We start from the raw sequence: 135,158 nt of genomic DNA on the forward strand, positions 1-135,158 counted from the left end.
TATAACAAAAAATGATAGGCAATAAAAACTTATGCTTGGGCCAAAACTGGTTTGGCTCAGTGGTAGAGCATCGGTCTGCGGACTGAAAGGTCCCGGGTTCGATTCCGGTTGGGGGCATGTACCTTGGTTGCGGGCACAACTCCTGTAGGGGGCGTGCAAGAGGCAGCTGGTGGATGTTTCTCTCTCATCGACGTTTCTAGCTCTCTATCTCTCTCCCTTCCTCTCTGTAAAAAATCAATAAAATATATATATATTTTTTAAAAACTTATGCTTGGGGGAAAAAAGGATTTTCAAAAAAGATTCTGGAGCTAAATTCCAGATCAATAATGCAAACCAAGTGCCAGGGGTAGTATGGGTTGCTTCAATAAGAAGACCCCATCTGGAAGAGCCCTACAATTGGAGTCCTCACTTGGGTTTACAACAGTGTACTATCATTCATTCTCCTTGATGGGCTGTCTTGTGTGGTGACTAACCCAGGAAATGGATGGGAATGAGGTGGGAACACACACCTGGCATCTTTCACACCATTGATGGTGACACCTCTGCAATTCTTCAGGTATGTGGTAATGTTTCTGACGTATTATTTTGGTACTCCAGTTGGCATTTTCTACCAGAATAGCCCTTACTCAATGAGTGAACTCAGCAATGAAGAAATTCTGTTAGTTGCTAAGATGACCTATTTCAGCTTATTCACTTGTCAAACAGGGTACCTAACCATAAGATCCATTCAGTACCATCAGCCCTACCCAAAGGTGAACTTGGGCCGGAATTCAGTTATCACCTAACCCCTCTATAAGCACAGAATGTTGATGGCAAACCATGCCATTTTGGTACCAGAAATTAGTGATAATCTCTGAGCAGTTTGGGTACTTTCTTTTCTCCATCCGTAAGGAATCACAAGGCCTTTAGGGAAAGGCTGGGACAAAGGCTTATAGTACTGAGGTAGTGTTTCAGCAACATCCTTCTTTAAAAACACCCGGGCTACCCTCAAGAGGCTCCGGGCCTGGAATCTGAGTTAGCTCTGTGGATGGGGTGACAAGTCAGGTCGCTCACTCCTGAGATGCCACTGTTCCCAGCCCTAGAATTGTGTTTTCTTGCTTTTTGTGGTTACACCGAGTTAAGTTCATTCCTTGAATCCTACAATTAATTAACCACAACCAGAGAGCTCTGTGAGTCAAGACCAACGTGTTTTCTACCAGCTGCCTGTTGTGATGACTAGAGCCCATTTTCTTCTGGCAATTAACTGTGGCCACCTGGTCTCCTCCCATCCCTGCTTGCATTGGGGAGTATATTTCAACTGCAGCTGCTCCTACCAACATTCCTGCCTTAGAAAACAGCCAGTAAGGAGAGAGAGAGTATGTTTAAGCTTCTGAAGCTTCAATATACGCCTCATGACAAAAAATGACTCTTTTGAAAAACTTACTCAGGAATGAGTGAGGATTGAAAAAAAAAGCCAAAAAAACAAAACAAAAACCAACAACACGTCGCATCCACCTGCTCTGGAACCACGTGTGGAGAAACCAAGGTCATAGAGGTTAAACAAAAGTGTTGTTCCTACACTCCATTTAAATCAGCCTCTTCTCCCTTACTCGGGTTGATTTTTCTTAAGAGCACTTGGCCTTACTTGATATTATGTATTACATACAATTTTAATGTCAATTACACCTCAGTAAAGTGGGTAAATAAACACATAAATAAATTTAAAAAAATTGTGTGAACATGTTTCTCATCAACAGTAACAAAAATTTGAAGAGCTTATTAAAAATCCTTGATTAGACATTTCATGTAGCCATTTCAAACATGAAATTACTTTTGTGGAAGCTCAAGCTGTTTTTCCTCATTTAAAGTGTCATTTTTTACTTATGTAACATTAACGTCAGGTGAACAATATACAGATTCGATATTTGCATATGTTGCAAAACGATCACCAGAGTAAATCTAGTTAACATCCACCCACATTCATAGTTACAAAACCGTTTTTTCTTGTAATGAGGACTTTTAAGATCTCCCTCAGCAACTTTCAAATATGCAACCCAGCTGCCTGAGGTCAGTACAGTTAGGGAAACCAGCTCTGACAGAGCTGCCTGCAGTTTTAACCAACTGCTCTGCCTATAAAGGTAGGAATTTCCATCTTTCTCAAGTCCCCACCCTGCCTCCCATGACCCAATGTAGTCTCCAAATCCTATTGATTTTCCATCTCAGAGATATTTCCTGAATCCAAGCCATCTCCACTGCAAAGCCTGGGACCCAGCTCTCATCAGTATCTGTTTCCTGGGCCACTGCTGGGCACTCCTGGTTGGTCTCTTTGCCATCTACAAACCGAGAAAGTCAAAGTCAAATAGGAAAAAAAAAAAAAAAAAAAAAAAAGTCAAATTTAAGTCGTCTTAGTTTCTTAAGAGCTCTAAAATAAGATTTGCAATTTTATTTAGTGGCAATGAATTCCAGCCTTTTCATTAAGTAATTCATATAAATCAATATTCACTCCTTTATCCAAATGGATATAACATTTCAAAAACAACAAGTGAAATAAGTATAATTTTTAAAGCCTTGAAATCTTTGACGACCTTTTGTCTCAGAAACAAACCCAAGGTCAACAAGTTTAATTGTTCCTCCCCATTCGCACACATGTCAGTCTCTTAACAAATCCAAACAAGAAGGGAGGTATTGAGAGTTTAAAAATGTCTACGTATAATATTTTCAACAAAGGGATGACCAACATTAATTAAAAGGGAGTCTGAAAGAAAACAGCAACATCCTAAGAGTAGACGAGGCCAGCCAGCTAGAGACTCGTGTTGCTGCCTCAGCACTCGCCCCTCTCCCGCACCTCCCAGAGATGCTGTGCTGACCGTTTTACCACGGAATGAATGTGATGCACTTTCTCAGCATCGCTGTCATTTATAATCCCAACAGGCCTGTGTGATAAGCAGGTGCTTGTATCGATTACAGTTAAAATAAGGATATAAAAAAAAATGAAGAAGTGATTACGTACCTTGTCAGCGGTCCTACAGCATAAGAGACTGAGAACCAACACCCAACACAGGGCCTTTTCTCACCAGTTTCTCTTCTGCAAGAAACCCCTCTATCTTACTGGGAGGTAGGGTACAGTTTTGAGAGCATCGTTTATCCAGATACCTTGCCAATTCTTGGAGTAAAAATTGAGATGAAATTTTGATTCAAGAGTTTAGGGCTCTAGATCGAATTAATCTGTAACAATCAAAGGCTGAGGGGGAAAGTATCAGTAAGTGCTACCAACAGTTTCATACTTTTTCAAACAGGGAAATCTTTGCAGGATGATAAACTAGCAATGTATAATGGCAGCTATGAATGTGAGCGGATATTGAACAATCAGGAGACTTTCCCTCTGTGGGCCAAAGGCAGCCTCAGAGTTTTTCTCATGGTGCCGCTCTCGGCAGGAACATTCATTGGGGCAGGCACATGAGAGGAAATATTTGCCCTCTCTTAGGGAACTCAGGCAATAAAAAAGGTTTAGAGAGTAAAAACCACATTTATTCAACGTGCTTTATTGCTAATTTTTTTAATGACTTTATTCCCAGAAGCCTACACTTGGAATATATGGAAGAAAGTAGTGGCGTAGTTTCTCCAAACCCTTTGGTGTTACTTCAGGTTCTCATTCTCCAGTAAGATTTTTGAGAGGAAAAAAGCTACTGCTGAGTAAACTCAAATATTGGAAAAGAAAGATAAGTGAGCGTTATTTCTACCATCATGCGATCTGAGCTACTTGATCTTGAGTTTGTAGGGTTACCTAGAGTCCTAGGCCAACCTCGAATTCAGTGTGAAAAGGATCATGAGTAGAGAGTGACAGAGAAGCTTATTCACTGTCTCATCCTCGGGGGTGGGGTCTGCTGCCCATAGAGCACTGCCAGGGATCCTTGGAAAAGCCAAGCTCCTGCCTTCAGCTGGGAAGCGGAACAGGCCTGGTCAGCGACAGAGTGTCCCTCCCCTACACACAGAAGTTTACTCAGATCTCTTCCCCGCTAAGACCCTTCAAGGAGCATGACACACACAATCAACAGGCTCAAGTCCTAGTCACAATAACAAATAAAAATAAAACCTAAGTGTGTGTGTGTGTGTGTGTGTGTGTGTGTGTGAGGATAGCGATCCAAAAGACTTCCTTTCCCCCTTTTAAAGTCTAAATCCTCCCAAGAGTAGTGCCAACACCATCTCCAGCCAAAGCATTGGCAGGAGGAGCAGGGCCAGGACGTGAACTAAGTGAGGGGAGGACCCCAAGGCGCGTAAGGACGGGCTTGGGGAGAAGCTTCTAACTTTACCCCGGAGGTTCCCCAGTGGACGGCTTTTCCGTTCCTGCGCCCGCATTTCAGGCGCATCATCCCCAGCAAACACGTTCTTAAACCCGCGGCCCGGCACGCGGGCTTCCCAAACTCTCCGCCCAAAGTCACCCCCGTGGGCGGGAGCGGCCACAGCTCCCCTCCGAGCGGAGCCCCCCCTGGCGGCCCGCCCCGGGCCCACCCCCGCCTCCGTCCACGTTCAAGACCGCCCCCGGGCCACCCCGCAGCGACTCTGCGGGCCCCGCGCTCCGGCGGAGGATGGAGAGGAGGGCGCGGAGCCGCTCCAGGGAGGCGCGGGGGAGCGGCGGCGGGGCCCCCCGCCCGGAGGACCGGAGGGCGAGGGCCGAGAGGGGCGGCGGCCGCGGGCGCCGGGATGCGGGGCGCGAGCGGCGGGACGGCGGGCGGGAGGGGAGCCCCCGGGAGCCCCGCGCGCCCGCGGCCGCCGTGGCCGCCACCGTGGTGGACGTGGATGAGGTGCGGGGCCCCGCCGAGGAGGGCGCCGAGGCGATGGCGCCGCTGGAGAGCGAGCGGCCCGATGAAGGTAGGGCGGGCAGGTGGGAGCCGGGAGGGAGGGCGGCCTTCCTTTCCGATGGCTCCCAAGAAATGTCAGATGGAGTGGAGGGAGTCACCATGCCCAACGCCATCGAGGCCGGGCCTGAGACATCCCCAAGGGGCATCTACCAAATGCATCCGAAGGAAGACAAATAACATCAACCAAGTACCATGGATCTCAGGGGCCAGACAAGAAGGGGTGGCCGGAGGGAGTGTGGTCCAGGTTAGGGACCAGAGCACACAGCAAAGAAGCGGTGCAGCTGGATGTTATGGCCGTGGAGGACTACAGGGGCACCCAACGGAAGGGAAGACATGCATGAGCTGGTGGCTCCCGGCAACTATGCCACTTACTTTTCCATCCTCATCCCCACCGGTCAATCCTACGGAAAAGCCTGTTCAAGCTTCTTTGGGATGACCATTTTTCTAAAAGCAAAGGAAGCAGAGCCAAGTACCTAAGAGCCAGACCCGAGTTTAAATCCCAGCATTGGCACCAACCAGCTGTGGCCTTGGGCAAGTAGTTTCTTCTGTGTGGGCTTCATCCAGTCTCTTCAGCTATCCAGTGAGGAGAGCCGGGAGCCCTAAGCAGTGGATGAGAAGTCTCACTGAGGGTGAGGCCGCCTTGCTGAGCCCTGTCTGGGGGGTTTCTGTGGCTCCCCAGGATTAAGGGGAGCAAGAGACAGCAACATCCACTCCCCTGCCTCCTTTAGCCCCCACTCCCCACTCCAGGCTTCTTAAGATTTAGGAGAAATGAAAAAGCCCTTTCCTTTACCAAAATGTTGGGGATTCTCAGACTCTGTCATATCTAACAGCTCTTCCTACTTTAACATTTAATGGTTCCCTGGTCACTTAAATCAAACAAATCGGATATGCAAGGAACTGATTCCAAGAGAATATTTTGTGAGCAAAGCTTTCAGTTAGGTTTGGGGTATAGATATTAGTTTTTCTGTTCATATCCTTAATTGCTGTGTGAAAGAATGTTGTGCCTTTTTCACTTATAAAATGTAATTTTGTCTGTATGTGCATTTATTTGTTTTTACCTGGCATGGTTACCACTGTAAGTGAAATATTTGTATTTACTAATTAAACAGAGCAATAGAACTGTTATTGCTCTTAAGGAAGAATAAGGGTGGGGAGGAGGGGAGCTAGCATGATGTTAATGGAGCAGCATTTTCCAAAGTAGATTACATGAGAAACAAATTCCATAGAATGTAATTTCCTTGGAGAAAGCATTGGAAATGCTTTTCAGGGGCCTGCTCCGCCTTCCATAGGCCCACATGGCCCTTCACACAGACAATGCCCTAGCCCTGTGAACTGACTTCCCTGATACCCAGATCATTCTAACATTCCCATGGAAGTCTACAACTGTTCTGACCCTAATACCAAGGACTGGACAACACAGGCTAGTCAGTGAAGATAGTGAAGTTTCAATATACTTCTTTTTCTTTTCTTTTTTTAAGGTACCAAGTCTTCTGGGTTAGGGGCCTGTGAGTGGCTTATTGTCCTCTCATCCCTGCTCATCATCATCCTGACCTTCCCTTTTTCTATCTGGTTCTGCATAAAGGTGAGATCCTTTAAGTAATTTCCCGGAGCCTCTCAGGAACCACAACATGCCCACTTTTACTGCTGTGTTTCAATAAGGGCTGTCTGCTCCCCATGGAATGCCCTCCCCACTCACCTCCCCTCCCGAGAGAGAGCCTACTCCTTTAAGACGTTGCTCACATGTAACTGTGAAGACTTCCTTGACTTCCTGCAGCTCTTGTGTCACTCTGCTTCCACATCCATTCTAGCACTTACCACGTGTATAATATTTGTTGACACCCCATCTCTCCGATTACATGGAGAGCCCCTTCAAGACAGGGGCTACACCTAGGTCATCTGCACTCGTAACACAAATGGTGCCATTGTAATAACCTGGTTATTATGTAACAGGAAAGGAAAAAAGGGAAGACTAGAGAGACCACATCTAAGAGGCGTGCCATTTATACAGCTTTGCCAAAAAGCTGCCTTTGACATTCTCCAAGTCTGTTCCCCACTGACTGATGGGGGATGAGACTAGACAAAGGCAGTTTAGATACGTGCCCAGTAAGGTCAGTGATGTGGGAACACGCTAGTGGCCAGGATGGGGGAGAACTTGTGACTAACTGGTATTACTTTTTCTTTAAATGTTTGGCAGAATTCACCAGCGAAGCCATCTAATCATGGATTTTTCTTAGTGTGAAATTTTTAAACTACTAATTTAATCTCTTCCTCGTAGTTCTTTTCTGTTTTTCTTATTCTTCTTGATCAGTTTTGGTAGTTTGTGTATCTATAAGATTTTGTCCATTTCATCTAATAGTTCATAGTATTTTCTTATAATATTTTTTTATTTCTGTAAGGGCAGTAGCGATGTCCCTGTTTTAGCAATTTGATTCCTGGTTTTAGCAATTTGAGTCCTCTTTTTTATTGGTCAGTCTAGATAAATATTGGTCAATTTTGTTGATGTTTTCAAAGAGCCAACTTTTGATTCTGCTGATTTTTCTCTATTGGTTTTCTCTTTTCTATTGCATTTATTTCCACTCTAACTTCATTATCTTCTTTCTTCTTGCTTTAGATTTAGTTTGCTCTTTTATTTACAGTGTCCTAAGGTAGAAGATTCAGGTATTATTTTGCGATACTTTTCACAATTTGAAACAAAATATAAGAAGTGATACTAAAATATACTCCCTCTTTCTATTAAATAACTCATAATTGATACATATAAAAACTAATCATGCAGAAGAGACAGAAAAATATAAGATTGAGCATGCTGTGGAAAACATTCTCTGATTTCTTTGAGTTAGGGACTGTTGAACATTAGTGGAAGCATTATATATATATATATATATATATAATTTTTTTTTTTTAGATAATCATGGCTCTTAATCAATATTCGGTTCATGGGCTCAAAAATGAACATGGCCAATATAGTTTTATTATTATTATTATTATTATTGGTTTCTGAAATTCTACACTTACTAAATGTAGATTTTGGAAACCTACATAGCAAATTTTTTCTTGGTTCTCAAAACAAAAGATTCCTGATACCTAGAATTCCTCTCATGTGAAGGCTTTTTGAAGACTCTCTTTTTCTTTCTTGAAGTGATTCAAAAGTATTAAATTTGCTTTTAGGTTGTACAAGAATACGAGAGAGTAATTATATTCCGACTGGGACATCTGCTTCCTGGGAGAGCCAAAGGCCCTGGTAAGGAACCGTTTCTTAACCCCCTGTAGTCCTGCCAATTTCTTCAGTCCATGCATATTTGTAATATGGACCTTAGATTACATGAAATAACTTGATTCCTGATATCTCCATTTTCCAATCTGGTACTGGTAACATGGTTTATTAAGAAATTCTTCAGAGAGCATTACTACCAGGTCACAATAACCAAAAGAGAAGATGGGTGCAAGAACTAAATGCCAGGGCCAGGCTGCCCAGAGTAACAGGTGGGCTTAGAACCCATGTCCAGGCACGAGTTTTAGTAGAATGTGTGTATGGTCAGAGTTCTGTGAATTCTCAGAGCAAAGCTAAGCTAATTCAAAGTTTAGAGGGTCAGACCAAACTATGGGAAATAGGCAAAGTTCAGCATCCAGGTAACACATTGGTTTTCAGTTGGTGGGATTGAAGAAAAACAGAATGAGCACTTCTTATACTTCAGATACTGTATAACTACCAGAGATATCAACAGGAATGAGACATGGTTTCTGAGTCCTAGGACCTCCAAGTCCAGTGGAGCTGATGTTCAGAGGTCCAAGCGGATAATGGGCACTGACAGAAGCATGGTTAGTCTGAAAGGTCTAGTAGTTGGGATTTAGAGAGCCACGTGAGCCAGGAAGGCATGAAAAGGAGCCAAGTCCCACAGTGCATATATTGGAAAGGGTCCAAAGTTCCCAGACAGCTCTACAGAAAAAGGTAGAGAATAGAGACCAGACTAGGAGACATAAATCAGAATTAGAAGATTCATAATCAACCAACCAAGGTGATCATGCAGCCTATTTTGCCAAGAATGATCTCTTTTTATGCCTGTTGTCCTTGAGTAGGTTGTAACTGTGCTCTCTTTTCACTCTCAAAAGTGTTTCCAGATTGAACAACAAATTATATAGTAACCTTAGCAACAACAAACACTATAGGGGTAGTGGTGGGGTTGCCCAAGGGCCTGTGTGTGGTTGCAGGTTAAGAAAAGCAATGACATGTGCAGCCTGACCCCCGAAAAGTGAACCCCAAACAGTATCCACGCTAGCCATTCACCTGTAACTTTCTCCTCTCCCTCTTCTAGGTCTTTTCTTCTTTTTGCCCTACCTGGATACCTACCACAAGATTGACCTTCGTCTCCAAACCTTGGAGATTCCCTTTCATGAGGTAAGCCAAATGATGGATTTTGCTCTCTCTACATTTTACATGGCTGGTCTAAGGCAAAATAACTACTTAAGATCAAAAGTAGAAAAGGGAAATAGAGATATGGACTACATCAATATGAAAAAATTCCTGTACATCAAAGGATGCAATCAACAGGATGAACAACCACTCTATGGGATGGAAGAAAATAACATGTCTGATAAAGGGTTAATATCTAATAGATATAAAGAAATCTTACAACTCAACAAGAAAGCAAACAATAATAATTTTTTAAAAAGTACTTGTGATGATTAATTTTTATGTATCAACTTGACTAAGCTATGGTATCTAGAAGTTTGGTCAGGAACATCTGGATATTGCTGTAGAAGTACTTTTAGATAAGATTAATATTAAATCAGTAGACTTTGAGTAAGGCAGATTACGTTCTATAATGTGGTTGGGCCTCACCCAATCAGTTGGAGGCTTCAAGAGAAAGATTGCACTCCCCTTGAGGAGGAGAGAATTCTGCAAACAGACTGCTCTCAGGCTGGAGTGGCAACATCAACTTTCCCTTGAGCCTCCTGTTGACCTCTCTTGAAGATTTTGGACACACCAGCTGGGCTAGCATGACTTTTTGTCAGTCTCTCAATATATAAGTCAATTCCTTAAAATCTCTTACACACACACACACACACACACACACACACACACAGATTCTATTTCTCTGGAGAGACCTGGCTGATACAGACTTGAATAGCATGTCTCCAAAGAAAATATAAAAAATTGTCAACAAATGTGAACAAACGTTCAAAATCACTAATCAATAGAAAAATGCAAATCAAAACCACAATGAGATCCCACCTCACATCTATTAGCGTGGCTACTAAAGCGAAGGGGAAAAAAGGCCAGAAAATAACAAGTGCAGGCATTGCAACCCTTGTATACTATTAGTGATTAGGTAAAATGGTACTGCTGCTGTGGAAAAGAATACAGCAATTCCTCAAAAAATTTAAAACCGAATTGCCATTTAGTCCAGTAATTCCACTTGTGGGTATATACCCCAAAGAACTGAAAGCAAAATTTTGAAGATGTATTTATACTGTATATATATGTCCATAGCAATATTAGTTACAATGACTAAGAGGTGAAAGAAATCCAAGTGTCCTTCAGTGGCTGAATGAACAAAATGCGGTATATACCTACCATGGAAAATTATTCAACCTTGGAAAGTAAGGACATTCAGACACTTACTACATTAAGGATGAACCTGGAGAACATTAAGCTAAGTGAAGTAAATCAGTCAGGAAAAGACAATACTGAATGATTCCACTTACATGAGGTACCTAGAGTAGTCAAACCAGGGAGACAGAAAGTAGAGGGGTTTACAGGGGTTGGGAAGAGGAATGGAAAGTTCTTGCTTAAAAGTTTCAGTTTTACAAGATGAGAAGAGTTCTGGAGATTGGTTGTACAACAATATGAATGTACTTAACACTCCTGAACTGTACACTTAAAAAATGGTTAAGATGGTAAATTTGATGTTATGTGTATTTTACCACAAATAAGAAATTTAAAAAGTAGAGGTAACACCTAGATTTTTTTCTATTAGTAATTTAGATTTATAAGTCTTTCCTAACTGTTCCTCACTTTCAGTTCGAAGATCTTCCTTATGCTTTCTTTTGTTAAATAAAAACAGAACTTATATATATTTAAAGGCTTATTTCAGATAATAAAATGAAAAAAAAATTTACCCCTAATCCTATTACATATATATATAGATCTAGATATTTTGGAGTGTATCATTTCAGACTTATCTGCATGTGTGGTTATATTTACAGACAGGAATATATATCAAACCATACATTCCATAGTATCATGACTTATTTTACTTTTAATATATTTTAATTGATTTCTTTTACAGAAAGAGGAGGGAAAAGGGAGAGGGAGGGAGAGAGATAGAGAGATAGAGAGAGAAATGACACACAGAGAAATGACAGAGAGAGAGAGAGAGAGATATGGAGAGAGAAATGACAGAAAAATATCAACATCAATCAGTTGCCTTCTGCATGCTTCCTACTGGGGATCAAGCCCAAACCTGGGTGTGCGCCTTGACCAGAATTGAATCCTTACCTCTTTTTTTTTTTCCTTCAAATCATTACCTCTTGGTTCCTGGGTTGACATTCAGCCACTGAGTCACACCAGCTGGCCTAGCATGACTTTCTACCCAACAATTTTTGTGATTATCTTTTCATATATTAGCCATGTTTCCACCCTTTTATTTTACATGGACACAAGCATGCTAGTGTATGGACATATGTACCACAATTTATAATTCCCTGTTGTTGATATTAGGTTGTTTCCAATTTCTTATTACAGTAAGCAATACTGTGAATAACATCCTTGCAGCTAAATCCTTATGATATGTCCTCATGAAGGGTCTGACCATGGAAGTGCTGAGCACATGCGTCTGTGAGGGCACTGGGCGTGCAATACCAGCCTGCCCTCTCGTGTGCACCCAGCACGCAGAGCATGCTCATGGTCATTTCCCAGACCGTGCTTCTCTTCGGCACATTTTTGGGGGCATCAGTTTAAAAAGACCTGATACACAACTGATTTTTTCATGTCAGAAAATTCTTTCTGATTTTTTTTTTTTTTTTACAAAAATATTTACAACAGGATTCCCTTAAATTGTGAGAGTTTTGGTGTAATTAGTAAAAACTCCTTAATCTTCAGAAACATGTTTATTTTTAATAATGGGCAGGCCAACTACTCTTTGGTTCTTTCCTTGCTAAAATCTTCCTTTGAGAAAATTCCCCTTGAACACATTTAGTTCTAGTTCCTTTAATCCCAAATGGGAAAGAATCAGGCCTGTCAGCCACACTCTCTTTTCTGCGTAGGTTGTGACCAAAGACATGTTTATTATGGAGATAGATGCCATCTGCTACTACCGAATAGAAAATGCCTCTCTTCTCCTGAGCAGCCTTGTTCACGTGTCCAAAACTATTCAGTTCCTCGTGCAAACCACCATGAAGCGTCTGCTAGCACATCGATCCCTCACTGAAATTCTCCTAGAGAGGAAGAACATCGCCCAAGATGTAAAGGTACTTCAGTAAATTTAACACTGAATGTGTTGAAATTTTATCTTTTATTCATTTTCTTCATTGATCATTTATAGAATCTGCCAGGTGCCAGGTCTTCACTGTTGAAGGTAAAAATTATCACATTGATCCTGAACCAATCCTAGTCACCAGTATGGTGCAGGTTAGGCAGTCGTTGCCATAGTGCTTGCTCTCAACCTTACTCCAGCAGCTTCAGACTCATTGTAAAGTTCCCACATGGCACAAAGTGGTGGGAGTGGAAGCTGGCCGGGTGAGGATGGGGGATAGATGGGAAAGGTTGGTGGCATACCAAGATGATAAGTAATGTCTCCTGGGAGCTGTCAAGTTGGGAAAACAAAGTTAAACAATGATAAGTTCAAATCAGACTTTCAGATAAAAAGATGTCACAGACCCTTCCATGATTAATTTCCCAATCATCTAGATTTAACTGATTTGGAATTTGGGGTGGTGGGGGTGGGTAGCGAAGAGCCAGAACTGCCTCTCAAGATTGGGAAAGGTATTAAGAAGAGAGGCAAGAACAGAGCAGGATTCCAGAAAACTGACTGGTCAGATGGTAGTCACCACCAGTGACAGAGCCTGTCATGAGGCCATGGGGCACAGAACTGAGGTAGGGGGTGATGAATCATGACTGAAAGAGGGACTCCTAAAGGAGGCTCTAAGGACCAAAGGCATTGATAGTAATTGTGCTGATGGGGCCTGAGCAGACACTAATCTGAGAAAATGAAGTACCCAAATATTTGTGAGTTGTTCCACTTGTTAGTGATAAAACAGTGATTAGCATACTGGTTGTAAATAAAGGGAAGAATTCAATAAACAAGAGAAGCTAAAAAGAGGAAAAGTTATAACAAGAGGGGCACAGGAAAGTTGTTGCTCTGGAATTTAAAAACCAGCCAAGTGGTGCCCCCCACCCCCACCCCGGTCCCTGTTCATTAGCTCTTCCTGTTCTTCCCTCTCCATTAAAGGATAAAGTCCAGATTCTTGACATCCAAGCTTGCCTTGTTACGCTGAATTATATTTTGTGTATTTATACATTTGTCTCCTGTGTTATGAACTCGGTATGGCAGGGGCCATATTTTATTCATTCTCTGTCTCAGAGCCTGGCACAGGGTGATCACACAGCAGCCGGATCATGCTCTTTGGCTGAGTGAAGAAACAGCCCAGCTGTTGCAGCCTCACTTCTTGCTGTCCTTCCCGCGAGTATCTGATACTCCAGGCTCCTTAGTATTCCGCCGGCTTCCCTGCCTCGGAGGCCTGAGACTTAGGCTGTCTCCTCTGCATGCAATACTTCCCTTTCTCCACAGGCAAAATCCATTTGTTCTTTACCATGCCACCTCCTCTGTGACGGCTTTTTCAACATTCCTTCCTCTCAACAAACTACCAAATTAGTCAATCTTCTCAGGTTTCTCAATGCACTAAGCTTATTAGTTATCTAACAATTAAAAAATCATCAGAAATGATTAAAAAGGAGAAGAATATGAGCCCACATGTGGAGCTCCATGCCTTGTCCATTTTTCTGCAGAACCCACTGTTCATTTCCCCCCGCCTCCTGGAATTGGATGTGGGGGAAACGGATGCCACCAACAGGAAGGCCGTGCAAGCACCTGTCATTGAAAAAACCTGTTAATTAAGAGCGAGACTACAGACTCTGGGTTTCTAATAAATGCACTTTAAAACAGATTTAACAAGTACGCCATCTGTAGCATTTCCCATTGCTTTTATGACAAATTGCCACAAGCTTGGTGGCTTAAAACAACATACATTTAATCTTTGTTTTTGAAGGCTAGAGAAGTCCAGAGTTAGTTTCACTGGGCCAAAGTCAAGGGGTCAACAGGGCTGGTGCCCAATAGAGGCTCTGGAAGGAGAATCTGTTTCCTTTCCTATTTCACCTGCATTTCTTAGCGCGCAGCCCTTCCTCCGTCTTCAAAGTACACCACTCTGCTGCCTGCTTCCGTCATTATCATCGCATCACCTTTTCTTCTGGAGTCTTATCTCCCTCTGCATCCCTCTTGTAAGGACACGTACAAGCACCATCTGGAGGTTGTCATTGACATCTCAACTCTTCCCTCTACAGGTTGCCTTGGATTCAGTGACCTGTATTTGGGGAATCAAAGTGGAGAGAACAGAAATGTGGGTAGGAAATTAACTGGGAAGAACAATATGATAGATGGAAATATTTTGGTTTTATTAAAAAAAATTTATTTGATAAGTTATTTTTCATTGCGTGAGTATATGACTATAGCCATAATAGCATACATTTGGGGGAGAAAAAAACCCCAAACACCTATATCTATTATTTCATAAACGTAACACAATCATTGTGACATTTGGGCCAATTACTTTCATTTTCTGAGAAATCTCTCTGTATGAATTTAAAAATATTTTGAAATAAAATCACATAACATAAAACTCATCTTTTAAACCACTTTAAAGTACAATGCAGTGATTTTTAGTATATTCACAAAATGGTGCAACCATCACTACCCACTAATTCTAGAATATTTTTATCACCCCAAAAAAGAAAGCCTGTGCCTTTAGCAGAAACCTCTCATTTTCCCTCCTCCCCAGGCCCTGATAACCACTCTCTCTGGATTTGCCTGTTCTGGACATTGTATATAAAGGCAATTATACAATATGTGGCCTCTGTGTCTGGCTTCTTTCACTTAGCACAATGTTTTCAAAGTTCACTCATGCTGTAACATGAATTAGTATGTCATTCCATTATTCCATTGTGTGACTAGAACACATTTTGTTTATTTTCTCATCGACTGATGGACATTTGGGTTGTTTCCACTTTGGGGCTATTATGAATAATACTGCAATGAACATTCACATGCAAGTTTTTATGTGAACATGTTTTCAATTCTTTTGGGTAGGTACCTAGGAGTGGGATTACTGGTTCATATGGTAACTCTATATTTAACTTTCGGAGGAATTGCCAGGCTGTTTTCAACCCATGTATTTTTCATTGTTGTGTTCAGGGTAAAAGCAAAATGTTGTATCTTTTTTTGTAATACATTAAGTATTGTTCTTATTTGGTCAGTTCTGTGCTTTTCAAGACAATTCTCTTGTATAAACTTAGATAACTTCCCTTATTCTTCTTATTAATAACATGGTTCTTCATGGCTTTTTTTTTTCATTGTTCTAATTTAATAGCTGGGATTTAGATTAAATAAACTAAGTTAGGGTTTAGATTAAACATAATCCATCAACACAAAATTTGTTCTCCATGGAAAGAGAAAACCATAGCTCTACTGTAGCATCAGTGATAGTAAAAACCTGCAATAAGGCACTGACCCTTGAGACACATTCTTAGAGCCGGCTGTCTGCCCAGGGATCTGGGGATGGCGCTCTGTTAATCAGGATTTTCTGTGCGTCGTGAAACAATAGTAGGGAAGGGGGTAAGACTGTACGGAGCTGCACACCTACCTGGCCACGTTCTTTCTCTTTCAGTAAGGATGTGCGGCTGCCGGCCGGGCTTCAGCACTCCCTGGCTGTGGAAGCCGAAGCGCAGAGACAGGCCCGAGTGCGGGTGAGCCAGCACCGAGCAGGCCATCTGCCCTCCAAGGTTGCTCTTTGAGGAGCTCCGGGGAATCTGGAAGGCCTGCTCATGCAGAACATCTCCCCTTTGCTTCCCCACCTCCCATCTGTCCAGGCGCTGGGAGGAATCTGGCTTGTGCTCCCCACTCCAACCAGCTGTATTACAATCGCTCGTGTGCTAGTAGCTCCTAAATGACTAATGCAACCTCTCCTCCTGCTACTCCCTCTCTGAGGCCATTGGTAACAGTGATCATCTCCTCCAGCATGAGTCTTGTCTTCGTTCTCTCTCCCTGAAGGCATCTCACCACACTCCATCCTTCTTCTCTTGTCACCTATAGGTTAATGACACCCAGATCTGTCTCCCTAGCTCTGCGCAAGCTCAGGAGAGACAACCATGCTCAGGGGCCAGTTTCCTCCACACCAGAGCCAAGAGAAGGCTGTGCGTCCCACAGCCTCTACTCAGACATGCCAGTGAGAAGCAAGGATGTGGCTGCCAGCAACTCCTGACTTGTGTGGGTGGAATGGGAAGAGGAAAATGAGGACTGAAGGGGAGGCAGATTTCTTTTAAGGAACAGGAAGTAGGTGGAAAAACCTCTAACCACATAGAAGGCTGATAACTGAGGGGAAGTGGAGGAGAACAAGGAGGAAGATGGTCTTCTGGGCAGAATGGTATCTAACCCTCTCTGCCCATTACAGTGGCATTTAGGTGATGAGATGGGTGTTTTTCCTTCAGAAAGTCTTTCCCACTCATTTTGTTGAGTTGGGAATTACCCTTTCAGGATTCCATGTTTTTGTCTGGAATATTGGCCAACCTTTTCTCTATATGGCAAAATCCTTTTAATCTTTCAAGGCCCACTAGACATAACTCCCAAACACTTCACTATACTTGCCATTTTTTGCTTCAACAAAGTCTGCCCTAAATTACAATTAATAGTGTAATCTGTCTTCCCTAGAGCAAGATCCTTGAAAACGAAGACCGTCTGTTCTATGCTTCACAGAACCTGCCACATAGTAGATGCTTGCTGAATAGTGATTAAAACTGTCAAGGAACGAAGAAGGGAACTCACTTTGCTTTTCTTCACGTCTGTTCTCTAGATGATCGCTGCAGAAGGGGAGAAAGCCACCTCCGAGTCCCTGAGAATGGCAGCTGAGATTCTGTCAGGCACTCCAGCTGCTGTTCAGCTTCGATACCTCCACACCCTCCAATCCTTGTTCACAGACAAACCTTCCACCGTGGTTATACCTTTGCCATTTGACATGTTAAATTTCGTGTCTTCTCCCAGCAACAGGACTCAAGGAAGCATTCCCTTCCCAAATCCTTCCAGACCTGTTGAACCATTGAATCCTAAAAAGAAAGACTCTCCCATGTTATAAGAGGGGCGAAGGATAATACCTGGGAGCCTGCCATGTAACAGCCACATCCCTGTGTTCTCACTTCCTGCCCTTGCTTTGGTTGTCAGATAGAATGCCCTTGGAATGTATGAAGTTGCAATGCAGCAACCTACCTACATGAGAAGACAGTGAAATCCTGTAACGACCAAGAAGAGATACAAGTAGATCATCTAGTCAGAGAAATGATGGGAAAGAGCTTTAGCCAATGTTCTATTTTGGGAAGAATTTTGAGTCCATACATGGCTAAACTTAGATGTAGTCCAAATGTCCTTTTTGCTGTGTGCCCCCCGGCCCCTTTGGCAAGGTCTTTGTTGCTCTCATGGCCCTTTCCGCATGCTCTGGTCATTGTGTTTATCACACTGTGTCGTATAATCCTGTACTTAAGATGTAGGCTTCTCTCCAGCTGTACTATGAATTCCTCAAAGGTACATCTTAGTCCTTCTCCCCCCACCACACTCAACCTTGTACCCTCCACCCCATCGTCCTCACTCCTAATCCTGATACCTGCACTACAGTGACACTTAAATGTCCCCGAGAGAATGAAAGTAAAAGAGATAGTTGGAATAAATATAAAGAATTTAAAAGGAATTATTTTTTATAAAGACTCCTTTTTGAAATACAGAAATAATAGGACAAAAACATTTATCTGATACATGTTGCTTAAAATTGGAGGAAGCATCACTATAAATATGGGGTCAATGTATTTTCAGTATAGAATTGACCAGTTTGCTTATTTTTCAAACAGTAACAATATGTGATCAATACACACTTTGAAGTATTCTTTTCTTGTATGTATTCCCTAATATTAATACATTTATATAATTGGTCTTATTTTCTATTAACTTGCCTATACAATTAGAAATAAATATCTATAGAAAAAACTTAGTTAAGAATATTGATACATATATAGTGAATCTTCTTATAAACTTAAAAAAATCAATAACATTATAAAACACTAACATTACAAAAAAATGACTAAAAATCATTATGATAGAGATGATCTTGGGGTTTTCCATGTTGTTGTAGCAGAAATAAATGGTGGTAGCTACCCCAGTGCTCATTAATTGGTGATTTCTCTCCGTTAAAGTGTCTCTTTACTCTTCATGTTATCTGATGTTGTTATTGGAGATGTCTTCCTGCTAGCCTGTGAGAACTTTATATATTTGGTATAAAAATTCTGGTAAAGGATTTTTGTTTATGAATGTTATCCCATAAAACCCTGTTGAACATTATTTCAGAGAGAAATGTATTCTGAGCTCCTAACAGTGGACCTAGAAATTTTGTTAGCATTTTGTCTGTTGGAGACAGGCTGTTTTCCCACTATGTTTAAATAACAGAGTGCTTTGCCCATTCTATTATCTCTCAGTCACTCCAATATTCCTTCCCTCTGCCATCCTTCTGCCCTCTAAAAAAGAACAAAAACTCCCTAGCAGTCTAATATAGCAGTGCATCACGAGGCCAACCGCAGGGTCATCTCTGTCCTATGTCTCTAGGCCATCTCATCACCTCCATCCACACGGGGATAACCACACAATCTAGCCCAACCTTGCTATGCCCTTTGACTTGAGCCAAGCAATGAATCTTTCTAAGATTATGCAGGATTATTAGATTATTTTAGAACCTACATAATCCTACTGCTCTGCCAAATTCATTTATTAATATGACATCTGCTTATAAGGTTACTATATAATGAGGTGATAATTTGTTCCAAAAGGCTATTTCATCCAGTCCTGAAAAATGTTTCCGAATGTTGTTAATGGAGTCTCCCTAGTCCCTGCACCCAAGGACCAGACTTGGTTGTGGGGGGAGGGCGGTGCAGGAAGCCACAGATCGGACAGTCTCTGGGGCAATGGGAGATTCTGAAGCAGGAAAAGCTCTAAACCATGTTCAAGTGCCAACAAAGAAAGTGCGGAATCCAAAAGGTGATCAAATCCAAGTAAGCCAAAGGCCGGTAATGAAATCTGCCACACCAGGAGTATGGTGCCAAAGAGAGGAAAGCAAGCACTAACGAGGCAGACAGACTGGGGAAGGGGAAACTCCTGGGTGATTTCCTAGATTGTCTAATCCATTAGGCGTTGCAGTTTGTTTTTGTGCACCAGCCAGGGCACCAATGTAGGTGGCCCAGCTCATTTAAAGGGCCAATGGCAATTAGAGCATTCCTGAGCGGGAAGAATTTTTCATTACCACTGTGTTGGCCTGTACCCATTCCAGTGTACTGTTGATTGAAGTTAAGATGACATCAAGAGTTGCTGGTCACCTTTCACCCTCTATAGATGGTTCCTGATATTGGGTTGGCAGATGTTGTAACGACTAATGAAAAAAGGAGGTAGGGTCATGCTGGTTCAGGTAAAACCAGAGCCAGGAACGGAACAGTGAGAAGTGAATGCCAGGGTGACAATGTAACAATGGCTTGTATGGACATTTAATAATTCCTAGGACCCTTGACATCAACAAAAAGTATTCTGAAAAACTTACTAAGAATTCTTTGTTGTCATGTTGAAAACGTGAATTCCTCCTCCATAGTTTTGTAAATCCCCAAGTCTGAATAAAGTTTACTACGTCTTCAAAAAAAAAAAAAATTATTAAGTCCCACCTAAATTTGTTAGGATCATCCAAGATCTGCTGGGGAAAGCAAAAGGGTACAGCTGGGTATGCCTGGCAGGTGGTAACTGTACGTGTGAGTCTCAGCCTTAGCTTTCATTTAACCATGAACACAGCCAACTGTCTGAAAAATTTTATGTTTTCTTCCCCCAGATCTAAAGAACTGTCCAGTAGGCTCAGCATTTCTGATACGCATCCCATACACACTTCGGTGACAGCCAGGGGCAGGCCTGGCCAGGGGTTTGGCTTAAATAAGGCTGGGGTTCTAGAGTTGGGGTGGGGTTGTCTGAGGCTTAAGGAACAGGCAAAGGTCTAAAGTTTCAGGAGACAAACCCAACGGAACACCAAATATGTGAGCCAAAGCAGGTGCAGAAATCTCACCACATGTGTTTGGAGCCAGAGAGATAAGAGCAAATCCAACTAACCCAGGAGCAGAGAACTAGAAGGAGCTCTTGCTATGTGGCTACTCAGAACGTGCATTTGTCGTTTGCAACTTACTTTTGCAGGTTAGTCCAACTCTAGTGCCTAGAAGAATCCACGGTCACAAACAGAACAGACAAATGAGGCAATGAAAGCAAAGAAGGAAGATTCTGGGTGAACCTTCAGCAACACCAGCCTCTGTGAAGGAAACCATTTGAACGTTGATGGCCCATGGCCATTGCCAAACAATCCAGACACCCTTTCAGCAAGCTGGTGGCTCTGGCACTGATCAGCTCAGTGACCTAGGGGGAGGCTTATAACCATTTTGCGCTTCAGTGTCATCTTCTGAGAAATGAGGATAACAGAGTGAACCCACCTACTTTATAGGGTTATTGTGAAAATCAGATAAACCATAAGAATGCCTGAAACCATAAGAAGTTTGAAAATGCTGCAGAAACCTCCGAGTAATATCAGGATCCTTTCTTTTGAAGTGAAAAATAATGCTTTTTATTTGTCATTCTTCTCTTCAAAAAGCAGCATTTTTCTTAACAGAGACATTTTTTCACAGACCTCTGGTAGGAAATAATTGAAGAGGTTAGCAAACTTTTGCACAAGCTCTTTTTAATCTGGGAAGTAAGCTGATATACTGATTCCCTATAGCAGTCACTGTTACTTTTGTGTGGTATGTCATGGCTTTTCTCATAGCTATTGCAATGCAAGTCCTTCCGTTGAGGCACAGTGTCAGCTTGACAGCACAGAGATGAATGGGGTGCAGTCAGGTAGGGAGCCATGGCGATGCCCAGCACCCTATGGATGCTTTGGTTTGCCCTTACTGGATTTAGTCCGGCTTTTAGATTTGCTAGCACTCAAAGTACTACTCTCCTTGGGTCGTGTCCCTGAAAGACAAAAGCAATTAGAATGTTACACTAACACGATCTCATATTTACTATGCATTCTTTTTTGGTAAATTACCATTTTTTTTTTTTTTGGTAAATTACCTTTACCTGAGGGTACTTTTTTCTTTTTTTCTTTCTTTTTTTAAAACATATTTTATTGATTTTTTTTTTTTTTTTTTTTTTTTTTTTTTTTTTTTTTTTTTTTACAGAGAGGAAGGGAGAGGGATAGTTAGAAACATCGATGAGAGAGAAACATCGATCAGCTGCCTCCTGCACACTCCCCACTGGGGACGTGCCTGCATCCAAGGTACATGCCCTTGACTGGAATCAAACCTGGGACCCCTCAGTCCGTAGGCTGACGCTCTATCCACTGACCCAAACCGGCTAAGGCCTGAGGGTCCTTTTTCCATTGATCTTTAGAGAATGGAAGGGAGAGAAGGTGGGAGAGAAAGACAAACACATTGATGTGAGAGTAACACATTGAATGATTGCCTCCCACACATAGCCTGACCAGAACCAGGAACAGAACCTGCAGCCCAGGTATATACCCTTGATGCACCACCCTCCAGTGTGTGGTATGTGGACCAAAAACTAATCACTGAGCGACCAGCCAGGGCTACAGGGCAACTTTAAAATTCTGTTCTGCCTGAGTAACTGCTAAGCTATCAAAAAAATTCTGTGCCCAAAATTTGACTCTAAATTTGATATTGGAATTCAGAATGCATCAGCCTGAAGTCTGGGTCCTGGAAAAGGACCATATGGTAAAGGAGAGAAGAGAAAGAGGAAGAACGTTTTCTTCTTCCATCTTGCATACACCCCAAGCTTGGTGAGAAAATATTCAAATAGAGCTAGTATCCAGAATCCTGCCAGATCCATCCCTGTACTCCTGTTCTTTCTCTCCAGCCTCCTGAACACAGACCCTGCACAAGCCCTATCCTTGGGATGGGTACAGGAGGCCTTCTGTCATCACAACTGCTATGTCTGGCTGCTCCATGACACAAACGTTGTCATCTGAATCCTCCTGACTGGCTACTGCCATCTCGATCCCACACTTGGTCACCTTGTTCACATCCTTGTCTTGCTTTTAAATGTATCTTCCCACTCCTAATCATGGGCTTCACTAAGATCTGATTCAGTTTTGTAAACATCCCTCTCGATTCCTTTCTTCATTCACAGCTCAGAGCAAAATCATTAAAAATATTGATATAAAACAAACGTAAGTGCCGGGACCGGTTTGGCTCAGTGGATAGAGCATCGGCCTGCGGATTGAAAGGTCCTGGGTTCGATTCCGGGCAAGGGCATGTACCTGGTTGCGGGCACATCCCCAGTAGGGGGTGTGCAAGAGGCAGCTGATCGATGATTCTCTCTCATCAATGTCTCTAACTTTCTATCCCTCTCTCTTCCTCTCTGTGAATAAATCAATAAAATATATTAAAAAAAGAAAAAGAAAAAAAAGAAGTACCATTTCTCTTAAAAAAAAAAAAAAAAAAAAAAAAAGATAAGTATCTCTCCCTACTCTGTCCAGATCTTCCCTTAAGCATGCATAAGGCTTCTTCCTCTCTACCGTATAGAATCTTCCATTCTTTCACTGCACAACTCTCAGGAGAAGAGTGGTCTGCCTGCACTAACTCATACAAATATGATATTGTATATGCCATATGGGTATCACATTGCTTCAGACCTGTTGGAATGTCTAACTTAGGATTTTCCAAGGAAAATGTTCCGGTCACCTGCATAGCTTGGGGACTGCCTTACATAGGAGCCAATTCCCCTAAACTTTTCAGAGCTTCCCATCCGTAGTCCTGGGAACAGACCATAGGTTGAAGATGACAGAAAAAATAAAATAAAAAAACAGTCTCCAATGTTGGAGATATTGAGAACTGCTTGAGGGAATATTATAGCACTCATTAGAGGTAAAAAAAAAATAAAGAAAGAACAGATCGGGGGTGGGGGAAGGGGACAGGCAGGCAATGGGGAGATAAGGGCATATATGTAATACCTTAATCAGTAAATAAAAAAAGAAAAGGAAGTACTAAATGACAAGCCCTAGATAGTTTGGCTCAGTGGATAGAGCATCAGTCTGCAGACTGAAGGGTCCCGGGTTCAATTCTAGGCAAGGGCACATGCCCAGGTTGCTTGATCCTCACTGGGGTGTGCAGGAGATAGCTGATCAATGATTCTCTCTCATTATTGATGTTTCTATCTCTCTTTCCTATCTGTAATCAATAAAATATATACTTTAAAAAAACAAAATACCTTTTCCATTTAGTATAATAAAGAAGATACTTTCATCTCAGAAAATCCACAAGTACCCAAAAATAAAGACAAAATTTCCCATAAAATTCCATCAACCAGAACAAGTCTGCCAGAATTTGGGTATATTTACTTCTGGCCTTTTTTTTAGCTCTAAAAAATAGTATTGTATGCATGCATATTAGCACAACTAATGGACACAGACACTGGGGCAGTAGGGGCTTGCCCGGGGTGGGAATGGCTGGGGGAGTAGGGGTAGGGTAGGTTTAATCAGGGGGGAAAAAGACATATGTAAAACTTTAGACAATAAATATATAAATAAATAAATAAAATAGCATTATAATTTATTTCTTGTATTTGATATGTTATAAGAATTTTTCATGTCTTGTAACATGTAAGCACCATTTTACTGTATTCAGGCATATTAATGTATCATAACTTATTTCATTTTTCTTCCATAATTGGAGAGATTATTTCTTTTTTTTCCTATTACATATAATAATGCACTGAACATCTTTATGCATTCATTTTTTTCTGTATTTAGGATTATAAGATTCTCAAGTGAAATTATTAGGTCAAAGTATATGTTGCTTTAAAGGCATATCCACACATATTCTCAAGTTATTTTTGCCTGTCTACCCACAAGTAAAACTAACTACTTTGTCCCTCTGATCAGCATTGTATTCTTTTGTTTTAAACAATCTTTGCTGGTTTTATAAGTCAAAAGTGTATCTCAAGTTAGTTTACTAGTCTTTAATTCTTAGTCATTTGGGTTTGTTTTTTTTTAATGTTTTCTGAATAAGATAAGTTATATAGTTAAATGTATGTGTAATCCTATGAGAAGTATGAAGTAGAAGATCAACACTAAATTTATTGATATTCTTCTAAAATGTCTGTGACTCTTGTCCTGGACAGTATTGCTCAATGGTTTGAGTGTTAGCTCATACACCAAGGGTCTCAGGTTGGATTCCCAGTTAAGGGCATAGAGCTGGGTTGCAGGTTTGATCCCTGGCCCAGGTTGGGATGCGTGCAGGAGGCATCTAATTGATGTCTCTCTCTCTCACATCCATGCTTCCCTGTCTCTCTTAGTTTCTCTTTCCTCCTTCCCTCCCATTCTCTCTTTCTAAAAAAAGAAAAAAGAAACAGAAAAAAAATATATCCTCAGGTGAGGATTAACAAAGAAATATGTAAAATAAAATAGTTGAGACCTAATCAAGTTCTCTTTCATAAATACAATCTAAATAAAGCGAATCAGAAAGCAAGCCTCACCTTTCTGTAAAGGTTTTGAACGTTTTAATAAATTATAAAAATCATCTTCTTTATCTTCTTCTGCTCTTTCACCTTCATTTTCTTCTTCTTCAAGCTCCTTCTTTCTAGACTTCTGTATTTCCTCCAGTTCTTTCTCCAGTTCTTTATTTCTTATAAGGGTAAAATGAAGTTTTTCATTTGCATCATCAAATTTCTTCTCTGCTTTTCTGGCTCGGTTTTCAACCTCTCTGATGCGGAGAAAGTCCAGAGAAACAAAACAAAATGGAAAGGTTCAAAAAAGTATCATTCATATATAAAAACTCATTGCCTAAAAAAGTAGTAGGATGAGGTAAATCTATCTAATGATGAAGGGTGCAAATAAGGGAAGCAGCAGCATCAATGATTAGCCAAGAACTGGAGGCCACCAAAACCAGTTTAGCTCAGTGGATAGAGCGTTAGACTGAAAGGTCCCAGGTTCGATTCCGGTCAGGGGCATGTACACTGGTTGCGGGCACATCCCCAGTAGGGGATGTGCAGAGGCAGCTGATCGATGTTTCTCTCTCATCGATGTTTCTAGCCCTCTATTCATCTCCCTTCCTCTCTGTAAAAAATATTAAAATATTAAAATATTTTTTTTAAAAAAAAGAAAGAACTGGAGGCGTGGGAACTACTCTGGGTGATAATGTCAGAATTGCAGTCATTTAAGAACATACTTATCATTTCTTAATAAAATCTGATTTTGGGGATTTGGAAGGCTTCATGAATACCCAAGGAACCCCTTTTCAGAAGTTAATTTCTGCTTCTCCTTATTGATGTGACCCAATAAACCAAATCCAGCAGTATCCCTTTGTTAAAAAATAAATTCTTAAACACAAATGCCTAGAAACACAGTCTTTTTTCCCCTTCTTTCTTTTCTTTTTCAGCACCTTTAAAACCAGATTTTACTATCAAGTAAACCAGCTTGAGATGTGCTTCTTAGTTACTTCAGCACACAACTTATATGGCTATGCTTCCATTTTGGCATTCTCAGCCACCTTAACTATATTGTTCATCTTACTTTTGGGGTTTTGTAAACTTTTTGTTGCTGTTAATCCTCACCTGAGGATATTTTTTCCATTGATTTCTAGAGAGAGTGGAAGAAAGGAAGGCATGAGGAGGGAGGAAAGGAAAGAGGAAAGGAAAGAATCAGAGAGAGAGGAAGGGAGGGAGGAACATCTATGTGAGAGAGACATGTCGACTGGTTGCCTCTTGCATATGCCCCAGGGCTAGAGATCAAACCTGCAACCCAGGTACATGCCCTTGACCAGTAATCAAACCCATGAGCTTCGGTGCTCAGGCTGATGCTCTCTCTAAGCACTGAGCTACGCCAGGAAGTGCTACACTCCTTCTTGCTCACAGTAGTGTCTCCCTGTTTCATCTATTTATCTAGTTCATTTATTAGAAACATACTAAATTGGATCACTTCTAATTCCGCCCCTTCCTCCCTCACTTTGACTTCCTCCATCTCTACTGTGAGTGAGGACAGATGTTCCTTCTGTGAGGATGGGAAGAAGCAGGAGAACCAAAGTCAGCCACGAAGGGTGAATTTCTCAGCTAAACCTCCTGGCCAGCATCTTCATCTTCTTACCATTGTGGCACCTCATACTTACATTAACTTGTCCTGCATGTGTTCAATTATAGATATTGCTTCACGATACTTTGAGGCCAATGTGCCTTGATTAGCTGGATCTGTCTGACAAAGAAAATATGCGCAATGAATAAACTGAAAGTCCCAACAGTTAAAACCCTACTTCCTCAGGATGTTCTGGACCAAGCCTTTCCGAATATGTTTTCAACTATCCACATTTACATAGTCGATAATTAAGCTCACTCTTAACAACAAAAATGGGAATTTCCTGTGGCCAAACAGCATCCCAGCTTTCAAATTATTTATGCTGCAAGTGGATATAGATTTGGTTAGAGTTGTAAAGAAGAAGCAGAAAAAACAATATCAACAGAAAGAAACAGGGAAGGAAGAAAAGGCTTAACAATAAATAAAAGGAAAACATGTTTCTCTATCAAAGCAAATTAAATATCAAGGAAATTATCTATATTTGTCTTAATAACTTACTGTACACTAAGCACATAACATTGCAAAATCCAATAATATCTTTTAGTTTGATATGGAACTTCAAGGCAGTAAAAATATGGGGCGGGGGAACATCTCTATAATGGTCCTAGAACTTTGTGGAGAAATTTTAAATCTGTTTTTCTGCTGAGTTTCTATAGCCACTGTCTAAAAGTTTCTAATTTCCCAGTAATTCTTATGGTTGGAGGCATGTGCTTATCATAAGTCTCAATAGAACATGCTTAATAGATTTATTTAAAAACTGGTCAAATATTGACCAATAAATTGTTAAATTAAGGAAAGGAATGTGATGCTTATTTTAAAATAAGGTTTACACCCAGCAGGTGTAGCTTAATGGTCGAGTGACAGATTATGAACTAGAGGGTCACCGTTCAATTCCTGGTCAGGGCACACGCCCAGGTTGTGAAATCAATCCCCCGCGTGTATGTGGGGGGGGGGAGGGTGCGGGGAGGGGAGAGGGTGTGTGCAGGAGGCAACCATTCAATGATTCTCTCTCATTATTGATGTTTCCATCTCTCTCTCCCTATCCCTTCCTCTCTAAAATCAATATGAGAGTTTTCTAGGGATGATGCGGGGAGGGGAAAAAAAGGATCTGGAAAATATATTACTTAGAAGCCCCTGTCCTCTTGGAGAAGATAAAAGTTATGTTAGAGCTGTACCATTTTTGTAAAATGTTAAATTTCCTAGCTTTTCTCTCTAGCTTTGAATTTCCTAGTTGGATTTCAGATACATACCCAGGAAGATAACTTATTTGCTCCAGATAGAGGTTTGGAATGAACGTTTTCATCCTCTCCAATGAATCGGATGAGTTTTTCATCCTCTGTAGATGTGGAAGGTTCCTAAGGCATAGAAATACCACAGACCTGTCAGTGAACTCAGTGCCATGGCAATTGCCTGGCGCCATGTCTAAGCTTTCTTTTTTTTTGTTTTTTGTTTTTTGTTTGCTTTAACCATTTAACAAGCATTATTGGAAAACTTACAGCAAATACCTTGCAATACTTTAGTATGGATGGGGAAGTACTGTCGGACAAAGGGAGATACTGTGAGAAAAACAAAGCAGATTTATTCTAGACCTCAGGAACTTACAGCACAGTAGGAGAGATAGACAATAAAGTAATTATAGTATACGTGATTACTGCTAACATAGAGGGCTATGTATACTCAGAAAAGGGCCCTTCATTCTGCCTAGACACTCAGAGAAGTTTCTACAGAGAAACTGATCTTTGAAGGCTAAATAGGAGTTTGTAAAATAGAGAGGAAATGGCCTGATCTAAGGCCACAGAAGAAGGAAAGGGGAAAAAGAAGGTGACGCTCTATATATTTAAAAGGTATGACAGAGTTTAGTGGCCAAATAATAATGCTTTCCATTTATGTTGCACCTTCTATATGTAAGCACTGTATCATAAATAGAACAGAAAATGCTGATCCAAAGAAGCTTGAGTGTTGTACAACATTTTTGTTCTGTTGTCCTGCATGTACAGCGAGTAGAGAACCTAGGACAGATCTTGGGTTATGCCAACATTTAAACTATTTGCAGAGAAGAAACATCAGGAAGGTAAATTAAGACAGTATAAAGAGTGTTAGATAATCATGATGAGTTCTGAAAGCCAAAGATGGCATTCATTTTAGAAATTTACCAGGACTTGTCTGGGTTTGAATGCTGGTTGTGCTACTTAGAGTCATATGATTTTGGGTAAGTCAACCTTTCTGATTTTCAGTTTTCTAATCTGTAAAATAGGAATGGTAATTTTTACTTTGGAATCTTGTTGTGTAGATAAAAGATAACATGTAGCTCATGCTAGGCATCAGTTTTTGGTAATTATCATTGTATTTTTGTCATTATTACAAGTGTCCCAGGAAAGGTTATTACTACTAATGCCTCAACAGGGGTGGAGATAGGGTACGGAAAAGAGAGATGTGGAGATGGGATTGGGAGGAGAGGGGAAAGGCAGCTCAGAATGGGAGCTGAAGAAGTGGAAAACGGAGTTTAAACTAGTTAAAGAATTTGCCTCCTGGCTGATGCTCATCAGTTGAGCATCAACCAATGAACCAGAAGGTCACAGTTCCATGCTCAGGTTGCAGGCTCGATCCCCAATAGGGGGTGTGCAGGAGGCAGCTGATTGATGTTGATGTTTCTTTCTCACCCATGTTTCTCTCTCTTTCCCTCTCCCTTCCTCCCTGAAATCAATAAAAACATATTTTTAAAAAATAATTTGGCAATTAAAAAATAAAGAAAAAGAATCAGGATGAGAGGTTGATTATTTAGTTAGTAGGAATATAGGTGTGAATGAGGCTAATGGATATGGCTGGATTTGAAATGAAAGGAAAAAGGACATTTCTTCTTCAGAAAATTAAGAGATAAGATGTCTCTCCTATATGAGGAAAGGCATTTTGTTGAAGTTAAAGAGTTTACTCCAGATGATCTGTTTTTATTTTCAACAGTGTGTGTGTGTGGTGTGTGTGTGTGTGTGTGTTTGTGTGTGTGTGTGTATTCTTTAAAAAATGATTCTAGCACTAACTGGTTTGACTCAGTGGATAGAACATGGGCCTGGGGACTGAAGAGTCTCAGGTTCAATTCCAGTGAAGGGCATGTACCTTGTGTGGGCACATACCCAGTAGGAGGTGTGCAGGAGGCAGGTGATCTATGTTTTTCTCTCATCGAAGTTTCTAACTCTCTATGCATCTCCCTTTCTCTCTGTAAAAAAATCAATAAAATACCTTAAAAATTTTTTTAAAAAAATAAAAAATGATACTAAATAATCTTACTTCTTTCTCCTCTTTTTTCTCAAATTTCTCAGTACTTTCTTCTTTATCCTCTTTAAAAGGCATGTCTATTTTAGCCTGCATGAATTCTTTTAAAATTTCCTGTGAGATAAAACAATAACATAATTATTTAGTATAGTTTAATATATTAAATATAGCTTAATATATATAAAATACAATAACATAATTTATATAGCTTAATATATATTTAGTTTAGCTTTATATATGTAATATAGTATTAAGATATATAAATACATATAAATATAAAATATATATATATCTTAGTGCTATATTAGCAATTACTCATTCAAAAATATTTAAAGGGCATTCATTTTAGAAATTGAATCCTTATTTAGAAATTGAATCCACTATTCCTGTGCCTGGGCCCTGTGCTAAGGATAAAGATACAAAAGTTAGTAAGAATGGTCTCTGCCCTCAAGATGCTTACAATTTATTGTTCAAGGAAATGCTATGGATTCATGTAATCAAATGCTAGAAATATCCCATCTTGCTCTGGTAGAGTATAGGGATAAAAGAAAGGGTGGTCAGGAAGGTTTCCTGAAGAAGATAATGTCTGGGTTTCTTCCTGGCGGGTAAAAGAAAAACAGATGGCACAAGGGAGAGGATACTAATACCCACATACTGGCTCTGAGAACAGAAGTACTGTATGTAGTTCAACAGGACAGAAACTTAGAGACAATCGCAGCATGTCATGCAAGAAGACTGGATTTTATCATGAAGGAATGAGACACAAAAGGGAGAGGACAGTGAGCATTGGATGAAGCGCTCAAAGGAAGACATGATGTGGATGGGAAGACCAAGACTGCAGGGGAGGAGGGTGCGTGTGCAGAAGCAGGTCAGTCTGAGGATGAGCCTCAGGAAGGGGCAGACTGCTCGCCACTGAAAGCCATCCTTTCCTTTCTGAAGTGGGAGACATCATCCTTCACCAAGAAAGTAAAGAGAGGGCGGTGGCGGCAGCAGCAGTGGGTTCGGCTGCACGTGGCGCACGGGGTGGGAGCGGAGCCCAGGCCGGGTACAAGCACTGCTGCCATCAGCCATGGGGAACGCGTTGGCCGCTAGTTCGCTGTCCACGCCCGCCTTCCTTCGTGGGACCCCAGGCGCCTCCACCCTCTCCTTGGGCTTCCTGCTGCCGCCACTGGGGCTGGCGCTGGCGCGGGTCGAGGTTCAGAACGGACCCCTGTACTGCAGGCACCAGCACCGCAGGGGCGATGGGGCCAGCGGCTGCCTTCCCAACCCGGGCTCCTTCGCCTAGTGCCTCCGCAAGTGCAAGGAGCTGTTTCCTATTCAGAAGGAAAGTGTTAAGCTCAGTCAACAAAGGGTTGAGTAACGGTTTCCCAGTGAATCACACAGTCGCCCTCAGCACAATCGGGGAATCCAACTATTATTTCAGGGTCACATATATGGGGACAAAGCAGCTGAGTCCCACAGAGGCATTCCCCATGTTGGTGGGTGACATGGACAATAGTGGCAGCCTCAATGCTCAGGTCATTCACCAGCCGGGTCCCGGTCAGGTCCAAGGTGACCATCCAGACCGTGCAGTCAAAGTTTGTGAACTGGCAGGTGGACAAGGAAATATCGGGGTTCTGACTTCACAGCAACTGTCACTCTCAGGAACCCAGACATCCTCGCAGTCCACTACCTCCAAAGCATCCCGCCTGGGAAGGAGGGTACTGCCATGTCTCCAGCTGGGAAATACATGTTGAACAACTGGTTGGCGAGAGTAACGTTGGGCCAGGCAGGCATGCACCACATACTACCACATACTACCACATATTACCACAAAGCCAGTGACCAGCTGCAGGTAGGCGTGGAGTTTGAGACCAGCACAAGGATGCAAGACACGAATGTCTCCTTCCGGTACCTGCTGGACTTGCCCAAGGCCAACCCCTTTTCAAAGGCTCCGTGGACAGCAATCAGATCATGGGTGCCCCGCTGGAGAAGAAGCTCCAGCCCCTGCCCCTGACGCTGGCCCTCGGGCCTTCCTGAATCGCCTGAAGGACCAGTTCCAGTGTGGCTTTGGCCTCACCATCGGCTGAGCCGCTCCTGGCTCCTACCTCTCACGCCCTCCCTCCTTGAGATTCACCCTGCTCCTCCCCCATAGGGAGGGGAGACCTAAGCGCCCCACCCTCTCCTTTCCCTCCCTCCTTGGTGATGGTGGTGAGGGGCCATCACCCCAGCAGCTGAGTGGGGAATTCTAGAACCATGGGTGCTTCAGGATTCAGAGCACCGGGAGCTGTGTGCCCAGTAGACCTGGGGCCCAGAAGGCGTTCTGGAATCGAGGGGCATGCCAGATTCCGAGCACCAAGGGCAGAGGCTGTCAGACAACTTCAGGGAGGTGTTGGGGCATCTACCCCCCCCCCTCAAGATCTTGGGGCCCCACTCTGAGGGGGCAGCAAAAAGAGGAGCTTTTCCATCCCAGGTCTGTCCCCACCCACTTCCCCATCCACTTCTCAGTATAAATCATGTTTATAAGTTATGGAAGTATCAGGACATTTTACAGAAGAAAAAAAAAATTATATATATATATATATATATATATATATATATATATGGAGAGAGAGAGAGAGAGAGAGAGAGAGAGAGAGAGAGAGAAAAGAAGAAAAAGAAAAAGTGAGGAGAGATGTTTGGGTGGATAACTCTCTTCCTTAGAAGGGAGAAGAGCTGCCAATGCTCTTGGTTGGAGCCAAAATTCTCTTCTGATAGAGTAAGTGAATGAGGAGGATTAGAAACACTGATTGCAAAAAGTCGCTGACCCCTTATCTATTAAAATACAGGAGGAACCTGAATAATGACGTGTGTTAGCACATGACAAATACCTCTTCTTCAGTCAGGCGGTCCTCTTCTTCTTCTGTCAATAACTTTACTTTTCTGCCTTTGATCCCAGACAGGAGTTGAGAGCTTGTGGTGATCCACTCACAGCATTCTTTCTGAGAAGAGATAAAAAGATCATTACTAAGCAGAAAAAAATCAGAGTACACCAACTCATTTATTGATTCACTCCTACTGAGTAGCGGTTAAATAAAATCCTCTAAATATAACTTCAATGAACATTGTATAACTTCAGTTCATTGATTTGTGCAGAAGTGTTTTTCTATAGAGACCTAAAACGCTTATTGACCTCATTATAATGGGATAAGAAGTAGTGAAGTGTCATAAAATTAGATGCAGAAACATTGTTAGATTTACTATGGACAAGCAGTCTGTCCCAACAAATATACAACTGACCAGCTCACGCTCTAGCTGGTGTTGCTCAGTTGCTAAGAACACTGGCCCACGCACCAAAGGGTCATGGGTTCAATTCCTAGTCAAGGGCAGTTGTATATTTGTTGGGACAGACTGCTTGTACCTGGGTTGCAGTTTTGATCCCTGATCCTGGTCAGGGAGACAACTGTTACTGTTTAGATGTCTCAACTATTAACTAACCAAAATAGAAGGCAATTTAATATTTTGGTTCCCCCCCCTGAGTTTTATTGATATAAGCAACATATAACATTGTATGTAAGTTTAAGATGTATGACACAATGTTCTGATAAATATATATATATATATAATCACATTAAATTTAGTTAATGTCCATCACCTCACATAGTTCAGTTTTTTTCTTATGATGAAAACTTTTAAGAATGTTCTCTTTAGCAACATTCAAATATACATTTCATCAAAGGAGAGATAGAGATGACAAACACATGAAAAGATGTTCAACATCAATTGTCATTAAAAAAATGCAAATTAAAACCACAATGGCATACCACTACTCACCTATTAGAATGTCTAAACTTGAAAACACTCATCATTATCAAGTGTTGGTGAGGATGTGAAACTAGAACTCTCATATACTACTGACAGGAGTATAAAATGGCTTAACTACTTTGGAAGACAGTTTGATAGTTTCTTGAAAAATCAAACATACACATGCCATATGACTCAGCCACTCCATTCCTAGAATTTACTTAAACAGTTAACTGCCACGATATTTTAAATTTAATTTAAAAAGATTTGCCATGTGTGTCTGTAGATGCTTATGTTGTACAAATGGTCAAGAGAAATTAAAACAATGCACATGTGCATAAACATGCATTGAAACTTTATTTATTATCATTGAAAAGTGGGAACAACTCAAATGCCCATCAACAGAGAATGGGTAAATCATGTATATCCATACAATGAATATTACTCAGCACTAAAAAACATAACATATGTTTTATGGAAAAAAAAAACAACCAATGTGTGTGAACCTCAAAAAATTTTGCTTAGTCAAAGCAGTCAGACCAAAAGCATATATGTTATATGATTCCATTTATATAAATTCTAGTATATGAAAAATAATCTTTGGTGTTAGAAAGGTGATCAGACATTGCCTGTGATGAGGATGGTGTACAAGGAAACTTATTTCTTATCACAGTAATTGTTTTATGGGTGTATACATATTTTAGAAATTATCAAATTGTACACTTTAAGTATGTGTCACTTGTAAATCATTAAACCTAAAATGTCTGCTCAGAACAAACAAAACAAAAGCAAGGGGAAGACAGAGTAGTTACCTTCATGTTATTCAGATCATGAAGTTCCTTGGCGGGATTTTTTTGTAGGGTGCCGGCTATAATCAGAGCCATAGCTGTTACCATCGCTTTGCAACAACTGAAGGGAAAGCACACACACACACAGAGAGCATGAGCTATTATTGCTGTTTCTCCTCGTGTTTTAAATCCAAACACAGTGGAAGTTTACCATTAACAAGTAAGCTACTGACTCACCAAAGACTATAATTTGTCTCTTTCTCCATTTTTCACTATTGTCTTCTTCACTCCCCTCCATGCCTCTCACTTTTGAGCAATGGTAACATTGAATGGAAATGAGGTGGGTAACTGGCTAGATCATAAAAGCTACTTCCCAAATTTGAAGTAATCAGAGACAGTATGCTTACTAGTTAATATTTTACAATTTTCCAGACTTCATCTTTATTTGGTGGGAATCCTCTAGCTTTCCAGACAAAGGTATTTATTTATTTATTTATTTATTTATTTATTTATTTTTAATCAATCTTTATTGTTCATATTGTTACAAAGGTTCCTCATTTCTTCCCCCCTCCACCAGGTTCCCACCCCACCCTCTGCCCCCTCCCCATCCCCCATTGTCCTCATCCATAGGTGCAGTTTATGTTCAGTCTCTTCCTCCCTCCCTTTCCCCGATAGTAAATCTCTTTTCAGATAGTAAATCAGTTACTTAGCATTTTCTCATATCAATAATACTACCACATGCCCAATGATACATTTCACACAAAAGACATTTCCAAATAGGTCAACCAGCCTCATCCAGGCCCCACCCAAGGCACTCACAGATCAACACCCCAGCCCTATACTAACTCAACACATCCAGATCTAAGCCTTCATCACTTGATTCAGCAGACCCTCAAGTTCCCACAAAAGTTTCCAGCCATCTCTGAGAGGCAGCCGTGGGGCAGGGACAGACGAGGAGCGAGCTGTTCCGGGCCTGGCTGCTCCGGACCTAGCCTCTGTTGCTCTGGTTCGTTCCACAACCAGCTGCTCCGGGTCTGGTCACTGCCGCTCCCGACCTAGTTGCTCTGGACCTGGCTGCTGCTGCTCCGGGCCTGGCCACACCCGACCTGGCTGCTCTGGGCCCAGTTGCTCTGGGCCCGACCGCTCCCAGACTGGCAACCGCTGCTCCGGGCCTGGCCGCACCCGACCCGGCTGCTCCGGGCCTGGCCGCTCCCAGCCTGGCAGCCGCTGCTCCGGGCCTGGCCGCTCCCAGCCTGGCAGCTGCTGCTCCGGGCCTGGCCATACCAGACCCGGCTGCTCCGGGCCTGGCCACTCCCAGCCTGGCAGCCGCTGCTCCGGGCCTGGCCGCTCCCAGCCTGGCAACCGCTGCTTTGGGCCTGGCCACACCAGACCCGGCTGCTCCAGGCCTGGCCGCTCCCAGCCTGGCAGCTGCTGCTCCGGGCCTGGCCGCACCCGACCCGGCTGCTCCGGGCCTGGCCGCTCCCAGCCTGGCAGCTGCTGCTCCGGGCCTGGCTGCACCAGACCCGGCTGCTCTGGGCCCGGCTGCCCCGGGCCCAGCCGCTCCGAGTCTGGCCGCTCCCAGCCTGGATGCTCTGGGCTTGGCTACTGCTGTTCTGGGCCTGGCTGCTCCCAACCCGGCTGCTCTGGGCCCGGCTTCTCTGGGCCCGGCCACTCCGGGTCTGGGTGTTCCTGGACTGGCCACCCTGGGCTTGGCTGCCTCCGCCTCAGGCCTGGCTGCCGCTGCCCCAGGTCTGGCTGCTCCAGTGCTGACTATTGTTGCTCTGGTTCTGGCTGCTGCTGCTCTGGGGCCTGGCCGTTGCTGCTCCGGGCCCGGTTGCCACTGCTTTGTGCCTGGGCACTCTAGGCCTGGCCGCCGCTGTTCCAACATTCTGTCCTTTTTTTTTTTTTTTTAAACGCATTTATGTTGCAATGTTGGCTGGTGAGTTGAGTTCTGACTTAGTCTTTGATTTTTCAAGATCTTCTTTGTATTCTTTCTTAAGTAATTTTACTATCTTTTGCTCTCACTTGATTTCTTCACATTGAGAACTTTGGTTTCTTCCTCCTTGTCCTGGGAGCTCAGCAGGTTGGCCTGTGGCACCCCTTTGTTCTCCGCCCGCGCTGCTCCAGCCTGTTGCCAGGGTCGGCGCCGCCCAGGAAGCAGCCCCAGGCCTCCGGCTGCGACCTCTCCGCGCGCGTGCAGCATGTCTCCGTACCTTAGGCTTTTTTTCAGCTCCTCTGATTTTCCTTCTGGTTTTCTCTTTCCTTCTTGTTGTAGAATTTTCAGTCAGTCGACTACCTGTAGCTCTGGGCGATGTCCACTCTACATTTTAGTTGTATTCCATTGAAATTGTTGTGTGCTGCTACGGTTAGGTGTCTAACCGAGCAGCCATCTTGGATCCTCTCCCAGACAAAAGGTTTTTAAAAAGAGATCTTTTGGTTGGTGTTTATTGAAATTCAGAAAAGTATACATCCAGTTTTAGGTGGAATTACACAGGACACTATAAGCTTCTTCATAAATGCCCCAACCTGAGCAAAAGTGCAAAACGTTTCTTACTTATGCAAGTGAGTCTTTTTGTTTTGTTACTAATTGTCACTCCCACATCTGTACATACTTCCCATCCTGCCCATGCTAACATTGTTTTTAAGAAGAATTCTAAAGCCATTGGGAAAACACCAATATCTCATATTCCAACTGGGCAGTGTCAGAGATAGTTTACTGAAAAATTAGTGCTTCTTTCAAGGTTTTAGAAAAATTCCTTATTGCTGCCCTTCTCTCCTCTGCTTTATGTCACATTTAATCTTCAAAAGGGCAGAAATAAAAAGAAAAACAGATAGTTTTACCTGTTCAAATAACTGGAGTACTGGGTCAGATTTTTGGCCAATGAAATTGCGTCTAGCTCTAACTGTGCAATTCCTATATCATGTTTTTCATCACTTTCCTCCTCCAACTTTGGGAGACTGTCTCGGTCAGTAAAGTCAGGTACCATTATTATCAGCAAATGTACCATCCACTTGATCATAGATATATGCAATTCATCCATCTGTTAAAAAATATATATAATACAAATGACCCACTTTAAATAAATCAAACAGTAAAAACCATGCCAAACTTAAAAATACCTGCATCCACATATAAGTACAACCAATGGACACAAAACTCTGGGGAGGGAGGGTATGTATGGGAGGGGAGGGGGCAATGTTAAAATATGTACACAGATAATAATTTAATTTAAAAAAAAATACCTGCATCCAGTTTTCAGCAATGCTATCATCACTATGCAGCTGATATAACCAAATTTTTTTTTCTTGCTCACTATACTACATTAAACTCTTCTTTAGCTCGGTCAAGGGTATTAAAACTGCAGTTACCAAATTGTTCACCAAGGTATCTTAGGGCTTCACTGTGAACTCTCAAGGATGCCATGGGATTTTAAATTTTTGAGGGCAATAACAGTGATATTTGACATCTGTCAGACATAGCATGAACCTGATTTAGTTCACACTCTCAACATCAGATGCACTATATCACTTTTGCAAAGCTGATTTTATTGGTGGTGATACGGTAAAAACAAGCTCTGTGTGAGCCCTGGCCAGTGTGTCTTGGTGGTTAGAGCATCGGGCTGCACACGGAGGGTGGAGGGCTTGATTCCTGGTCAAGGGCATGTCCCTTGGTTGTAGGTTCCATCCCCTGCCCCAGTGGGAGGCAGGATGCACTTAGGAGGCAACCAATCGATGTATCTTTTTCACATTGATGTTTCTCTCTCCCCCCACTCCAAAAATCATTGAAAAAAATATTCTCTGGTGAAGATTGAAAAATTAAAAAAAAACAAAAAAAACCAAAAAACCGAGTACTGTGTGAAAATCTAAGTGAAACAGAAAATGAAGGTGGCAACATGAAATCTGATTCCAAGGTTAGAAAAGTTGTACAGTGCCCTGGTATATACATCTCTTAATAATTTTGATTGAGAATAAGTTTTTTACCAATGTTTATATATGTAAAAAGGTAAACTGAGACATTAAATTTTACAAAGTTTATTTCAGCAAAAGAACAATTTCAGTTCGGCAATGCCAAACCTAGAAAATTGTTAGGGGTGCTCTGTGGGCAGGGGGTAGGGCAGAGATGTTTATAATTGTCTGTAATTATTTACATGTTTGCCTTATTGGGGAAATTTTAGTTATTTGGCTGTTAATGATAATTGTTCTTCCAAATCACAGAAATTTCCCCCAACCCTGGATGCATACTTCCAGTCTTAATATATTTGCTTGTCAACTCTTGGTTCTATATATTTATAATGTGTTGTGATATACTGTAATATAATGCTTCATAAGTAGTATTCCCATATAACTGATGAGCTCTGCTTTTCAAATTCCCAATTAAGACAATATTAAAATGAATTAAGTTCATTTTATCATATTAAGTTTACTTATAATAATTTTTCCAATGTAAATTTAGATTATAGCCGAAACTGATTTGGCTCAGTGGATAGAGTGTTGGTCTGCAGACTGAAAGGTCCCAGGTTCAGTTCCGGTCAAGGGCATATACCTGGGTTGCGGGCACATCCCCAGTGGGGGGTGTGCAAGAGGCAGCTGATTGATGATTCTCTCTCGTCGATGTTTCTATCTCTCTATCCCTCTCTCTTCCTCTCTGTAAAAAATCAATAAAATATATATTTTTAAAAAATTTAGATTATAATTATGAGGTGAGAATAAATGTAATAAACTAAGACATCCTCTAGAAATTATTTCATGTTATGCTGGCTAAGAAGTCAATGTAAGTTCCCATTTTGCCCTCCCAATCTCCTGCTTTAATTGCATAGGCATGACCTGGTTTTTTTCTTAAAGAAAACTCTCAGCCAAGGCAAAATTAGCCTCACAAATAAGTACTTATTTGGCGCTGAAGTCAATGGGTTAAGTTCTTCGGAATTGAAGAACAATTCTATTTGTTCTAATAATTATAGACTAATAGTATTGTGGCATCTTGTCTTTACTCCTAGCAACATGTTTCTGTCATCTCTTCAACCAGTCAGGGGCACCAACATAAATCCTTAACATGGCCACATCCCTACCAAGGGAAAATATTCAGAATACTGAGTAAAGAGTAAATATAATAATTAGAAGCCAAACATTTTTTGACATCTCTGAAACTTAATTTCGGTGGCAGAAACATACCCAGCAGGGGTATTTAAAAATCCACTGAAAACCATTTGAGTAATTATGTAAGTTCCCTTTTCACCCTCCCAATCTTCTGCTTTCATTGCATAGTCATGACCTGATTTTTCCTTAAAGAAAACTCTTAGCCAAGGCAAAATTAACCTCCCAAATCCCTTAAGTACATACGTGGCGCTGAAGTTCAATGTTATCATTAGAAACCTCATTGCCTATCTTCAAATGCCATTCTTTAACCATGTTATATATATGTGCTGTAGTTGCCCTGAAGGAAAAATTAAGCAAAATAAAGATAAGTGACTAACTTAGAATACAAAAGTAACTATCAGTTAAAGGAAAGGGTTTTATTTCGGTGGGCCTAGTATACTTAGTGTTGACAAATGTTTGCAAATTCAAGGAAAGGTGAATGAAAACCCTGAATTATCTGGTATATTGGCTAACCCATGGACACGGCTTCCTAACATCCATAGCAATCAGCTTTGGATAATGTAGATCTTACCTTCAGTGCTAGCTCTCTACTGTAAAAACTCACCCTCACATCCTTTATATTCACTCTTAGGCCAATGAGACCATAAAGTGAGAATGAATTTTTAAATTCTCTCAAGAAATCAGCTTCCAGCACGACAGCGTGAGGAGCAAAGCTGACCCATTTCCCAGTGAAATTAGTGAGATTAAAAACAAAAAAAAAAAAAAAAACGAGCCCTCGCTCATTTGGCTCAGTGGATAGAGTGTCGGCCTGTGGACAGAAGGGTCCCAGGTTGGATTCTGGTCAAGGGCACATGCCATGGTTGCAGGCACCTCCCTGGCCTGGGCCCAGGTCAGGGCACATGCAAGAGGCAACCAATTGATGTGTTTCTCTCACATAGATGTTTCTGTCTGTCTTTCCCTCTCTCTTATAATCTCTCTTCATAAAAATCAATTGTACAATATCCTTGGGTGAGAATAAAAAAAAAAAAAAAAAAATGAAAGCCTCTAAAATGGTCCCAAGAACAAATAACAACTGAAGAGACATCTCTTCAAGACAGTCTATGATGGTTCAGTAAGAAAGACAAGAATCTATGGTAACTGAACCATGATTGCCCCCACTCTTCCCCTTCCCAGCTCAATGAGGCAGAAACCCCACTGTGGACTACTGCAGTCTTGAGCACAGGACCCCCTCACGCTCCTGCTCTGTGAGATGGGCTTTCTTCCTGGGAGGAACAGGATTTTAAAATATATTTTATACAGAGAGGAAGGGAGAGAGATAGTTAGAAACATCGATGAGAGAGAGTCATCGATCAGCTGCCTCTTGCACACCCCCTACTGGGGATATGCCCGCAACCAAGGTACATGCCCTTGATCGGAATCGAACACGGGACCCTTCAGTCCCCAAGCCGACGCTCTATCCATTGAGCCAAACTGGTCCCGGCAGGAACAGGATTTTAATGCTTGTCATCTGACCCCAGCTACCTGTGGCTGAAGTTAGGTATTGAGGAAATGCAATTGAGAAGCAGAGAGCTATGGGAACTTACGAGCCAGAATCTCCCTCAAAGTCCTGTGGAACAGTACCAACAACGTGTAATAATGCATCCATTTGAGATACCATTTCATTAGTTTTTTCTGTAAGTGTGTCCCATTCTTCAAGAAGAATTTCAGGAATCTCCAGATGGTCTTCGATCTTGTAAGAATAGTACTCAAGATTACTAATCAAATTTAAAAGAATTTTAGAGAGACCTAGAAAAGTGAGAAAAGCATGAATTGTTAGAAATATTTGTAAGTTTATTATTTCTTTAAAAAAAAATATATATATATATATTATTTCAGAGAGAAGGGGGAGGGAGAGAGTTTAGAGAGGGAAGGAGGAAGGAAGGAGGGGGAAGGAGAGAGAGAAACATCAATGATAAGAGAGAATCACTGATCGGCTGCCTTCTGCATGCCCCCTGCTGGGGATCGAGTTCGAAATCCAGGCATGTGCCCTTGACTGGAATTGAACCTGGGACCCTTCAGTCCGCAGGCTGATGCTCTAGCTCACATGTGTCAAACACAAGGCCCGAGGGCCAAATCCGTCCCGCCAGGCCTTGCAATGTGGCCCGCACCGCCGCTGTCATCACTGCACTCCGCTGCGTTTCCATCACAATGACAGTTTATGACTGTTCAGTAAACCATTCGGCCCGCGATTTAGGCTGGATTTTAGATTTTGGCCCCTTCTCTGATTGAGTTCGACACCCCTTCTCTAGCTACTGAGCCAAACCATCTAGGGCTAAGTTTACTATTTCAATAGCCTTATATAACAAAAGGCGAGTGTGCAAATAGACTGAATGGCAGAACAAGCGAAACAACTGAACAATTGTTTGATATGAAGTGCACTGACCACCCGGGGGCGTGTACAGAATATGGTGGGCACTGGCTGAGGCAGGATAGTGGAGCAGGTGAGCAGAAGCACCAAACAAGCCTCTGGTGGTTACTGAAAATTCTTTGCTCCCTTGTGCCGTGGTCCTGCCGGGCACTCACACCTGCTGCCAGCACCAACCTCACTTGCACCCACAGTCAGTACAAGAGCCGCTGCTCATACCCTCTGTCAGTGCCTAGCACCAATAGCAGGTATGAGCAGCGGCTGCCAGCCCAATTGCCCCTGAGGGCTTCTCCACCTCCCCCTGCTCCTGAGGGGCAATTGGGGCAGCAGCTGCTGATCGCACCCACTGCTGGTGCTGTCAGAGAGTATTAGTGTGTCCAGCACCATCAGCATGTGAGAGCAGCAGGAGTGGGGCTGCTGGCATGGGATCGGGGGCTGCAGCAGGAGGGGCTGGGCAGGGGCACGGAGGATGAACCAAGATCCATTCTGTGCCCACTGCAGCCTCACGGCCCACAGTTCCTTTCTATGTGCATGAATTCGTGCACTGGGCCCTTAGTAAATTATAAAATACTAATGGGCAGAGGCATATCTTTTTTCACCTTTTTATTATCCTATAGCTTGCTTAGAAAAAATCTTATTAAGAGCAGTTCTTAGATAAATCTTTAGTAAATAAATATTGGATAATTAGTGCTTTTCTGACTGATAGACTATTTGATGGCAACTTATAAAGTATTTTCAATGCCTCCATCAGTAAACTTTGACCGCTTAGGAGTATTCAAAGAGATCTGTTAATTTCATTATCACTCTTCATTTTGACTTTCATTATCGTAAACCATTTACTGTGTTTCCCCGAAAATAAGACATCCTCCGAAAATAAGACCTACTTACAGGTTTCCTTCTGAGTGAAATATAAGGCATTCCCCCCACAAAAATAAGCCCCCCCCCCCCCAGGCTCTGTCTCAGAATATTATTGCTAAACATGAGAGATTTGGTCCACTGATTCTGAAAGAAATGGAGTCACAAAAAATTCACCAGGAAATTCAGGAATTGGATTGTTATGATGATGTTCCAGAAGATGATGACATGATTATCATTCAATAAATGAGTAAATTCTTGATACTGTAGGATTCACAGTTTGTCTGGTTTGTGTTGACAACTACCGTACTACCGTACCGTATACAGGTAATAAATTTCCTTTATTTTCATTTAACAATAAATGTGTACTGTATTCTTCTTCATGGAAAAATAAGACATCCCCTGAAAATAAGACCTAGCGCATCTTTGGGAGCAAAAATTAATATAAGACACTGTCTTATTTTCGGGGAAACAGGGTATATTACTGCTGTAACAGATCATAAAGATTGTGTCTCCCTACCTAGAGTAGTTTGATATTGAACAACAGTGGTAGTTAATGCATCAGAATTGCCTGGAACACTTTCCAGAGAAGGATTGATTCTTAGGTAACATATGATAACATAGGGATTAAAAGTGTTTTGATGGATTTTTAATGTCTCTCATGGGTTTTGGAGGGCGAATTTTCAATATGTCTGAAGGAAAACTGGGATATTAGGTCATCCCACTGGGGAAATAAAATTGAAGTTCAAAATCTGCTAAGGAGTAGAGGCCCTGGTAAATGCACCAGGCTTTCACTTGGGACCCCTGCATCCCTGAACGGCTACATCTTAGAAGGAAGGGTGGAATAGAATAGACCGGTTCTTGCAAAGCCTGGAGCAACACTTCATCTCAGTTCAGTCCCTTTTTGGATTAAAATGACCTACTCCTATCCTAAATAACCTGCCAGAATAAAAACTAAAACCATTCTTTTGAAATATAGCATCATCCCATCTTAATTATTTCTAGAATTTATCATACATGACGTCTAACATCAATCAGAAATAACCAGGAATATGAAAAGAATAGACTCAAAACCAAGACATATTGCAAACAATAAAAAAGACCTAAGCAAAAAAGGAAAGAGAGAGAGAGAGAGAGAGAAAGAGAGAGAGAGAGAGAGAGAGAGAAAGGGAACACCATGGGCACAGAAAACAGTGTGTGACTGTGGGGTGGGGTGGGGGGAGGTATAGATGGAAGAGGGTATAGGGGGGATATTAATAAATGGTGATGGGGAAAAATAAAATTTAAAATTAAAAACATACTTAGTATACCTGAAACTAAAATAATATCATGTCAACTTTAATTTAAAAAATGAAGAAAAAAAAAAGACCTACAGGAGAATTATATATCATCCAATTATCTAAAACTGACTATAGTGATGGTTGCACACGTCTGTGAATACACTAAAAATAATCTAACTGCACACTTTAAACAGGTAAACTGTATTGTATAAGAATGACATCTCAACAAAGTGATGCTCAAGGGTTTATTTTGCTTTATTTCTAAAACTATTCAAGTACTATCTTTATTTTAACTATTAATTTTATTGAAAATAATCGTTATTAAACTCCTTTTATGTTAATTATCTAATTATCATTGTTTTTTTTCTTACCATTATCCCCAGTTATTCTTAATTTAAATTCTTTGTAGAGTTTGTCTGTGTTTTTTATAATTTCCTCCATAAATTGGAACTCTGGTGGCATTGCCCCCTCCATACTTCTATGGCGATGAAACATCCCAAATCCAATATCTGTCCAGTTTCCCTGTAAATATTTGATAATCTTGAGAGAATCAAGTTTTGACACTAGAGAACTCCCAGTAAACTTCTCTTTATTGTCATTCAGTGTCTAGGGAGTGAAAGGGAGGTAATAAAATTAGCACATTACCCACTAATGATTTCACCAAAGTCAAATCAGATCTTTATTCCAATTATTTTGGAGTTAAATATCCTATTATTGTTTGTTCATACCATTTCTTCATCTGACATACATTTTATTTTCAAAATTAAAGTAAATTTAAATTTATTTACTATCTTATAAGATTATCCATCGTTTACCAGGATGAAAATAATTATATTAAATCTATATGGGTAAAAATTTGGTGATAGGCAATTAAGTACCAAAGAGCTAAGCATGGATAGAAAGGAAATTTGACACATGCTACGACATGCATAAAATTAAGAACATTATGCTGAAGGAAGGATGAAAGTCACAAAGTCCAAATCTAAATAATTCCACTTATATGAGGCGCCCAGAGTACTCAAATTTAGAGAGACAGAAAGTAGAATGGTGGTTACCAGGGACTAGGGCAGGAAGAAATGGGCAGTTAATGTTTAATGGGTAGGTAAAGTTTCAATTTGGGAAGATGAAAAAAGTTTTAGAGATGGATGGTGGTGATGTTTGCACAACAATGTAAATGTACTTAATGTCATTGAACTGTACACTTAAATTGGTAAATTTTATGTTTATGTATATTTTACCACATTTTTAAAATAGTGTTATTAATTTTAAAAGTCCAATTTGTCCTTAAGACAAAAGCCAGGTATAGGAGAGACACAAATGTTACATCTTACAGTTACAGAACTGTAATTTAAAAAAAGAAAAAAACCTATAGGAGAATCAGATATCTCCTCCCTGCCTTTTTTTCTGGAAGCTTAACTTATTTGACCCAAAAATCTAAAATATAACTGAAAATAAAATAGTTAAACATATTTTTAAAAGCCCTGGTAGTCTTGCTGTTTTCCTTGACTTACCCAAAACTTAGTATGGCATTTTATTTTATTTTATTTTTTAATAAATATTGTTCATATTATTACAAATGTTCCTCATTTCCCCCCCCCCTCCATTGCTCCCCTCCACCAGGTTCCCACCCCACCCTCTGCCCTTTCCCCACCCCACATTGTCCTTATCCATAGGTGCACAGTTTTTGTTCAGGCTCTTCCCACACCCCCCACTCCCCTTTTCCCCGAGAATCGTCAGTCCACTCCCCTTCCATACCTCTGATTCTATTATATTTACCAGTTAATATTGTTCATCGTTTTTTTTTTTAAATTTCCTTGGCTTTTAGTTTCACTTGTTGATAGTTATATATTTGTTGATCATAATTTTTATCTATATATTCTTCCTCTTCCTAAAGAACCCCTTTCAGCAATTCATATAATTCTGGTTTGGTGATGACAAACTCCTTTAGCTGTTTTTTTTATTTGTGAAGGTCTTTATCTGGCCTTCCATTCTGAGTGATAGCTTTGCTGGGTAGAGTATTTTTGGCTGTAGGTTCTTGATATTCATCACCTTGAATATTTCTTGCCATTCCCGTCTGGCCTGCATGGTTTCTGTTGAGAAATCAGCTGACAATCGTATGGGTGCTCCTTTATAGGTAACTACCTGCTTTGCTCTTGCTGCTTTTAATAGTCTCTCTTTGTCTTTTGCTCTTGGAATTTTAATTATGATGTGTCTTGGTGTGGTCCTCTTTGGATTCCTTTTGTTTGGGGTTCTGTGCACTTCCTGGACTTGTAAATCTATTTCTTTCCCCAGGTGGGGGAAGTTTTCTGTCACTATTTCTTCCAGTATTCTTTCGGTATTTTGCTCTCTCTCTTCTTCTGGGACACCCATAATTCTGATGTTGGTTCTTTTGAAGTTGTCCCAGAGGTTTCTTACACTATCTTCAACTTTCTGGATTCTCTTGTCTTCTTGCTTCTGTGGAGGAGTGTCCTCTGGCTCTTTTGTTCCAAATCTCTGACTTGATTCTTGCAATCTTCCATTCTGTTTTTAGGACTCTGTATAATATTTTTTATTTCAGAGAATGTATTCATTTCTAATTGATCCTTTATTATTTCTAGTTGATCCCTTTTCATATTTTTATAGGTCTTATTTATTTTATCTGCCTTTTCTAGGAGATTCTTGAAAAACCTTATAAGCATGGTTTTGAACTCTATATCCAATTGCTTCTTGTCCTCCATTTCTTTTGTTTGTGATCTGTTTCCTTGTCTCGGCATTTTCACAGCTTCCCTGAGTTGGTAGGATGGCTTTGTGTGCTAAGGTGTCCTATATGGTTCAGTGGGTCAGCCTCACAGTTACCTGAGGTGGACAGTCTTGGTGTAGCTCTTTGTGGGCTGTGTGTGCAGTCTACTTGTTAAGCCTTGCTTGTTGTTGGTATCACTGGGAAGAGTTGATCTCCAAGCCAATTGGCTATGAGGATTAGAAGTGTCTCTAGTATGGCATTTTAAAGATTGAGATATGACTCAGTTGGAGGTGAGGAGTGGCAAGTCTTACCTTTAGCCAGTTTTTTACGTCTGCAAGAATTGATACAAATACATTTTCTTTACCAAGGAATAAACTGTCTTGTGGTCTGAAAGAAGGAAAAAGAAAAAGAGCAGGTCTCAGAACATGGTATAAAGAAAGAAAATCATGAATCCATACACCATATGACAATATTATGGCTTCTCCTTAATGATTTTCAAGCATGCCTTCCATGTTCAGCCTCCCTTCCATAGGCATTCATCTTTAAATTTTCAAATAAGTACATAAATTCAGATTCTACTCAGGCCTGAATAACCAAGTAACAGGGTCAGAGGCCATAGTAGTATTAAAAAAATACTAGTAGTATTTAAAAAAATAAATAAATAAAATAAAATAAATAAATAAATAAATAAATAAATCATTTTGCCCTAGCTGATTTGGCTCAATGGATAGAGCTTCCTGTGGATTGAAGGGTCTCAGGTTTGATTCTGATCAAGGACACATACCTAGATTGCATCTCAATTCCTGGCCCTGGTTGGGGGGCATGCAGGAGGCAACCAATCGATGTGTCTCTCTTATATTGATGTTTCTGTCTCTCCCCCTCCCTTCTGTATTCAAAATTAGATCACCATAAGAATAATTCCTGTTGGACACAGCTGTCAAAACAACATGTAATTAGAAAGGAAGCCTAATGAATAATTAAGGTTAGGTGCCCCAACTTCTGGTAGGAAAGTTTCCTGTCATATGCAGGCATCTTCAAACTACGGCCCGCGGGCCACATGCGGCCCGCAGAGGAGTCTGATCCGGCCCGCCAGGTTTTTTGGGCATTGAGCACAGCCGAGGTATTACAGTAGGAATTAGTAATTCATATAGTCCGGCCCTCCAGCTCTCTGAGGGACTGTGATCTGGCCCCCACTTTAAAAAGTTTGAGGACCCCTGCCTAAAGTCTCAAGGGAAGAAAGCTGTCAATAAAGAAGTTAAATGAGAGAAAGGGAGAAGAGAACCACTGCCATCTGTGTTCTCCTCCCAGCTAAGAGTCAACAAATGGGAATGGCAGCAGCAACTTGCCTTAGCCTGGATATATACCAGCTTCAACTTCCAGAACTTCCAAATCTACTAACAGAGGATATGAAAAAACTGAAACCACCATTCTCAATTTGAAATGCAAATGATACTTAAAGGTGTGGACTCTAACCTACATTCAAAGTATAGATTCCAGCCTAGACTTAACTACTTGATAGACAGCCTCTTCCACTATCAGATTTTTCTAATTGTTATATAATACTAGAGGCCTGGTGCACAAATTTTGTGCAGGGGGGGGGGGTGTTCCTTAGCCCAGCCTGCACCCTCTCCAATCTGGGACCTGTCAAAGGATGTCCTACTGTTGGTTTACAGGGATTGGACCTAAACGGGCAGTCAGACATCCCTTTCACAATCGGGGACTGCTGGCTTCAGCTGCTCACCTGCCTGCCTACCTGCCTGATTGTCACTAACCACTCTCTCTGCTGGCCTGCTCACTCCCAAATGCCCCCCGCTAGCCTGATCACCCCCAACTGCCCCCCCTACTGGCCTCTCATCCCCAACTGTCCCCCTGCTGGCCTGCTCTCTCCAAACTACCCCCCTCCCCTGCTGTCCTGATCATCTATAACTGACCCCCACTGACGACCTGCTCACCCTAACTGGTCCCCCTGCTGGTCTGCTTACTATCAATGGCCCCTGCTATCCCATCCTGGCCTGATCACCTCCTGGCGACACAAGGTACCAGCCCATCCTTTTTTTTCTTTTTTTAACACCTCCTTGAGCGGAGGCCAGGACCCGCTAGAAGCAAGTATCTAGAATTTATTTATCTTCTATAATTGAAACTTTGTAACCTTGAGTGGAGGCTAGGGCTGGCCAAGGCAGGGAAAAAGCTTGGCTTCCTCCATTGCTGAGGCAACCCAAGCCTCCTCCTTGCTCCAGCTCTGTGGCCGGCTGCCATCTTGGTTGGGTTAATTTGCATACTTGCTCCTGATTGGCTGGTGGGTGTGGCTTGGCATAGTGGAGTGATGGTTAATTTGCATGTTTATTAGTATAGATAAGAGCCAATCAAAATCAATTTCCTTAGAACTGCCACCCATGGATTCCATTTCTCTGCACCTGCTTTGTGCTATGCTAAAGAATTTGCAAATAGATCTAGATCACATGTGTCAAACACAAGGCCCGCTGGCCAAATCCGTCCCGCCAGGCCTTGCAATGTGGCCCGCACCGCTGCTGTCATCACTGCACTCCGCTGCGTTTCCATCACAATGACAGTTTATGACTGTTCAGTAAACCATTCGGCCCGCGATTTAGGCTGGATTTTAGATTTTGGCCCCTTCTCTGATTGAGTTCGACACCCCTAATCTAGATAGTATCCAAGTTTGCCAATAGTAAAGAGGAGAGAAAAGAAAGAGTTGGACTTGAAACAGAAGTAGCAGCAGATGGACAGAGGGATCAGGATGGACTACCAAGATGATTAGCACTTGAAACCATTAGACAAGTAGTAGGCAAACTCATTAGTTAACAGAGCCAAATATCAACAATACAATGATTGAAATTTTTTTTGAGAGCCGAAAACCGACTTCTGCGCATGGGCCACAAAGTTTCAATTGCACTGTACATATGTGCCTGCATGTGGTATTTGTGGAAGAGCCACACTCAAGAGGCCAAAGAGCCGCATGTGGCTCGCGAGCCGCAGTTTGCCGACCACTGCATTAGACCATTCAAACTTCCAGAACTGTGTCTTCATAAGGATTGCTGGTACATTACCAAAATCAATGGTAGAGTAATTACAAGGTAAAAGAGAGAAAAGAGTGAGAGGAAGAATTGAACTGAGTTATCAGACATGACACAGTATAATCAGAAACACAAGATTCTTGGAGACTCACTTATTAGTTTTGAAGAACTTTTGCCATTTGATAAGGCCTTTGTTAATCACGAGAAATTCCTGCCTTGTAGATTCTTCGTTTTCTTCCACTTCCTGTTTAAATTTATTCACTGCGTTTTTCCATTTCTGTGTCAACTTCTGCAACAATGCAAGATCCGAAGTGTCCTAGATAAAATGCATGGAATCAAACCACTTTTTCATTTATTAATATAACAAAGTTATTAGCATACACCAAGCCATTATCAATATTATAATACCAGAGACATCCATAGAAAATGGATTTCAAAATTAAAAAGGTATTCCTCCTTCAAAATATCATCAGTGACACTACTATACAGTCCCTTCAGTGGTAGATTTTATGTGGAACAAGTATTAGAGGCAAATGTTTTTTCCTTTGCAACAAGAGCCCAATTTTCCCATGAAACTTTCATGGAAGGTAGTGTAGTAGTGCACTGGAAAGAACAGAAATTCAAAGCCAAACAGAACGAAATGTGAATCTGAGACATTTAACTGGCTGTGGAACCTGGGGGATTGTTATTTAATGTATCTGAGATTAATTTTCTTATCCATTATAATCGGCCTAAATAAAGATGTTGACCCTTAGCTGGCAGGGGAGCACAGATGGCGAAACTTCGTGCACTGCTGCAGGGGGTGGGGGGGGGACATCCCTCAGCCCAGCCTGCCCCCTCTCAGAGGATGTCCTACTGATGGCTTAGGCCGGCTCCCCGTGCCTAAACCACAGTCTGGCCTCCCTCGGCAGGAGGTGACCCGGTCAAGTAGGGGAAGGCGCCACCCCATCACTCTGCTGCTGCTACCATTACTGGCCCTCCTCAGCCCTCACAGCTGTTGCAGCTTTGTCCAGAAGGACATCTGGAAGACATCCAGTCTATCCAGTCTAATCAGTATATTACCCTTTTATTAGTATAGATTGTCAAAAGAATTAAATGAAATGACTAGGGTAAATAGTTTGACTCTAGAAACAACTTTCCTCCTTTGTAACCTAGTGTGCTCACTGAATTTCCCCATTAAATTGCAAAGAATGCATCGATAATACAACTATTTTAATAAACACAGCTCATTACAACTTTTTTAGTTTAACTAATAAATAGAGTAACTATAAGTAACATTTACAGTGTTATTAACTTAGATAAACTGCTTAACTTGCTTTGATTAGAAGACCTTTATTCACCTTTCCTTTTGTTTTTCATCTTGCCACAATAAAGCACAAATGTAAAACTATATTTAAAATTTAACCTATAAATTTAGCAAAAGCCGCTTATAGTCTCAACTCTCAATAGTTGGAGTCTCTTTTTCCATAAGTTACATGAACTGAAGTTTACCTTCGTTGACATCATGATAATGAAATGCTTAGCATATTTATTCCAGGCTTTTTCATTGAGGTAAAGGTTTTTAGCTGATATGACTCTATTTCTTTGAATTACCTATATTAAAAAAGAACTGAAATTAAGATCCCAAATCATTAACAAATCACTTTAATTTATTAAACTCAAACCAATTTTACACTGAACTATGAACTCAATCACTATGACTTATATAAATCATGAACTAGTTTGAATCACAAATTTATATTTTCTAAAACTACTAAACTAGAGCCAAATTGGAATATGGTATGTAGCAGAAGTTCTCACACAATTTGATACCAAATACCTGTTACAGCCCTAGCTGGTTTGGCCCAGTGGATAGAGTGTTGGCCTGCAGAGTGCAGGGTACTGGATTTGATTCCGGTCAAGGGCACATGCCCAGGTTGTGGGCTCCATCCCCAGTATGGGGTGTGTAGGAGGCAGCCAATCAGTGATTTTTCTCTTATCATCATGTTTCTATTTCTCCCTCTCTCTTCCTCTTTGAAATCAATAAAAAACATATTAAAACACACACACACACAAAGTCATACTCTTAATAATTATTGAGATCTTCAAAGAGCTTTTCTATATGTGATTTTATCTATTGATATTTATTATATTGTTAGTTAAAACTGAAAATATTTAAAATCCACTTGTTAATTTACTTAAATATAACATTAATAAATTAACATACATTAACAAAAATAACATTTTTATGAAAAAATTTTTATTTTCCAAAACAAAAAAAAAAAATAAAGAAAAGATCACCACTTTCACATTTAAAAAAATCTCTTTAATAAAATAGAGCTGAATTTCATAATTTGCTTCTGCATTCAATCTGTTGCAATATTTCATATCGTGTAACTTCAAAAAAATCCACTATACTCATGTGAGAATGACAGTGAGGTAAATAACATTCTAGCATTAAGATGAAAGTAGTTTTAAAATAAAGAAAGAAAGAAAAAAAAAGAAAGAAAAAAAGATGAAAAGAAAATAATTTGACTTCATGAAAAGATCTCACAGACCCCCAAGGGGTCATACTTTGAGAACCACTGATATACTGAATCAATTACCAGTATATAGTCATTCAATGAATGACTGTTCTAGACACTGTGCATATAGCTGTAAACAAAAGAAATAAAGTCCTTATTTTCAGGGAGTTGACATGCTAGCTGTCATGTCCTGTTGGAACTTTAGGGGTGATCTAACACAAAGCCTCATCAATTCGAGGCATTCTTTTAGAGAACCCTCTGCCAGCAGTCAATTCTCAACTGATTAAATACTCCTAGAGTGAGGGAACTCACTTGTCTTCTTTATTTTTCCTAATGAATATGTCTAGCTCCCGGATTTGTTTCTTATATATTTACTGTCATGACTATTTCCTCTGGGCATGACAATGTCCCTTTTAAATTCTGTATCAGGATAGAACATTGTGTCCTGGATGAGTTCTGACTCATGGGACAAAAATCTGAAACTGTTCCAGGTCATAATTTGCTATTAATTTTCTAAGTCCCATATGTGATAATAAGCAACATCACAGCACACACTTAACACTTTAGAAAAATAGAAGATTCTTGCTCATACTTCAAAGATTCTGGTAAGAAAAAAGAAAAAAGAAAAAAAGAACCCTTTAAGTGAGCAATAACCACACACCTAATAGTAAGGAAACAAACAAAAAAATATAACTTACCCTTTCCAAGATTCATTATATCTACCATACTCATCAATTAAATATGCATCTTCATGTTTTCATTTGACTCTACTTTTTTTTAAAGTATTTTTATTGTTGAGAGTATTATAAATGTTCCCCATTTTTATCCCTTTGCCCTGCTCCTCTTGTCTCCCACCCCATCATTTTTTAATTTTTGGTACAATTAAAATTTGTAAAATGAAATTTTATTCAAACAAAAAAAGAAGTTCAAGTTATGATTCCTGATGAACCAACCTTTAGGGCCAATTTATATGTGGCTGTGCTCCAGATATCTCTTTCTGTCATTAATTGTTTAATATCATTCTCCATCCTTCCTCTTTGTAACATATATAAGTCATGGTAATCTTCCACAATTCTAAAAGAAAAATTAAGAAACAGCTATAAAGGACATTTTTAAAAAGAAGAACTTTTTTTTTTTAAAGCAAGTTGTCCCTTTAAAACTGATCATAAGGTAATTATAGTATAATTGCTGGATATTTTGATAATAGAAATATAAGAAAAATATTCATAGTTTGTTTAAAAATCTCACAAAAGTTAAAGTAAAGCTCTATCTGGTTTGTCTCAGTGGACAGAGCATTGGCCTGCAGACTGAAGGGTCCCAGATTCAATTTCGGTCAAAGGCATGTACCTTGGTTGTGGGCACATCCCCAGTAGTGATAGTGCAAGTGGCAGCTGATGGATGTTTCTCTATTAGAGAGTTAGAAACTTCAATGAGAGAAACATCCATCAGCTATCATACCCTTCGTCTATGTAAAAAGTCAATAAAATATATTTTTTTTTAAAAAGAAAAAGAAAGTTAAAGTAAAAAGTTCAATATACTGTTATCTGCTCTAAATATTTTTCAATATATTCTTCCAGTAGAATTTTCACAACACGGTATTCCAAGAACGTAACACTATATCTAATAAAAATTTTAGAAAACAAGTAGCAATAATACAGTAATTTTACTGTTAAGTTTGTATTTCTCACAGACTTAGGATTCTTTACTAAACGCATTAAGCCCAACCGTTGTGAGACATTACATTTTAAAATTACATGTAATTAGTATAAGAGTTAAACAAATTCACTTGCCATGAAAAGAAATTCTCCACCAACCAACCACAAGCTAAGTATAATTAAGTACCCTTTTCTTAAATATGTTTCCTTCATGTTTACCAGAACATACCTTTTCCTTCTAACCTACACTGGACTTCTCTTAGAATTAAAAGCCCTTCTGAGATTAAATACAAACACAGAAGTAGTAAAATGAATAGAAGCATTTGATAAACCTTTTAAAACACATCCTTCTAAGAAATATCAACTTTGCTACATGAGTTAAAAGCCAGCAAAGCTTTGAACCCTGGCTGCTTTCAAAATTGATTAATTGCATCAGAAACCATATCTCACCATTTGACCCTTTACAGAAAAAAAAAAAAAAATGCTCACCACAAATAGAGAATAAAACATTAAGACCATAGTAGAGCCCTAACCAGTTTGGCTCAGTGGAGAGAAAGTCTGTGGTCTGAAAGGTCTCAGGTTCGATTTCGGTCAATAGCATGTACCTTGATTGTGGGCACATTCCCAGTGGGAGGTGTGCAGGAGGCAGCTGATCAATGTTTCTCTCTCATCGATGTTTCTAACTCTCTAACTCTCTCCCTTCCTCTCCATAAAAAATAAAAATAAAAATAAAAATATATTAATAATAATTTTTTTAAAAGACTATAGTAGAATCACTAAAATCCTCCCCCCAAAAACTAGACTCACTATTCATTACAAAAATGCAAACAAAAACCAAGTATCTTTTCATACCTATCCAATTAGTAATAAGATATGGGCAAAAGGTAACTCTCCTGTACTGATGAGTGGATATATACGGGTGCAACTACTTTGTGGAATATTTGGCAACATCTAGCAAGAGAAGGAAGGCTATGCATATTATGTGATGTAGTAACTCCACTTCTAGGTATACATCCCTAGACTATCACTCAAGAAGACATTAGACATCTACAAGATGTGCATTGCAACGGTGCCCGGAGGAGTTAGTATATGCAATGAACTTTACACTGTTGTAATTTTAAAAAACTTTCAAATGTTTCTATAAAATTTTGAAATAAATTGTGAAACAAGTATGACATAATGACAAACATTTGGTAACTCACTTGGCATTCTTTTCAGCATCTAATAGAGCTTGTGCCAAATCCTGGTGGGTCTTCTCTGCATCCTTTGTTAACTTCATATCATGTGCCCGAACCAAACACAGCTCCCTTAAAATAAAGCAAAGAACTTTTACAATCATAGTTAAAGATTTCCAAAACTTTCTACCCAGGAAAATCAGGTTTATACTCAAGAATCTTCGCAGTTATCACTGTACATCTCTTCCTAGCTTTTTTTACTTTACAAACCAAATCAATAAACCTAGTGTACATCTGGATGGAATCTTGCCAGATTTGTCAGTGGACTCAGGCTGGTTAGAAAAGGCCGAAATAAAATGTGGGGGTATCCTCTAGAATGGAGTGAAGGTAGGTGCTGACAGGCAAGGCCTCCAGGCTGCTCTATCCTACCCTCTGACCTGCCTATCCTACCCTCTTCATTCTTGCCACTAATTACCTTGCTATGAGTTTAGGTGATCACTGACCTTGATTGCTATATAATGCTTATTCTCTTTGGCATTTGAACCTTAACATCCATAATCAAGGCACTGCTCTGTAAACCTGATTTAAAAAAATCTCTATCTTAGATGGAAGAACCAGATCTTTTCCCTACTGAATATACACAGAGCCCTAGTTTTGTGTTAACCTGTGTAACCCATGCCTATATATCTATATCTAAATCTACATCTATATCCAGTCCTTTCTGTTCTCTTGCTAAACATGAAAAGAAAACAAGAGTCCTCACCTTTAACCATTCTACTTTCCCTGAGTATTCTTGACTCACTATAGAGACATGGCTTTGACTTTTGTGTTTAAGATAATCAGTTTTTACCTGGTCAGTTCCTCAATAACATTCTTAAAATTGTACAATTCTTGCAAAATGCGCTGATCCATCAGTCGCTGAGTTACCAAGTCCTTATAGAAGTCAATCATCTGCCGGGCAATTTGGTCAAGCATTTGTACATACCGTTCTCTGCATGATAAAGAAGGAAACCAAGACATCATGCAGAAAAGGAAAAAGGAGAGAAAATACTTATATAAATAAACCATTATGAATGAGACTCAGAATGAGAAAATAGTGTTAGAGAAACACTGAACAGACACAAATACAGAAAAAGAAAGAGATTTAGGCTGTGTATTCCTACTATACTCATACACATGAATGAACTTTGAATAATTTTAACCAGTCATAATTGAAACATCAGAAATGCAAACAAAATGGAACATCTTTCTTTCCCTTGTTTTAAAGTATAAACTCTATCAGAATGAGAACCATGTCCTACATATTTATAACATCTAACAGAGTGCCTTGAATATAGTGTGATTTTAATAAGTAGGAAATTCGTGAATAAAACCACTTTCCTCAAACTGACCAAAATTAAAAACCACTATTTAAAAAGAAAAAAAAAAAGACCTGCCCTTGCCAGTTTGCTCAGTGGTTAGAGTGTCAACCCATAGACGGAAGGGTCTCTGGTTTGATTCCTGGTCAAGGGCATGTACCAACGGCAGGTAACCTTGTTAATAGGTTCAAATCCCAGCCCCTGATTGGGACACATGTGGGAGACAACCAAAGTGTTTTTCTCACCTTGATTTTTCTCTTTCTCTCTCTTCCCCCCACTTCCTCCCTCTCACTCTCTCTAAAAAAAAAATCAATGGAGCCGAAACCGGTTTGGCTCAATGGATAGAGCATCGGCCTGTGGGCTGGAAGGTCCCGGGTTCGATTCTGGTCAAGGGCATGTACATTGGTTGTGGGCACATCCCTGGTAGGGGGTGTGCAGGAGGCAGCTGGTCGATGATTCTCTCTCATCGATATTTCTAGCTATCTATCCCTCTCCCTTCCTCTCTGTAAAAAATCAATAAAATATATATTTTTAAGAATCAATGAAAAAAATATCCTCGTGTAAAGATGAAAACAAACAAACAAACACCAAAAACCTTAAATACAAAGTTGTTTCTTTTGTTTCTGAATAAAACTAAACAAAATATTTGAAAATGATTACAGATAATAAATTACAAATACCATTAACTGAGCAGTCTTTGTTTATATTAAAAGTGACTGAAGTATTTATCCTAACCCTGAGATCCCAAAATTTTAAACATTTCACAAAAAGAACACATCCTCAATAAGCTCATGAATAAGTGCTCAACATAATCAGTTGGCAGGGAAATGCAAACTAAAACCATAATAACATAGACACCCACCAGAATTGTTAAAAATAGAAAGACTTGCAAAACCAAATGTGAGCAAAAATATGGAGTAACCAGAACACTCCTACATTATCAGTGGAAGTATACAATGGTACAACCACTTTGGGAAAAGATAGGACAATTTCTTATAAAAAGAAATGTAAATTATTAAGAAAAACAGTTATTATAAAATGCTATTTCATATGAAATCTCCTTCTGCAGCAACAGGCCTCAGAGGCAGGTTCCTGAAAAGCAGACACACACTCTAGCTGACTAGATAGCGCTCAATGAGACAGAACACAAAGCTACAGTAACATACAGAGAGAGGAGGTTCGAGGCTGATGCCAAGCATGATTTCCAGGGCATGCATGGTGTTACCATTTCCTGCGGACTTCTAATGGATCCTTACAACAAACTTGTGAAGCAGGGAAAACTCTCTAAGACAGTGGGTGCCAACCGGCAGTCCATGAGGTCCGAAAGGTTGGTGACCGCTGCTCTAAAATACTGGGCTCAGGACAACAAAAGACTGTCTAATTGAAGGTTGCCCCTAGACCTTCAAAAGAGCTCCTACCAAAACGAAATGCTGGCCACTAGATTATTCTGGACCTACAGAACGTTTCACCATTCCACCACACATCATGAATGTTTGCAGCAATCACCCCGAGACCTCACTGCCTATTCTCACCTACTTTGTATTCTTAACTCCAACTTTACCCCATTCTAAATCCTTGGCTTTGAAGACCTATTCTGATCCCATCTCTGGAACTTTAGAGTTAGTATTTTTGCCTCCCCAGTGTCTGACTCAACTTTTTTTAAAGGGCTTTGGCTTGCCTGCCTGTCTCTTTCTGTTTAGACTTCTGGGATAGAACCCCACCCTATTTTGGCCTCTGGAAGCTAATGCCTAAAGTCAGCTAGAAGATTCCTGCTTACTCCAACTCATCAGAAGGGGAAGGTTTGGATACACTGTTGGTCATGAAGTTCCTTTGCCAGGATTCCTCACCTATCCTTCCTGGCTTTGTTCTTAGGCTGACACCTCAGACTTCAGTTGTTCCTATCCTCATTCTAATTTGCCATCCTCCAGCTCTTGATGATGTTCCAACAACTTGCCCCTTCGTATCTAATCTTGACCGTCTCTTATTAATGGCCTTGCTCCTAGTGTCTCAGCACTGTCAGACAGGGGAGGTCAGCTTCCATAAATCACAGTGGACAAAAAGGGCAATTTTATATTATTAATGCCCATTCAGGAGAAACAGATATGACTCTATAGCACATGTGTCAAACACAAGGCCCGCGGGCCAAATCCGTCCAGCCAGGCCTTGCAATGTGGCCCGCACCGCGCTGTCATCACTGCACTCTGCTGCATTTCCATCACAATGACAGTTTATGACTGTTCAGTAAACCATTCGGCCCGCGATTTAGGCTGGATTTTAGATTTTGGCCCCTTCTCTGATTGAGTTCGACACCCCTACTCTATAGCAAGTAAACTACAGAACCCATTGTTTTAATTTTACTGATTTTTAGTTTGTTTGTTTTTTTCCAGCTTTTGGAAAGTATCAGATACTTTCCAAAAGCTGGGGAAAAAAACAAACTCTGAACCATTTTAGAGTAAGCTGAAAACATCATGCCTTTTTATCACCTAACACATTTCAGGATATATTTCTTATGGATGAGGACATTATCTTACATATTCATAGTATTTCACTCCTAATCACAGAAGAACATGATGTCACACATCTCAACAGCAATCATCTTAAGGAAGTTCTCAACTATTATATTTTTATTATAGAAAATACAATAAAAATGTAATTAGGCTCCTTCTTACCAATAGGACAGAGAAGTGTACTTTTGTGATTTTCTCAGATGCAGAGATAAAAACAGAATTCTGTTACATTCTGGAATAGAAACTGGAATCCTCCAATAACAGCTCTCACCTGATTTTGGACAGTAGTTCTCCTCTATCTGCACAGTCCACAGTGACTTGTCGAATAAGTTCATGAAACACTGTATTGTAAATGGTCTGCTCCTTCTTCAATATATGTAGCAGTTTGTGCATCTGGCAGAAGATAAGTTAATTAGCATTTATTATGGTCTTGCCAGTAAAAACGTTTTAGGATTTAATCACCCTGAATATGAACTAAGTTTTAGAAACATCTTGATTAATTTATTTCACTTACATTTTCTGTTATATTTATATACGAAATTATAACTTATTTTTTAAAATCTGTGTCTAATCATTGAACCTCTTTATATGATGCACTGAGGTCACAATATCACTTTTATATTATTTCTGCCAAAATACAAAAACCTGAATCTAATTATGACTACACACTAGACAAGCCAAAATTGAGGGACATTCTACAGAATAGCTGGTCTGTGCTCTCCTAAATATCAAGATCAAGACACACAAAGAACTCTTTTGGATTACAGTTATCTAAAGGAAAATGACAGCCTGGCCGGTGTGGTTCAGTGGTTGAGTGTTGACCTATGAACCAGGAAGTCACTATTAGATACCTGGTCAGGGCACATTTCCACGTTGTGGGCTTGATCCCCAGTAGGTAAGGTGCAGGAGGCAGCCAATCAATGATTCTCTATCATCACTGATGTTTCTTTCTATCTCTCCCTCTTCCTTCCTCTCAGCAAACAATAAAAAAAATTTCTTTTTTAAAGAAAAGTGGCAAGAAAAAGCACTGAAAGAGCAGGAAAAATAGTGATGAAAGCCATTAGAGGGACAATAGATAAATCTGAATTTGGATTATCACATCAATGTTAAATTCCCTGATTTTGAAAATACTATGAATATGTAAGATAATGTCCTCATCCATAAGAAATATATCCTGAAATGTGTTAGGTGATAAAAAGGCATGTTTTCAGCTTACTCTAAAATGGTTCAGAAAAACTATAATTACAGAGATACGCAGAGAAGGATAGATAATGATAAAGTGTATAAGGCACAATGTAAACAATTGGTGAATCTGGGTAAAGGTTAGTGTCTTATTTTGAACTATGTTTCCAATTCTATAAAAATAAAGATTTATAAAACAAAAAATAGCCTTCATAAAATCTCTATATCTATGTAAGATTGAAAGAGCCCTTCCATTAAGCACAAAATAAAAATTACAAATGGTAAGAAAGCACAACTTAATTGGCAGTGCTTTTTATTGGTATGCAAAATAATAAAGGTCTTATAATCTACTAGAGGCCTGTTGCTCGAAGATTCATGCAAGAATAGGCCTTCCTTCCCATGGCTTCGCTTCAGGCCGTCCAGAAGCCTTTGCAAATCTTTGCTCCCAGCAGCGGCCAGGCAGGGCTCCCAGCAGCCTCCTCGAGAGCCTGTAAGTCTCTGCTCTGGGCTAGAGCTCCACTCCTATAGCTCTCTCCCCTCCCCCACCCTCCCCAATAGGTGTCACGCCCTGCCTGGCCGCTCCACGCCTATGTATGCAAATTAAGCCACCATCTTCGTTGGGTTAATTTGCATACTTGCCCCTGATTGGTTGATCTGCATAGCAGAGTTATGTTCAATTTGCATATTTCTCTTTTATTAGGATAGTTAGTGCTTAATATCCAATGAAATGCAGTAACAATAATACAGTTGACCTTGGAACAATGCAGGGGTTAGGAGCATCAACCTCCATGCAGTGAAAAGTCCATGCACAACTTTTAACTCCCCAAAATATAACTACAAGTCTACTGTTGACCGGAAGCTTTGCCAATAACATAAATAGTCAATTAACACATATTTTGTATGTTATATGTATTATATACTATATTCTTACAATAAATGAATCTAAAGAAAATGCTATTAAGAAAATCATAGCCGAGGCCAGTTTGGCCCAGTGGATAGAGCATAGGCCTGCGGACTGAAAGGTCCCAGGTTCGATTCTGGTCGGGGGCATGTGCCTTGGTTGTGGGCACATCCCCAGTAGGGAGTGTGCAGGAGGCAGCTGATCGATGATTCTCTCTCATCGATGTTTCTAACTCTCTGTCCCTCTCTCTTCCTCTCTGTAAAAAATCAATAAAATATATTTTTTTAAAAAGAAAAGAAAGAAAATCATAAGGAAGATAAAATATGTTTACCTTATTTACTGAAAAAATGTACATATAAATGGACAGCATAGTTCAAACACCTGTTGCTTAAAGGTCAACTGTACTAACAATTAATTATACAAGGTTTACCACATACCAAGCACTGTTCTCAGTCCTTTACATTCATTATGTCATTGATCTCCACAACAACTTTATGAGATAAATAGTATTATCATTTCTAATTTACAGGTGAGGAAAATAAGGCACAAATACATTAAATGACTTGCCCAGAGTCACCAGCTAATAAATGGCAGAGTCGAGATCCAATACTGGCATTCTACCATCTGGGAGTGTATGCTTGTAACCACTAACTAGGTCACATAGACCTTTACAATTACCTGGGTTGGACCGGTATGCTCCTTACTCTCCACACCAGCTCTCTCTAGCATAGTATCCATCACATCATTCAGCTGGACCACTTCTACTCTTTTATTGGGTTTCCTAAAAGATTAAGGTGGCAGACTTAGTAATTAGTATTACAATAATTAGTGTTACCCTCAAATCACAAAAAATATATAATATGTATATACTATGGAATATTAATGGTATCTTAAAGCATTAGACCTGTAGGTACTGATCTAATGGGCCTATCAGTAACGACAAGAAAAGGACAAAGAAGAAGAAGGCAGGGGGGGCGGGGGGGGAAACAGACTGTATTAGGCCAGCCAGCATGGCTCAGTGATTAATCATCAACCCACAAACCAAGAGGTCACAGTATGATTCTGGATCGGGGCACATGCCTGGGTTGTGGATTCAATCCCCAGTAGGGAGCATATAGGAGGTAGCTGATCAATGATTCTCTGTCATCATTGATATTTCCATCTCTCCCTCTCCTTTCCTCTCTAAAATCAATATATATATATATTTTTTTTTAAAAGACTAGTAAAATGAAGAAATACTAAAATATATATTTTTTAAAAAGACTAGTAAAATGAAGAAATACTAATGGTTAAATGTAGCACACAAAAGTATTCTGTTATTTTATATACTTTATTATATATGATCCTACAATCCCATTTCTGAGTATTCATCCAAAAGAATTGAAATCAGAATCTCAAAGAGATTAATAGCACCTCCATATTCACTGCAACACTAGTCACAACATGTAGAAGCAACGTAGATGTCCATGAATGAATGAATGGATGAGAAAATGTGGTATATACAGACAGTGAAATATGATTCAGCCTTTAAAAAGAAGGACATTCTGGAGGATATGACACAAAGTGAAATAAGCCAGTTACAGAAAGATAATACTGCATGATTCCACTCACATGAAGCATCTAAAATAGTCAAACTCGCCGAAACCAGTTTAGGTCAGTGGATAGAGCGTCAGCCTGCGGACTGAAAGGTCCCGAGTTCAATTCTGATCAAGGGCATGTACATTGGTTGCGGGCACATCCCCAGTAGGGGGTGTGCAAGAGGCAGCTGATCAATGATTCTTTCTCATCGATGTTTCTAACTCTCTATCCCACTCTCTTCCTCTCTGTAAAAAATCAATAAAATATATTTAAAATAAAATAAAATAAAATAAAAAAGAATAGTCAAACTCATAGAACTATAGACTGGAATTGTGGTTTCCAAGGGCAAGTAGGAGAGGGAAACAGAAAATTGCTAATTGTTAGGCATGAAGTTTCTGTTATGAAAGATAAGTTCTGCAGATTTTCTATATAACACTATACTTATAGAGTTAACACTGTATTGCACAAACATTTGTTAAGAGAGTAGATCTCACGTTATGCTCTTACCACAATAAGATAAAATTTAAAATCAAAACAATTTTAAAACTGCTAAAAAGCATTTTATAGTACTTAAATATAATAAATATGCAAAAATTGAATATGCAATTGGACAAATGAAAACACTGATTAGATAACAGAATTGTGGGCAATTATTATTTTGGGTTTCTGCTGTCATCTTAATATTTTTATGTAATAAAGTACCAAGAGCTGAAACCGGTTTGGCTTAGTGGATAGAGTGTCGGCCTGCGAACTGAGGGGTCCCAGGTTCGATTCTGGTCAAGGGCATGTACCTTGGTTGTAGGCACATCCCCAGTTGGGGGTGTGTGCAAGAGGCAGCTGATCGATGATTCTCTCTCATTGATGTTTCTAGCTCTCTATCCCTCTCTCTTCCTCTCTTTAAAAAAATCAATGAAATATATATTTTTTAAAAGTACCAAGAAAATTGTATATTTTATACATAACATACACAGTTACTCTTTCTAAGAAACACTTTAAATAAATTGTACTTACATAGATGGGAAGAGCAATAGCCTGTTTTCACTATCTTTGAGGAGAGTCGTATATTTGCTGCAATAAATAAGACAGGTAAATGTTACTCTAAGAAAATTAGCTGGCCTGTTTATCACATATCACAACATGATCAACTTAAGACCTCATGGAACTGAGAAGCTGACGGTAATCAGAGAGGTCCACCATTTTGCACACAACATCAAGCCTAAGTAGTTTCAGACATCTACAGATACAGGTGCAATGACATTTATATTTATCATATTTGAAGCTTTTTTAAATAAAGGACTTTATTCATATTCCTTAATATATCACATTATGAAATTTTCCTATATTCATTTAAAAAACAGCCTTTTTGAAGAATCAGGGAAGGAAAAAAATGGCGTCAGAGTAAGTGGATGCTGCACAGACATGCTCCCAGGAACAAACTGGAGTTACACATAAAAGACAGCCTCTTCAAAGGTGAAAGAATTTTCTAAGAACACTGAAGTAAGCAAAGTTAAGTGTCTAAACAAAACCCAGTTTTCCTGACTCCCAGCCCTCTTTCCTCTGGAAGTGCTTGTTTAGAGCTAAATGAGTATCGTGAGAAGGATGATCTGGTAATCCTTTAAATTCATTATTATTTATACATCTTTTTTCCTCCTCCTAGTTAATAAGCATTTCCTTTGGTTCTTACCCCTACTGGAGCACATTTGGTTAATAAGGTCCATTTTTAGAATTTAGATCAGTGAAAAATCTCCAGGAAATATAAAGACTCAGGTTAAAAAAATGATTGTGTGAGGAAATATCCCAGGGGTAATGAGCACACCTAGCACCCGGATCTTGCTTTCTAAATATTATTTCATATCTGAAAAGTTTTGAACATTGAAATAAATATCCCAGTGAGGAATTATAACTCATTGAAAACAAAAAGAAATTCATGAGTCTACAGGATAAAATGTGAACTAATAAATATAGAAGTCATCAAAAGATGTATAACTAGTGGGTTGCTAGGAAATATAAAATAAGTATTTTTGGGAAAGTGTTATGATGTCTCCAACTTACTCTTGAATGGTGTGTGTGTGTGTGTGTGTGTGTGTGTGTGTGTGTAAAGCAAATGAAGAACTAGGTGAGTCAGGATAGAAGGTATAGGGAATTCCTTCTTCTATTTTTGTAACTTTTTAATAATTTCAATTATATAAAAATTAATGGTTACCCCCAAAAACAGTTCTATTTAGTTACTTGAAATCCATCATCACAAGGAAATGCCATATAACATATGTATTGGATAAGGTAAAAAGAGTGAGACATTCTAGGTATCTATAATAATAAAAGTGTAATATGCTAATTAGTTTGTTGTAGTTAATACTCACCCAAGGATATGTTTTCCATTGATTTAAAATTTTTTAGGGAGAGTGAAAGGGAGGGTGGGAGAGGGAGAGGGAAAGGAAGGTAATCAGTATATAACATAGTACTCACTCATCGAAGCACTCTAAACCTGAAACTCCTGTATTTGACACAATGTGAAATTCTTCAGGAATCAAAGTATCTGTTAGTTTCTTTGGCTTAAGAAGGACAAGAATTAAAACATTAGATTTTTTTTTTAAATGAATCACCCAAATCCTAATTCCAGTCCCAAGAGGATGCTATTTATTAAGAGATTTTGATTAGAAAAATAATATTATTAGTAATACGGGACATGGCAAGTAGTAAAAAAAAAAATTAGCAGAGCATGTCTTTAAAAAAAAAAACTTGAATTAGCCCTAGCCAGTTTGGTTCCATGGATAGAGTGTTGGCCTGCAGACTCAAGGGTCCCAGGTTCAATTCCAGTCAAGGGCATGTACCTTGGTTGCAGGCACATCCCCAGTAGGGGGTGTGCAGGAGGCAGCTGATTGATATTTCTCTCTCATCGAAGTTTCTAATTCTCTCTCCCTCTTTCTTTCTCTCTGTAAAAAAATCAATAAATGTGTTTTTTTTTTAACTTGAATTACATAATAACTTTGGTCTTTTAGCTACAGGTGTCCCATATACTATTCAGAAATCCATTGACTTTAAAATTAAATAGAAATTTAAAATTCATCTTAGCAACATCCCCAAATAAGAATTCTACTTTAAACTGTGGATTCTAAAAAAAAAAAAATTTTTTTAATCTCCTAAATAACATTTTCTAAAAATAATTAAAAGCACTATGAAAACTGATAAGCAATGCAGATTGTATTACTTTATATTTTGGGAAAACAATTTTTTTAAGTAAAGAGAGGAAGATGAAATGATCAAATTTCTTTTTTTCCAAAGCCAGTCCCAAAAGGCAGAGCCTGGCCCCCAATAGGTGAAGCCAGTCCCAAAGGGTGAAGCCTAACCCAGAAGAGCCTAGCAAAGAATTAAGAGCCAAATCTAGTCCCAAAAGGCTCCAATACTTCCTTTACCTTATGAGGCACAATGGTACCATCACGTAACTGTAATGAATGTTGGGAACGTGGAGGACAAAGTGCACTCTCCCGAGGTTCTCCTTTAACATATTTAACATCGTACAGAAAAGAAATATCCCTAAAAGCAAGAAAAAAATTTTTATAGAATCGATTTTCAGTCTGGCAACTGGACGAGCGTTGGTAAGGTCCACACATAGCCTTCTCATAGGTAGAAAGGGGCACAAGACTGGTCTCTGTACCTCATACTGACTAGGGCTGAGGCATTAGACCCGAGTTCTCCCAATATTCTGCTCTCCTCCACCTCAAATTTCTCACTCGCATCACAAATTCCTTTCCTTCAATCAGAGTTTAAGATACATTCCCTTTCTTGGGATTATTTCCTCCACTTACTTGGAGATCTCATTTCACCAGTCATAACCTCTTTGTATCTCACCACTATTGGAACATTCTGCTTGGCTTATACCTGAATTCTTTCCCCCTTCTAAAAATCTTCCTTGACCATGTACTGTCATTTTTACCACGATAACTGGTTTATCAATCAATGGATCTATTATCTAGCTCTCATTTTCAGTTAAACACCAAACTTCTTGAAATTTCCCAAAAATCTGATTTTCATCTTCATCTCGGTTCCGAAACTATTCTCCAGAAAGACAATGGCTTTCCACTGCTAAGTTATCAGTTCTTATCTTCCACTACTTCCCTGGATTTCCTCCAGGGTTGGTCACCTCTCTTTTTAAAACATTCTCCTCTATCTTGTGTTGCTGGAATCCCCTGGTTTTTCCTCTCTAACTACTTCTCCTTGGATTTCTGTGACCTCCTGGCTACTAAATGGAAATGCTCCACAACGCTCTGTCCTTCATCCCTCTGTTCTTTACCTACATGTTCTCCGGGGTCAATGTCATCAAATATTACCTTATCACATTTGTTACCTCCAGGCACAGCTGATATCGTCCTCCATTCTAACTTTCATCCTCCAATATTCACTAATTCAGTCAGCACCACCACTCTACTCATCAAAATTTTGGCACCCATAATTGATTGCTTCCCATCCTCAGCCCACAATGTCTACCTTTCACTAACACATTAATTTTACAGCCAACCTTGTGTCATTCATTTAGTTGGTCCTCTTGTCTTTTGCCAATGCCAAAATTACTCCTCCAAGTTGTTATTATTTATGTGCACTCTCAAGTTTCTCTGGTATATTCTACATGCTTCTACTAGATTTATCTCCCTACAGAGGTTATAATCATGTCACTTACACTGCACATAATTTTCATAAGTCTCTGTTCCCTCCCCCAATAACCATTATAGAATACAGTCTATTGGTTCCCCTGAATGGTTGTCAGCTGAAGGCCATTCCCAGCTTTTATAGATTTGATCTGATACAGTGTAGGTTAAGAACTGTCTAGAGACAATTCTCAGCTTGTTTTCTCGCTTCCTCCATCTCTGAAGCCAGCAATGGCAGGTTGAGTCCCTCTTAGATTTAAATGTTATCCTTCTGTCACATCTCTTCAACCCATTCAACTGCCTTCCTTTTCCACTTTTAAAGACTTGGGCAATTAAATTGGGCCCGTCCTGACAATCCAGGGTAATCTCTCCAGCTCAAGGTCCCTAACCTTAATCACATCTGACAAGCCCCTTTTGCTATGTAAGCTTCCAAGGGTTACAGTGAGAACATTTTGGGGGAAGCCATTATCCTGCCTACCACAAAACAGATCTTCACATTAAAAAAATTATAGTCAGGTGTCATTTGACATTGAAGCTTTAATGTCAGTTAATTGCCATATTCAGATATAGCTATTTTTTCAAAGTACTTCAAACATCTCCTAAATACTGCTTATTACTATTAATAATTATAGCCATGATCTGATGGCATAAAATATACTTTATGACACTTAGACCCCAGGACACAAAAGGCAATGGCCCAAGTTTCTACCACCTTTTCTAGTACTGATATAGCTAACACCTTATATTTATTTTTTTTGTTTAAAGTATTATAAATAGTAGTACATATGTCTCCTTTTTCCCCCCATTGACCTTCTCCCAGCCTCCCCTCCCCCGAGACTCCCCCTTCCCCCCGCACATGCCCTCACCACCCCTCAGTGTCTTGCGTCCATTGTAACACCTTATAGTTAAATAGCACTGTGTATTTTTACAAGTGCTCTTCCATTCATTTCATTTGTTCTGTATCCCTGGGAAGTGCACAAATGGAGCATGTCTATTATTGTCTTTTCATAAATGAGAAAACAGAACTCAGAAAGACTGAATAACATACCCAAGTACCAGTAAACACTTTTTTTTTTAGATGAAGTGATATTTCAGTAAGAAGCAAACAGAATTAAGTAGACAAATGGGCCATGCACAGAAAATGAGCATGTCACAATCTTACACAGAAAAATGTTGACATTTAGAATATTTTTAGGAATGATATGAAAACAACAGAGTATTTATAGATTTGATCTGATACAGTGTAGGTTAAGCATTCACTTTGAGGAAAACCAGGGTTTAAGCACTTATTTGTCCAGGTTTTCCACATCTTGAGGCTATGTTACCCAGCATTCCTCAGATATACAAATATAAGAGGCACTAGAGGCATTCTGCTTGCATGATCTTGTCCCTTTTACTAGGGCACAAGGAAAAGACAAATAAGGGGACAAATAAAGAAAGGCATGCAAAAAAGAAAATTTACAGACTGTGAACCTCAGAGGGAAGGCAGGGGAGGATGGGTGGGAAGAGATCAAGCAATGAACTTTATGCATAAATGCATAACCCGTGGGCATGGACAATGGAATGGTGAGGGCCTGAGAAGAGGGGCAGCTGCAAACTAGAAGAGGTTGAAAAAGGAGGACCACGGTAATACTTTCAACAACAAAGATTTTTTTTAAAAAAGAAATATATACAAAAAAATTTTTAAACAAACTAAAATTACAGTTATCACCTATTGCCATCCTATTGATAAGGTGGTCCCTCTTCAGATTGTACTGTGATTCATCAAAGATACTGAAAGCTTCAAAATGTTTGATTATGGCTTTTCCAATGCTGCCCCTCCCAAGGAAATTATACAAAATTAAAAAATATATATATTCATCTGCATCTACCCCTACTATCTTCCTTTGTTACCTTCCAGCTCCCGTTAGAGAAACAGGATGGTCAATCAGATATTTGAACTTATTCCTTCGGAGAGGGTGATGCCAGACGGGATCAGCAGCACGCGGAAGGGTACCCTGGTAAAGAACAAAAACATGAATATACAGCAGAGGGCGCACTAGTCAAATAAAACATTAATCATTTTTGATTATTTACATTAGGGCATTTGTTTATTCTACATAAAAAAAAAAGAGAGAGCAAAATTTTTATTCAATATTATGGAGAAAGACTAAAACTAGAACAATTCAATATGAAAGAAAAATATCAGGACTAAGAGTAGTAGTGGTCATTTAGGTAAATCACACAAAAGCAAGGTAATGGAAATACTTCAAGTATTTCCTTAGAACATCCATGCAAAGGATTTTAGTTTTCAATATAGGAAATTAATGTAAACATACTTTTTAAGACACCTTGGAATATATAACATATGCTCAAATAAGTAATGGATACCAAAAAGCTCAGTGTTCCAAAGTACTTTATACCTGTATATACACACCTTTGGGGCTTTGATTTTCTTAGGAGGCAGTAAGTTTTCAGGACAAGAACCAGCATTGGCTACAGAGGTCAGAGAAAGAAGAACTTCCTGAGGGATGAACTCATTCTGAAGGGGAGTAGGACAAGGTTTTGAGCCATTTGAACTGTCCATCATGGTTTTTTTCTCTGTTAGTTCAGGAAGTCCTAAGAAAGTAATGGGGGGAAAAAGTGTTTTGGTTTTTTGAGTTAGTTGGAGATTCCCAGGCTGTCTCATCATACCCATTGATATGTTTCTAACAGAAGAAACTCTGCATTTGGTTGCCAAGAATATTTAAAATATTTGGCAGCATCTGATCAAGAAAAAAAACCTCATATTGCCTGCCCTACTTATACTTCTATCAGACACAGGTTCAAAAGCTCATTATCCCATTACTGCAAATTCAAAGTTGAAAAATAAGTTCACTACACTTACTCAGTTACCTTGGGCTGCCCTAAAATGATGGGAATGTCTATTTTCCCGTTGATGTGAAAATGACAAAAGAAGCCTCCTTTTCTCAAAACTGTCAAATTATTTTGTCTATGTAAGTTCAAAGGTGGAAATGACATTAAATTGGGCATTTACTTTTTCTCAACCCGAGTTAGGCTCGGCCTGCAGGTCTGTGGCAAGCTGCGGCGGTGGGTCTCTCTTCCACAGGATGGGGTTTGTGGAAGTTGTCAAGAACAAGGCCTACTCAAAGCGATACCAAGTGAAATTCAAAAGACGGCAAGAGGGTACAGCTGATTACTATGCCCGGAAACACTTGGTAATCCAGGATAAAAATAAGTACAACACACCTAAATACAGGATGATAGTTCGGGTAACAAACAGAGATATTATCTGTCAGATTGCTTATAGCCGTATAGAAGGAGATATGATAGTTTGTGCAGCTGATGCTCATGAACTCCCAAAGTATGGTGTGAAGGTTGGCCTGACAAATTATGCTGCAGCATATTGTACTGGCCTGCTGCTGGCCGGCAGGCTTCTCAATAGGTTTGGCATGGACAAGATCGATGAAGGCCAGGTGGAGGTGCCAGGAGATGAATACAACGTGGAAAGCATTGATGGTCAACCTGGTGCCTTCACCTGCTATTTGGATGCAGGGCTTGCCAGAACTACTACTGGAAATAAAGTTTTTGGGGCCCTGAAGGGAGCTGTGGATGGAGGCCTATCTATCCCTCACAGTACCAAACGATTCCCTGGTTACGATTCAGAAAGCAAGGAATTCAATGCAGAAGTACATCGGAAGCACATCATGGGTCAGCACGTTGCAGATTATATGCCTTATCTAATGGAAGAAGATGAAGATGCTTACAAGAAACAGTTCTCTCAATATATAAAGAACAATGTAACTCCAGGCATGATGGAGATGTATAAGAAAGCTCATACTGCTATACGAGAGAATCCAGCCTATGAAAAGAAGCCTAAGAAAGAAGTTAAAAAGAAGAGGTGCAACCGTCCCAAAATGTCTCTTGCCCAGAAGAAAGATCAGGTAGCTCAGAAGAAAGTAAGCTTCCTCAGAGCTCAGGAAGAGGCTGCTGAGAGCTAATAAACCAAATCACAATTTCCTATGATTTTTCAGAGACAATAAACATATTAGGCAAACAGCTATTTCTGTGTAGAGCTCTTGTTAATGAAACTGTAGGAAATACCCTGAAATTGGCAGTATTTTTCCTCAAGAAACAAGTATAGATTTTTCCAGAAAAAGATGTCTTGCGTATCTTCTCAGACCTGCTGCTTGGGCTTCAGTTCTCAAGTCTGACAAGCAACATACCAGCCTTTCACTAGGAAATATTTCTTTCATTGTAACCAGATGATTAGTAGAAAGAAAGGTACCTTCAAAGTATGTAACTTTTAAGTAATCAAAACGTGTTAATCCGTGGGTTTAATTTTTGAAAGGAAGCTGTCCGATGAAGGTCGCATAGCTACCGTGTTTCCCCAAAAATAAGACATCCTCCGAAAATAAGACCTACTTACATGTTTCCTTCTGAGTGAAATATAAGGCATCCCTCCGAAAATAAGGCTTTGTCTCAGAAACTTTATGAAACTAAACTGCAAGAAGTTGTGACTTGGGTGAAGAATTCATGGGAGAAAATCACTGACAGTTGCATTGCAAATGCACTGCGAGCAGTCTATCTTGACAAGAAGTACTCATTTAAAGACAGTGCTATTGCTAAACATGAGAGATTTGGTCCACTGATTCTGAAAGAAATGGAGTCACAAGAAATTCACCAGGAAATTCAGGAATTGGATTGTTATGATGATGTTCCAGAAGATGATGACATGATTGTCATTCAATAAATGAGTAAATTCTTGATACTGAAGGATTCAGTTTGTCTGGTTTGTGTTGATAACTACCGTACTACCGTACCATATACAGGTAATAAATTTCCTTTATTTTCATTTAACAATAAATGTGTACCGTATTCTTCTTCATGGAAAAACAAGACATCCCCTGAAAATAAGACCTAGTGCATCTTTGGAAGCAAAAATTAATATAAGACACTGTCTTATTTTCAGGAAAACAGGGTAAGATACTTGAATCAGATTCTTTGAGCAGAAAATACTGGATCTTTTCTCTAAAAGAGGTGTAATTTTATGGAGATGTTGAAGGGTGCATGGCCAGATCTGAATAAACATGAGAGAAGAGCAAATTTTTGTATTTTTAATTTATATGAGAAAATGATTGATGAAAAAATTTATACGCCTCTAAAAATAAATAAATAAATAAATAAATAAATAAATAAGTTGGGCATTTATAGAGTGGATGGGATCTGGATTAGGTTTAAAAGTAAAAGTAGAATTGGGCTTGTTGGAAATGAAGAGAATGAAATAATCTGAGCAAATTGTTAGAGGAAGAACAGTACAGAGTGTCCTACTCAGCCTGACTAGGGTAGAGGAATTATAAAGGTAGGGCTAATGCAGGAAAAGGTCTCCTATAAAGTCAGTCAAGGAAAACTAGGCTGTCACTCTTAAAGAACTCTCCACTAGTCTCTGCCCCTCCCGTAGTATGGCTTGTGTTGATTTCTATAAGAGGTATCATGCTTTGATCACCACCAAAACCTCTAAAGTTCACATTATCAAATCTGTTTCTTGAAAGTTTGGGGTGGTAACCAGAGTTATCAGAGGAAACATGAAACAAAGTTCAGATGTGGCTTTTTAGCACAGTTTCTCCTACAAACAAAGAATGAGTCCAGCTGATTCTTATTCTAATATAGACCTGCATTTATCTGTATAGGAACGAATGTCTTAAATAAGGTATTTTCATTTAGAATAATTACAAAAACCTGATACAAACTGGTTCCTTACTAAAATATCCAAAAAAAAGTACTTTTTCATATCATTATTGGTATTTAGAATAGGGTGAGTTTAAAACAATATAAAATCATCAGCCTTTGAAAATAAATTACACAGATGGAGTAGTCAAACAGCAGCCTGACTCGAAAATACTATAAAATGAATGGCTTTTATTGCAACAAGTGTACTGAAGAAAACACACACACACACACACAAAAAAAAAACAAAACAAAACAAAACAAAACAAAACCACGAAGCTACTTAAGGTATCCTGAAATCTCAGATCAGAGAAAACGGTGGACGGATCATGATCTCTGTCTATGCCCATGATTATTTACATCTGTAGGACCCTTGAAGAACTTTACCTGTCTCTTCCTTGGATACAAAGACTTTTACTTTTTTGCCCTCGAAAGACGTTTTCGAGTGAGCCATAATAAACAATGCTCAAATCACTCTCCTTAGTAATTTGAAATATCCTTCCAGAAAGCTAACCTAGAGACAAATCAGCAGCATGTTACGCAGGACTGTCACAGTGACCTGCAGGCAAAAAAAAAAGAGGGAAGACCCGTTAGGAGCTTATGTTAAATATAGGAATTAACAATTCGTCTATCATGGCTAGTCTTCCTGGAGGAGACTTCTGCGTTCCCCACCCAACGCGACTAAGAAGCCTACGAGTGGGTCAGAATCAGGATCAAGGTCAGCGTCCGAGGGGAAGGGCGCCCCGGCCGGCCCGGTGTCCGGCTACCCCACCGGCAGCGCCTCGCACGCCAGCTCCACAGGCTCGGGTCGGGCACCGTTCGCACCGTTTCTGTCTTGGACCTGAAGGGAAACGGACACGGGCGACCGACCCGTATTCGTAATCACATTTCCCGCCAGACATCTTGCACCCCGCCTTTTCTTGGAACGCCTACGTGTCGTCATAGCAACCTAGGACCCCGGCTCTTAGCAGCTCTTAATGAGGGCTGCCTTCGGCGGTGCCTGAGAAGGAGGGAGGCAGCTAAGAACCCCAACAGTCTCTCGGGGACTCCGTTGTGTTTTAAATCGCAGCACAAATTCAGTAGCAACGAAATAAAAATGTTTAATCGGGCCATTCTCCCAGAGCCCGAGAGTGTCTGGAGGGCTCCCACACACGTGCATGGCGATAGTGCGCATGCGCCATCCCCCCCCCCCCAGGCGGACCGCTGCAGGCGCCCCAGGATTTGAGCTTCAGTCCCTTATGCTTGTTGTTCTCGTTGTTCCCTTCTCATTTTACTCCCCCTCCGCACAGTTTTTCGCTGTTTTGCATATTTTTCTAAAAGCCACTTTCGGGGGGGGGGGGGGGGGGTGGGTGGGAATGGATAGTTTAAACTGAGTTGCCTTTGGGATAGCCAGATCCTTGCAATCTGGATCAAGTCTTCCTAGGACACTTAAGCAACGCTCTCCCGAGCACGCGGAAGGCATTCCTTGGAACGTTTGTAGGGGAAGAGGGAGGGGAACGGAACAAAAAGAAATCGCCCTTAAGCCTGAGCCAACCCAGGCAAAATCGGGTTTTGCTCGAAAACCTGTTCTTAGGAAAGAGTGTGATAAACACCTTTGCCCCTTGCAGCCACCAGAGACCGCTTTGTACACGATGGAGCCTGTAATGCCAAACAGTGCTGAAATCCCAGCGTCTGGATGCCTCTAGTCTAGAAAATAACTTTCAGAAGGAAAGAAAACTTACCTTGTTCAATTGTCATATTCCTTAGTGTGCTAAGCACAGCGCCTGGCACAAGCACCCTTCAATACGTGACACTTGGAAATCAACTAGACAGTTCTATTGCTTTTGTCTGGATAGACAAGTTTCTGGTTTCCAGGGTAAGAGTAATGAGAAATATAAGCAAAATGTTGAAAATAAAATCAATCTCAAAGACCTCTTTTCATTCTCCTAATCAAACACGTTTAGCCTCTACTCCTCATCAAACACGTTTAGCCTTTACAGTATTTAGCCCTGTCTTCCATCATTCTAATTTTTCTGTAGATTTTCCAAGAATTAAAACACACATATAGCATTCACATAGCACGCACAGTTCACCATTAAGGAGTGGCAACCTTCAAAACCGGTGATGCAATCAATGCACAAGCAGGTGGAAGGTAATTTTCTCCCATAGTGTACCGTATTTGCTTTCCTCGCCCCTCACTGCTGTTGTGACTCTGCATTATAATTAGGAACCATACAAAGGTCCCAAAACTCCAAATCAGCTTATACATGGTTTCAAGCATTTACCGTATTTTCCAGCATATAAGACGACCCCCTAATTTTACAGTTAAAACAGGTTTAGGCCTATATTCGCTGTATAAGACTACCCCCCACTTCAAAGAAAATACTTACTTTGCCGTCAAGAGCTGCAGGTAATTTTTGTGCAATTTTGGCCTTTTGCCCCCGATTTTCAGTTGACTTTTTTTCGTTTCAAAAGTCGTCTTATAGGTATTGGAAAAACAAAGTATCACCTTGCATAAACTTAACCTAGTTTTTTGTTTGTTTGTTTGTTTGTTTTTAAATCTAAGTAGTACATTGATAGATGAGATAGAGATAAGTGAACAGATTCAAGAGATACACAGAATAGTCTATAGGATTTGGGAAGTGATTGAAACTGTGGTGGAGACATAAGAGTTTACTTCTCGCCTTAACCTGTTTGGCTCAGTGGATAGAGCATTGGCCTGTGGACTAGAAGGTCCCAGGTTTGATTCCAGCCAGGTTGTGGGTTTGATTGCCCAGCCCCAGTAGGGGGCATGCAGGAGGCAGTCAATCAATGATTTTCATCATTGATGTTTCTCTCCCTCTGCCTTCCTCTCTGAAATCAATGAAAAAAATATATTAAAAAGGAATAGTTTTTTAAATGTTAAAAAAAAAAAAGGTTACTTCTCATTTTCTATCCTGTGCCAATGATGTGATTATACATGCTGTTTCCTGAGCAAAGGTCTGGGTTAAAGTCGCAGAAATATGTAAAGTAATAAGTACAGTAGATGAGAAGATAAGAGCATTACACTAAGACCATTCAGAATACAACTGCTACTTTTGTGAAAGATCCTCTCATAATTTTGAACTATACCAAGAACCCTAAAATGGAGATAAAAATGCAGAATGAGCAGATGATAATTTTCCTAAATTGAAACATCAAGACATAGAAGTGACAGTCATAGTTGTAAATGGGGCCAATATTGCTTGTTGGCTGACTTCTGTTGGCAGTCAACATCAACTCAGCAGCAGAGTCATCTGGGGCCTCAGGTGAACCAACCGTTTCCTCAGAGAGCCCGTCAGTGTGATCATCAAACATGCCCTGAACTGGGAAAAGCACCAGGAATAGTAGGTGTGCTTTTGCAATGATGTCCTTTTTACCAACTAATTTCCCCAGTGTGTGGGCAGGGTTTACACACACATCTGTGAGCACACAGCATGCAAGGAGTCTGAATGTGAAATAGGCCAGAATTGTTTAATGTAACTAAAAAAAATCAAGGCATTAACCAGAAATGGTAAAGAAGGGACACTGAAAAATCTAGGCACTGCTCAGCCAAACTCTTCTCTGGGGCAGAAGAGCTTCTAGTATTGTTTCCACACAAGGACACCACTAAAATGGAACTGATGTCACCAATTGTCTTAGTTTCAAGTCAGAATTCACTTAAGTACCATCCTTCTGATTCCACAGGATTGTGCCTACATGATGTGAAATGCTTTTTAAAATTTACTGACCTTAGAGAAAGGGGGAGAGACATAGACATTTTGTTGTTCCACTTATTAATGCACTAATGGGTCAATTCTTTTATGTGCCCTGATCAGGAATCAAACCCAAAACCTTGGCTTATCGGACAATGCTACCCAGCCAGGGAAGTAATATGCTTTCTATCTTATTCATAAGTGTATCTTCAGTGCATAGCACAGTACCTGGCACATGGTGGCGATTCAGCCTAAAATACATTCATCTTTCTCATCATACAGTAAATTGCATTTCTACAGAGAACAGATTCAGTGGCAATAACAACCTAAATATATCACTCCATGTGCGATTTCTCATGGTATATTTACAAATTGGTATTCTTTATTAGTCAGATACATGAACCTAGCTACTTTGGGTCCAAATGCAAGCTGAGCCTAGAAGGACAGGACACGAAACTTTAATAAACTCATCAAAGAGGGGGCATGTCTAATTTCTGAAGAGATTTCCCCTTCCTACTCGTCTACAGAGACAGGTGAGTGAAGCCACACCGTGGAAGGTAACTAGAGAATATTTTTCTAACTGTAACTACCATACAATGGGCCCTTCATATCCACACATCCTGCATCTGCAGAATCAACCCTGGGTGGGAAATACTTGAAAAAAATTTAGACGGTTGCTGATGTGTACCATGTAGTTAATTAAGCCTGTGATGCTTGCATCTCCTTAACATGTATAGGCTTCCTTCCTTGTCATTCTAAACAATAAAGTGTAACCATTCATAACCCACTTATATTACACGATGGATCACAGATAATTTAGAGATTAAATTGTACAGGAGGATATGTAGGTTATATGTAAATAGGCCATTTCACATAAGGTACCTAAGCATCCTCAGACTTGGATGTCCGCAGAATGCTTTCTCCCTGCTGGTTTTCAAACTTGGGGGGTTCAAACACGAAGGGCTCCAGCACCCCCATCTCTGTCTCAACCAGAAGCAGTGATATTTTATCTGTTTTACATGCTGGGCTAAAGCGTAATAGTTTATTTTTTTTACTGGTCTAAGCTACCTATTTCCTATAGTTATATGAGTTTACCTTCATTATTTTTCCCCATACAAAACAATGAGCTGTACAAAAAAATTACTTATGATCCCACAAAACAAAGATTATCTTTTTTTGCATAAAAGACTTCAACAATTCATAAATTTTATCTTTTCAGGCTACACAACCCACATGACCAGCTTTTAAGCATACAATGTTCTGACATGTTTTCTCTAAGACTTCAGGATTCAATTTTCTAGGCAAGTGTAATTCTGATAGATGAAATTTGCCCATACTAAATGAATTTCTTCTACAGCATAATCTGTTTGTAAATATAGAACACTTACACTCTGTACTTTAACCTGTCAATGTCATTCAGTTTTACCTTGCAATGATTAAAAAGGGGAAATAAACATTTTCCCCACTCCTCTTGCTTCCAAATGTTGTAGTCTCAATTTTCTAACTAAATTCTAAGGCAAGGCACCTGTAGCACATTAACCCAGCAAAGTAACTCCATTTCCCTTCCTTACCCAGGATTGAGAATATAAAAGCACCTAACAAATTTATGACAAAGTTAGAGCTCTTAGTTGTTCTCTTGGATAACACACTCAAAATAATAGTTACTATCAATATCTCTTGCAGGAAAGAAATTTTAAATTCATTACTTTCAAAGGAAAAAAGTATCCAGTATCTGAAAATAATTTTAGCAAGAGGGGAAAAAGAATCAATCAATCTGCCTGAAACATATTACTAAGACGTTTTTGTTTCACTTGTTTAAAGACTTTTGCTAAAAGCAACTAGTGAGAAGACCATGACTACCAAACTATTATAGTTCCTTACACAGAAAGTTGCTATTCCTTTGAGTGTTTCTGAAAATTTCTCAGGAAAGTCTTATCATTCTAAAGTGTCTCTAATTAAACACGAATTATTTGTTGTCACATAAAAATCTAGGGCAGAAAAAAAATCACTAATAAACAAAGGGAAGATAGTTTTTTTTGTATTTTTAACTTATAGAGTCAACTTTAAAATATATTTTTATTGTTTTCAGAGAGGAAGGGAAAGATAGAAACATCAATGATGAGAATCATTGATCAGCTGCCTCCTGCATGCCCCCTACTGGGGATCAAGCCCACAACCCAAGCAGTGCTCTTGACCAGAATCAAACCTGGGACCCTTCAATCACAGGCCAACGCTCTTTCTATCCACTGGGGCAAACCAGCTAGGGCTGTGTGTGTGTGTGTGTGTTTTAAATAGCCTTAATCAGTCCAACAAATACAGTATTTAGAATCAGTACAGAACAACAAAGTCCTCTCTATGAGAGTATATGTTTACATTACTTAACAGAAATACAGAACTAAGAATTTCATTCTCTCACTTTAATAGGTTGGCTTATTCATAACCAAATTTTACATCAAGCTCATTTTTATCAGCTCCCTCATATTTAAACTGCAGTTGTAAATGTAAGTGGTTGACTAATTTTAATTTTTAATAAAAACACCAGTAATTAGAAGGTATATTAAAGCAGTCCTGTTTGGAGGTTATGGTTCCATTACCGTGTAAGAACATGTGGAAGATAACTTTGAGGTGCACTTCTGTCTGTTGAAATTGCATGTGGTGTTTAAAAACTGCCTAAATTCACCTGAATCAAAGATATGGGGAATGAAATAGGTGATTAAACTGAGTATATGTGCTACAGATTAAGTTGTGACTATTAAGAAACTCTCTCTACTTCTTATTATAATAGACTCAAACTGTCTTTAAAATATTTTGGAAAAGATTTCCCCAAACCTTTTGGATAACAGTAAGACTGTTAGAATTCCAAGAGGGCCTGTCAAGTTGTCTGCCCTAAATAACAGTAATTTTTTAATAATTCGTAAGTCTTACTTCTTTGGGTGGAAAGTTGAACTACATGCAGGGTCTCAGATACTCCCTCCAAATGCTCAATCTTTACATAGTCACACCTCATACATACAAACAAAATAAGTCCTCACACCACACTATATGAGCAATGGGCACCTTATAACATGGGAACATCACACAATAGAGTACATTTTCCTGAAAATGAGCACATAATAATTTGTTTCACCTAAAGTATAATACCACTAAATGTATAATTGAGAACATACAGAAGCCAGCTTCTGGATCTTTAAAAATCACTTTAATATTATTGGAGGCGATTAATACTTCAGTTACAGACTTACTAGTTATTAGTCAGTAGTTATTAGACAACAAAATAACTGTACTAAAGGATACTTTCTAAATAACTTAAAAGAAGTTATGACCTTAAAGTTTTTAAAAATTATTTTCCATACAAGTTCCATGATAAAATAATTTAAATACATGATTGACTACGCAAGTTTTTTAAAAAATTATTTTAAAAGTTACAAGAGGAAGTATTTTTCTTTGTCCTGTGCCTTCTTTCTCTTTCCCATCCTATTTCTGTTCTTCTCAATAGATATTATGAATGAAAATTCAAGAATTCAAGGTGAGAGATGTAATTTTGCTTCATAGAAACCATGACTTACATTGTATAGTAAAAGCAAGGTAAAACTTGGGTAGAACCAAACTTTTTTCAAGAAAATATAGGCTGAGAAGAACAATAACTAACCCACAAATTAGGATTTATAATAAGATTATCTTTGGAAAGTAGATATTTTCTCTCTAATAGAAATAGCAAAACGTTCCATATTCTTTTCTATCCCAATTGCATGGTTAATTAGCATACATCCCATCGGTGTGCATGAAAACAATTTCTAAGCCAGAGGTATTTAAATGATTTCTTCATAAGTGTTTTGGCTAATTCAATGGCCAAGAAAACATGATGTTTAGTCTCTAGATAGTCAAGAAACAAAAGATGTAATTTCTGAGGCTTAAGCCAATATGACCCAGCAAACATCTGTCATTATGTTAGCTGGAAGTCTTCCTTCTCAACAAAATAAAACAAAAAAAGCACTGCTTAAGTGTACATTAATTCCAGTAAACTTCCAATAGCTCAGCTCCAGATGACCTAGGGATGGAGTGAGTCATCTGTCAAGCATGGAGTGGTCCAAATAACACAAATAACTTCATCAGTAATAGCTGGTAATAGATGCTGGCCCCAAGTCAGGTAGAGTACCCAATCTTCAGTGTCAAGGAAGGAAACTAGTCCAATCTTCTAAAACACATAACGGCAAGTCCAGGAACGTGGCCGGATATAATCCAGAAATGTGGGCTTTGAGGGGAAAAAAAAAAAGGAAAACAAATGTAACTTATTTGTGTGCACTACGTGCATGAGGTGTGGGGAGAGATAGGGATGTTAGTGTCATATCTGAAAACCTCTAAAATGCCTCTCGGCATTTCAGTGACCTTTAAGCTATGAAGAGTTCAATAATTCAAAAGATGTTCATTATTTTTATCTATAGCAGAGATTTACTTGGTTTAGAGGCTTTCCACAAAGCTTTTAAAGTCTACACAATTGCACTTCTGACCAAATGTCAAATAGGTACTACTTCTTTATGTGTCTTGCATTTTATTTTAGCACACCCCTGCTTTTAGTAGTCCAGAACAGTTAGTTCAAATGTGCCCAGAGGGTTAGTAGGAAATAAGGAGGGAGCATTGGGCAGCATAACAAAAACAGTGTAGACAGGAGAAGCTTTGGCAGAGGAACTAATTTGATTGTGGGCATCTTCAGTTATGGGTGCCTGTGAGAAATACCCGGATATATAAAGAAGGCCCCCCACCCCCTAATTATTTGGGAGTTATCCACATGCAGCTGAAAGCTAAAGCTCTAAGGATGAGACCCTTACATGATCACGAAAGACCAAACAACAATAGCAACAAAAGAAAATCAAGGGAAATGGGATCGTAGGCATATGAGCGTACCTGAATATTTTTACAAAGACGTGATACTTTGGAAGGGAAGAGGTAAAATATACATATATATTTAGGTGTGTGTGGAGGATAGGATACACATGTCCTACATTTTTAGGACACAGGAAGAAAATTAGGAGCTAAAGAAAAAGCAGTGAAAGAGTAGGAAATTAAAAAAAAGGGGGGAGGGGATTAGGGTGGGGTGGAGCACCAAGTAGGAGAGTTCAAAGTGAAGAAAAGCAAAAGAAAAATTTTAAGAACAGTAGCAGGAAGATCAGATAATGTTTCTCTCTGCTTAACATTACTTCATCATAATCTCCCACTACTCTCCTTCCCCTTAAAATTGCTCTCCAATCCTCACAATCGGGGACAAACATGTCACTTTTCCACTGCAGCCTGACTGCGGACTCACATTTTTCAGAGGACAGTGCTGACGTGCATACCACTCTTGAGAATAAAAGCACAGGAGGACTCCCTGGCCCGCAAAAAGGGAAGTCCACATCATGACGTTCCAGATTGGCCTTTTCCGGCTATCATTGACAATGAAGTTGAAAGCCACTAAAGTTAGGAAGAGAACAAAAGATATATATCCAGACAATCTATAAGCAGCCTCATATAGCTACTATAGTCATCTAAGTATCACAATGAGCATCAACTGTGCATACATGGTTTATTCTGGCTGCTGCTCCTACAAATAAAAATGAAGCTTCAGTGTTGAGGTTTATTAATAGTGATGAATTGGAAATCAGATAGTATTCAGAACAGGTGAACATGTATTTCATTGACTCATTCATATTCTAACTTATCCTTTCCTCCCCACCCAAAAAAGGGTCAGTTTTTTTTCAGCCGGGAACAATGACAGAGTTGAAGAATGGGGAAGTTGTTTTTGTGACCTACCAAATCACTGTTACGTGGCTCATTTCTCTACTTCAAAGTATAAACATTTTGAAACAGAGTGTGTATAATTACTCAAAACAATGTTCTTTACCCTCTGATAAGCAAACACTGCCTTGAGATAGTATTACAGCTTATTATCTAGCTTTCTACATTGATTTTATACTTTATTTTCTAAATTTCTCTTTTGGCATCTCCCTCAGTCCTCATGGCATGCCAGGATACTTACTTCCAAAGAACATGAAGAGCACAAAGAGCACTGGGTAGAAAAAGCTCAAGCAAACAGCGATGGCATATTCGTGGACGACAGCAGACACAGCAAAGACGGCTAACATGGCAGCAGACTTGAATCTCTTAGTGAAAAACTAGGGTAAAAGGAAAATATTAGAAAACAGTTTTTAAAAGGGTAACTAAGCACAAACTACGTAAGACTTATAATTATCACATGTTAAAGGCATAAATTTAGTTATATTTATACTGGAGGCCTGGTGCACGAAATTCGTGCATGTGGGCAGGAGGGTGTGGAGGGTCCCTCAGCCTGGCCTGCACCCTCTCCAATCCAGGACATCCCTATTGCAATCCAGGACTGCTGGTTCCTAATTCCTCATCTGCCTGCCTGCCTGATTGCCCCTAACCACTCTATCTGCTTGCCCCTAACCCCTCTGCCTGCCAGCCTGATCGACCCTAACTGCCCTCCCCTGCTGACCTGATCACCCCCTAACCACCCTTACCTGCGGCATGATAGCCCCTAGCCACCTCTGCCTCTGTCCCCGCCACTGTGGCTTTGTCCGGAAGGAAGCAGGACGACTGGAAGATATCCAGTCGACCCAGTCCGATTAGTATATTACCCTTTTATTAGTACAGATTGGACTTTCCAATCTACTCCTTGGATTAACCCAAATATATTATAATTAGAGAAAACACCTATGCTTTAAAAATCCTTATTTTCAAATAAGGCATTTTCAAAACCAATAATGTTGAAAGAAAGATCGAGGCATATTTTTAAAAACATTAATAACTTATAGTGGTAAGTCACTCTGAAGGACAAAACATAGTTTTTATACATCAGTGAAGACATCACAGGTCTCAACCTTTAGAGTAGCACAGTATGGTAGACAGGGCAGGCATCCTCTCCATTTGTACAGGTAACAAAACTAAGATTTAGAAAGAAGAGACTTCCCTTGTCCATAAGTGAAACTACATACATAAAGGAAAGAACACTCGAATACAATGCTATCTGAGCCAATAATCTGGAGGAGGTACCAGCATTAATCAACCCTGATATTCAAAATTTCATTTCATCAGTCTAGATACATTCTGCTTTGAAGAATATCTCAAAGACCTAGTATAGGATCAATTGGAGAAATGTTAAGTCCAAACATAGAGTGGTTCTCCACTTTGAACAGATTAAAAAAAAAAAAAAAAGTAAATGAAGAAAAAATTAGAGGGAGATTATCTGTTATCAGTGAGATTCATAAGAAATGACCCATAAATGATGGATCATTTTAAGTTATCTGAATGTTTGCCTGCATTCTTACTTTGTAATTGTTTAAAATAAAATCCAGAATGAAAACATGGTATTACACCCAGTAACTGTCCATACTGGTCTGTCCGCAGTATTATTCAAGGCAGAAGATTTCTTAGACATAAATGGCTCCTAAGAGAATTAAAGACTACTAAGTATAACTTCCTCCAGCTGTACAATATTAATACCTGTACTGTCTGGAAAAGGATCTCCATTTCTTGAACAACATCAACTAAATGCTGCTGCTTACCCAGAGAAAGTCCCTGTAAGCATAGTAATACAGCCAGTCATGGACCACCACATTCCAGGTCCTGTAATAGTTGGAGTAGGATGTGGAATTCCACCAATCCTGAGGAAAAAAACCAAAGCTATAAAACTACACACATGCCACACACATATACCTGTATATACACACAGAGCCAAAGCAAAAACCCCTGAATAATCCCAAAGAACATACACACATGATACCCAGTGTGTTATGATAAACTGTCAGTCCATACACAGATGTCAGAAAAATCTTAAAAGGCATTTTGGTGACTGATGTTTAGTAAGACATTAATTCCAGTTCTATATGATTCATTCCCTAGGTTCATTTTGTCTCATTAGAAAACAAGTTATGGTGGAAGACACAGAACATAAATGATCATTCACTCTATTATACCTCTAAATAGCAATCAGTTAATCCCCATTGCCTTGCTTAAAACACCAGAGAATTCTAAGGTCACACAGGGTTACATAGCATGCTAAAGCTGAAGAGTATAAGGAGCGAGATCGTGGCTACCTCCAAAACCTGGTGCTCCTTTCCATATATCTTGCTTCCTACTTTAATTCAGACTAAGGAATGCCAAAACCGGTTTGGCTCAGTGGTAGAGCGTCGGTCTGCGGACTGAAGGGTCCCAGGTTCAATTCCGGTCAAAGGCATGTACATTGGTTGCGGGCACATCCCCGGTAGGGGGTGTGCAAGAGGCAGCTGGTTGATGTTTCTCTCTCATCGACGTTTCGATGTTTCTCTCTCATCGATGTTTCTAGCTCTTTATCTCTCTCCCTTCCTCTCTGTAAAAAAATCAATAAAATATATATTTTTTAAAAAATTCAGACTAAGGAAATCAGACACCTAAAATTCACAGCCTACATTCACTATTTATTTGAGAAAGAAGTGGTAGGCTTGGAGTGTTACCAAAACCACAAACTAAACTTCAGATCCTGAGTTTAGAACTTAATTCTAACTTTGCAAGTATAGAATGCTATTTTAAGCAGAATTAATGCTTTTCATAAATAAAAAAGGAAAAACTTATTTCCTCCCTTCAGCAACTTTAAATGGAATAATTTACTGAAATTACTCCTACAGCACCAGACAGCCAATTTCACATGAATGACCAGTCAGCAAAGTATCATACCACCCTCTAGACACATGCTCTCCTTCTGTAATCACCAACACGGGATCCAGCAGAAACCATATGTCATGAGAAGGGGAGGATATCAGAGGTAGAAGATAAGGCTTTACTAATTACATTGATATCAGAATTTCAGACTTCATACCTACAATGCTCAAATACCTCGCAATGAGGACATAATAAATTGTGAAAAGAAAAATGAGTCCCAGTATACATTACCTTATAAAACATTCTGTCACCAAAGCGTAACATCTCGGCAAAGGCATTGAGCCAACAGTGCAAAAAGGCAAAAAAAGTAAGTAACAGCCCCAGGACACCTGAAAATAAAATTAATAATGTTGAGTAATTCCAAATAGCTCATATACCAAGCAGTTATTTTTGTCATCACCTGCTTAGCTAGAATTATTTTGCAAAATAAAAATGATTATTCCAGCTTACTCATTCCAGAGGTGATAGTGCTCTTCTTAAAGTTAATTATTTCCATTTTATAAAGCAGTCACTTTCTTCCAAATGGGTTTTACAGATGACAAATGAGCCTGTTTTTAATAGAAATTCCTCAACACCCAAGGCCCTTTAAAATCCGGCCCTCGTGCATTCCCATAAACCAGTTGTTTGAAACTGGGGGACAAGTCCCCTACCACCACCACACACCAGGAACATTTGACAATTCTGAAGACATTTTTGGTTGTCACAACTCAAGGATTGGGAATGTGCTATTGGCATCTATTTGTTAGAGACCAGAATGGTAAAAAAAATATCCTATAATACATAAGACAGCCCCCCAAATCAAATAATTATCTAGCCCTGAATGTCAATAGTGATAAGGTTAACTAATCTCCGATTCCACTCCCAGTGTCGCACACATCATCCCTACCTGGACTTCGGCCATTCTAAAGTAAGTCTATGCCTTTGCACCCATCCCACTACCTGAAAGCGCCTATCCACCACTTCTCTGCCAAGCAAATGCCCATCTATTTCCAATGCCCAACGTTAAATGTCATCTCCAGCATGATACAAAGTTCATCAGCACTTTGTTTATTCTCCTTATATATTATTACTTTAATGTAAAATACATGCTCACCCCCTTCACTCATTTATTCAAAAGTATTTATAGAGCATCTGCTATGGAATAGACAATATGGGAGAGACTGTGACTAGCTGAGTGGCTATAAGACACAATCCTTGATCTCAAGGAATTTGTAGCCTAGTGAGGAAGACACGCAGTACACATATCCTGCAGGAACAGATGAGAGTTTACTGGAGTAACCCGTGAAAAGCAATCAGGGAGGGTTATTAGAAGTCTGGGAGAGAGAGAAGAAAGAGACAAGGTGATCATGGAAAATGTTACCAACATTTAATGGGTAGAGGAAAAAAAAGAAGCAAAGAAACTGTATATTTAATTAGACTGCAAGCTTCCAGAGAGTGAAGAGTATGTCTGTTCACTGCTATACGGTCAGCATCTGAAATATAGTAGGTACTCATATATTTCCAGGAAAAAAAAATATGAGCAAGTTAGAAGTCTGAAGTATGGGTGGAAAGACAGGACAAAATGAAAGAGTGGTAGGGAGATTTCAAAATGTGGTCAACAACAGCCAGTGCTTCACAAAGATCAGAGTAAGGGCTAAAGCATCCACTGGATTTAGAATCAGGAAATAACAAATGATTTTAAAAATAAAGTCTATTTCAGGCTCTGCTTGGATTAGGAGCAAGACTATAGGGAAACAAAGCATAAATATGCATTATCTAGTCAGAAAAAGCAAAACTTGAGTAAAAGCCAGAAGGCCAATGGAAAAATTGGTCTGAGACTGAAATATACTTCATTAATGAGACAGATGGAAAGAAGCCAAGATAGGAATAGATATGTAGATGAATTTATAAGTGAAAAGCAGGTAAATCAAAGGTGCATTAGCTTTCTATTTTCCTTGCAACTTCATAAGTGGCCAAATTAACCAATACCCATGTTACCTGGCAAGATGGAGTTAAATACACACAGGATCAGAACACGAGCACTGAAGGGCTCCTGCTTGATATTGCGAAACAGGGGGGCACAGAGCCTTTCAAAGACGTAGTACATATAAAACAAGCAGCCAAACACCTGGAACACAACAAAGATAGTCATAAGAATGATGGCTCGGTAAGGAAAGACGGTGATTCTCCTCCAAAAGAAGATACATATGTGACCTCTAATGTTTACATATATATTCCACTTAACACTTATATGCAAGATTGCAAATTGTACCCTCCAGATATTACTCAGGCCTAGTTTCTTCCGTATCTTTTCCCAACCCTTTACCAAAGGGCGTTTGTAAAAGATCAGACTCTTGGGACCTGATTTTCCTGCTACTTGAACCTATACCAAAATAATTTGTCCTAAAAACAATAATTTGTTTCTTAAATGGGTATTTGATTGAAATAAGAATTTAAAATGGGATTTTCTGAGAAACACCACATGACCTCACTCATTTGTGGATAATAAAGAGCATTATAAACTGATGAACCAAAAGATAGATATAGAGACAGTAAAGCAACAAGCAGATTGTCAAATTACAGCGGGGAGGGGAGGAGGATCTGGGGGAGATAATAGATCAACCGAAGGACTTGTATACATGCATATAAGTACAACCAATGGACATAAAACTATGGGGAGGGAGGGGATATGGGGGGGGGAGGGAGGGAGGGGGGCAAAAAAAAAATCATTAAAATATGTAAAATAAATAAATTAATTAATTAAAATAAATAAATAAATAAAATGGGATTTTCTGGGATTTGATTCTGATAAGGGGTTTAGGAGGAAGAGGTAATGAGAAGTGTCAGGCCCACATATATATCCAAAAATATAAAAACAGGAGGGGAGGGGGAAATTAGTGTAGGTGCTGACTGAAGTAACCAAATGGAATTACTTTAATTAAAACAAATTATTTTATTGAAGAAAATTAATTTTGATATTGGCAAAACAAACACCATTCACTGTATTGAGAATAATTTCAAAACTTCAGAAAGAGTTCTACAGCTCCCAATAAACATAAATTTACTAACACTTTAAATAGATTAAGTTGTTATAATCAATCAATTCAAATCCCCAATCTCCCACCAATCACCAAACCTTAGGCAGTGAAAAAAAAACTTACCTGTGCAAACTGCATAACCACATAACTCCATCTTATAGTGGGAGTCCTAAAAAAGAAGCAACAAAATAAATTTTCTAAATAAAGTACATTCTGTCAAGAATTACTGTGATCAAATAAGACTGCTGGAATCACCATTTGGGGCTCTCCAGGCTAGTGAACAAAATGAAAACTCATTCTGCATTCTCTGTAGCCCTATGTGAACTGGCCCTTCCCATCTGCTGCACCTCACTCCTGTCGCTTCAGGTGCTTAGCACATTGGTACTTCACAGAGCCGTTACCTGGGGTAGTTGTCCCGGTAGATGAGGGTTGGAGCAAACAAGAAATACAAGTACTGGTTGACTGTGGGTACTGGAACAGTTTCTGGAAAAGGAAAACTTGGCTAGCAAAACTACAAAGGGAAAGTAAGGAAGCATAGGATAGGGAAGAATAAAATGACTTCCCCTTAGCTTATGTTGTTTCTTCCTGATCTCCCAAAATGATGACTTCTTATTCTAATATTAATAGACCAATCCCTCTAGACTGAGTTATTCCTGTGACTGAAGCAACAACTCAAATAGTAGTAAGCACACATGGGTGTGATGAGTTTAACATTCTATAAAAATTACATAAAGTTACAAGAATCTAATGATCAACCGTTTTAAATGGCGGGTACCAAGACAAAACAGAAACTATCAGAAAATAGTGAGATAGTCTTCCAAATCAATGTGGAGGCTACATAATTAAAATCAAACATAATGTCTGTAGAATGTAATGTGCCATCCCCCTAAACCCTATAAATACCCTATGAATAGTACTTTGATGCAATAAAATTACATACTTGATTTCTCCTTAGCTGAAGTTAGTACCCGAGGCACATTCTCTCTGACAAACGAATGGACCTTCATTGCCATACGAATCTAAAGAAGGAGAGGGGGAAAAAAGATGTATTTTCTATCACTGTCTTGCCTCATATAAGCAACCCCAGAACAACACTACATTATAGTCACATGAAGAATGTTTTAATTTTGCATATACCAACTCAAATTCACTTCTATGGAATAAAGCAAATTAAAAACAACCTCTAAAGAAGGACATATTATTTTGTGCCTTAAAGTACCATATTATAAAACTCTATCAAAGAAAGGCTCCTGACATGGTCCTTTCCATTACTCAAACAGAGCATTATGGACACCCAATGTAAGAAAATCGGAAGGGTGTATGGACAAAATAAATCTGTTTTTTAGATGGAAACAGTTATATGACAAAATAATGAATCTGACATTTCAAAAGTGGGGGGTTTTGATTACAAAAACATTTTATGGTATAAATGACTACTATACAGAATTCAAGAACAAAATCTGAATTCATCCAGAACAGTTCAATATGATTTATTTCAATTATTAAGCATCAGAGAACACTGAAGTTAGAACAAATTTTATGAGATGAGATGATCTAGTTTAATACTTTAATTTTAGACAATAGCATAAAGAGTCAGTTATAAAAATTTGTCCAAAATAACAGAATATCAGTATTATATTGTTATAATGATAATATTATGATGATGATGATGATGATTACTATTATTCCATCATTATTTTAACTAAGCACAGCATTTGAGAAACGCTCAAAACCTTACCTGTTCAAAGATAACAATGCAACGGGAAGCTGGTGGCAGTGTATATGCTAATACAATATACGTTGGTCCAAAACCTAGAATTCCAATCTGGAAGACCATGAGAAAAAAGCCATGGAAGAGAGAATGGATCACTGGATGAGAACTCTTGCTGTAGCCTCTGGCCCAATGTTGAAAGAGGAAATAGGGAACTGAAAGTGTACTCAAGAACATGGCGCACCATGTGCATATAACAACAGGAAACTGGCCAAAGGCATAATATATGAGATTGAACTCAAGCACCAGCCTGGGGAGAAAAAGCACAGAGCAAAGACACAAAAGCACGTTTTTAAAAATATGCATTGATTCACAGATTTTAAAACTCTCAGCTTTAGGAAACACAGCAATGTTAACACACTGAAGTCATTGAAGTTGTGCTACTGAATTGATTCACAACGTATTTCAATAACAAAGTTTCTAAAAGTCCTAAGATAATACAGTCTTTGCACATAAAATGCCTAATATAACTTAAAATAGTAAGTCTCTAAACTTCTCAAAAGTTAGATTCTTACATTAATACATTTTAAACTCTAAAATATTCTATGGCAAAGTCCATACTTAAAGTATACAAATAGCAATCACTGTTATGTACAAAAGATGATTTTTCAGAAGGAAATAGGTATAAGTAAAACAATCTATGGGGGGTGGGAGTGGCCAGGGAAGAAGTCAATGGGGGAAAAAAGAGATATATGTAATACTATATTTAATACTTTAAACAACAAAGAATTAAAAAAATAAAATAAAAAATCTATTAATATATTAAATCATCTCAAAATTTAATTTTCTAATAAAGCATATAATTCAATGTATGATTACTACACTGTCATTTTTAAAGTTACAATTTGATATTTATATTAAAAATACATTTTTCAAATGTGAAATTCCAATAAGCTACTTATTTTTAGTACCTAGCTAAAATGTATACCATAATAAAAAAAAATTTGATAAATCATATATACAAAATTCTCCCATTTAAGAAAATTACATAGAAACTAACAATTATGGTCTATTCAAATAGACCATTTAGAAAAATAAAAGTAATGAAATTTCTAATCTTCTTTTTAGTTGTATTTACTTTTTTGAGAGACAGAAATCTGAACCTCAAATCAGCTATTTTGGAATTTTCTGAAGCAAATTTAACCAAATCACCCCCTACCAAATTTTACATAAAATGAAAACTCCCAACATCCTATGAGCCAACTAGCCAACCATCCTTTTTCTTGTCTTACCTTCCTTCGTCAATGTAATCTACCACAAGTGTGCTGAGGATAAAGAGAATGAGGAGGGCAATAAACATGTGATATATTGTTCTGATGTGGTCCACCTCAAACAGCTCACTGTAAATGTAGTTTAAACAAATAAAATGAATAACTTATATTTGATTTTTAAATGTCATATATTAAAGATTTTAAAGCAGTCCAGAAATATTTAATCTACCCTTCAAAATATCTCAAACAGTAATCACAGAATATTAAGCCTGAAGTAGAGTTTTAAGCAACAACTCAAATAGTAGTAAGCACACATGGGTGTGATGAGTTTAACAGTAATCACAGAATATTAAGCCTGAATTGACGTGACCAAAGTAAAACTTATTGGAAGAGTTTAAGGCAAGGCTCTTTCTGATAAGATAAATAGTGCTTCCTAGAAAACAGCATGGATATCAAACATGTTAAAAAAAAAAAAAAATGGTGTGCATTCCTGAAAAACCTGCCAGAGGTGACTGTCTTCTAATGTAGGCAAAAGGCCATTCACTGAACACAGGGGACACAGGAGCTATCTCAAAGGCTAAAAACTTTTTTTTAAGTCTTACATTCCTCCCCCCACCTCCCTCTCCCTCCCTCCCTCCCTCCCTCTCTCTCTCTCTATTTCTCTATTTCTCTCTCTCTCTCTCTCTCTCTCTCTCTCTCTCTCTCTCTCTCTCTCTCTCACACACACACACACACACACACACACACACACACAAATTAAGATAGCATTTCTATAATATTGATCTACCCTATAAGTCTATAAACTTAACCATTTACAAATGCTTTTATTTTCTAGCTTTTTTTATCTTTTTATTTTACTAAGACTGGGTTACTTTTAAAAGACACCAATTACTTTCTAGATGACTTTTTCTAAATAAGGACTTTTTATATTTGATTAAAACAAGTGTTTTAGCTTTATTTGTGGCAAGATGTAAGCTAATCTCCTAACTTTTTGAGACATCTAAAATACTATTAAATGTCTGGGTTAAGGACCTTCAATTCTAATAAAAACCCACCTAAGCCATAAAATACATGTTTTGTTTCCTTGATTTAAAAATATATATTTTAATTTTGTTTATTTTTCATATATAGAATACTATCACTTAAATCTTAATTATAATGTTGAAAATATTTGCTTTAATTTCTTTTACATGGAAAGCCGGCATTTCCCCCAGATATAGATGTTAAAAGCTAAATCTCTTGCCGAGACCGGTTTGGCTCAATGGATAGAGCGTAGGCTTGGGGACTGAAGGGTCCCGAGTTCGATTCCGGTCAAGGGCATGTGCCTTGGTTGCGGGCATATCCCCAGTAGGGGGTGTGCAAGAGGCAGCTGATCGATGACTCGCATCGATGTTTCTAACTCTCTATCTCTCTCCCTTCCTCCCTGTACAAAATCAATAAAATATATTAAAAAAAAAAAAGCTAAATCTCTTCAACATAATACTGAAGTGATAGTCTACATTAGATATTTAGAAAATGTCGGCCTTCTAATCAAAACTAAGTAATACAGACCAATTTGGCCCATAGAAAATAAATTTTGATAAGAATATGATGCATTTTTAAAAGAAAAGCACATCCATAACTAAGATCCACCAGCCCAACTATTTCAGGTGACCTACACTAATGCATATTAAATTACAGGAATATTCTAATGAATGAATGAATGATCTCAGAGAACATTACAAAAGAAATATTAATTACATACTCAAAGTGCACCTTTACTTTTCAGTTCACAAATGATGTCACCACAATTAATTTACCTTGCCTGATGTCTTTTTCATAAGGTCCACACAATCAGGGTTTTAAAATAAGTAAATCTGAGAAAACTATCATGTGTTTACTCTGGCTAGCCAAAGAAGAGATTAAAAATTATACATAAAAAAGGCAGCAACACTAAAACTCTCTTGAAGTGGTTTACCTAAATAGAAAACCCTATCTTAGCTCTTTGAGTAACCAGTTATCTGCAGCACAAATGGAAGGAATTTATCAAAGACAGATAACCATTCTGATTTCTAACTCCTCCTTTGAAAATAGATGCAGAGCCAGGGCACAGCAAATGTACAAAGAGCATTATCAAAACAAATGATGTATATGACTATAGAACAAACTCTTTAAACATTCATAGATTAAGCAGTGATTCCAACAATCAGAATAGTTGTGTGTATTTTTTTTTAATTTAAATTTATAGTTAACAAAAGCATTTAAAATACTTACTCTAAGAGAGATCGCCTTACAACAAAAATCTTTCCGTGTTCTGGAGGTGCTCTCAGATCTCTGGGAAGAGCAAAAAGTAAAACAAAATGTAAGTACTAGTACTTCAAGTATTATAAGAAATGTAAGCCTAAGAATAAGAGGAAGAATATTACCAACTGCGGCAAGTATAATTAATTAACGGCCTCTCAGTAGGACGCAGGTCCAGTGAGTAGGATTTTATGCGTGCTGTCTCAGTTACTCCTGAGCCCTGCTATGAGGCAGATACAGGCCTATCTGGGCAGGGAGTAAGAGGGGTTAGGCGCACATCACTAAGGCAGCTCTAGTTCCTGACGCCACACAGACCACCATCTTTCTTCTCCTAAACATCCGTAAGTCACATTCAGGCCCCAGCCATCCTTACTCCAGTCCACTATTGTCACTGGTCTGTTCTGCAAGATGCACTGATATCTGTGATGTCCTCTATAACGTCAAAGGACTTCCGACAATCCCTAACAGCCTCCCGATGTTAGAGGCTGCCTCCAGTTATTAAACCGTTAACATGTAGCATGATCATCTTCTTTAGGGCTTTCTGCAATACTGTCAGCACTTCCGTTGACTATTCCTGGTTCAACCTGTCTTCAGAGAAGGAGGGACTGCCAGAGACCACAGAGGCACAAAACCAAGGAAAGCACAGAATGGCTAATTAGTGCACACTGGTCTGTGAGAGCCTTCCCTCCATGCTCTGGATCAGTGGTCGGCAAACTCATTAGTCAACAGAGCCAAATATCAACAGTAAAACGACTGAAATTTCTTTTGAGAGTCAAATTTTTAAAACTTAAACTTTCAACACCATTCCTTCAAAATAGACTTGCCCAGGCCGTGGTATTTTGTGGAAGAGCCACACTCAAGGGGCCAAAGAGCCGCATGTGGCTCGCGAGCTGCAGTTTACAGACCATGGCTCTGGATGACCGACCGATTAAAAAAATAAATACTAATGCACCGTACTTTAAAACAAGTATCGCAGAGGCAGAATAATGATGTGGCGAAGAGCATGGACTCTGGGTTCAAATCCCCGCTGCAGAATCCTGGACAACAATTAACTGCTGGCTCTGTGCTTCCATTTCCTAATCTATATTAGGCAGATAATTATACTACCTACCCATAGGGTCATTGTTTGATATAATGAAAAGCCCTCAAGGTTGGTGTCAGTATAGTCTTAAATGAAGTATGCACATTCGTTATAAGCCACTTATTAAGATGAAAGAACCCATCCTTCCAGTGGTTAAACAATATGTCTAGAGCAGCACACAGCTAAGGAAAAGTGGTGCCAGGTTGTGCATCCAGGCATTTTTACCGCTGAGCTACACTAGAGCAGATGTCTGCATCAGAATAATCCAATACTCATACTTACTTAGCTCTATGGTTGTTCACTCCTCCGAGAACAGAAAAGGATGTGAGAGTACTCCCGCCACTGTCTAATGATACTGATTTTTCAATGAGATTGGTCACAAAATCATCAAAGTGAGTGCCAACTTCCTTCATAAAATATGGCTTCAATTCCTAGAATTTTAAAACAAATAAAGGAAAACATTAGAATACATGATTATGGGTTACGAACATTTTTCTAAAGTGTTCTCTTAAACAGAGCTGGATCAAAGAAATCCATTTTAAGTGGCTTCACAGGAATAAAAGCAGGAAAATGATTTCTATAGCTGACCTATAGTTTCAGAAATGGCTACTAAAAAAACATAATTTATGCCTTTAAAAAAACTTAGACTATTTTAAGCTTAAATCAAGATATCAAAGTAATCTACTAAATGAACTATAAATAATAAAAACAAAATAACAGAAATTATAAAAATGATAGTCTATTTTTTTTTCTTTACTGATTAAGGTATTACATATGTGTCCTTATCCCCCCATTGCCCATCTACCTCCCCACACATGCCCTTGACTGGAATCAAACCTGGGTCTCTTCAGTCAGAAGGCCGACGCTCTATCCACTGAGCCAAACCTGCTAGGGCTATTTTATTTTTTAATGTAAAAAGCCCTGAAGCAGGAACACCCTTGGTATGTTCCATAAATAGCAAGAAGCAGGACTCCATAGTTAAAGCAAAGAAATGATAAGAAGTGAGATTAGGAAAGATTGGGGGGGATGGTAGAAGGAGGGTCTAAACTGTGTAAAGTCTTAACACTTAACCCCTGACTCACATCAATCTGTCTATTGATATTTTACTCAACTTTATTCTTTATTCATAGCCATCAGCCCACTGATAGTTTATTCAACAGTAAAAAAGAAGCCTGGAATCTTGAGAAAGGCAAGCTATTTCTTTCAGCAGGCTTCCTCATACTTTGGAACTAGTGTCTTTCCCCAGCTTAAGTATTGGGTTAAGTAGACCACAGCATGAAAAAAACACCATAATGAATGTTCTATAAGTGTCAGTACAAACTGCTAAAATCAGGTCCTATTCCATCCAACTCAAGTTGGATAGAGTAGTCAACTCCTATGGCATAAGGTCTTGTGCCTTATTTACTAGTTGCCCACAAATGAGCCTTTAGCATACATTCCAAACTACGTGAAACTTCAAGTCATATAGTAAGAAAACCTCATCCTCATCCTTCTTGTCAATTGTATACTTTTCTTTCCTCTTTCTTCCTATTCCCCTCCTTTCCCCTCGTACTCTAGAACTTTCCCCTTCTCTTCTTCTACAGTCATCCCATAAATAAGGGTTTCCCTGGTTATCCCAACTCACTATCTGAACTCAAGGACAAACAGATCTGGATAACAAAGACTACTTCTATTATTTAGTAACTATGGTGGTGAGCAAGATGCAAACATGAAGAAGCGCACAGAGCAGTACTTGACATAGTTATCACTCTATATGTACGTGTAGCTCCAACCCCTTCCCACTTTGTCAGAGCTAGTCTCTGGTGACAGAAGCAAAACAATGCACAATAAAAACTGCAGTTAAGCCAATTCTGCCATTTCGTGCTATTACAATTAAAAGGTAGCTATTTAAATCCACCATATTTTAATGACTTTCTTCTTTGAGGAACTACAGTTGACAGAAGCTGCTGCTAGAGGGAGACAAGGAAGAACGCTTCCGTGACACCATTAAATTTCTTTAGCCTCCTCCTTTCATCTATCAAATATAGCACTGGTGAAAATAAAGAGGAAACACAGAAAAACACAGCACAAGAAACCCTCCCATCTGCCTTTTTCTGAGCCTTCCAGTAGCATAGAACTGGCTTCGATGAGAACTTCAGAATGTGATCACAATAAATCTAAGTAATGTCCAATATCAGTAACTTGGAAAGGAGGCTGAAGTAATAGGCTTCTACTTTATCTCCCCAATCTCACTTCTATTAATATTAATACCACCCAACCCATGGACTGTCTCATCATCACAACAAATGGACAAAAGGACAATGAAAGACAGGCAGTTAACTAGAAACTAGAAAAGCAGGTGCATAGGTAATCTATTAAATAGAATCACTGTATTTTAGAGCTCAAAGAAACCTCATTTTTTAAAAATAAGCAGCTGAAGTGCACAACTTAGGATTCTCAGAATGGGGGGAACCACCACTTTGAGGCAAAGGCCTTCTGGTTGGAACACACAGTGAAGGCACACACGCACGAGTGACCAGAGATGAAAGACAAACAGGGTCTAAAGACTACATCACATAAGCCATTTAAAAATTTTCAATGTATCCTAAGAGCAACTGGAAACCGATGTTTTAAACATATGGTTATGTACATGTTCAGACTTGCATTTTAGAAAAACAATTCTCCTAAAAGGGTTGTTCCAAACAGAGGTTATTTTGAAATGATCTTTAAAAGAGAAAAAAGCAGGGGCATTTATGAATAAAAATAACCCTTTCAAAGACACAGAAGCTTAAGAAAAAAAATTTTTTTAAGTAAGTTGAGAAAAAAAAAAAAAAAAAACACAGTAAAAATGTATACTCTGGCCCTGGGTGGGTGGCTCAGTTCGTTTGAGCATTATCCTGTACACCAAAAAGGTTGTGGGTTCAATTCCTGGTCAGGGCACATACTTAGATTGTGGGTTTGATCCTTGGTTGGGGTATGTACAGGAGGCAACCAATTGATATTTCTCGGTCCCATTGATGTTCCCCCCCCCCCCCTCCCCACTCTCTCTAAAATCAATTATTTCATAAAAGAAATAGACTGGCACTATCCAAAACATTTTTAGAAGAGGTTCCTCAACAAGTGACAAACCATGAAGAGAAGTCCTCATCTGCAGACGTGGCATCTGCGTCTTACTCATTACAGTTTGCTCTTTTAGTGTTTGGGCACTAGCATGAGGTAACAATGTGAAAAACAACAGTACTTGAAATGCTATTTAAGAAGCAAATGAAATATGTTACAACAAATATGTATTTTTAAGTAGGAAGAGGAAGTAATTTTTCATCTGTTCAATTTTCATATTATACTAACATTTCCTCTATAAAATTGTGTACGTTAATACAAGTTCTACAAATACTGAGAGTAAAGACACTTCCTTTACCCTCCTCAACATATTCGCTTTTCTCTGGAACCTGTGCTCAAGGTGAGAACAGTCACCCAGGATCCAGGCCAGGGCTTACTATATTATATGGGTCCTGCCCTTCTCGCCAAAATCCAATTCTCTCTCTCATAAATCTGAAACTCTGAGCTTGGAGAGAGTGACTGGAAATCTCACTAACTGAGAAATTCAGGAATACCTCAATTAATAGCCTTAAAATTATTTCCCTTTCCAAAGCCTGGATGTCCAACTTCTTCCAGGATTCTACAAGATACATTAATATCAAATATGCTTAAATTGAAGCCAAAGTAATATACTGTTCTTTGCAACCAAAAGGAAAAACTGAAATAACACAATGTTAAAACAGAGCTAATTCATCTATTAACATAAGTTGGTTGGGACTTAATCATTTAAACTTCCTTGAACTGTTCCAAGGTCTTTCAAGTTTTGTTACAACACAATTCTAAGGATTTCACGAGGTCATGGCTCAGGGTTACACAATGTTGCATAACCTCAATAGCACCATATTTTTTTTTTAATAAGTACTTAAAACTTTTTTATACCAGTATTTAGACCTAGAAGTGGTCTTCAGAGATTCAATCAGTTGAACCCACTAGTTTCAACCCATTAATGTCATAACCTCTTTCATTCCTCTTCGCTTCAGACTAAAAAGCTCAGTACTTGACAACCTTCTTCACTGCTTTCCTTACTATGAGCTCCTCTATGTCCATATATAAACTTTTAGGATTCTTTGTAGGTTGTGAGTTTTAGCAACTACAAATATAGGAACACCCAGTTCAATTTGATAAACAGCAAGTAACCTTTCCAGACTGTCTCGAACATTGCATGATGACTAGAAAACTATTTGTTGTCTATCTGAAATTCAAATTTAATTAGGCAGACCGTATTTTATCTAACAAGTCTAGTTCTGTGGAGTTGAAAGAGCTGCCCAACAAGATCTACAGACTACCCTTTCCCTTCACTATTTTCCTGTTGTAAATAGGAAATAGTGAAGTAGGAGCTGAAATTTAAGTTAGCTACACAATTATGACACAGAATGTTATTGCTAAAGGGGACCTTAGAGACAGCTAGTCCAATATTCTCACTTTAGAGATTAGGGGGAAATTGTCCAATAAAGATGAGTGACAACTGGGTTACCAGGAGAACCAGCCCTGTGATGAGAGGTTAGGAACTTTCAGTCCCATCACTACCTCCATAAAAACTCAGGAAGCCAGCTTGTGAGCCCTACGTGCTACAGAACCAGGATGCTTCCACAGGCCAGGCCCCGAGCACCCTAAGGACAGATAATCCTTTGTTCAGGACCTCGCCCCTTATCTCTTCATCTGGCTGTTGATCCTTATCTTTTGTAATGAATTGGTAATTTAGTATTAAACTGGTTTTCCTGAGTTCCCTCCGTAATGTCATTCTAGCAAATTTATCATCCCAGGGAACCTCTGATTCATAGCCTCTGAAGTACAGGGGACAACCTGGACTTGCAACTGGCATTCTGAGTTGCAGGAGAGGTTTGGAACTTCCAATCCACAGCCAGATGTCAGAAGCACAAGTAACCTGAGCTCAAGCTTCCAGCACCTGAAAGGGAGGGCAGTCTGGTGGGCCTGAGTCCTTTGACTGCAGAATTTGATATATATTTCCAGGAAGACAGTATCAGAATTTAGTTGAATTCTTGAGACACCCTTGCTGGCATTCAAGAAGTGCTTGTTAGTATGGAGGGAACCTACGCCCCTATGTTAGAACTGGGTCCAAGAACCCCATATAAACATGATGCTAAAAAATAAAAATTTCTAAATTTGTTATTCTAAATCAGTGCATATGTACATGCATGCACATGTAACTAAATTAATAAATAAGAACAGGGCTATTTCATCTATAGCATTGGATATTTAGATATTCATGTTGGCCAGTAAATTCTTTTTTTTTTTTTTAATAAATCTTTATTGTTCAGATTATTACAAATGTGATCCTCTTCCCCCACTCAATTGCTCCCCTTCACCAGGTTCCCACCCCACCCTCTGTCCTTTCCCCATCCCCCATTGTCCTCATCCATAGGTGCACAGTTTTTGTTCAGTCTCTTCCCGCACCCCTACTCCCCTTTTCCCTGAGAATCATCAGTCCACTCCCCTTCCATACCTCTGATTCTATTATATTCACCCGTTAATATTGTTCATCAGATTTTTAAATTCCCTTGGTTTTTAGATTCACTTGTTGATAGCTACGTATTTGTTGATCATAATTTTTATCTTTATCTTCTTCCTCTTCCTAAATAACCTCCTTCAGCAATTCATATAATTCTGGTTTGGTGGTGATGAACTCTTTTAGCTTTTTTTTATTTGTGAAGCTCTTTATCTGTCCTTTGATTCTGAGTGATAGCTTTGCTGGGTAGATTATTTTTGGCTGTAGGTTCTTGTTATTCATCACCTTGAATATTTCTTGCCATTCCCGACTGGCCTGCATGGTTTCTGTTGAGAAATCAGCTGACAATCTTATGGGTGCTCCTTTATAGGTCACTACCTGCTTTTCTCTTGCTGCTTTTAATATTCTCTTTGTCTTTTGCTCTTGGAATTTTAATTATGTCTTGGTGTGGTCCTCCTTGGATTCCTTTTGTTTGGGGTTCTGCGGGCTTCCTGGACTTGTAAGTCTATTTCTTTCCCCAGGTGGGGGAAGTTTTCTGTCACTATTTCTTCTAGTACTCTTTCGGTATCTTGCTCTCTCTCTTCTGGAATCCCCATAATTCTGATGTTGGTTCGCTTGAAATTGTCCCAGAGGTTTCTTACACTATCTTCAACTTTCTGGATTCTCTTATCTTCTCCCTTCTGCAGAGGAGTGTCCTCTGGCTCTTTGTGTTCTAAATCTTTGTCTTGATTCTTGCGATCTTCCAGTCTGTTTTTAGGACTTTGTATAATATTTTTTATTTCAGACAATGTTTTCTTCATTTCTTGTTGATCCCTTATTATTTCTAGTTGCTCCCTTTTCATATCCTCATAGGTCTCATTTATTTTATCGGCCTTTTTTAGGATATTGTTGAATAACCTTATAACTGTAGTTTTGAACTCAATGTCCAATCTTTTCTTTTCCTCCATCTCCTTCCTTTGTGTCCTTCTTCTTGTCTGCATTTTAGTTGTTTCCCTGATTTGATGGAATAGCTTTGTGTGCTAGGTGTTCTGGTAGAGCCCAGTAGCACAGCCTTCCCAGTTACCTGTGGTGGACAGTCTTGGTGTAGCCCTTTGTGGGCTGTGTGTGCAGTCTTGTTGTTAAGCCTTGCTTATTGTTGGTATCACTGGGAAACGTTGATCTCCAAGCCAATTGGCTGTGAGGATCCGCAGTGTCTCAGCTAGGAGGATTTCCGTACTCTGCTTGAATAGGGCGGGGTCTCGGGGTGGCGCAGACAATCTTTGGTTCCCTGTCAGTCTCGCCTTAGAAAAGTCCTGTTCGTGGAGAGTTTTGGAAGATTGGTTGCAGGCGCGCACGCACCTCTTTGGTAAAGGCGCAGACAAGCTTTGGATTCCTGCAAGTCCCTCCTTAGAGAAAGCCAGCCTCTGGGAGAGCTTCTGTGCTCAGCCACAGGTAGGGCAGTCTCGGGTTGGTGCAGACAAACTTTGTTTTCCCTTCGGCTCCTCCCCAAGTCCCGCAGTAATGGCCTCTGGCTTCACACACCTCCAAGAGATCTCTGCCCACTGCCTGACAGTCTGGCCTCTCCCTGTCTGGGGCCGTTTATCAGAGCAATAGGCTGATTCTGTTTTCCTCTCGGACAAGAAAGCCAGCCGCGTTAGCTGTTCGCCCTCTCCGCGCCAGGAGTAAGCCAGTAGCGAGCTCAGCCCGGCCTGCCCTCTCTGCATGCAGGGAGTAAGCCAGCAGCAATCTTGGTCCGGCCCTTCCTCTCCGCACTGGGATTAAGCCAGCGCCTTTTCGCACACACAGTTCTCTGTACCTTCACAATTCCTTAAGTTCAGCGTGCCTTCTCTCTCCTTCCCAGATGGCAGAGCCTCCTCTCAGCCAGCCGTCTGGCGCTTCAGGGCAACGCCTCCCCTGTTTTTCAGTTCTAAATTCAAATTTGTTGTGGTAGGCTGCATTCAGGTGTCTGCCCTATGCCGCCATCTTGGTTTCTCTCCCAGTAAATTCTTAAAGTAATCTCAGAAAAAAGAGAGGCTGCCTTGAAGTCAAATTACATTTAGGCACACACAGTATTTTTTAAAATTGTTCTTTGTTCTCCAGAATTCCCTGAGGGCACTGCTCAATTCTGATTGCCCAGCGTGAAATGGCTCCATGTTGTTGCTTTTTAGTTGATCTTTTCCCTAATCACTATCAGGGAATCTGCTTCTGGATTCAGATTGATCATTTACTGGAAGCCTATGATTTCTATGAACCTTGCTACTTTCACAAAGTACCTACACAGACATTCATATAGAAATTCAACTGTAATATGCTTCACTAAAACTAAGTTTTGCAGGTCAAAGTCCGAAAAATGACAGTGACGGATGGGACAGAAGGGAAAAGAGCAAACTGGTTCTTGCGTAGGATGACAAGGCAGCAGACCTCCTGGTTGTCCACAGAAGGACAATATCAACTGATGAGAAGGTTAATAATTCTTTAAAGACTTTATCATTAAAAATGACACTCCACAGAACAGCCTTTTATGTTACTTATTGTAAAAAAAACAAAACAAAACCAAATAAAAATGACACTCCATATTTTTTTTTTTTCAGAGAGGAAGGAAGAGTGAAAGTGAGATAGAAACATCAATGATGAGAGAGAATCATTGATTGGCTGCTCCTACAGGTCCTCTACTGGGGATCAAGCCCGTAACCTGGGCAAATGCCCTTGATGCGAATTGAACCTAGGACCCTTCAGCCCACAGGCTGATGCTCTATCCACTGAGCAAAAGCAGCCAGAGCACACTCTACATTTTTGTTTCTGGAAGAGGAAGTTACTTACCTCTGCCTCTGCTGTCAACTGTTTCTTCTTTGCAATTATCTCTTTTACATCAACCTGGCCTAAAGAAAAAAAAAAAAGTAACTTTTAAATTGATGAATACCAGCACAATTTTTTCCCCCACCAGCACTATTTAAATCATTAGGTTGAAAAACAAACAAACAGAAAGGATGACTATGTAAACTACAGTACTGCCACAAAACATGACAGCTCTTGAAAATGAAGCACGAGCAATAAAAACAGAAGGAAATCTATACATAAAAATTTTCTACATAAAAATACTAAGTAGAAAAAACAAAACTATATGTATACACAGTAATTACAACTATATATTATTCATATAATGCAATAATATACAATTCTGACTGCATGGGAAATTAGATTCTCTGAGTGGATTCTGCAACTGTGACTAATAAAATACCCAAACAACATTTAAAATAATAGATAAATTGGACTTTAATATTTAAAAAAGCAAAATTTTTTTTTTTTTCCTGCAAAATTCAGGGCACTATGAAGAAAATAAAAAGACAAGCTGCAGAATGGGTGGGTGGGGGAAGGGGTTGCAAATATAATCAGGATCTTGCAGCCACAATATTAAAGAATACTTACAAGTCAAATATAAAGACAAATAATCCAATTTAAACATAGGCAATGTATCTGATCAGACATTTTTCCAAGAAAGATATAGAAACGGCCAATACCACTTGAAAAAATGTTCAACATCACTGGTCATCAGGGAAATGCAAATCAAAACCACAATGAAATTTCATTTCCTATGCACTAGGATGGCCATAATAAAAAACACACAAGTATTACCCAGTTAGCATGGCTCAGTGATTGAGCATCAACCTATGAACCAGTACGTCACAGATTGATTTCCAGTCAGGGCACGAAGGCAGCTGATCAATGATTCTCTATCTCAATATTGATGCTTCTCTCTCTCTCCCTCTCCCTTCCTCTCTGAAATTAATAATGTACATATGCATATATTAAATAAGCTCTCGTTAAACATTTTTTAATAATTCTTGAAGAAATAATAGAATGGCTTTGCTTTCAGCTCTGCTGGATCCCCAGCTGCCCCGCATTTTTTCCAGGACTGGTTCAAAGAAACTGGGACTTTAGAAACCGAGGAATATAAATCCATACAAATAAAGCTTTCTACCACATCTCATCCTTCCGAGGGGACCTCTGGAAATTCTTATTCCAGCAGCATCCCAAGAACCCTACTCTCACTAGCAACAAAGAAATTCCAACCCTGCAATTCTCTGATAACACTAGCAAAGTGGTTTACACTTCCCATCTTCACTTTCTCACTAGCTATTCATTCCCAACCTATTTCTGCAACTCTTCTCTTTCAGGGGTTACTATGGAGCCCAAATTTCTAAATCTTCATCCTCATTAAACCTGTTACAAATGCCAATATTTATGAACTATTTATCATGCACCATCTCATTTATTCTTTGTAACAACCCAGTAGATAAGCAAGAAAAATTGGTTTCATATCTATTTTTAAATATGAAGAAACTAAGAATCAAAAAAATTAAACAACTTGACCACAAGTCACATGGCCAGTAAATAACTGAACAAAGAAGTAAAACTAGGGGTCTTCTGTGCCCTAGTCATGCATTGTGCATCATAAAAAAGTTAAAAATAAAAACAATCAAGGCCTATAGTGACTAAATTCCGAAAGATGACTCAAGAGTACTAAGCAGTGACTAATATCCACTTCTTTGTCTCAGTTATTTTAGCAAATATATTCTTTTTTTTCTCCTTGTACAAGTACAGAATTAGCTAGTGCATAGGCACTAACAGATTTTTACTGGCTAGAAGTTCAAACTCATTTTAAAATCCTAATCATTTTCTTAAAAACTCTCAATAAGTATACTTTAGAACAGCGATTTTTAAAGTGTGCTGCAGGTATTGAATTTTTAAAACATTCAATTCCTGTCTATTTAATCAGAGGTACTGACCTCTTTTCCCTTAAATTTTTAAATTAAAAAAAAAAAAAATGACAACAGCCAGCACAACAGTAATCATCTAGTATGAATGAATAAAAATTACATCCATTTTTTTTGTCAGATTAGCAAAAAATATATTTTTAGTGTGCTGCAGAATCTTATCTAATTAAGTAATAGTAATTACTTAATTTGTGCTGTGCTATGAAAAATGTTGAAAATTGCTTCCTTAGAAGAAGGTCATCCCGGCCTTGCCTAGCCTTCCAAAAATATGAGTAATCCAAGAGTCATGTGGAAAGTACTTTTATGTCCAGATAAAGAACTATTGGATTTAGAACTATTCCTTGAAAGATATTATCTTTAAAAAAAAAAAAAAAAAAGGGAGAAAAAATAATTATAGTCTATCACCTTTTATTGCTCCACTGATCTCAAAATCTCAACTAATCACATGTCTGCATGACCATAAATAAATGGATTCGGAACTAGAAACAAGAGTCAGTATACAAATATTCATACAGAAAAGAAGAGTTAATAGATAACATTGAAACAATTTAGCTAGTCATTTTGAAAAACTATATTAGAGATCTCTAACACTTATTATTAAAAATAAATTTCAAATGGACCAAATATTTGAATCCGAAAAGCACTAAGTAAAAAATTTGTCTTTCTTACATGACAAGAAATCTAAAAGCAATAAAATACATGATTACATAAAAACTAAATGTGGCAAGGCACACCATAAGAAAAGTAAAAAAATCATAGAGCAAGTTAAAAAATATTCAAAATATATAATAATCAGAGGATTAATTTCCTTAATAAAGAAAGAGCTCTTAAAAAAAAGAAAGAAAAAATAATAGTCACCAGATAGGGTACAAAAATGGGCAAAGGACATGATCAGAGCTTTTAAAGAAAGAAATACATAGTCAATAAGTATATTTTAAAAGTTCTCTACCTCACTTATTTTTATGAGAACAAACTTATGCTATGTGTTTTGTTCCCATCAAATTGCAAGTTTTAAAAAAGACCAAACCTTGGCATATCAGGATTGTGACTGGAAACAAGATATAGAATATGGGGCAACAATATAGATGAGAATATAAACTGGTATAACATTTTAAAAAGTAAATTAAGAAACATCTTAATTTTAAATGCAAACACTCTTTGACTCAGCAATTTCACTTTTAAGAATGTATCCTACAAGTACTAGTACACTAGCACAAGTAAGCAATAATACTGTTTCAAAGATCTTCTATACAGCACTATTATAATACTGAAACCTTGGAAATAATTTAAATGCCCATCCATAGAAATAAGTTAAATAAATTACCAAGCATTTGTGCAACAGAAATACTACACAGATACTTTTAAAAGAATTACACTTATATCACATCCTGAATAAAAAGATGTCTAAGAATTACTAAGTTTAGAATAAGCAAATTGCAGAAAATATTCCAAACACAATGCCACATATAGGAAAAGAAACAAAAGATGACTAATTAAGGAGAATTATTACTTAATGACTTTCTATGATGCTTGCATTTTTTAAAATAGTATATATTACTTTAAAACTTAAAAATGTATTAGCATATTTCAGCAAATTTTTAAGGAAACCAAAATATCTTGCATTTTTTGAATTAGGATTATGAAGAGAAAATAGCCCCAGTATTTAGCATGAGGACAATAGAATGAGATTTTAAATGGGTAATATGAATAATCTACAAAAGCAATAAATGGAAATACCAATCACAATTGGTTTATAACTTTTTCAAAACTAAAAACAGATTTCTACACTGTAATCAAAATAAATCCAGAAACTATATTACTCAATCAAAGTTAACTTTGGTTTATTTTTCTTTTATCACACACCTGTATCAACTGTGTGCGTTACCCACACATAGCTGAACAAAACTAGGTTTACAGTTATGAATATGCAAAATAGAGTTAATAAAACTACTGCAATAATCATAACCTGTGTGTCTCTTTCCATACAAATAACTGTACATCTACTTTTGCCAACCCTGTATATGCAATAAGAGAATTAGCCTTATTATCATTAAACTTTTATAACATCATATGATCCCATTTTTAAATTCAAAGAGAGAATGTCTGGTAGAAATATTAAGAGATTTCATGTAAAAAAATTTATCTCATGTAGACTTTAATTCTTAGTTGATTTATTATGTAGTATATAGCAGAGAACTGTAAAGCTACCTAAGGATCTGGGACAGAGAGCTGCAGCACCATCAATGAGGAGATAAAATAACACCTGAGTGAATCAAGTGTTATATATTGTAAACGGTGCCTTCACATTTGCCCTGCTTTGTTCTGCAAGAGGAAATCTAAGCACTGACAGGCTATAAGTCATCCACTATGTAGGCAGTAGCATTTTTCCAGTTAGTAAAATTTTTCATCTCTCAGAATACCACATAATTTACTCAAAAGATTACATCATCCCTGACTGAAAAAAGTTTGAAGTAACAGGTACTCCCATATTGCCACTGTGAGTGCAATATTTCCAGAGGACATATTTGGCAATCTCTACCAAAATAATCATATAATATACATTCCCTTTGACCTAAAAACAATTTTCTTGGAATGTATCCAAGGAAAAAATCACAGTCAATTGGACTTTAGCATACCTACTTTTGCTAAAACAAACATGCTTTTGCCTTTATCCTAAGGGGGTGGGAGGGAATGTACCCTCAACCTATTCAGTAGATAAAGGCTCAATGTTGACTGGTCAGTTTTATGATTAGATGCATATAATGGATAAAGGGGCAAGATTACAAAATAACTGATTTTTTTTTTCATTTTTGTGCCAATGGATTTTCAAAATATATTACAAAATGCTGATAGACATAAAAAATCCTATCTAATAAAAGAATAATATGCAAATTGACCATCACTTCAACACATAAGATAGCCACCCCTAAAGATGGCTGCCCCATATGGACACAAGATGGCCACCACAAGATGGCCGGCAGGAAAGGGCAGTTGTGGGTGATCAGGCCAGCAGGGGAGGGCAGTTGAAGGGGACTAGACCTGTAGGGGAGGACAGTTGGGGGGGGGAGGGCGCCCAGGCCAGCAGGGAAGAGCAGTTAGAGGTGACCAGGCTGGCAGGGGAGGGCAGTTAGGGGCAATCGGGCCAGCAGGGGAACAGTTAGGTGTCAATCAGGTTGGCAGGGGAGTGGTTAGGGGTAATCAGACTAGCAGGCAGAAGTGTTTAGTGGCAATCAGACAGGCAGTCAGGTGAACGGTTGGAAGCCAGCAGTCCTGGATTTTGAGAAGGATCCCAGATTGGAGAGGGTGCAGGCTGGGCTGAGGGACACATACTCCCACCCCCATGCATAAATTTCATGCACCAGGCCTCTAGTATGTTATAAAATATGTCCTTTATGTTCAAATATACACACACACAAAAAAAACACTGAACTTGAATAGAATTATAGTATATTAACTGAGTTAACGCTTGTAAAACACTTAAAATGGTACCTGGCATACAATATACCTGTTAATGGTTGTTATCCTACCTAATAAAAGAGAAACATGCAAATTGACCACAACTTTGCTATGCCCACCAGCCAATCAGGGCAAGTATGCAAATTAACCCAACCAAGATAGTGTTTAATTTGCATATCCAGGCCAGAGCAAAGACTGAAAACAGCATAGAAAGAAGCCAAATGCTGCAGAAGGGAGCAAAGCTGTGGAGAAGCAAGTGGATGGTTAACTTTGTATGTCAATTTGACTGGGCTAAGGGAAGCCCAGAGAGCTGGTAAAACATTATGTCTGGGTGTTTCCAGAAGAGAGAAGCAGTTGAATCAGTGGACTTAATGAAGAATACCCTCTCCAATGCTGGAGAGCTTGAACAGAATAAAAGGCAAAGGAAGGACACGTAGGCTCTTCTTGCTTGACTTGCCCTGGGACAATGCTGCTCCTGTTTCTTTGATTCTCAGAACTTTTCGAACTTAACGTTTAGACTAGACCTACAGCACTGGATCCCCTGATGTAGACAGAAGATTGTGGGACTGCTCAGCTTCCATCTGAGGCAATCTCTCACAATAAATCTGTCTATGTATCTACATATATCCGATCGGTTTTGTTTCTCTGAAAGGCCCAGACTTTAATAAATACCCCAATTGAAAACTGCCAGTAAGATGCATGTCTCTAACTTTATGCATATGAATTGTCTGGAAATGTTATTAAAATGAAATTTTATTCAGTAAATGTGAGCTGGGATGTTTCTAATAAGCTACTGGATAGTGCAGATGTTCTGGGTATTGGTTGGTAGGCCCCATGGAGTGGCATAGCATGGTGTCTTTTAAGTCCTTAAAACTCAAAGACCACATTTTTACCTACCTGCTTATTCCCCAAAGTGACCAAATATTTAAATAACTAGAGAAACACAATCTTAATTTCAGATAAGCATTACTTAACATTAAACCAAGAAGGAGGTCATACTTAATTTACTAGTAAGCTAAAAATTTAATTTTTAATATACTAAAACCTGGAATAATTAAAACTTAATATTAAGTAAACAATGGAGAGTACTGAAAATATTAACTAACAATTGAGAGTACTGAAATATGTAAAAATTAGAGTAATTTAAACACATTTTTATATTGGGACATAAAGTTTCAATAAAAAGTAATTTTTCTGTATCTAAGACAAATAAAATGGATGATCACCCAGTCCCTAATGGATGATCACCCAGTCCCTAAATTATGAAAGTGGAATGGCTCAATTTTCTATCACACTAAAGCTAGCCCATATGCAATACAAATATTTCATAAGTAGCTAATTAAAAATACAGCAATCAATAAAGTTCATTATGCAAATGTAAGCTGAAACATTTTGGGGATCCAGCTGCTCATACTTACAATTAAATTTAACTGGGAAAAGCAAATGAATGTTTCTTTATTTAAGAAGTTCATGATGCCAGAGAACTTGTCTCAAAGTTTCACTTCTATTTGTTAACCAAACAAGCCTCAGACTTTCAAATCCTTGTTGAAATGAAACCTATACAAATGTCATTGCAAAAACAAATACCCTGATGCAATAAATGACATCAGTTGGAGCTATCCATCTTAAGTATAAACCTTGACCTTAATAAGTATTATGTCATACTTATCTTTGTATTCATGTGCTAAACAGACTTGAATATAAGAATAAAACTTCCTAATCTCTCTACCTCTCCTAAGATGTATAGCCCGGTAGTGAACTAGGTTAGTTATCCTGGTTATTACTTTCAGACTCATTACATCTGTTCAGAGAGTAATCACTAGTACTTATTCATAATAATCCAATTATGTTCATTGCAGATGGAGGGTTACTTATTCATTTAACTCAGAGCTCCATGAGGACTGATCACTACTGTAAGCCTCAAGCACCTAGCAGGGCACCAATCATTATTGGTAGGTTAGGTGGTTGAAGAAATGAATAAATGGATGAATGGTGTCTAAAACACGGTAGATACCCAAAAAATAGTCACTGGAAATTAAGAGCTTGTTTTCTAATGTATTCATTACATAAAACACTATGTAATATAAATCCTACATTAGAGTATACATTGCAAACTCCATTTATATCAGTAAAGCTCACCTCTATGAGATGTGCCATGTCACCGGTAGTATCTAAGGTGACTGTGACCAACAATTAAATTGGTGTTTCTTTACATTCTCAGTAGAGTTTTCCCTTCTACATCTTTGCAGTGCCTGCCAGCAAATCCATGTATAATAAAGAGAGCTAAAGAGATGGCTCAGTGCTCTAGAACACAAATCTGCTCTCTTTCATTAATTCACCTCAAAAACAAATGAAAAGCCTCACCATTACTAGGTGTTTCTGGGGCCTGCTTTGCAGGGTTTCCCTGGTCTTCCTTTTCTTCAGGACCGTCACTGGACTTTGACAGCCGTTTTCTTAGAGACATCTCCTCGCCCACCATGGTGTTATCTAGGAAAGAAGATGCAAACAGTTTTGAACCAAGTATCTGGTTTAGGCAAATTTCACAATATCACGATATATAGCGGTAAAAGAATGATATATTCTCTCCCTTCCGTTTTACTTTGATCATTTTTAAGCATTTTCTGAGTATAAGATACTATAACAAGTGTGAAGAAATTAGCCCCGTTAAAGTAACTGACTAGTTTCAATGGCTCTTATTTAAACATAGCCCTCATTCTTAAAGAACATTTTAATTGGACAAGGCATAAGTGTGTAAAAAATCATGTAAAGGTTTCATGGAATAGAAGGTATCTTGAAGGAGAACAGGGCTCTCAGGGGTAAGAAAGGAGCCCTGTTCAAGAGATCCCAACAGTCCACATTACAAGAGGACAAGAAACAAGTTTTTGTGGAGTATCTACAAAGCGCAAGGACTCTGCTATGTGCTTTCTGTTTTCCCATCTAATCTTCATAACAACTCTGCAAAACGGATGGTGTTACTCCTAGTTTCCATGTGAGAAAAAAAATAAGACTCACCCTAACTGGTTTAGCTCAGTGGATAGAGCATCGGGCCTGCGGACTCAAGGGTCCCAGGTTCGATTCCGGTCAAGGGCATGTACCTTGGTTGTGGGCACATACCCAGTAGGGAGTGTGCAGGAGGCAGCTGATGGATGTTTCTCTCTCATCAATGTTTCTAACTCTCTATCTCTCTCCCTTTCTCTCTCTTAAAAAAACCAATAAAATATATTTTTTAAAATGCTACTTCAAATAATTTTTTAAAAGTAAGGCTCAAAGTAGTTATTGTCAATACCTTCCACCCCCACACCAGTTGCACAACATGGGTTTATTGGGAACACACACCAAGGGAAACAGTGGGGTGACTCAGTACGGGAGCATTAGAACTGACTTACTTAGGATTTGGAACTTGGCTAGGTGATTTTGGGTGAGAATATAAATAAGCAGAGGTTCACTGTTGCTTGGATGAAAGCCAAGACAATGCTATGACTGGGTTTCCCAAGAAATCTCCATGGGAAGGCTCCCTAGAAGGAAGATAAAAAGCTGGACTTGATAAAGCAGAAACCCTAATGTTACTCTAGGGAGGGATGCTGGAAATGTTGTGACTTGGACAATGATCAAGTTTTGTTTGTGTTCAGACATGATGATGGCATGGACTTGTTTTTGTCTTGACCCATCGTGGCACAGAATGCCTTTTCTGATGCTGACGGTCAGTGAAACTGTTTTCAACGGAGTACCCAGAACTAGCTTTAAGCACCGGGCTATCTTGCAGCATCACCGAGGCCTAGCTGGCAGCCCCCGTGCAGCTCCCAAGTGCCAAGGGCTGCTTTCCTCCTTCTCATTACAGTAACCTGTGGAGACCACACAGATAATGACAGGGTCATATTTGAATCCAAGTCCAATTCAAACAACACTATTTCAATTTTAAGTTGACAAAAGAGAAATATGACAAGAGGAAAGACTAGAAAAGAGAGCTGGAATCAAAGTGTAAAGAAATGAGGAATTTTTTTTCCTTTTCTGTTAGGCAGTGGTGAGCCATTTTAAGCACTGAAAAAAATACGATCAAAGTCAAATTTTGGACAGATCGATGTCAAGACAGAATAAGGCTTACTCCAAAGCAGTGTTTATTATATATTACATTTTCATTCATCTGAAGCAAAAAGAAAAAAACAATGAAGTACTCACCACATTAGATTTACAGCTACATATTTTTTAATTCTAAGATTAACATCTTTCTAAACTTTTAGGTTAAATTGTTCTTTTCTGTATGAAATGTAGTACATGGGAGTTTGAATTTTTTCTTAAATATCACTGCTTGACAAAGTAAAAATCTGACAAATGTAGATCAGTTCCCTTCCAATATTTTCTGAAATTGAACAAATGAAACAATTTTGGAAGGGTAGATGAATGTGTCAAGTAGAAATTTTAGGAGACCAATTAGATCTAATTGAGAGGAATCTAAGAAAGAGGTAAGCGCAACTGACTCAGCTGAAAGGCATTTGTGTGACAGTGACAGAGGAAGCCAGGAGAGCTTCTAGCTCTCCAACAGAAAAGATCAGAGAAGTGAGAGCAGACAATTAAACTTTGAAAGATGTCCTACACATCTTGAGGTAACACATCAAGAAGTAGAAAATAAACCAGGGAAGGAAACAATAGAGATTGAGAAATGCAAAAAGAACCCAGATATTTAAAAAAGGAACTACACAGGGAGAAAAGTGGATTAAAAACTGACTCTACTTTTGAGTGCTTATATGCTTTATTATACATGTATGACGTATTTTAGTTTCAATATAATCTTAAAAGTAGTTACTATTATTACCTTATTCCTCAAATGTCTTTGGGCACCATGTCTTCTATTACCCTCTTTCCTGTCTCTAGAAAGCCCATTCTCCTCTGCCTTTCTTTATCTAGCTAACCCTACTCACCCTTCAAAGTAAGAGTCACAACCACAGCAGCAGGAACAGCAATGGTAACCACTGCAGCTTTGACTTAGTGAGCAGCTACCATGTACTGCTGAGTCCTCTCCATTTTCTTATCAGGTCTTTACAAAGTTAGAAAGTAGGTATTATCCTCATTTTACAGATGAGAAAAATATTGTTAAGGAAGTGATTTAACTTGCCCTAAATCATATGATTCTCTAATAGCACAACTGGGATTCAAAACCAGAACTACCGGATTCCACAGCCTATCCTGTAATCACCAGACCCCGGGTCCTCTGCTAAGGATCCTCTGACCACCACCAGTCATCTCACATTCCTCGGCGCTCCCACTGTGACTAACATCTTACTATAATACTTACTACACTCAGAGAGCAATGCTGTCTCCCTCTTACACTAGCATAAGCTCTTCAAAGACAGGGATTACGTGGTATTTACACGTTGAATCCCCAAAATCTAGTGGGGAGTCCCTGCAGCATGGCAGGCATGCATTATACAGAAAGTGGATATATCAGTTAATACCACAACCCATTATCCTGTAAATGGGTTATCCTAAGTAAAAGGATACAATGCTCTGAGAGAATCAAGAGAAAAATATATGCTAGGAGGAAGCCAGTAAGCATCATCTTTACTGTTAACACCTTTACACATCAACTGCTCTTAATTGGGGGAGAGGGGGTCCCTGGGACTCTTAAAGGTATGCAAAAACTAACTATTTCAGTAATGAAAAAAATTATAATCTGTCACATAAAACAAACAATACAGGCTAAAAAAAATAATGTCACTTTGCTTTTGGCTGAGTCTATCAATTCAGTGAGAAATCAGTTCTCATGCTGATTAAAAGCACCGATTAAGAGGTGAAAAAAACACAAAACCAAGTTTGACAAATAAATGATGTCTGATAGACCAAAAAAAAGTTAAGCTTGGATACCCTGTAGAAAAAGACCTTTGTCATGAAATTAGGAACCATCAGCCTCACCTAAAGCTAAAACAGCAGTCCTAAGTTTGCACCATCACAATGCCATAATTCCACCTACTTATTTTAGAAGTGAGCAAAGGAAGAAAATCCTAACTTCATAACAAAACCTTTTTATCAGAGCCTAAACCAATGCCGCAGGCCTCAAATTCCTCTATTAGCAGGAAGTGAGATCTGTAAGTGGAAAAGCACAGGATTTGGTAACAGAATACAGTAGTTTATGTCTTTGCTCCATCTTCTCATTATGTTCTTGGGTAAACCTTCCAAACTCTCTCAATCTGTTTCTTCATCTAGAAAATTAATATAAATGCTGCTGCAGTGTATCATCATAAAAAAGTATGATAATATGCACTAAAGTGCCAACATTTTATTAACAACCAAGTGTAAAGAATTAGGTGATCTGATATTTACACACGTACCTCCTGTCTGCTAAATGACACAAACATTAAGCCATGTTATTCCTCAAATTCTACTTGTTTGCTTTATGACGTACTAAATGAGGGCAAATAAAGTGCTAGAATTACCTAATTCCTCAAGTGCAGCTCAAACATCATGTGGTTTTCAAGGTAATATTAACATTTTATTATTGTTATACATACAGATTTAGGAAGGATAACTATTACTTAAAATGGCTCGCCTCGCCTCAATTCTGACCAAATCCTTACATCACGTAGATGGTAAAATTATAAGATGATGTCTAAACTGAGTTCCTCCTGCCATGCGTGTCAGCTAACAGTGTATAGCTGTTACAGCAAAAATAAATAAATAAATAAATAAAATAAAAATAGATGCAAATTATAGTAATGCTCAGCTCAATTGTTCCTTCTCTAGAAAGATGGATCATTTTGACCTCTGTATGGAGAGCAGACCACAATGAGGTCAAGAGTGCAAGCAAAGGGCCAGTGAGCAGACACTGCATTCATCCAGGTGAGGGGGAGAAAGAGACCTTTTGACCCCTCATCTAAAATAGAGCGGAATGAAATGGTGATTTCTTCCTTCTGTACTATTTTTTAACGTAACACACAGAGCAAACCAATCTGGACAGTAGCTAGGCAAACAACTTGAGCTGTTGCAAAGTCCATAATTCAAACTGTAATAAATGCTACATGGTTTCTAAGTGCTAACATGGAACACTGATCCTATGTGGGGTGTTCCATAGTGTTTTCTTGCCCTCCCATTAACGCAACACCTTAACACAACACCTGGGAGGGGAGTTCTCCTCCTGGTGTCCTATTATCTCCAGGTCACCTCTCTCCTCCCCAGGTCAGCCGGATTATCACAACTGATATCTGCCCTGTCTTCCTGATCAGTCCTCTCATTCACTGAGGAAGTGAACACCTCACTCACTCCCCATCTCCTCACTAATTCTTCCACACTTCATCACCATGTACACAGAGTCATCCAATACCCTGTCTTTCAATATCGACCTCTTTTTGTCTCCAACAAGCTGTTCCTTTGTCTGTTACACCTTCTCCTAGAACTTGCTGTCATCAATAACTATTTGGATTTCCAGCATCTAACCCTCTGAACACTACCAGTTCACTTACTCTGATACCATCACACAAATTCTTTAATTCCCTTTTCAAACCAGCCCACATTTCTCTGAGCTCTAGGCTCATAACCAAAGGCCTACTTTAAGTAGATGTCTCATAGGCATTGCACAACATGATCAAAACTGAATTACTAATGTTCTCTCCAATTCCATTCTTCTTACTGCCTTCCCCATCTCAGTTAATGGGACTAACAGTTAATCATTGCCTGGATCAAAAACAAACAAACTATGGTAGGAAGTGATCCTTGATTCTTTCATCTCCCTTATCCAATCCAACAGCAAGTCCAATTTACTCTGCCTTCAAAATATAAACCCAATTCTAATCTAACTCGCCATGTCTACCACCTTCACTACAGTCTAAGCCACTGTCATCTCTCACTATAGTAACCTCTCACCAATTTCTCCCTTCTGTACTATTTTTTAACGTTAACACCCAAGGAAATCCTTTTTAAAGATGTCAGAGCAAGTCACTCCCTGCTCCAAATCCTTCAAACATTGGATGTTGTTGTAAGTCCTCATCATTGTCTAGTAACTCCTCCGTGATCTGCCACTTACCTCTTACCCTCTCCCTCCAGCACGCTCAACCTGCTACTATAATTCTTTCACTTGCTCTACTCTAGTTACTTTGGCCTTTCGCTATTTCTTGAGCAAGCCAAGCTCATTCCCACAGCTAATCCTCGAGGCTTTCTCCTTCACTTCATTCAAGTTCTCTGCTCCAATGCCCCATCAACTAAAATAAACACTCTTACACTCTGTTACTCTTATTCGTTACCTTGCTTTTTCTTCAAAGCACTTATTACCCAATACATTATAGCACTTATTATCCATCTACCCCACAAGACTATCATCCCCATGAAAAGTAGAATTTTGTCTAGTTCACCATTTTACCTAAGTATCTAGAACTACACCTGGAATACATCTACTCATTTGTTGAATGAATAAATGGGTGCCTAGCATTTCCACATACATTAAGAAAATAAAACAATTGTGCTTCACATGTTCATGATACAATCATTAATAGGATAGTATAACAGCTGGAATTGATGTTCCCTTTTCTTTCTAACTTTACCCATTAATATTAAATGATAAATATAAGGATGTTATATAAGTAGGTCAATGAGGATATTTACCTAGTTTGGGATTTAAGTTGTAAGGATATATATAAAAATGATCTGTTCTAGAACTTAAGGCTATTCATCAACATTTGCCATGCAGGACCCAATTCTAACCTTAGGTTACTAAGAGACTCTGAAAAACAATTTGCTGGCAAATGCCATACCCTTACTCCATTGGAAATCTCTCAAACTTGAGCACCTGTTCGCCTGAAACAATTCAAATAATTAGAATAAACATGATCAGAATTGTTAGTAAGTTCTCTTAATGGGTACTTACTATTTTCTTCTCTCTCTGATAAGAACTTTGTGTACATTATCTTCTTTACTGCTAACAATAACCATACATTTTGTAACAAAATCCTGTCCCCATTTTCAAACAAAAAAAAACCAAAAAAGTAGTGACTGCCAAGAAGCAAAATTATAAATGACAGTAAAGAAAGAAAACTTTAAAAGTATGACTCAACATTAAAAAAAAAAGAGAGAGAGAACAAGTAGAAGTTTTATGTTTTGTTTTTTGTGTGATCAAAGGAGTTATGTTTCCTAAGCATTCCCTCATACGTCATTGTATCAAAGCAGACCTTCGCTGAAGCTCATGCTTTAGTGACCTTGGCACATCTTTAAAAGGCTATGGTAGTTTAAAAATAGAAGGCAAGGCAATTTAGACTAAAAATCTTTCTTAAGTTCTGACATTTAAAAGGTATGTGCCAATCAATTATCTGAAAATAAAATTCATGTATATTAAGCACCTCTTTCTACAATGATGTTAGATGAACATGTAATAACAGAGGTCTACCCCATTACATTGTGTACACACACACACACACACACACACACACACACACACACACAATGTGTCAAGAGAAGGGATAACTACTTAGGAAGTCTGGAGGAAGTATCAATAGCATTAGAGCCAGAGTTCAAAAGAAGAAAATAGAAGTTTGCCAGGCATCAAATAGGATGGAAAGAGAGCACACTATGAAAAACATGAACAAGTACAGACTGTGTTCATGTTTTTAATGACCTAGACAATCTTTAAAAGGCTGTGACAGTTTAAGTACAGAAGGCAAGGCAATTTGCCTAAAAACATTATTTCAAACATTTTATTGAGGTATGTGCCAAGCCCTAGGATACACAGATTACCACAATAGTCTGTTACCCTCCAGAAGTGAAAATCCAGCGGGCAAAAGTCATTAAAATGTAATTATAACACCTCATGGCGTTACAGAACAGTAGTTGAGATATCATATAGTATGAAGGCAGTTCAGCCTGGTGGCCAATTGATCTTAGGGCGATTAGAAAAGGTTTTCTGAAGAAAGTGCAATTTAGTTTAAATCTTAAAGGAAGAGAAGGAATAAAGCTGAGCACAGAGAAAGCAGAAGGGCAACAATAAAAGTCACAGGGCTGTAAGAGGCCATTCCAAGCAGTCTGGAACTTAGCACACAAACAAGAAGCTGATCATTTGTCGTTTAGTAAGATAACTCAGGTGACAATATGACAGCTGTGCTATGAAAGGAGATATGGACAGGGAGAACAGAGCTCACACAAAAAATGATGTAAGGATCAAATGACATGAGTTTACTAAGTGAACAAATGAAGAGATAAGGGAGGTAAATTTACAAACATTAATCTGAAGATCTATGAGATAGTCAGATGGCTATATCCAGAAGGCAGTTGTAAATACAGATCCCAAGTGCGTTTTCTAACTCAGCAACTTTGGAAGAGAAAGGAATAGACAAGTTTAATATGATGTGGGTGTGGGTCAGCCAAGTGATGATGACCAACAGGCAGATGAAAACACAAGTTGAGAATGAAGATGGAAATCTGGGACTCATCAGTATATACAGGCAGCAGCTGAGGCCAAGGCACAGACGGGAGATCCCCCAGGGAGACCATAAGTCAAAAATGTTACTTAGGAAATAATAAAGCTAATATTAACTTTACACTATGGTTCATTTAGTTCTCACAGCCACCTATGCAGGTAGGCAGGTACTAATAAATACCCCATTTTATAGGTGGTTAAGTAATTCCCCCAATAACAATTCAAGATGTAATCTATGGCCACTATCAAGGAAAATTTAAGAAGGACCAAAAAATGGAGGCCCCAACCAGGTAACTCAGTTGGTTATAGCATTGTCCCGATACTCTTAAGGTTGCAGGTTCAATCTCTGGTCAGAGCACATACAAGAAGCATCTAATAAATGCATGAATAAATGGAACAACAAATCCAAGTTTTTTCTCTTCTCTTCTCTTCCTCTCTCTCTCTCTCTCTCTCTCTCTCTCTCTCTCTCTCTCTCTCTCTCTCTTTCCCTTTCTCCCTTTCTCCCTTTCTCCCTTTCTCCCTTTCTCCTTCCCTTCTATCCTCTCTCTAAAATCAATAAATATTTTAGCCCTAACCAGTTTGGCTCAGTGGATAGAGGGTTGGCCTGCGAACTGAAGGGTCCCAGGTTCGATTCCCGTCATGGGCATGTACATGTGGGGAGTGTACAGGAGAAAGCTGATTGATGTTTCTCACTCTCTATCCTTCTTCCTCTCAATAAATGTATTAAAAAGCAAAATCAATAAATATTTTAAATGGAGAAAAAAAGAGATGGTAATATTTCACAATTTAGGGACAATAATAGCTGTGATTTACTTCTACAGCTAGTTTCAGGAAGGACAAAGAAATGTATTGGACTGGGTTGCAAAATGAGCTGAGGAAGTGAAAACACTGATCATAAGACTACTCTTGCAAGAGATCCAGCAATGAAGACACCAGGCAACAATTTTCACTAAGATAATAACACTCACTGAGCTTGACACCAGGTCCAATACAACACATATCTCATTTAACATTTCCATTTTAAAAGACACAAAAGATTTAGAAATGCCATGAAACTTGTTCAAAGTCACAAAGCCAGTAAGTAGCAGTGGAAACATTTATATCCAAGATGACATAAAGCTGATCAGATAACTATTTTAAAATACAGCACACTGATTAAACAATTATCTCTTAAGAATCTAATCTATGCATTGGTTTTGTAATATTCAGTTTAATAGCATCTAATTTGGCTTAATAAAGTGTTAACAATCTGCTGTTGATTCCACTTAATGTAGTTTTCATTTCAGTTATTGTATTCATTTCTGATCGTCTTTTTTAAAAAATTAAAAAAAGTATTAAAATTCAGCTGAGTAAATCTGAAGATCTAATTGTTTTTATTGAGCGATTCAATCGGGCAGCATCTCATTAGCAACTAGAAGGGTACTCTGATAAGTTGTACTAAGAAGTTAAGAGTGGATTATTTCAGGCAAGGATACCTTCCTGTAGGGGAAGGAAGGGGTCTTATCAGGTAGAATAAGATGATATCTCTGGGAGAGATCAAAACTGCAGTCAGATCAGGTATTAAATCTAGATTTGGGATCAGGGGCTTTCAGCAAAAATGTTGCCATATCGGACTGGTGGTTTTCTGTTTAACAAAAGCCAAAACAAAAAGAATTGATTTGAGAAACAAATGAACCAAGTTAAAAGTTAAGTGCCAACTTTAGCCTGCCTATAGTGTTCCTATAAATAAAGCTTGCAAAAGAACCTATATAAATCAATAAAACAAATAAATATTGAGCACCTACTCTCAGCGTAGAACTTTGCTATGTCACACCCGGCTTCAGTGGGGGAAGGAGTGTGGGACAGAGGGGAGAAACAATTGTGGGATAAATTTACAATCCAAAACATAGATTTGCTCAATGCAATTCCATAATATTTACATATCAAAGAATTAGGTCACTAAGTCAATTAGCAAATCTAAAGAACATCTGAATGGTGACCATATTTACTAATCTTATGGGATAAATTCCAAAAGTAAGTTTATTAAAAGCATTTTCCACTTCCTTTCCAAAGGGAACTGGCACTCTACCCTACTTAATTATTTCCTATTTAAAAGTTCCTTCCTCTATATGTACACAGATAATAATTTAATTTAAAAAAAAAAAAGTTCCTTCCTCTGTCCTCCAACTCATTCATTCATTCTCTGTGCCAGGTGCTGGGCCAGACTCTAGAAAATGAAGACATAAATAAGATGGACTAGTTAGCGTTCATGAAATGTACATGCCAGTAGAGGAAACAAAGCATCTAATTAATAATAATGCAGCTTACTACCATGGTCACTGACTGCAGCGGAGGAAAACGGAGTGCTGGGAGAACATCACCAGGACAGGTCCCATTCTCTGAGTGATCATCTGGGCTGATAATGAAGGATACATAGGAGCAGTTGGGAGGATGGGAGAGAAGAGTGCCTAAGAGGTGGAGATCTTAAAGAGAAAGAGGCTTTCTTAACCACAAAAATGAAACCCCTGGGGCTTGAGCTCAGAGAGCCAAAAGAAAAGTGGCCCCAAATCACCCGGAGATAGGGAGAGTGGCGGCAGTAATTTGGTCTTGATGCTAGTGACACATGGGAAATCTTTGAGAGTTCTATGAGTGTGATGCATTGAGACACATGTATTTTTAAATGATTACTTTTTTTTATTAGGTGATTACTCTTGAATGTCTCCAAGCTCCTTCCAAAGTCCATTCTCATGTCTAGACAACAACACATCATTTCCCTAACAAGTCACTCCTCCAAACCGTCTAAATTATAGCAAGGGGGAGGGAGAAAAAGGTTTCAAGTTTAATTCTATGTCAAGAGAAAGTCAAGTACTCTGAAAAATAAAATAAAATAAAATAAAATAAGTAGTTTTAAACAGATGGCAGCCACTTCATTATTAAGAAGTGGCCAATAAATGTACTCGACATAAACATACAGACTATAGAGTTTCTAGTTGTTTTTTTTCCTTACAAATAAGTTCTAAATAGACATGTCACTTACGTCGCGTGGCTGTTAGTAGTAAGAGCCACAGAAACTTATTTACATTATAATGTTTAAGACTACATTATGAGCTTAATTGAAGGCTTTGGCGTCGAGGCAGGCAAATTTAGATGTATTGAAATGTCATCCATCCCTTCGCACATGTTTTTTGTTTTGGGGTTCTCCCCTCCCCCTCAATCAACTAGAAGCTGACTTCTTGAGTGCATTTCTGGTTTAAGGAATAAAATGTCTTCTACGTGATAACTTTCTTGACTGCTGACTTGAGAGATGCCCCAGCAAGGGTGGGACCCCAAAGCCATCTCCAAAGCTGGGGGCCCGAGGGTAACTTTCCCGCCCTCTCCATCACCCCAACTCCCCGGGACTCGAGGAGCCGCCGCCTCCTCCTCCTCCGCCCCCCACCCCGGGGCCGGGCCAGACCCGCGGGGCCGGGGCTGCAGCCGCCGCCTCCAAACCCCTGCCCCTCGGCCGGCCGGGGTGGGTGGACCCGGGCGGGAAGTGAGGATCGGGCGCAAAGGCGTTCATTACCTGGGGCCGGAGCCCGGCAACGGGGGACCTCGGCACGGAAGGCAGTCCCGGGAGGTCGTCGGAGCGCGGCCGACAGGAAGGTTGGCAGGAAGGTCGGCTCAGGGTGTCCGAGGCCGGAGACGCCGCCAGCCCAGCCGCAGACGGAGAAAAAGCGCCCCGACCGCCGGCCCCTCCGCCCCCAGCCTCGGGGCCCGCTACGCAGCGTCACGCGCACGGCCCGCGCCGGCTCCGGATTTCATTGGTGGCCCGGCGGCCAGAAGGCCCCGCCCACCGCCCGCGGCGGCCCCGCCCCCTTCCGCGCGTGTCTGCCGCGCGAGAGCCCCCCGCTGGCCCCGTCGGGGTGCGCGGGGAGCTGGGCTCCGGCAGGTCGCGGCGGCGGCGGCGGCGGGGCGGCAGCTTGCTTTTCGTTTCTGCCCTAGCGACCCGATGTGCGGCAGGTATGGGACACCGACACAACTTCCTGCGAGTCCGAAGAGGCACCCCCCCGCGCGACCCGTGCCTCTTCTGGGGACTCGCGGAAGCCGCTTCTAAAAACTGAGGATGGTTGCAGTTCGCGCTGACTCTCCAGGAACCAAATGGAAGCGCTAGTCAGAGGCGTTTGTGGTGGGATGCTTCTTGGTCAACCACACGGGACTCTAGGTGACCCTCAGCACCGTGCGAACTAGGTGAAGAGACAGTGAAATGATGGGCAATTATGTCATCAAAAGGGGGCTTCATAACCACAGGAAAGAAGTGATGCAGAGAGAGGTTTAGGATGTAGATTCGCTAGGAAAGTTAATTGCTTAGGGCTTATGAAGGTGAAGGTGTTAGGTGAATTTAAAGTAAAGGAGGTGAAAAGGGAATGAGAGCAGCCGGGACTGAAGGGTCACAGTCACAGCCTGCAAACCAGCACAAGCTAGCCTCGCCTGCCTAAGTCACTCCGACCCTTTTCCAAACAGATAGGGTCAGGCTGCCCTGAGCAGATGGATCAGGTTTATCTGAACTGACTACCCTCTGTGTCCCTTTTATAACAGAGAGGATGGACAACTACCTGTCCACCCAGAGCAGGCAGCACTTCACGCCAACACAGAAGTTGCATCAGCATCCAGTCCAATTCAGTACTGCCTACCCAGTTTGCCTCTTTTTAAAAAAATATATTTTATTGATTTATTTTTATTGATTGATTTTTTTTTTTTTTTTTTTTTACAGAGGAAGGAAAAGCGATAGAGAGAAACATCAATCAGCTGCCTCCTGCACACACACACACACCCCACTGGGGATGTGCCCGCAACCAAGGTACTTGTCCTTGACCACCGGAATCTGGGATCCTTCAGTCCGAAGGCCAACGCTCTATCCACTGCGCAAACCGGTTAGGGCATCAGTTTGCATCTCGTACAACTGTGATTGCTGCTTCTGCCAACTAGATGACAATAGAGTCTGGTAGATCCCAGTGGCTTTTGTACTTGACCTCTCCCCTCCCATTGACTAAGGAGCAGTAGGAACACAGGAGCTCATTTGCGTTGAGACTATGCTGGCCACTGTAAACACCAAGAAGATTGTGCGTTTCTCTCATTTATTCATTCAAAAAAATAGTTTTGTTATTGGTACAGCAGTGAACAAAACAGAAGCTCCTGCACTTAAAAGCTTAGGTTTCTAGAGCAGAAAACAAATAATGGAACAAGTAAATGAGATTATTGCAGGTGGTAATACGTGTTGGGAAGAAAGCAAAACAGTATGGTCACGGAAGGACTTTTTGAGGAGGTGATCTGAGCTAAGACTTGAATGAGGAGAAAGTTGCCAACAATGCCAACTATGGGAAGACGAACATTCAGGACAGAGGACAGTGAATGTGAATTTAAGGTTCTGATGCTAAGCAAGTTTGGCTTGCTTGAGGAACAGAAGGCCAAGAGGCTTGAAGCACCATGCAGAGGGTAGGAGTTTTAAGTTGGACAGTTAAGCAAGAGCTTAATTGTATTGGATTTTTTTAATTTTAGTTAGGTTTTGTCTTGTTTTATTTTTTTAATCAACTTATTTTGTAGAGAATGACTTGGAGGAGAACAGAAATGGAACAGGGAGAAGCAAGAGAATGATAGGAAATTATTGGACAAGTTGTGAGATAGATGATGGTGACCTGGATTAGTGTCGTTGCTATGGAAATAGAAGTAGAAGAATTTCAAGGCATTTCTTGAGGTGCAAGTGTGAAGAAAGGTAGTAAACAAGGTAACTCCCAGGGTATTAAGTGAATGGGAGAATGGCGATGCCATTTACTTCAAGGAGGAAGACCACTTAATGATTGGAGGGACCTTGAAAGCCTCTGCCCTTACTAAGCCTCTTCCTGCCACTGTCTGAAAATCCTTGGGATAAAGGCTTGGTTAAATTTGAATGTTGCTTCATCATATTAAAAAAAAAAAAAATCACATGTAGCCCTAGCCAGTTTGGCCCAGTGAATAGATGGGCCTGCGGACTGAAGGATCCCGGGTTCGATTCTGGTTGAGGGCATATGCCTAGGCTTCAGGCTTGATCCCCAGTAGGGGGTGGGCAGGAGGCAGCTGATTCTCTCCCATTATTGGTGTTTCTATTTCTCCCTCTCCCTTCCTCTCTGAAATCAATAAAAAATATATTTAAAAAAACTGAAGACACGTGTAATAGTTGCTAGGGATAAAAACATGAATAAGAACAACTGTCTATTGGGGAGATAGGTAATAACTAAACCATTTCAAGACAGTAAGATGTGTTATAATAAAAAAAGAGGAAGCTTGTGCATCAAAGGATCCCTGGTTTGATTCCTGGTAAGGGCACATACCCAGATTGCAGCTTGGTCCTCAGTAGGGGATGTGCTGGAGGCAGCTGATCAATGTTCTTTGTCTCTCTCCCTCTCCATCTCTAAAATCAATTATTAGAAAGGGAAGGGAAGGGAGGGGAGGGGGAGGTGGGGGGAAGGGAGGGGGGATAAAATTGCCTAACAGGGTCATGGTAAGGATTAAATGAGTTAATGACTACAAAGCTCCAAGTGCAGGCACTGGCATATAAAAGTGCTGCACAAATACATTGAAGTTCATCATTATCGTTGACGCTATTATTTTCTGGATACAATGGAAGCAGAAGGAATGACTATCACTCTATGAGAAGAAATGTTGAAATGGAGGAAGGCTTTTTGAACCAGTAGGTGGAAGGACTTTAGTGGGCAGGCAAGGAAGGAGAGAGAATCTAAGCAGAGGAAGAACAAGGTCAAAAGCCAACAAGACTAGAGAGAGGGAGCCAGACCATTGTTGTAAGATACTTGCTGAGAAGTGGAAATACAAGAAGTTGGTGTGGAAGCTTAAGAATTTTGTTGGCAATGCTCAGATAACCTAACTCAGATTTCCATAGTCAGTGGGGAGCCAGTGAAGGTTGTTAAGCTGGGGAAGAGTCATGATTTAGGCAACTAGGCTGGAGGGAGATGTGACTGGAGGTGGAGAGATCAAGAAGGCCATTGCAGGAATAGAGGTGAGAAAGGATAAAGGCCTAACGTAGAGCAGTAGCAAGTGATACGGAAAGAACAGGGCATATTTGGGAGAGATTTGGAGACAATTGATAGAATTTGACACTGTTGGATGTGGAGGTTAAGGATGTACCCTGGATTTCTGGCTTACCAGTCGGGATGGGTGGAATTAACGTTAACTGAGGTAAGAGAATGCATTTGAAGTAAGAAAAGGAGGTAAGGGGTATGAATAAGCTTTACTTGGGTTACCATTTAAGTTGAACTGGTCCACTTCCTACTGAGATATAAAGGAATTGAAGAAGAAGCAATCAAGTTTTGTTTTGGTTTACAATGAAAAAACTTGCACTTTTTTTTTCCTGATTATGTCAATAATGCATATCTCTCGCAGAAAGTAAAATCAAATACAGAAAAGTACAAAGGTAAACGCTATCTAATGTCTTACGATCCAGAGATGCAGCTAAATGTTGACATGGGGAAGGAAAAGGAAAATGGCCTGAGCATGGGGACAGCTTTTTTGCAGAAAGGTGCAGGGAGCTAAGAAGAGAAACAGAACAGGAACCAAACCATGTTTTAAAATACAAACATTTCCATTCTTCAAAGGGCCACATCTCCATTAATGATACCAAACAAGCAATAAGTATTCATCCCAAGTGTGGGTGATTTCCCCATTGGCACTCAAGCTTAGTGAAAACATAGACTCATTTTGGAGAATAAGACAAGGACAATGAAGCAAGAGTGTTAATCAGGGCAACCTAGATCATGGGTAGATCCCAAACAAAATAGAAATCAGGCATCATTCCTTCTCTTAATGATTCAGTTATCGCACATGCTCTGTCATCGCTTGTTTTTCTAAAAATAGAATTCCTTACAAACAAGGCAGAGAGCCATCTCTCCCAGGTAAGAAGGCTGCCCACTTGACTTCATAGATTCTAGTTCTAAAGCAAAATATCTTTTAGGCACTGCAGTAGATGTAATAAGTCCAGATATATATACACACATGAGGAAATATCTTCAAGAGTTCCTGAATCACCACAATTTATTTTTAATCTCACTGAAATTAAGTTGTTGTAAATCTAAAGAAGATTCTGATTGCCAAAACTGGTTTGGATCAGAGGCTAGGCACATGTGTCAAACACAAGGCCCGCGGGCCAAATCCGTCCCGCCAGGCCTTGCAATGTGGCCCACACCGCGCTGTCATCACTGCACTCCGCTGCGTTTCCATCACAATGACAGTTTATGACTGTTCAGTAAACCATTCGGCCCGCGATTTAGGCTGGATTTTAGATTTTGGCCCCTTCTCTGATTGAGTTCGACACCCCTAGGCTAGAGCATCAGCCTGCAGACTGAAAGGTCCCAGGTTCGATTCCCATCAAGGGTATGTACCTTGGTTGCGGGCACATCCCCAGTAGGGGGTGTGCAGGAGGCAGCTGATTGATATTTCTCTCTCATGGATGCTTCTAACTATCACTCTCCCTTCCTCTCTGTAAAAAAATCCATAAAATATGATTTTTAAAAAAGATATTTCACTTTTCTTTAAGTCATATAAAAACTACAGCTTTCACATTTTCTCACTTGGTTGTTATAAATGTTTATTTATACTCTATTTGTGGAGTTAGGAAGGTATAACATATTTGATAGTCTGTTAACTTGATTTATAACTTTTAAAGACTTAAAGATAAGGCATGTGGACCTCAATTTGTTTTTTGTCCTCAGTCACATAAATATTATTGGTGGGCCTACATACAGCATGTGTGTGCTGTGTTGTTTGCAGTTATCTATATACTTCTTAACTATGTATTTCAACCTCCTACACACACACACACACATACACAAACACACACAAAAAACACACAAAACTTTTTTTTTTAATTGCTTCAGTAGAAAAGAGATAGTTTTACCCACTCTTGATTCCCCTGTAGTTCCTATCACAGTGAGTGTAGGCACCTATAAATAGGTTTTGACTTTAACTGACTTACATATATAGAAAGTTGGAGGTATACTTGAAGAGATTTTTCTTGGATATGGTAGATTAAAGAAATCCAAAAACAGGCAGGAATGATAGGTATGAAAAGTCAAGTCATTTGCCCTGCGGCCATATAAAGCACAAGCAATAGGGAACAAGCTTACGCAATTTGCTTCACTAATGTGCATCCTTTGGCAAAATGAACAATTCACCTAGGTAGGTGAGAGGTTCACTGACTCAGAGTTGGGCTGGCCAACGCATGGTCATGAAACATCTCTTCTTGATATATTGTTTTAGAAGAAGAAGAAAGACATTGTAGTTCATACTTAGGGATAAAAAGCCACTCTCTAGAACTATATAAAATCCTCTACCCAATATTCTAACAGTCCAATTTTATATATATATAGTTATCCTGTGGTAATTTCATGTGTATATATGCATTTATGAGTGTGTGTGTGTGTGTGTGTGTGTGTGTGTATTATGTCTGTCTGATTTTTTACAGAGAGGAAGGGAGAGAGATAGAGACTTAGAAACATTGATGAGAGAGAAACATCCATTCAGCTGCCTCCTGCACACCTCCTACTGGGGATGTGCCTGCAACCAAGGTACATGCTCTTGACCGGAATCAAACCTGGGACCCTTCAGTTCACAGGCTGATTCTCTATCCACTAAGCCAAACCAATCAGGGCTAACAGTCCACTTTAAAAAAATTTTTTTTTTCAACTGGACTCTAACTTTCTAGAAATTAACAGTAAAACGTCAAGTAAAAATTTGGCAGTTTTAGCAATATAATAAATAGCCATTCATTAGGAATTTGACTAAGATTCCCTAATAGGTTGTTGGCGCTGAATAAATTTTAAGTAACAAAAATAATATAAAGCAACAACTAATTTTACCAAACAGCTATCATCTAGAAGCAATCCCCCTCTCTGGCTAAGTCCATACTGTTGCAGAGTCAGTATGAAACAATGGACCCAGGACTTCAAATTTTAGGTCAGAAGGCAGACTTGCGCAAAGGTTAGAGGATTGTCTCCCATCTGTGGGAACACAGAATGTAGGTCAAAATGTACTGCTTCTGGACAAGAACAAGTTGTGTTGTCACAGTGGCTCTGGGCAAGAACAAGTTAGTCTGTCACCTCCTACATATTCAGACTGAATTGTGTGACTTGAAAAGTTAGTATTGGAGATAATGGCAGGAGCAAAAACATAGAAGTCAGAAGATACAGGTTGTATTTAGGAAACAATGAGTAATCAAATTGGCCAGGAGACCTAATGCTTTTCAAACTTTTCTGCCAAGGTATCTCCTCGCAGATAAAGAATAAACTTGAATGCCCCACTTGCCAAGAAATTTAGGCATTTGTCCCGTATCCACTCCCAATGTCTTTGAAGCCTCTTGTTTTATCTTCAAAATGAATGCACATGTTGCATATCAGTCTATCATATGAAGGGTATCATGTAAAAATAATGTTTTATTCCTGGCCAGTGTGGCTCAGTTGGTTGGAGTGTCATCCTTTACTCCTAAAGGTGGCAGGTTCGATTTCCTGTTGGGACCTGTATGGGAGGCATCCCATCAATGTTTCTCTCTCACATTGATATTTCTCTCTCTCTCTCTCTCTCTCTCTCTCTCTCTCTCTCTCTCTCTCTCTCTCTCTCTCTTTTCCTTCTTCTCTCTAAAGCAGTGATTCTCAACCTTTCTAATGCCTCCACCCTTTAATACAGTTTTTCATGTTGTGGTGGCCCCCAACCATAAAATTATTTTTGTTGCTACTTCATAACTGTAATTTTGCTACTGTTATGAATCATAATGTAAATATCTGCATTTTCCGATGGTCTTAGGCTCTACAGCAGCTGTTCTCAACCTGTGGGTCGCAAACCACAGGTTAAGAACCACTAGCAGGGTCGCCTAAAACCCATGGTCCGCAAACTGTGACTCGCAAACCACATGCGGCACTTTGGCCCCTTGAGTGTGGCTCTTCCACAGAATACCATGGCCTGGGCGAGTCTATTTTGAAGACGTGGCATTAGGAGAAGTTTGAGTTTAAAAAATGTGGCTCTCCAAAGAAATTTCAATCGTTGTACTGTTGATATTTGGCTCTGTTGACTAATGAGTTTGCTGACCGCTGGCCTAAGACTATCGAAAAACACATATATTTAACATTAGGATTCATCACAGTAGCAAAATTACAGTTATGAAGTAGCAATGAAAATAATTTTATGGTTGGGGGTCACTACAACATGAGGAACTGTATTAAAAGGTTGTGGCATTAGAAAGGTTGAGAATCACTAAAGTAAATCTTAAAAAAAAAATAATGTTTTAAAGAACTATTGTCAAAGAAGAAAACAAGTTTGCTATACTATTGTTAGCTAATAGACTTTCTTAGAAAAATAGGTTCCTACTGGTTTTACTCTATCAACATTTGACAAAACATTTTAAATAAACGTACATTTTTCAAATTTTGTGAGAATTATCATAAATATATGTATTTTCAAAATATGCACATGTTTTAAAGATTAACTATAAACTGAACGGTAAGCAACTACCACTCAACGTAAGAAACAGAACATCCCAGAACCTTAAAGCTCCCAGTGTGCCCCTCCCAGATGTTTCTCCTGCTCTTCTCCCTTCCTGAAACCACTATCTTGCCCTTTAGGTTAATTATTCTTTTGTTTTTCTCTATAATTTACTAATTTACCACAAATGTAGACTTTTCTAAACACTATAACAGACAGTAGCATAGATAACTTTGTTTATTTGTGACCTTGGTATATGAATAGTGCTGTTTTAGTTCCACATTGTTTTTGTGATTCATCTGTGTCCATGTGTGTGTGACTAAAGGTCATTCATTTTTGCCTACGTGGCATGTCTTTTTATATTCACACCCATGTTGCTGGACATTTTGATGGTTTTCAGTTTTTTTAATTACAAAGTGTTGCATCTCCAGATGCACACGGGAAAGAATTTCTCTAGGGTGGATATCAGGGAGTGAAATTGCATGTCATGGGTATATATATATCTTTAATTTTAGTAAGTTTTCTAAGGATGACGACAAAATTATCTTCCATCCACATGCTTTTTTTTTTTTTTTATAATGTGGCTTTGACACACCTCCCTTTGAAGGGGGTTCTGTGTCCGCATCCTTGGTTAGCAGGTGGGCTTTTTGTAACTTTTAACCAATAAAGAAGTATGTGAGTTTCTTTTTTTTAAATATATATTTTATTGATTTTTTAAAATAATTTTTTAATGTTTACAATATTTTTTATATATTTTTTTATTGATTTTTTACAGTGAGGAAGGGAGAGAGAGTTAGAAGCATCGATGAGAGAGAAACACCAATCAGCTGCCTCCTGCACAGCCCCTACTGGGGATATGCCCTTGTCCGGAATCGAAACTGGGACCTTTCAGTCCGCAGGCTGAAGCTCTATCCACTGAGCCAAACTGGTTTCGGCTTTATTGATTTTTTACAGAGAGGAAGAGAGAGGAATAGAGAGTTAGAAACATCGATGAAAGAGAATCATCCATCAGCTGCCTCTTGCACACCCCCTACTGGGGATGTGCCTGCAACCATGGTACATGCCCTTGACCGGAATTGAAACTGGGACCTTTCTGTCTATAGGCCGAAGCTCTATCCACTGAGCCAAACCGTTTTCGGCAAGAAGTATGTGAGTTTCAAAGCTAACTCATAAAGAGCCATGCATCTACTCTGTTGTTAACTCAAATTCTTGCTCTTAAAATGTTTTAAGCTTCCATATAAGTACTCTGACTACCCCCTCGCCTGAGTCTACCTTGCTGTGAGCTCAATCTAATCACCTATGTGGAGAGATGACATGGAGGGGCCCTGAGGCAATATGAAGAGAGATCCCAGCCAGTTCTCTGGTCCCAACCCCCAGATGTTCCCTTGTGTCTGAAGAAATGATTGTAGAGCTGCCAGCCAAGCCCTTTCCACTTTGCTGACCCATAGAAACTGGGTCATCAAGTCACCAAGTTTAGGGTGGTTTGCACACAACAATGGAACACCAGAAACATACTAAATTACCTTCAAAAGTGGTTATTATCAACTCTACTATAATAGTGAATGGGAGTGCCCATTGTTCTCCAGTCTTTAGTCTGTGCCTGTCTGGTACATGTGATTATGGTTTTCGTTTGAATTTCTCTGATTACCAGTGACATTGGGGCTTTTTCATATATTGAGAGGCCATTCGTGTTTGTTGGTTTGTTTCATTACATCAAGATTTTTGCTTGTATTTCCAGGAGACTTTCTTTGTACGATTTAAAAATGTTACAGATAGCCCCAGCCAGTTTGGCTCAATGGACAGGTCAGCCTGGAGATTGAAGGGTCCCTCGTTCGATTCTGGTCAAGGGCACGTGTCTTGGTTGCAGGTTTGATCCCCCGGCCTGGTTGAGGCTCATGCAGGAGGCAACCAATCTATTTGTCTCTCTTATATGGATGTTTCTCTCTCTTTTTCTCTCCCCTTCCCTTCCACTCTCTCTAAAAATCAATGGAAAAATACAATCACGTAAGGATTAACAAAAGAAAAAATTATAATACTTTGTCACTTATATACATTACAAATATCTCTCCTAGGTTTATTCTTGCCCTTTTCATCATTATCATCATCATCATTATCATTATTATTTATTGTTTAAAGTTTTACATATGTCCCTTTTTTCCCTTATTGACCCCCTCCACTCACCCCCATCCCCAGCCCCACTTATTTCCACCCCTGAGGGCAAGCTCCCAGTGTCCCAGTGTCTGTGTCCTTTGGTTATCCTAATATATATGCATACAAGTCCTTTGGTTGATCTCTAACACCCACTCCCACCCCCCACCCCTGCCATTTGTCTCTGGATCTATTTTTGTTCATTAGTTTATATTGATCATTATATCCCACATTATGGATGAGATCATGTGACCTTTATCTTTCTCCAACTGGCTTATTTCACTTATCATAATGCTGTCCAATTCCATCAAATGTTAAAAGTTCTTTTTAGCAGCGTAGTATTCCATTGTGTAGATGTACCACAGTTTTTTAATCCACTCATCTGCTGATGGGCGCTTGGGCTGTTTCCAAATCTTAGCTGTTGTAAATTGTGCTACTATGAACATAGGGCTGTATATATCCTTTCTGATTGGTGTTTCTGGTTTCTTGGGAAATAGTCCTATAAGTGGGATTACTGAGTCTAATGGAAGTTCTATTTTTAATTTTTAAGGAAACTTCATACTGTCTTTCACAGTGGCTGTACCAGTCTGCATTCCCTCCAACAGTGCAGGAGGGTTCCTTTTTCTCCACATCCTCGCCAGCGCTTGTTGTTTGTTGATTTATTAATGATAGCCATTCTGACAGGTGTGAGATGGTATCTCGTTTTAATTTGCATCTCTCAGATGATTAGTAACTTTGAGCATATTTTCATATGTCTCTAGGCCATCTGTATGTCCTCTTTTGAAAAGCGTCTATTTAGGTCCTTTGCCCATTTTTTGATTGTTTATCTTCCTTTTATTAAGTTGTATGAGTTCTCTGTAAATTTTGGAGATTAAACCCTTATTTGAAATAGCATTGGCAGATATGTTCTCCCATGCAGTGGGCTTTCTTGTTTTGTTGATGATTTCTTTTGCTGTGTATAAGCTTTTTTTTTTAGTAAATCTTTTTTTTTAATATATTTTTATTGATTTTTTTTACAGAGAAGAAGGGAAAGAGATAGAGAGCTAGAAATGTCAATGAGAGAGAAACACCGACAAGCTGCCTCTTGCACACCCCCTACCGGGGATGTGCCCTCAACCAACGTACATGCCCCTGACCGGAATCGAACCTGGGACCTTTCAGTCCGCACACCGACGCTCTACCACTGAGCCAAACAGGTTTTGGCTTTTTTAGTAAATCTTTATTGTTCAGATTATTACAGTTGTTCCTCTTCTTCTCCCCCTCCCCTCCCACATAGCTCCTCTCCACCCGGTTTCCAACCCACCCTCTACTCTTACCCCCTCCCACTGTCCTAATCCATACATGTGCCATTTTTGTCCAGTCTCTTCCCATAACCCCACACCCTCTTCTCCCTCCCACTCTCGAGAATTGTCAGTCCATTCCCTTTCTATGCCCCTGATTCTATTATATTCTCCAGTTAATTCTGTGTTAGATTTTTTATTCACTTGACTTTGATTCACTTGTTGATAGATATGCATTTGTTGTCACTTTGTTGTTCATAATTTTTATCTTTACCTTTTTCTTCCTCTTCTTTTTTTTAAATGTTAATATGAAATGGTCAGATCTGCATTTTATTTATTTTTTTAAATGTATTTTATTGATTTTTTACAGAGAGGAAGGGAGAGAGATAGAGAGAGAAACATCGATCAGCTGCCCCTTGCATACCCTCTACTGGGGATGCGTCTGCAACCAAGGTACATGCCCTTGACCTGAATCGAATCAGGGACCTTTCAGTCCACAGACTGACGCTCTATCCACCGAGCCAAACTGGTTTCAGCTTCTTCCTTTTCTTAAGGAATGCCCTTCAGCATTTCATATAATCCTGGTTTGGCCTTAAGGAACTCCTTTAGCTTTTTCTTATCTGTGAAGCTCTTTATCTGACCTTCAATTCTAAATGATAGCTTTGCTGGGTAGAGTAATCTTGGTTGTAGGTCATTGCTATTCATTACTTTGAATATTTCTTGCCACTCCCTTCTGGCATGAAGAGTTGTTTGTGGGGTTTTTTTGAGAAATCAGCTGACAGCCATATGGATACTCTCTTATAGGTAACTAACTGTTTTTTCTCTTGCTGCTTGTAAGATTCTCTCTTTGTCTTTTGCCCTTGGCATTTTAATTATTATGTGTCTTGGTGTGGTCCTCTTTGGATACTTTTTGTTTGGGATTCTGTGCGCTTCTTGGACTTGTATGTTTCTTTCATCAGGTAGGGGAAGTTTTCTTTCATTATTTCTTCAAATAGGTTTTCAAAATCTTGTTCTCTTTCTTCTGGCACCCCTATAATTTGGATGTTGGTACACTTGAAGTTTTTCCAGAGGCTTCTTGCACTATCTTCATATTTTTGGATTATTTTTGCTTTTCCAGTTGGGTGTGTTGTGAAGTGGAGACCACCCGCACGCAGACGCCCACCCAACTCGAGTAATTCCGGAACAAACTCCTCAGCGGTCCAATTTGAGGAAGCAAAAGAATTTTATTTCAGATTCGAATCTGGGCTGCTGCCGCCAGGAAGGAGCAGGTAACAACAGCAGCAAGCAGTTACAAATCCAGCTTTTTATGCACATTTCAAACAAGGGGGTGGAGGTCCACGGGGCTGAAGCTGATTAACCTTGTGGTTGCATGCATCGGCCAGATGGCCTAATCTCTTGGTAATCCAGACTGTTGATTTGGCCTTCAGCCTTGACTAACCCAGACTGTTGATTTGGCCTTCAGGTCCAGGAGGGGGAGGGAGCAGTAACTTTCTACCCTCCAGGCAAGGTCAGTAATTTTCCACTCCTCAGGGTGTTTTTGGCTTTTTTGTATTCTAAATCTTTGACTTGATTCTTGGGATCCTCTAGTCTGCTGTCGGATCTCTTTATTTCAATCAGTGTATGCTTAATTTCTAATTGGTTCTTTTTTATATCCTTGAGGGTCTCACTCAGA

The 135,158-nt window shown here is 39.4% G+C and overlaps 4 protein-coding genes, 1 long non-coding RNA gene and 1 pseudogene across 7 annotated transcripts; 4 read left to right on the forward strand and 2 right to left on the reverse strand.

Annotated features, from left to right (window-relative positions):
• Positions 1–4,539: 4,539 nt before the first annotated feature.
• NPHS2 (NPHS2 stomatin family member, podocin) lies at positions 4,540–17,846 on the forward strand. Of its 2 annotated transcripts, none has more exons than XM_036442754.2 (8): positions 4,540–4,848; positions 6,317–6,420; positions 8,007–8,079; positions 9,152–9,234; positions 12,105–12,308; positions 14,398–14,453; positions 15,777–15,855; positions 16,959–17,846. In XM_036442754.2, exons 1-8 carry the CDS (start codon positions 4,566–4,568, stop codon positions 17,235–17,237), a joined length of 1,161 nt encoding a protein of 386 aa, XP_036298647.1. In that variant the 5' UTR covers positions 4,540–4,565; the 3' UTR covers positions 17,238–17,846. The 2 variants fall into 2 exon arrangements, with proteins under 2 accessions (XP_036298647.1, XP_036298648.1); XM_036442755.2 differs by having other exon boundaries at positions 16,817–17,074.
• Positions 17,847–21,083: 3,237 nt separating this feature from the next.
• On the reverse strand, positions 21,084–73,603 carry AXDND1 (axonemal dynein light chain domain containing 1). The gene is made up of 25 exons (XM_045583417.1): positions 73,083–73,603; positions 69,406–69,587; positions 68,883–68,986; positions 65,760–65,880; positions 64,813–64,898; positions 63,358–63,414; positions 61,447–61,549; positions 58,957–59,078; positions 55,671–55,811; positions 54,848–54,952; positions 52,944–53,064; positions 50,978–51,079; positions 49,643–49,802; positions 46,766–46,836; positions 44,107–44,341; positions 40,780–40,981; positions 39,440–39,533; positions 36,944–37,143; positions 34,127–34,223; positions 32,402–32,512; positions 29,568–29,666; positions 27,536–27,640; positions 26,323–26,405; positions 24,695–24,921; positions 21,084–21,172 (listed from the first exon to the last, which is right to left on the reverse strand). Exons 1-25 carry the CDS (start codon positions 73,147–73,149, stop codon positions 21,084–21,086), a joined length of 3,084 nt encoding a protein of 1,027 aa, XP_045439373.1. The 5' UTR covers positions 73,150–73,603.
• On the forward strand, positions 30,622–31,756 carry LOC118721648 (annotated as a pseudogene).
• LOC118721473 (60S ribosomal protein L5-like) lies at positions 70,000–71,029 on the forward strand. The gene has a single exon (XM_036442496.2). The coding sequence runs from the start codon at positions 70,079–70,081 to the stop codon at positions 70,967–70,969; it is 891 nt and encodes a 296-aa protein (XP_036298389.1). The 5' UTR covers positions 70,000–70,078; the 3' UTR covers positions 70,970–71,029.
• A 5,069-nt stretch (positions 73,604–78,672) lies between the features above and the next one.
• On the reverse strand, positions 78,673–122,328 carry SOAT1 (sterol O-acyltransferase 1). Of its 2 annotated transcripts, none has more exons than XM_036442252.2 (16): positions 122,125–122,328; positions 110,558–110,680; positions 102,783–102,841; positions 94,721–94,869; positions 93,331–93,390; positions 91,099–91,206; positions 89,834–90,116; positions 89,036–89,114; positions 88,497–88,578; positions 88,219–88,264; positions 87,056–87,185; positions 85,310–85,407; positions 83,947–84,045; positions 82,401–82,536; positions 81,690–81,835; positions 78,673–80,639 (listed from the first exon to the last, which is right to left on the reverse strand). In XM_036442252.2, exons 2-16 carry the CDS (start codon positions 110,670–110,672, stop codon positions 80,583–80,585), a joined length of 1,647 nt encoding a protein of 548 aa, XP_036298145.1. In that variant the 5' UTR covers positions 110,673–110,680; positions 122,125–122,328; the 3' UTR covers positions 78,673–80,582. The 2 variants fall into 2 exon arrangements, with proteins under 2 accessions (XP_036298145.1, XP_036298146.1); XM_036442253.2 differs by lacking the exon at positions 122,125–122,328 and adding an exon at positions 111,580–111,708.
• Positions 78,891–94,458, forward strand: LOC118721362. Its single transcript, XR_004988716.1, has 4 exons — positions 78,891–78,984; positions 82,587–82,596; positions 86,118–86,123; positions 94,448–94,458. It is a non-coding gene; the product is annotated as an uncharacterized LOC118721362 (long non-coding RNA).
• Positions 122,329–135,158: the final 12,830 nt, after the last annotated feature.

Source organism: Pipistrellus kuhlii, unplaced genomic scaffold (genome assembly GCF_014108245.1).
Source record: "Pipistrellus kuhlii isolate mPipKuh1 unplaced genomic scaffold, mPipKuh1.p scaffold_m20_p_18, whole genome shotgun sequence".
Lineage (NCBI taxonomy): Eukaryota > Metazoa > Chordata > Mammalia > Chiroptera > Vespertilionidae > Pipistrellus > Pipistrellus kuhlii.

What these genes read in the sequence shown, in the direction of transcription:
- NPHS2 (XM_036442754.2), top strand. Translation starts at nt 4,566, where the DNA reads ATGGAGAGGAGGGCGCGGAGCCGCTCCAGGGAGGCGCGGGGGAGCGGC. An exon ending in GAGCGAGCGGCCCGATGAAG is followed by an intron (nt 4,849 to 6,316) that starts GTAGGGCGGGCA and finishes TCTTTTTTTAAG; the next exon opens with GTACCAAGTCTTCTGGGTTA. An exon ending in AAAGTGGAGAGAACAGAAAT is followed by an intron (nt 14,454 to 15,776) that starts GTGGGTAGGAAA and finishes TTTCTCTTTCAG; the next exon opens with TAAGGATGTGCGGCTGCCGG.
- LOC118721473 (XM_036442496.2), top strand. Translation starts at nt 70,079, where the DNA reads ATGGGGTTTGTGGAAGTTGTCAAGAACAAGGCCTACTCAAAGCGATAC.
- AXDND1 (XM_045583417.1), bottom strand. Translation starts at nt 73,149, where the DNA reads ATGGCTCACTCGAAAACGTCTTTCGAGGGCAAAAAAGTAAAAGTCTTT. An exon ending in GCAAAAGTTCTTCAAAACTA is followed by an intron (nt 46,837 to 49,642) that starts ATAAGTGAGTCT and finishes CTTTCAGACCAC; the next exon opens with AAGACAGTTTATTCCTTGGT. An exon ending in AAGAATAACTGGGGATAATG is followed by an intron (nt 40,982 to 44,106) that starts GTAAGAAAAAAA and finishes TCACTTTTCTAG; the next exon opens with GTCTCTCTAAAATTCTTTTA.
- SOAT1 (XM_036442252.2), bottom strand. Translation starts at nt 110,672, where the DNA reads ATGGTGGGCGAGGAGATGTCTCTAAGAAAACGGCTGTCAAAGTCCAGT. An exon ending in GATTACATTGACGAAGGAAG is followed by an intron (nt 90,117 to 91,098) that starts GTAAGACAAGAA and finishes TTTTCTCCCCAG; the next exon opens with GCTGGTGCTTGAGTTCAATC. An exon ending in CTTACAGGGACTTTCTCTGG is followed by an intron (nt 82,537 to 83,946) that starts GTAAGCAGCAGC and finishes CTTTTACCCTAG; the next exon opens with TTTTTCACTAAGAGATTCAA.